This window comes from Anser cygnoides, chromosome 1 (genome assembly GCF_040182565.1).
Source record: "Anser cygnoides isolate HZ-2024a breed goose chromosome 1, Taihu_goose_T2T_genome, whole genome shotgun sequence".
In the NCBI taxonomy this organism is placed as follows: domain Eukaryota; kingdom Metazoa; phylum Chordata; class Aves; order Anseriformes; family Anatidae; genus Anser; species Anser cygnoides.
This window is the reverse complement of record NC_089873.1, coordinates 59929927-60074105: the sequence shown is the minus strand read 5'-3', so window position 1 is coordinate 60074105 and position 144179 is coordinate 59929927. Positions and strand designations below refer to the sequence as shown.

The window sequence follows — 144179 nt, the reverse complement described above, 5'->3', positions numbered from 1 at the left end:
CTTTGTCAGCCTAAATACCATGTTGTAATATGGGATGAGATGTGATCCACTTGGCTCTACTATAGATTATGGGATAGTGCAGGGCCAAAACAACTGCTCCTTCCTAGTGCACAGGAGGAAGGCTACTACTCATGGAGCATAATTTCCTGGGAACAATGCAAGCTGGGGGGTACCATTCAGTCAGACAAAAGCACCAGTTAGTGCTTTTGAATCGATTTGCTGAAGTAGAAATAGCAATATCAGCTAAAAGAGGCCACAAGGGGCAGAGAGTAGAAAAAGCAGGGAGATGAACACCAAAGCTCCATTCATTCTTCCAAAAGTTTGAAACCTAATTCCAGCCTAAATTTAGTCCTAGCCAATCAAAAATCTTTGACACAGTTACTGTGTTTAGATTTTTGACTTTCTTCTCTGTATCTAGTTTTGCAGCTTCTCTTATGTCTGATGAACTTAGAGAATCATTTTGTCATCTGACAGCCTTTGTTTTGCTAGGTTGAACACGCTGCTGTTTTAGGTCCTCTCCTGTGAGGTAGGCTCTGGTCAGCTGGAAGTTCTCTGTACCTGCTTCATTTTGAATATGTCTTTTTTACAGATGGGTGGTCAGAATTGTATTGTGTTCATAATGGAGGTTTGCCAAAGCATTTCACAATGGCATTAATACTTCCCTTTCTTTAGTAAGACATGCTAGATTCACAGCTGTCATCTTCTTTGTGGTAGCATCTTGTTAATGACTTGTCATCAAACCTTTCCCTCTTCTCCTATCCTAATAAAAGTTGTAGCTGTAAACTGTAAGAAAGATTTAGTTGCAAGGTTATACTTGAATATTGCTGTAAAAATTTCCAATGAGAAGTTCTTTCTGTTTGTATTTTTCATGCAAACTCCAACCTCAGTAGCCAAAAGATTTTAATAGGCACAATATTTATAGGTAAAGAGTCAAACAAGTAAAGTTTTTTTTTTTGTTGTTGTTGTTGTTTGGTTGGTTGGTTGGTTTTGTTTTGCTTTCCTTCCCCTTTTTCATCCTGTGAGTATCACAAAAGATGCAGGCAGTAAGAAGAGTAGAGTCAAACTATGATAGATGGTCCCACTTCCTCCATTTTGGAGGGTGCAAAGGAGTCACCAGCTGACTAGCAGGACCACATTATTTAGGTGATCCACATCTTCCTTATAACCACTTGACGCAGTGACTGGGATGACACCAGCAAACTACAGAATGCTCTGATGGAAGGTCCTTACATAGTGCCAACAACTATGGACAAGATTGCAAGTGGTGCCTGCTCAACTCTGTGTGCCTTCCCTCTCCCAGCTACCTGGGTCAGCAGAGTTATTTCTGAACAGGCATCAGTGCCTGTTCTTAAGGAATACACAAAAACTCACAGGCATGACAGTACAGAAAAGCTGAACTGCAGTGGGGGTTTCCCCATTCTCTCACTAGCATAAACCTTAATGTTCCTTGCTATCCCAAATCACCATTTCCTCCCTAATGGGCCCCAAACCCCATCTCTCAAATTTGTGATTCCAGGATGCCTATACAACTACAGAATTGTGGGCCATATGATGATTAGTCTTATGTCTCAGAAAAATGTTTAAATTGGGTGGTGTCCCTGCCTGTCCAGGGGGGCTGGAACTAGATGGTCTTTACAGGTCCCTTCCAACACAATCTGTTTCTGTGCTTCTATGGAACTGGTCTGTGTTGTTCTGCACATCACAGACATGATCATTACCATAAGCCTGAGTTTGGGAAATTTGGGTAATTACTACCAACACTAGCTGATAGTTCCATCAGAATGCTGCCAGGAATACCTGGTTCCTGGTTGATGTAAGGCATGAGATGGTTTACCTGTATTTGTAGGGGATAAATGTCCGTATTGCTAGCAAGGAATCTAGAGACAGTCTTCCACTAACAGGAAAGGTGAGTTGCTGGAGAGACAGGCTGGATTTTTTCTTAGTCTCTAAAGACACTTTCCTCTCTCCCTTAACCACAGATTGACAGGCATTTCCCAGTCTACTTCTGTGTATCCCTCTCCAATGAAAGTACAGGAAACCAAAAGGAAACAGCTAATAAGTCAGCCCTGAGGATGGCACAGGACTGTCAGTGACAGCACCTACTCCCCTCTACATTTGCCTAACTCTTCACTGGTTAAGAAGCCCACATAATTCTCTGCACCTAAGTTCCAGTGTTCAGGACTTAAAATCTAGATGAAATAAGCCCTAATTAAGATCCTAGGAATGGATTAGGTGGAACAATTAGTATTCACAAGAAATCTATTAGAAATTCATTAGGAATACAGTTTATTTCCTCAAAGCCTATTGGTATATTAATGCAGTTCTTACTACTACTATAGACACCAGTAATAATAAACATCACAGCTTATACAGTATCTGAAGGACACCTATGGCTAATATAAAATATCACATATATTTTGGATAATTCTTCATTCAGTAATTAACCTACTGCCTGTCTGCCTCCTTTGGGCATTTGTTGTTGATGCTGGTTATCGTGCCACTGTAGCCAAAGTTCTTCTTCGAGGCATGATTCTTTGCCTTCCTCTCATGATTCATGTGGTTTGTTTTCCATCTTTTATTCCTGTGGGTAGAAAATTCAGCAATCAGCAACAACTTACCGTTTTTTATTTAAGACATTATTTAAGACATTATTTATTTAATTTTATTTAAGACGTTATTTATTTTATTTAAGACACACACTTTTGTGGTAAGACCACTGTATGTGTGCAAAAGTAGCTTTACTGTTATGCTCATGCTCCCATGATCCTAAAATATTTATTCAAGTCCCTCAGTAGTTTCTTTGCCACCTCAGGGTCCCTGCATTACCCTGTTTAAAGCTCCCAGAGGACTGTTCCTACAGCTGAGGAGCAGTAAGAGTATAAGGGTCTGTCCAGTTACAGTAGAGTTATCTCGTTACCCTACCCAAGGCAGGCAGATGATCATAGTGCTACTATATCCCCATTTCCCATCCTCTATATTAGAGGAATCTTTCCGAAGGCTGTGAAGCCAGGTGTGAGATGTGTTTATGTCACTGGCCTGCAGTACAGTAGTCTTGCTGGAGCTGGCAGCCTGGCCTGGACTGTGAGTGTATTCTGAGAGGCAGACAATTCAGAAACTCAGGAGCCACTTCTCTGTGTGCTGGCCACAATTCCTGCTTCCCCTGCCAATATGCTTATGGTTTGGCATTTGTAGACACATCACAGCTGTCCAGTTGATAAACTGACACACTCTGGGTGGCCCTCATCTCCTGAGATTTTACAACTGCTGTTTGCTCCACCAGACATGAATTGAAGTCTTCCAAACTCTCCCACAGAGACTTTCCTGGTACTCTGGTGTCAAGTTCAGAACAAGAATCTGGAGCAGACATTTTATTCCTAATAGCACTTGTTTTCCTACACTGCTGTTCTCCTTCAGCTAACTGGTGCCTGTGATGACCCCACACTTTTATTCACTGATTTGGCTTGTTCCGCAGTAGTCAGGAGTTGTATACAGTGTCCCTGCCACCCAGGAGCCCTCTACTACCCCTGAAGGAAAAAGGACTGTGTATGTTCTACAGTCAAATCCAGGATTACAGATCAAATGTGTTCCTGCACACGCATATTTGTAAAATTCTTCAGTCAGTTTCTTGTGTTTCCTGAATGCTTATTGTCCAGGTGAAAGAAATAGGTACCGTCTACCGGTGTACAGCAAGACACCATTGAAAAACTCAATGTGCCTAGCAGAGATCTGGAGAAATACAACTCTTGTCAGCATTGTTCTTTTCTAGCTCTCACATAATGAAATTCAGGTAACAGTGAAAATAGATTTACAGATAAACCTAATTGCATGCCAAGTTGACACCACAGTAGAGCAACTGTTGGATTGCCGACAGAAGGAGAGGTATTCATTTCCGTTTGCTTCTGCAGTAGATTCATTGAAATGTGTTAGCTCAGCTGTGTGCATATATGCTGATGTAATCAAGCCAGGTGCATGCACAGGATTTTCTAATAGGAGGTGGAGATGAATCTGGATCACATATAGAGGAGATGGAGAGCTGTGCAGGATGTTTAAAGGTCACAAGGATGCTTAACATTTTGTACCAGACACGTTAGGAGGGAAAATAGCATATGAGGGCACAGTCATCAATGCCCTGAATGGCAAGAGGGGTATGGGTTAGGCATTTAAAGGCATGGAGTTCCAGATCATATTTGGTGCAAGGGATAGGAGAGGAAACACTCAGCTTCTTTGTGAGTTTAGGTAGGAAAGGTTAGAGGGACTTGTTCTACTTAGAGTAAAGACAGGGAACAGAGTAAGGATTAGCTAGGGAACATTTTACTGTGCTACTTGGACCTGACCAGACTTTTTAGTAGGCAAATGTGTTTACTGGGTCATGTTGCTTCCAGCAGAACAGACCCAGAAAGAGCTCTCGTAAAATGTATAATTTTTTATTTATTTTTCTTTATCATACAAATACTGTATTGTCTGCTGTTTTTCAAGGGAATCTGGTTTCTCTTTGCCTTCAAAGCAAAGAGAGACAGACAGAACAAGGGTGTACAAGAGGACATGCAAATAAACAAGGCTGAGCTTGTAGAGAAATCTTTCCAGCTTGATTCTTGCCACCAGAGACTTGTATACAGTTAAACTTCCTTGATATCCTATTAGATTGTATAAGTGAAAAAGGCATTACATAAAGTGCCAGCATTTTTCTCTTTTTCACTTTAAGAACCACCCTTGTGGGACAGTTGTAAAGAATTTAGTAGGGTTGGCTCTAAGAAGTTTCTGTAGATAGTACTCTGAAAATACAGACAAGGAGGAAACGATGCTCTTTTTATCTGCTTTTGTTTTTAAACAACCATAGAATTCTACAAAAGGGATAAAATTCTTTTAAAAAGTTTTATGGGGTACTGTGGAAAATCTTTCAGTTTTCATTACATTCTATTAAACTTTCAGTATAGAGGAGATGCTGTCAGATATTTTCAGTGGAATTGGGTATGTGTTCTTAGGTCTTACCAAAAACTAGTTGGATTATGTGCTTAATCCCCAACCTTCCTGTGATCTGATAGCTACAGGCTGCTTCACTTTTGCATTCTTAATAACAGCCCACCACTTTGACAGAGACTGTGACTCCATCCCTCAAAGAAATGTCATTTTGCTGTGTGGCCCTGGGAAGCCTGTTTGTCTGAGTACATGCCCATTGACAGAAGAGTTGAATGAGACAATAAGTCATGTGCCTTCAGGCTGGTCATCAAAGACACCACTATTCCTCTGCCATCACAAATGTCCTTTGACCACCTCAAGCAATAATTCCATATGTTCACCTTTACTTCTAGATCACAAATTTAATCTCTTGATATTATCAGGTCCTGAATGGCTTCAGTTAGGGATCCCAATGGAAGTGGTATGTAGGAAAGAAGAAAAATAACTTTTCTGAGTTTTAGTAAGTTTTATGACCCATGAATATTTGCAAGAAATACAAATCCAGTCAATTAACTTCCATCTGATACAGAGGTCTGAGATCATGTTCTCCCAAAGAAGCAAATTTTGACATACTGTGTAATGGACATTTTTATTTATTTATTTATTTATTTTATTTATTTATTTTAACCTAGAAGCCACCACTCTAGTGCTTGCCACTGATCTCCATGGAAGATGTGAGGCAGTGCATGGCCTCCTACAGAGGACCTCTGCCCGTAGGTCACATAGGCAAGCCCTGTCTCTTACCTGCCCTACATCAGTTCTCTCTTGTTCTCCCATGGGATTACTCGAACTGAATTATGCAACAAAAGCTGACCAGGGTTTTTATTGGAAAATCCAATATTACAAGCCTTTGCATAATAATTCCAGGACTAGACTTTCCCTCCATCTTCCAAGAAATTCAATAGCTAAAGATTATGACACTTCTACACTCTGTAGACACTCTGACTTTTCCAGATAAGTGACCATTCCCTTGGAAGTTTTCATCTCCCACTGAATGTTTACAGTGACTTTGGAAACAGTTTATTCTATTGTTTCTTACCTATACCAATTTGGTATTACCAATGTTGCTCTCAAGATCAAATCTATACCAGCATTTATCTTCATGAGTATCACTGATAACCTCTTAAGCAAATATCTACATAAATGACAATCTTTGTCACAGTCACTTGGAGGAGAGCAGTACCACAGACACATGCATACACACTCTGCAACTGGGAAAAAAAAGAAAAAAGAAAAAAAAAAAAAAGGGCTCTTCTCAGAGCTCTTCGTGTATTTTTTTGTAGCCAAAAACTAGAGTGGGAAAGGAAAAGATAACATCTGAGTTGGGATGACCAAAGTACATAGAGAGAACAATTTAGTCTCTTAAAACAATACAAGAAGTTAGATTCCAGTAGTAATCCAAGTGAAGGCAGGGGGTTGAGCCACATCCAAATATCTATGCAGTCCAAGTGACCCAAGCTATCACATGTGATATACCTCACTTCTTTATTTTCTTGTTTATTCTGAATGACTACAAGGGCACTTGATGTGATAAAACATGGACAATGTCCTGAGTTCAGCTGGAGAGAGTTAGGAAATTATCTTTCTGGAGCTTCTCCCCGCAGTAATGATGATACCCGTTTTGGGGTTAATTTTCTGTGGAATAAGCACGTCAGGTTTTAAGGCACTGGTCCAGACTGTAAACAAGTCAGTCTCTTTGGAGCCTGCTTTGGCAGCTCTGCTGAGGTTACTATTTGTATTAAAATATTTGCTAACCTATTCTTCATAAAGCCAGGTATGTTTCTGTGAAAAGAAGAGGCAATGTTGACATCTGTCCTCTTGCCAGCAGCAGCAATCAGGTTACCTTGTTATCTCAGCTAACCCTCCCCCATGCTGATGTACTAAATAAGGGACTGTCAAAGCTCTGTCCCAGGGCAGATTGCATTTCAGCTCCATGGTCACAGCTCTGAGTATCTGTGCAAAAGGCAGGAGCATCTTGGTCCCATCCTTCCAGTGGGACCTTACTGCAGAGAGATATCAGTGACAGAAAGCTCTGGAATGTAAGTTTTACACGAGGTAGAGGTTTTCATCTGTGGCTGACAAGAGATTTAAAGCACTAAGGAGGCCTCAAGACGGAGATAAGTGGTGCACATGGATACTAGAATAATTTGGATGCATTTAGAATTTGGGATAGACAAGGAATTCGTCTCATCCCCAAGCTTTTTGGATCTGTGGCTACATTTTGGTTCTCTGCTTGTACAGAGCTTTCTATAGCAAGACTGTAACCCAACTATAATAAATCATTGTAATAGCTCTGTTCGTATTACTAAGTTGGGGAGTGAAAAGCAAACAATCTAAACAATGTAAGACCACCACAATTACTTCAATTGTTTTTATAGGTTACCCATAAAACTGTGGGAACTTTTCAGGCATAGAAAAAACATAGGCTTGGATTTAGATCTTATAGCCCAAGGCTCCAGCTCCTCGCACTTTCAAAACTCTCATTGATTGCAGTAATAGACCTAGGATAAAATGCAGGAAATCCAGGATTATTTATGCTCTTGGATTAAATGAGGTGTTTATAAGAAGAAAAAGGATTAGCTTCTGCGGGACAGAAAGTTGCTGTCTCTTCTGTATAGATGTGTAGTCTGAAGACATGGGAGGTTCTCCCATTTGCCATTGGGTAATTAGTGATATCTTTCTTCTGCTTAGCTTTCCTGTTCTCCATTTCTTTTCATTTGAAATACAGTCTGAGTCATGATGAAGAAATATTAGAAATAAACAAGGTTTATTCCTAATAATATTAATAATAATAATAATAATAATAAAATAGTTAAATCAGACATGGACTCTATTGTTTGATTTTTTAAATTATGGGAGAATTACACCCACAAGGCAGGTTACTTTTACTTTGAAATAGGTAAGGTTTTCAAAGTACCTGGGGCTGGCCTCATCATGCTTCCACCAAAGTGAAAAGTTAAAGCTTCCACTCACTTCAGTAGGAACAAAAGCAGATAAATGATGAGTATGTTTGGGAGCATTCCCTGTCAAGCAATTACGATTCAGCATTCTGCTGGCCAGATTCTCAAGTGATTTATCAACTAATGAAAGCTGATATGAATTCATTTTACTCAGTGTAGCTGGATCAATTTATATCTGACCTTCTCTTCCGGGAATTCCTAATTACAATATTGATGTAACAATGATGGGCTAAGTATACATGCAAAACTAGCTCTGTGGGAAGAGGTGATATGTTTGTTGCTCCATCTTCTATTGCTGGCCAAATAGACAATCTTCAGAGTATTTAAAAAACCCTTTTTCCATTTCAGACCTGAAGTTTGACCCATATTTCTGAAGGTATGCTTGTTTTTATCTATTGGTATTAGTTAGACTGATGGAAGATATCATCCTTCTCCACAAACCTAGATATGGAAATTTCTGCAAGACATGACTGTCTGTTGCAGAACTGTCTCAAGTATCTGTCTAACACAGGATAGCCTCTTTTTTTCTTTTTTTTTCTTAACTCATTATACACTGCTGTTAATTTCTGCCCCTCTTCTAATCTTCTTCCCACTTCTGCCCATTCCCATCCATTATGGTTCCCTTCCTGCAATAATCATGCTGAACTCTTATTTAACTTTTTCCCTTATTTGGTGGTATGGATGGGCTTGCACTACAAAAGACAAAGTACTCCACAATATCTTTATTATTGTGTTTTGACATTTTTTGATTCTCATGTAATTATAGGCTGAGTTACTTTGATATGGACCTGATCCAACATTTTAGTATTTTATTGGTTTGTATACTGTCAGTGTTAAAAGTGGCTTTTTTCTTTTAAAGTGACAAACTTCCCTTGTTTTTCCCATCTTGTTTTCATTATCTTTTCTTGACAGTAGGTCAGGTTAGGTGCTTTGCCATCTCTGCTGCTTCTGTCATCTCCTAATGTTGAAACTGACTTTTACAGAGGCAGTTGTTCTTATCTTTCAGCTTTCAGAGCAATGTTTGTATGTGGGGTAGATTCTTTTTTCTCTCACTGTCTTTTTTCTGTCTCTGCTTCTTGTCTTTTTGGTTTGTCTTTGGCTTTTGTCTTTCTGTTTTTTTGGCTCAGCCGTTCAGTAGCAGAGGCAAAGTTATTGTTAGTTCTGGCTGAGAGAAAATACAAGATGGAGAGATGTTTCTTTCCTCCACAGTTTAGTTTACTGCAAGATCTTCCTGATTTTGAATCCTACCCTGACTTTTTCAGCTGAAATTAATCCACCTGAAACTGCACAGGCAAACTTCCATGTCAGACTACTTTTTTTTTTCTTTTCTTTCATGAAAACTTGCCTGATACTAGGCAAAACATTTGGGAGATACAGAGACATTTTTAAAAGTGGGGTGATCTCACTTTTTGGATAATTTCCTAATGTTTAGTTTAAATAAATGTCATGACTCAAAACTGTCTTGACCAAGAAACTCCAAATTTGGTTTACTTTGTTGTCCCTGGCAAGAATAGGTATTTTGGACTCTTTTGGGAAGGTGGGGGTGTGGGGCAGTTATAATTTAGATATTAGTTACAACAATGTCTACATACAGTAGAAACACAGTATTGTTCTTAATACCACATTCTAACTTGTGTATTGTATATAAACCACATACCAAAAGTCTTTGTGCTCTTTAAGCAGTATGCAGTATACACTCTTTAGGAAGCATATAGCCAAAGGCTACCAGATGCCTGAACAGTTGCTATTCTATCCATCAAGTGGGATTTAAGAAATACTCAGTTTGAAGCTTCTTCTGATCTCCACAGGAGTTTCTACAGAGTCTGTCAACTCCGTGGCCATCCTCAGGATTCTTCTCACTGTGAAGACCGCTCCATGCCTCTCTGGGCATATCCGAAAAGCGAGGTCTCAACACACCCTGTTCCTATCCTACCATTTGCATGTGAGTATGCAGTATGCATTAACCATGGCTATTAGAGAAGCACTTTGACATTTCTCTTAAACCCCATAATGCTGAAATATGAAATTTTCCTACTCTAGAAGCAAGGCCAATGAAAGACCAATAGTTAAAAGGACAGGTGGGGAGGTAGATGTGCTCATGGAAAAAAGGGTAATCTTGAAAGAATGTCATATTTTGAACTCCTCAGTTACTGGCAAATTAGCATACACAAAGTACGAAATAAGGGTAAACAGGCCTTAAACATTTTTATAAAGACAATTATCTCATTATGCCTGAATCTTAGTATATTCAAAGGCAAATGAGCCTGCCATGTAAGCTCTGCACAGCCTCTAAATATTCTGGTCCATAATTCCTGGAGTCCCAAGTCTGACTGGGTGTTCTGGTGTGTTCTGCTCTTAATCAGAACTGATGTGGGTCAGGCAAGTACTTCATTAACTGGTATTACTATGGCATACACTGGAAGAGCTGAAGGGCAAGCTTTGATTCCACTGACTTCAAGGCAGCAGGCTTGACCTCAAGCTGCAGACAAGTGCCAGAAGGGAGAAGGAGTCTGGTCATGGCAGCAGGAAAAGCAACAGAAGCTGCAAAACCCATCCAAGACAGGCAAATTCTCTCTTTACTAAGCTCCTTGCTGTCACAGAGAGACAGCTACTGGTGCTCAAGTGAGGTTAGGTAAGGTAAGTCTACATTACAAAACCATTCTGTCCACCATGTAGAGAAATGCTGAAGCATTTTAAAATTCTTCTAATAGCAGTACCTTTATTCACAATGAGGCTGGAAGGCCGTACCACTTAGTAAAGCCAGACTCCAGACCAGTAAACCAGTAAAACCATAATCCACGCTGATTCAGAGTTTAAATAGTCACAGCAATGAGATCAAACTAGCAAAATAAAATCCACTCCCCAAACAAGAAGACTAACAAACCTCCAAGACATCACGCTGAAAGCTTTTCTTTTGAACATCACAATTGCCATAGGAAAAGTAGTGAAACTGATTCAGCACTTGGGATGGGGCAATTCTGGATGTATGTACGAAGAAGGGGACAAGAAACTGGAGAGCAGCTCCATGGAAAGTTATCTGGGGGTTCTGGTCAATGACAAATTGAGCATGAGTCAACTGAGTGCCCTGGCCAAAAGGGCCAAATGTTTCTTGGGTTGCATCAAACACAGCATTTTTGGGGGCTGCATCAAACACAGCATTCCCTGTTGAGGGAAGTAACTGTCCCGCTCTACTCTGTACTGGTGTGACCCCACCTTAAGTACTGTGTGCAGTTTTGGGCACCACAATATAAAAATAACATGAAACTGTTAGAGAGTGTTCCAAAGGAGGGCAACAAAGGTGGTTAAGAATCTAGAGGGCAAGATGTATGAGGAGCAGCTGAGGTCCCTTGGTTTGTTCAGCCCAGAGCAGAGCAGGCCAAGGGGAGGCCTCATGGCGGCCTGCAGCTCCCTCATGAGGGGAGTGGAGGGGCAGGTGCTGAGCTCTGCTCTCTGGGGACAGCGACAGGACCCGAGGGAACGGCATGGGGCTGGGACAGGGGAGGGTCAGGCTGGGTGTTAGGAAAAGGTTTTTCACCCAGAGGATGGTTGGGCACTGGGACAGACTCCCCAAGGCAGTGGTCAAGGCACCGAGCTACTGGAGTTCATGAAGCATTTAGACAAAGCATTAGATACTCTTAGACTTATGGTTTAATTTTTAGATTGTCTTTCTTGGAGCCAGGAGTTGGACTTGATAATTCTTGTGGGTCCCTTCTAACTCAGGATACTCTGTGATTCTATGGATATGAAATGCTGTTTCTGAAATCCCTTGCAGAGCAGTGAATTGATGAGGAAGATAAGTCTTCTTGTTGTGAAATGAATGTACTTCTATATTTCAGGCCCAATATCAGTGTTCCACTCTGAAGGAATGAGAAACATTTAATTAACTAATGAAGTGGGTAATGGGTACCTCAGCAGTAGAGACTTTCTGCACTCCAGTGATTAGTTTTGGGTAAGTTTTTCCAGATGAAAGCTAAACAAAGCTAATAAATCTAAGTTCATCTTCTGAGAAATATTTTACCTTTGGGAAGGTGAATTTTTTAATGTGTTAGGATTTTCTAAAACACAGACTATATCCCTCCTCAAAAAACAGTGTTAGCTGTCTCTTTCAAACACTATCAGAAAGCAACATCTCTTTGGGGAGAAAGGATCATTGTCTAGAGAAAAGAATACTTTGGTAAGACAAGAGGTCTCTAGCCAAATATGACAATAGTCAACATGCTTCCTTGTGTACTTCACAGTTAAGAAATCTCATTGAAAGTTTGAAAGACTGGATTAAATTCCTCTTGGATTTCCTGTGATAATCTCAGTTGGATCATCTGCTCTTACGTGTTAGAGATCAACAACGTCTGACTCTGTTAAGGAAAATTGACATTTATTAGACACAACTTTCCTTTACAGACCTTCCTCATCTGGCTGTGAAAACACACGCTATTAAAAGGGCTGCCTTACAGCTAAGAAGAATTTTGTATAGAGAACCAAAAAATAATATCAGACAGGAAAGAACAATCTTCATTAGCTTTTTACCTCAAGAAAAAAGAAAAATAAAGTGATTTTTTTTTGAGTTGGCTTCTCTGTTCATACATCAGGGTCCATTTAGCCTATACTGCAATTTCAGTTCTTATTAGCAAAGGTTAAATTCATCCTGCCTTGCATTACTGCAGGATGTGGTTTGAAACATTCTTACATTATCCAAATTCTTTACCAAAACTCTCAGGAGTGTTTGTACAGAATTGTCTTTTTCAGCAGGTGTGTGCCAGTCTGAAGGTCCACATGGAGGTTCATGACAAATAATTTGGTGAACTTAAGGGCTAGACTCCTTGGATATAGGCTTTTATTTCAGGAGTTTTGCTTTTGGTATTGAGGGATAGAACATCAGTCAAATGGACTAGTACTTCTTTCGGACAGAAAAGTTATTCTTTGCATTTGTTGTTCATATTTTTATTGAGTTTCCCCATCAGCTGTTTTTAAGATCATCTATAGCTTGAGAAGGGAGCTTATATGTTTCCTGTGTTAGAAGCTAAGTAGGCAAGTACTAAATCTTCAGGTAATAGAGATCATCCTACCTTCACTGATATTCAGTTCACTAACCTAAGGATCTGTTCTGGTCTATGTGAAGTCAGTGGAAGTTCTGCTGTTGACTTTAGAGGACCAGATTTCACTCTCTATTTTAAATATTTAAACAACTATCTTTAGAAATTGTGACCTTGGTGAGAGCTTTGAAAACACCTGATAAAGGAAATGAGTTTGTGATGTGTTGTTCCATGTAGTGAAAATGCATACATTGTCCTTTTGTTTGGTTTAGTCTGTTTTTATAAAGTACTTGGGGATCTTGAAGATAAATACATAAATTTGAGTAGTTTAGTCTGCTACCTAAGCAAGTGTAGTGAGCTCTTTTGGGCTAGAGCTTTTTGTTTTCTGTATCTCTAATCCAGAAGCCCTCTTGTGAAGATTTACCTTTATGACAGCGGCAAGGCTTGCTAATTCTGTCTATTAGCAGATGTGGATTTTGCTTGTGCTAGGTTAAGTGACTGATAGTGATCTGTCATGACTCAAACACAAGTATGGAAGAAAGTTTGTGCTGGCTCCCCTGAAAGAATGTCTTTGTTGATTTTTATAGGTTTCATCCAAAACCCAATAAGAGAACTCTTCAGTGCCATTAGAGAAAGACAAGCATTTCCAAGAAAAAGGAAAAATTGAATATCTGCATTTTCAGCAGTGACTAGTATTGGTTATTCCTCAGTTTTGAAGTTCACAAGCAGAGAATTCAAAGGAAATATTGGAAGGAAGTCCAAATGAAAAGGGGCCCCAATTTCAGGTTGATGGTATTTTCTGCTATTTAAACTCCTCTTTTGATGTATCTCCAGTCAGGCATCTGAATCACTAGTCATTTTAGAACTTTCCGGCTTATTCTTTTCTTTATTCCTCATCTTTTTCTCTTTTCCTCTTCTCTTTTGTATTAAGGTCAAATCCTGCTTCTCCTGATGCCAATAATAAAACTCCCATTGATTTCAACATGAGCAGGAAATATGCAGTTTGCTATTTACCACAACCACCACAATGAATCTCTGGGAAGAATTCATTTACATTCATTCCAACGATACCATGAAAAATGGGCTCTTGCTATTTTATCACATCCAAACTGTTGCTCTAACTCTAACATCCTAGCTGTTGCTAACAAGTCAGTGATGATTTGTAAACCAACAATTTATGGTAACCACATTCCATCCCCATTATGATGTGTGGTTTGGAAATGGAAAAGTAATCAAGACCTCCTGTTAAGAGACTTTATTTCAGTTGAATGTTTCTGTAAATAAAAGCATTTTGAAAGGATCATTGCTATATATTTCTAACTCCAAATTGTTCATTTGATCTAGGCCCCATCTACACTCCAAATTCCTGCCAGGCTCTGTCTGTCAGGAGTGTGAGATCCCCAACAGTGGCATGAGCATGCTGGCAAAATTGTTTCCATCAGTATAAGTATTTTCACTCAATTGGATAGTTTCACTAGACTGGAACAGCAGTTCCATTTCTTGGAGACAGCTATGTCCATTCCTTGGAATACTTTATAATATTTTATCAGCAGACTACAAGGGTACACTGACATAAATATATGCCTCCTACTACTGTTACAGTAATAGATGAAAAATTATAGTCAGACCCATGGTATGTAGTAATGCCCTTGGGAACTAAGAGCCTGCGTAGTTTTGTGCAACACTTTGTCTTGGTCATAAGGATTGTGGGCAATCACTGTGACACTAAGGAGCACTTTCCAGCACTTTGATGGGAGACCACCTAGAATTACTGGTAAATAGGCTCAAATAAGGGAATTTTGTTCAAGTACAAGGCTCTGGTACCAAATATGTTGAAAAACTTCTTTTGATCTCTTTGACACTAATATACACTATCTTTCAATCCTGCGTAAGAAGCCTGCAGCCTGGATTTGAGGTGAGAGTCAATATTTGTGGTAACCTGCTAAAGGAGTTATCAAATTAAAGAGTTCACAGACTGCCCTAGTTAATCAGCAGTAACTATGATGCGATATGAAGATAGAGACCATGCTAATTAGGAGTTAAAGCTCTCGTCCTACCTCTTCTTTGGCAAAAAATCACTACTTGGTTAGCTTACGCATCCCACTGGGGGAAATCTGTCACTTCAGAGGGTTTATATGAATGCTCTGATTTTTTGTTGAATAAAAACCTGTCTACTAAAAATTATTCACAAAATGACTTTTATTTTATGACCTCAGAAGAGTTTTTGAACAGGTATGAATCATCACGAGGTGTCTTTTTAGCTTGTCCACATTGTAATAATGGTATAATACTTTGTTATTAAATAACTTTCTACATAGTGATTACCATAACATCAACGTGAAATACATACTTTAAAGGATGTTTTACCCTGTTTTGTATGACAGACTGAACAATAAGACACAAATCCTGGCAAGAGAGCTCACTCACCATGGGGAACTACAGCCACAGATCCATGATACAAAGTGTTCATGGGCTAAACTCCAGTTTAATGTGTTCTTTCCCACTCCTGACCCTCTGCTGCAAACACAATGCCTTCTCATTTGTGGCAGCGCAACTGTTCATGAGTCTGTGTTGTGAACCAGACCTCTGAAATTTGGCTGAAAAAGGCAGTATGTGTGAGAGAAAGAAGAATAATATTGAAGTAGTTTTTTGATCTTTCACAGTTGTGCTGCAAGATGTGGTGGGCAACAATGAGCAGTGGAAAGAGCAGAGAAGTTGTAGATGGGACTGTCTGAAGCCAACAGTGTCATTGCCAAAGGCAAAACTATAATGTAAAGTAGCTTTAGAAAAGAGCCTATATATTTCCTTAAATAGGTTACCAAGAGATGGTCCTACAAGCTGCTAGATATGAATTCTGCTGGGTCTTGAAAAGACAAGTTCTGCAATACATTGCTCTGCAGCCAGAAAGCCACTCTGCAGCCAGAAAGCCACTCCAGTGTGATGTTAGGGCCAACTGCAGCCCAACTGGTTTCTTCCCTCTTGAGCGTCATTTGATAATATCTGTACTCATCAGTTCTGGAAACAAGGCAAAATCTCAAAGCTGAGTTGCATGATTTTATCCCTACAACTCATTCTTTCCACTTAGCCCTATTAGGCATGGAGTAGATTTCTGTAAAGCTTCTTTATTTGTACAAATATTTACTATCTCCATGTATATGTCTTTGACCTAATATATCATGCTGTTCTTTAGTTAGAAAGTTAACAAAATGAAGAACATTGTCAACATTTGTCCCGTAGTAGGAGTCTGTCAGATAACTGGTCGAAAATTGAGCCAGCCACCATCTGTATATTAATGTTAATGCTACGCTACCACCTTGTGGACAAAAGGTAAATAGCACACAGCTGCTCTACGCTCCGGCACACTGTCCATATGAAACATGGCACGCGTTGGGAAGGTGGTTGTAAGGCAGCCTAGCTGGCAAGGGCAGTACAGTCTAAATCCTTCACACTGAGCTAGTTTAGGATCTGAGAAATCAATAGCAGCCAAACTGATCGTGCAAATCTGCTGGAGCTCTGAAGTGTGGTAGCAGGTGAACGGTACCCCTCAATGGGATATGACAGTCTGATTCTCCCGTAGTGTATAGAGAGAAGCACGTAGGTATGAAATCATGTTCCTGAGATACTAGCGTACCAATATCTTTATATAGCAACTCCTCTGACTGCTCTCAAACACGACTCTCAGAGCTGCCTGCAGCTTCCTTGACTGTCTTCTACATGCTAGCTCAGATGACAAGTCATTTGGCAGTGTATCACCTTACAGTCCCAGATCCTCCATAGTTTTCTGTCCACATGCAGGGATTGCAGCAGCTCTCTTGAATTTCAATGCTGTGCTTCAGTGAAGAGCAGGAATCAGAACACCAACTCAAAATTCAGTTACTGAGCATGTTATTAATAACAGTATTATTGGTAGCCTCTTCATTCCATCAGGATATACCTATGGCACTTAACAGATTCCAAGAGAAGTACATTCAAAACTGTCACCTTCACTTTTCCTTAAAACTGAAGAAATCTCCTTGTAGGTCTGAACCTGCACAATCAGGAGATGTGCCATCTGATGTCCTTCCTCATACATGAACTACAGATAGATCTGAAAAACAAACGTCACTCAGACACCTCAAATACATGCCAGAGATGATTGGGATGGGTCTTACGTGGCTGAAGGCAAAGCCTCTTGGGGAGCGGAGGGGGTCTGGGTCACTTGGTAGTCAATATGCTAGAGACTCAGATTTACACTAATGCCAAATTCTCTCTGCAGTCTAATGTGGTACATGAATGCAAACTGAGGCTTTTTACATCTAGCATATGTGTCCAAAAAGAAAAAACAATTTATTTGATACTACAGAGCAAGCCTTCCTCAATTGTTCTTCTACTAGAGCAATTGTCTCAGCATGAAAAATTAGTTGTCCACTGGATTAAGCGCATGAACTTGTGTCTTGAACATGGCAAGAAACTGCTTTAACAGACAGCAGAATTCTTTCTGATTTCCTTCTGTCTCATTTCCCCCATCCTCTAAATCTTCATAAAAGTTTTTTTTTAAGGATCACCTCTTTCAAGATCAAGAATTGCACATCTTGATGTGTAGGAACGATGGCATGAGGTACCCTGCATGGATGAAACAAGGAGTTTCAGACAAAACTAAAACATAAAAAAAGGAACATGTAAAAGGTGGAATTAGCAGGAAACCACATCTGGAGTGCTGCATCCAGTTCTGGGATCCCCAGTAAGAGGACAAGGACATACGGAAGCAAGTCTACTGAAGTGATTTAGGGAGTATCTTATATACAGGAAAACATTGAGGGAACCAGGACTGTTCAGCCTGGGAAAAAGAAGGCTCAGTGACATCTTATCAGTGTGTGCAAATATCTGATGTGGAGGGTAAAGAAGACAGAAACAGGCTTTTTTGTTGGTGTCCTGTGAAAGGACGAGAGGCAAATGGGCACAGACTGAAGTACAGGAAACTTCATTTAAACGTGAAAGGCTTTTTTATTGTGAGAGTGTTTGAATACTAGAACAAGCTGCCCAGAAAGGTTGTGGAGTATCTGCTCTTGGAGATATTCAAAACCTGACTGGACACATTATTGAGCATCCTGTTCTAGTTGACCCTGCTCTCGCAAGGGGGTTGGACTGTACAAACTCAGAGGTGCCTTCCAAACTCAGTGTAAGTCTGTTCAGCAATATCTTCTTATAACAGACACTATTCTCACATGAGCAATGCTCCTGTGTTCATCTTCTTGTTCCCTTTTTGGCAGAGATGGAAAAAAAAAAATCAACCTTTTCATTCTGCTCTCAGGATAACATCCAGCCCACAGGTACTGTGGTACACGAATGAGTCCTTATGCTCTCTTCAGCTCTTTTCCTTGTCCTACATCTCATTTTCCCAAAGAAGCTTATTGAAGCATCACAGCTTCCTTTTGGCCCCAGCTTCCATCTTATGGGGAGATCGGAAAGAGAATCATTCTTTCAGTATGGCAGAAGCACAGAGTAAGCTTAGCTGTCTTTCGCAACAGCTCTATGAGTATTGTCTGTTATTTCAGAATTAGATCCCGTTCCTCTCATTCTGCCTCAAGCACAGCCAAATTGTTGCACAAATATACTATGAGTATAGGACTCTCTCCTGTTTAGGCCTCTCCTGTTTTTCCTTTTCTCCTCTCTTCCACTGAGAATGTCAGCTAGCTTAAAGTGCAGCAGGACAGACCAATAATGTGAAATGGCACAGGTGTCATGGAGAAATGGGTAATGTACCAAAGACCTTGCTCTTAAATACATATTAATTTCATCTACTGAGATCTTGCTAGAGATAGATTTTCATGTTGTGCTGAAAATAACTCTTTTACAAAGGGTTGAAGTCTGGTAATGTGATAAATGCTGAACCTGCTTTTCTCTGGAGACAAAATCATAGCAGAACACTCTGATGATGTTGGAAGAAGAATTCAGAGTTCTTGTTGGTCTTTGTTGGTGTCCCCAGCCATGGAACTATATTCTTGCTCACTTCTACAAGTTGGATTCCTGTTGTAAAGAACAGTCTCCTTGCTTCATTTTTCTTAAATGACATAATTTATTTTCCCGTCTTGCACACAAATACAAACAGGATTCCATTATTTCAAAATTGATATATTAGCGCAAAACCTGAGCTTTCTTTCATGAGTTATGCTCAGCATACTGGACCATGATACTCCCTGTAGTATAGCCTAAGATAGCTCTACTGAAACTAGTGGAGTGATCCCATTTTATTTTATCTTATGATAGGGAACTAAACCATCAGGGGGAATCGTACTGGGCCAAGTCCTATGAAATAACTTTAATTTTCTTCAGCTGTTAGTCAACACCTAAAGGCTTTAGTAAACTAGTGGAATGTGAAGAACTATTTGCAGAAATTAAACAAGAAGGTTTTCTTGTAACCTGTCATTGTCATGTAAGCACTAAACAGTGAGATGCTGTGTAGTTTTCTGTGTAATTATATAATTGCTTCTTTGCTTCATGTTTTCAGTCTGGTTCCTGGACAAATGGAGATGTCAAGGAAATAGGAAAGTCAATTTTCTTAACACATTTTTTTTTACTTTTTATTTTTTATTCTTTCTTAAACACCATTACGCCAAGCAAGATAGCATTGCAAAAACTAACGACATCACAAATTACTGAGAAAATGTGCTTGGATGGTTTGCCCACAACCCAAGCAAGCTATACCATAAATCCATTACCACATCAGTGATGGGGTGAAATTGTTACCAAATTGTGTATGCACTTGATAGCCATATTAGATGATAGCTTTCTAAAACAAAGTCCATTCTAGTAACTTTTGGCTTGCTTCTTGCTCATGGATGAAGACTGGTAATTGGAAAAAAGTTACAACAAACAATATTGACTAGCGAGTTTCTTTTAGGAAACTTCTTCCTCCGCAAGCTCCCTGCAGCTAACACAACATTGCATAGAGCTAAAATTCAGAATCGGTTACAAAGCTTGCCTTTGTAGGACACCAGAGGCATAAGAGTTGAGTGAAATCATTTTGTTTACTGAGATTTAAACTGAGAACTATGAACTAATGCAAGAGTCAGAACAAAATTGAAATATCTGAAGTGCAAGACTTAAACACTGTACAAAATTCATATCATCATCCAACACACATTCCATTTCTAACCCATCAGTTTTGGGATTCATTCAGGAAATACTTAAAAACAGGCTTTTTTTTTTTTTATGGGTTCTGTTGAGAATGTTTCTAGCACTTGTACAAAACCTAATGATGATCATCTGTGTCATCTTGTGAGACATTCTTGAAACACAGCATTTGTTAATTAACAAATTAATAGGTATTTTCCTTCTGTGAGTTCATTTTAATTGGCTATTTATGGCAGAGTATTTAAGTGTGCCAGTCTACCACTTCAAGGAATATTTCTATAGTGCTGATATTTTTTTTTCTCCCCTCTGTCAGTAAATATGTGTATGAAATGCAACACAGCAATACGACTGTAAATTGATCCTTTATTTTTACTTCCACATTAACTACTACTTTATTCAATAGGAATTTTGCTCTTTATTCAGAATTTATAACTGTCTTCACCAGAGTGAAAAGCATGTCCTATTTTATGGCATGCCAGCTTCAAACTCTGTGACAGCAGAAGTAGGCCCAGTAGTTGAAAATGGTACCCAAAAATGCTACGACACAGATAATTCAGATATTGAAGTTCCAGACTGAAGGATTTTTCCAGTTACTTTACCTGACAGGTATTATGTGTGCCATGTTTTATCGTTAGCAGTTTATGTTCAAAACTATCATGAGTAATTTTGCGAAAGATGTACTTTGAAGACAAACAGTATTAGTTGTAGGTGGAAGTAGAGATTTGTTTTGGATACGTTGGGTGACAGCTGTCACTCTTTTACCCAAATGTAACCATTTTGCCAGGTTAATTGTCTTCAGCAAGGGCCAAGTTGATGCTTAGAAGGGCCCATTTTTTCCTCAACTTCTACCCAAAACCCAGGGAAAATAATAGTAAACTTTCTTGTGTTCGGTGATGTAATTTTCCCTGTTGGCAAGCGCAAGTAAAAGGGATTAGCAAACAGCATTTTAAATAAAGGGAGAAATGAAAACTTATGAGAAAATAGTTAAGTGGGGTGGAAGATAGTACTATATAACTCTAACAATAACAAATTTGCAGTCTTCTGCTGGGGAGGCACTGCTTTGCCAGCTGCTTTTTTTCCCCTTCTAAGGTAGCCTTCACTCAAAATTTAGGATTCTTGAGTCTTGCAGGCAGCAAGGCCAGGGCAACTTCAGCTTTCCCAAGCACCATTGAAAAATACTCTTTTCCAAGACCCCTTTTCTACTTGCTAACCTTTGTACCCCATGCTGAAAGCAAATGCCTTAGATAAGGCTAACACTCCTCAAGCACAGTTAAAAAGGCGTAACTGGCTTTGATTTCTCTACACTCTTGCAGTTACAAACTTTCCTCCTTTATGCTAAACCTCCCTTTATTTTTTTTTTCTCAAACATTGAAACAACATATGCAAAACAAACATGTTTTGGGCCTGTCTACCAGTCCTTTCCTTTTATTGCTCCTTTGCTCTCCCAGTTGTCAGCCAGACTCCTCTTCTAGTTTGGCTTTCTTTCCCCGGAGGAATTCTTGTGGTGGGAGAGAGTGCCAGAGATTTGCTTTTACTTTGGGCCTCAGCCACCAGTGTTACCCAAAGTTAATGTATATTTAATACGAGACAGACAGTAACCCTTTCTGCCAGCCTCTGACCATGCACCAGCTGGAGAATGCTGCGAAGTAATGTCCTCTAACTAAATCTAAAAGCCCATGTCTCAACTCCTGATTAGTGGTAGGGTGAGATTACTAGGGATGTATGTCTATACCCCTCTGTTTCTTTGCCAGTTGGAATTTCTCCATGCTGTTGGATATCTACAGAAGCAGACTCCAGGGAACCTTCTGTTTTTGCAGTAAGGCAAAGCTACTGGAGGTTTTTTCCTAGTAGCTTTATTTCCTGCTTCAAACAGTCATGTAACACTTCTGTCTGTGATTAATTGATGGTCACGATTTACTGGGTACAAAGTTGTAGCTTTTCCACAGCGGCTGTAAGATGATCTTCAGGTGTGTAGCTGTACATTGACTGATTTTGTGCTTTAAGTTTCTTTAGGAATACACTATCATTTTCATGGAAGTTTGATTTTTTATATTTCTTTATTTGTTTATTTGCTTCTTCCTTCATGGGTCAGCAGAGACCCAATGCAATATAGTGCTTTCTTTCTGGGAAGGTCTTTTGGTTTTTTGTTTGACTGATTTTGGGATTTCTTTAATTGGTTAAATACGGTTTTATGTTCATCAGGTAGTAAAAAGATTGAAATACTAAAGGAGCCAGAGAGAAGTGATTGAGAAGGTCTTTTTGAGGATGACATTTTTGCCTTGTAACACAATACTGTTTCTCATGGGAGTGGGTGGGAGGCCTGCCTAAATTTCCTCTTCCTGTCCTGCCAAATTCCCCAAATTGCATAACTATGTATTCTCCTTACGCAGTGGTACCCTTGGCATCCCTAGTAAATCTGCAGGGAAGCAGCTGGAGGCTTGAGGGTGGACCAAAATTGGTAGAGGACAGACTTGGTTAGCCAAAAAACAAAACAAACCCAAACCCTCGAACCGAATTTACTAACTCTCCCATGTATAACAGAACAACACAATACAGATTTAATAACATACACTATTTTGCTCTAAATGCACTCCATCTAGGAAAAATAAGTTTATCGGGATAAGCAAAGGACCCATGGGGAGTTCATCAGTTCAGTTTCAAGTCACAGGATGTGTTTTACTTGGCTTTGGAGCCTTCTTGTGCAAGATTAATGTGAAACTGCTGAAATGCAAACTGACAAAAAGACATATTTTTACTGGTTGGTGCTTTTTCCTTTGTGCCTTTATTTTCATTGGGAGGCCCGATCAGTGCCTTCCCCATCACCCACGTCTTAGATCAACAAGAGTATGAGGTACTTCTTGGCTTCTGTGAGGAAATGAAAGAATGGCTGTTGGAAGAGCAGCCTGACCAGTGTACCTCATAAAGATGTAACCCTGTAGTCTTTTGCTTTGTAATATCACTGATTAAGAAGAGAAGAATTTGGACCTCATTAAAGAGGAGTGTCAGTCATAACTATCCAGGGGTAAGGTTTGCTTGAGTAAGAAAGGAAAGATTTGCCTCCTTTGGAAAAATATTTCTGGCTCTTAACAGTTCAAGTAGTGAAATTCATTACTTTTGAAGCTTTGCTAAGCTGTACTGGAGCCTACCCTAGCCATGTATGCAGACCGAATATCATTAAGACAATAAAAAAGCAAGTACACCCACAGAAGTTTTGATAATCCTGCTCTGACTTTCTGTATACAGCACCTTAATAGGCTCAGTACTGTCAGTGGGATTATTCAAGAGATCAGGTACTACTCAGCATGTGTAATGGTTGGAGAATCTGGCTCCAAATGATTTCTTTTTCTCTCATTGCTACAGGAACTGGAAAAGACAAGGGTGCGTGGGCGGGCCTGGAGTCCCTCCAAGGAAAGTGTGAGGCCTTGGGCAAAACAAATCCATCAGGTCTCTCATTTCTTCCAAATATAGGTCTGTTCTGAGCAATAGCCAAACTCAAGTATAAACTCCACATTCAACCATTTCAGAGGGAATACATGAAAAAGACCCTATGGCCTACAGAATCCATCTATAGAAAATATTTTGATAGCTCTTCCGCTCTGGCATTATCTTCCACTTAAAAAGAAAGAAAAAGAAAACACACAAAACTGGAGCACATGGTTCAATTTTCAGTGTAAAATAACTGGTTGATGAAAATAATATCTCTGAAAACAATCTGTTGTGAGCTATCAAGCATTTTTGCCTATGTACAATTTGGCAGGAAGTACACAGATAAATTATTACAATATGTAACAAAACAAATCGCTCTGAAGAGAAACAGTATTTGTGTGTGTGTATAAGTGGGATAAGTAGAATTAAATTCATAAAAGTATGTTGAGAGATCATCATCCATCACAGCAGAAATACCCTGGAAGCAAAAGAACTCACTTCAGCTCTGTCCCTGTCTGAATCTGTAGCAAAACAGGTTTTACAATATGCAAAATTTTTCCTGAACTAAAACAGAAAAATCCTGTATTTCAATGAAAAAGAAAGAGCTCGGGATGTTCCTGCTGCTGAGAGAAAAGGGTCTCATAGCTATTTTGCCAAGATAGTTCCAAATTTGTCAGGCATCACCACATTTTAATAAAATGGAGCCATTACAGCAGCTCCCCAGATCTTGAATACTCTATTAGTGCCCATGGGAGAATTTTCTGAAGTGCTTATGGACATGAAGATTTAAGAGACAAAATCCCGTTAACTTCCAATACGACAGTTTCTTTAGAGCCTGGCACATGTACAAATTACAGTGAGATAAGCTCTGTATGAAATAACAGCATGCAAATTGCTCTGTTGTGACTTTCTGTGTACATGCTCTTATCCCACCGTGACCAGTTAAGGCAGAGTTGATGACTCCTTTTCCATCAAGAGCCAAACCACCTCACATTTACATCAGAGTTCAGGCCATGTATGCTGGCAGTTAGTGGATAGCAGTGGACAAGCTGCAAGCTTGCTCTCTGCCTTATCCTAAATACACTTTTGAAAATACAAGTAGGGTTTCTTAGCTGCACAGGATAAATCTACTCTGACATCTGTGAATTACTGTCACCCAACTTCAGCCATGAGATCCACATTGCCCCTGCTTATGTCATACCCACAGCTTGCTTCAATGTTGTCTGTTTGTGCTGCTGCTAAGCAGAGAGGGAATCCTTCCAGGCATGAGCCTCCTTTTCTTTTCCCAGACTAGTTTCTATTTGTAGATAGTGGAGGAAGGAAGGATTCTTAAAGACCGTGAAAGTCTGGAAAAGGCAATTAAAGGATTGTTTCTGTAAAACATGACCTACAGTGTGGAGATAAATTTCAGGCATATCTGAGAAAGGGACTAGAGTGGGAAGCAAGATGAGTTGGATTATGGGACTGGTATTGTATCCATAGCAAGGCTATATGGGTACTTGTGTTTGATCTTAGGATTTGCTCCATCAATATTACATATACTTGGATTTTTGGTTATTACTAAAAGTCATCATAATGCCAATGAAAAACAAAAATCTTTAAATGTGTTTAGGACTATCTACATCACATGATCTACATCTACATCTACATCAATGGGACTCTATTTCTTATAGGCTTCTTTGAAAATATTTCCATATATTCATCTTTTCTCTCTCCAGAATCCAAAATTATTTTTTTCAAATCAAGCAGGTATGGCACAGAGCCACAGCATCACAGACATCAGATTTTCTGTCCTTTTTGCCTTTTTTTTAATCCAAGAATACATATTCTGTGTTCTCAAATATGACAGGAAAATATTTTGCCACATTTGAAGGCTACTGAAAAAGAAGACTGTCTAAAAAATGAATAGCAAGCAGAAGTAAAAGGTCCCTCTTACAAACTCTTGCATTTGTACATTGTAAAGGAATCATTCATAGTTTGTGAACACAATAGCTGATAGTAATTGCTAGCAGAAATGAGCTAGCTGCAAGGACTGTAGGCAGCTGGCCAGCCTTAAAGATTGTGATCTTGTCATTTAAGCAAGAAGTAAAAGACTTTGTGACAGAAGAGTTACTGTGGTATTTTGTGACCAATAACTTCAAAAGGCAGCAGGTGAACAAAAAGCCTGTAAAGGTCCAATAATAACAGATAAGTACACACCAAACAGCTGCAGCTTATATCACCTACCAAAAATTGGAGTAATTTGAGATTTTTTGTCATTGAAATATACTCAGTAGGAATGCATTAATGTGGCTAAATCAGCAGCCTAAATTACAGTGAAAAGATTAGCTTGACAGAGCTGTTTATGGGTTAAAGATGCATGCAGCTGCATGTTTGCATGCATCTACAACTTCATCACTAAATCTTCAAGTGCTGTAACTGTCTACATATATATCAGTTCCAGGTGAGACGTACTGCTGCAGTTTTAAGAGAGATTTTCAAAGGCCAGGCAGAGATTTTTCAGGTCCTCTTTCACTTGACCGAGTGCCCTCTTGACTTCCTGTGGTGTGTTCAGAACCTCTACGCTGCTGGTGAATGGATCGTAGTGCAAAGAAAAGGGCTTCTTGATCTTCATTGAGTAGTTTCTGTGGGGGAAGGAGACAGATCTGCTAGTTCAGAAGCCACTTCCCCACATATAAAACCTGCAGGACCTAATTTATCCGTACATAGACATGGATTTATCAGGGTAGCTCTGGCTACTGTGACACCCTCATCACTGTCACTCCATAAGGTTTTCTGGTGCATTATATCCCCCCCACAGCTGAACTACTTGCAGCCCAAAAGATCTGCAGTGCTTGCCTCTCAGCATGGCTGGCTCAGATCCGTCTGTGCTCTTACAGCTCTACGTTAACACGATTCAGAGTTATTACAACCACAAGCTACAGGAATGCAGAAACACAGCATGTCTGCTGCCTTCACTTCCAAGAAATAACCTGGAGTAGTTCTTTCTGCATAAAATCCTAAAAACCTATCCATACTAGGCATCCTGGACTATTTTGCCATCTCTCTTGAAAGGAAAAAAAAAAAATTGCTTGCCATTTTTGACAATGTTTCCATTAAGTACATGCTGGTAGGAACCCCCTGTACTGATGTTGCCTTATGTTTTCCATTCTGACAGATTCTTGTGCCTTCAGTTATTTTGAGCAGCTTTGGCTGAGCAACTATCCTGAAAAAATGTACAAAAAAGCTTTAAGTTTGAGAATGGTGTATTCCTTGTCCTTTTAAGTTCTTTTCAGGCCTGCCTGAGTCAAAAGCTCTTGAAAGTCTCTCTTCTGCCAGTGAGTTCTCAGCTGCATTTTATCACAGTGCCAAGATAATAACTAAATCTGAACCCACAGATTTAAGATGAGGAGCCTAATTTGCTATTGTTATAACCCCAGCAGACAGTGTTTTGGGGCAGGAGGTGGGGGAGGTTGGGAAGAAATCTGGCCCAAGTTTTCCTCTTCTAATAAATTTCTCACTTCAGCTCCTGCATGCTCCCCAGTAGCTCCAGCTAGAATTGGTCTTGTTATTCTAACTGTTGGAGATTGAGGCCCAGAATTTTAAACCCTTTTTTAAAAACAACAACTTACTACATAACAGCCACAGAAATGCATTAAGAAACACCTCAAGCTAATTTGGAATAATATTATTTAGATTGCAGTCAGCTACTTGGTAGAAATCAGTCTGCCTGTGAATGCTGATTCTGCATTCTTGTGTAGATATAATCAGAGGAGAAAGGCAATCTTATTTTTAAGACCCCTGTTAATCCGTGTTAATTCCCGAGTCTGCTATAAAATTTCTATGTGACCTTGGGTTAAGTCAGTTCTCCATGACCTCCCATTTGTCTGGAACAGCACATAGGCACCCTATTTGTGGGATTGCACTCTACTCTCACTGTTCAGTTACAGAATTTACCTCAGAAGTTGATAAGATGAAATATTGCTGAGACGAAGCATTGGACAGGGTGTAGCAATACTTAGCTATGGCTTTTTATGATGTTTTTCTCAGATAAACACTCTCACATCTAAAAAAGCCACTGTGCAGCAGAAGTGTGGGTTCAAGCTGGTGTGCCCCCCTCAGTGAAATTACTTACTGGAGCTTGGCTTTGGCATCTTCAAAATTTTCTGCTATGAAATAGACAGGCTGGAAGGCTTGATCCTGGTATGGGTGAACTGCAGTCACTTCTGGATCAAAAGGCTTGTACTCTGGCTTGTTTGATAAAGCATACTTTGTAACAGGAACAACAAAGGTTAGAATAGGTAAATGAACATAGCAAGAATTAGTGTCTACTGTGCCATGAAATACTCATGGAATAGTTAAAGGCAGTATCATTTCCTTTTCTTTCATAGGAGAAAGCTGTTTTTCATAAATAGTAGTTAATATTAATAAGTTAAAAAAAAAAAAAAGAAAGAAAAAAGAAAGAAGAAGAAGAAGAAATTTTCTGTATTACAGTGATGTATTATTGGGTACCATAGACAATTCACAAACAGGAAGGGGGAAGTCTACGCTATGCCCCAAAATACAAATATCTATTAGAAAAAATAGTCTCAGCATCATGCTGCTTTCTCAGCCAATAGCACAGAAGAATCATCGTGCTGCACAACACTATTTTGAAGTCCCCAGACCACGTTACAAAGCTCACATTTCCTGCTGCACTGAAGAACAAACAGGTATTTCAAACAGGTCTTGGTATTTTCTGCACAGCTCCCATGACATTTAAGCAGCATTAAAGTGTCCCTGAAAGCCAAGCTATAAATGTACACTATACTCTGCATGTGTATGTTTGTGATTTGGGCCCATGGAGTTTCTTCTATAAGTTCTGCTCAGGTTCTTCTACATTTTACCCTCAGGCATATGGGAGGATCACAGAAGCCAATTCTGTCCACACTGCAGTCTGCAGGCACCTCTGCCATTTATATAGACATACTGGAAATCCCTTTAAACCAGCCAGCAGCAGAGATGGTGGCAGTGTGATTTCATAGGTATTAGTATTGGTTGTTTAGTACCTGTGCAGGGTCCTAGGAAGGCAGCACAGCTCAGTTTCAGAGTAAGTTCCTGCACAGTTTGTTTGCCTCTGCAACCTGAGTCAGATAGGTTAATGCTAGCTCAGTTCCAGTGCCATTTGAACTGCACTGTAGTTGTGCCTAAAAGCTGGTCTGGCCTCCAGTTAGCCATGATGGTGAGTTGTATGGCCACTGCAGTGAAATGTCCTGGATATAAACAAAAAGGAAAAAGGCAACTCCTCTCAGGCAAAATCAAGACCTTTCTTTCCATCCTCAGCCTGTACAGTGTGCCCCCATCCACCTACAGACATCTGATATATCTTATAGTACCAGCCCATTTTTGCTGTCTGCCTGTTTGTCTTTCTCTCTTCTTCCCCAGTCTTCAGAAGGTTTCTTTCACCATTTCACAATGCAAATGCCAATTCCCATGGTACTTGTAAAGAGCTGGTAAAACTGGGTAATGCTTTTCAAGACTTTGTTCAGACAGTACCCTTAAGCACCTTTTTAGATGTTTTACTGAACTGAGCCTGAACTCTCCATCATCGGAGGTCTGCTTAACCAGTAGGTCAATTTGCTGCAGAACTAGTGCAGAAATACATATACACTTAAAAAAAATATATATATATATAAAATGCTAAAAGATGGTGTTTTCCCTGTTCTTCATTTGCAGTGTGTAATTGAAGAATAAACCTTGGAGAGCACTCATACAGTCTAAGATGGATGGTATACACAAACATAAGGCTGCTCTTATAATCTAAGAAGCTCAGGGGACTAATGGGAAAAGATTTTAGAAACTCAAAACCTGACAGGGGTCCCGCTATGTTGTCAGTGCTGAAGCAGAGCTGAAATCCCATTGATTTTAGTGGAAGTTCTGCTTGAAACCGGATGGCCTGAAAGGCCTCTACAAGTTGAGTACTTGTTGTGCTGCAAGAAAAGCATATGTAGCACTGACTGCTGCCAGAAGTGTGGTATGAGCCATAAGATTTTACAGTATGTAGGACAGAGTCCAGCTGAGTGTTAACAGGAGAAGCATTTTGGATAATGCAGAACAGCTGACAGAATATAGTGAAATAAACAGTGCAATACCAAGAGCTATTGGGGAGGAAATCTTACAGTTCAGAAGAGGCAAGGTTGGCCAGCAGTCAGACCCATTACAACTGTTCAGTTTAGACTTGGGTATGGTTATCCTGTCCTTTCCAATACCTAGTTGCTGTCTTTAAATGATTTTTTAGACAACATGGATTCAAGTGCAAGTACCACGCAGAGGGTGTTTCATCTCTACCTCTCGTTATCTGTCTTTCCCTATGTTGTTCCCCAGGTTTGGGCAAGATCAGCTCATACACAGAAAATAACTACCCAAAGTTGACTTCAAACTGGTCAGAGGGGGTGCTGTGGAGAAAAGGAAAACATTTTGAAGACTTTGTAGTCAGGATGTGGTTCCTTGGGTTACAGTCATACACTCACCAACAGCCAGTCCAGGCTGCAGTTCAGGGATGTTCCTAGACTTTGTGCTGATTCTAAATTCTCAATAATATTAGCTTTATGTTACACCACTCACCCTTTCCAGCTGGTTAGATATTATCTTCTTGCAGCCAACCATCTGGCCTTAATAACTCATGCCTTTATTGCCTCCTTAGTGCCCAAATCACCCTGCTATAACTGATCTGGAAGCCTCCAGTGATGAGGAAGACCCTCCTTTGCCCAGGTTACTGCAGTGTGTTTCCCTGATCACACAACCTGCAGTAAGCCTGCCTGTGCCACTTTTGCTGAGCCTCTAGATGATATGAAATTAAGTCTGGGGACTCCACCCATAAGCTCACGTCTGGTCTGATACTGAGAAGGCTGGCAGATAATTATCAGGAAGGACAATGGCTTTCTCCCAAGCAAGAGTGAAGCTTATCCAGAGCTTTCTCAAGAGCTAGTCTAAGACTGCAAAATGAGCTCTTTAAGGAACTAAAGGCTGTCATGAGCCTCACTATCTTCCAGTTCAAGTTCAAGGAACATTTTGTATTTCATCTCTAACAAAACTGCCTAACCACTGTTGTATTTCTAAAACAAACAAACAAACAAAAAACAAACAACAACAACAAAACCAAAACCCAAACAAACAAACAACAACAACAAATAAAAACCCACACCCTTCTACTGAAATAGACACTGCATTACACATATTTCCTCTCTTCAGGTGTGAAAGAAACGGTATATTTTTTCAAGTTGCTAAAGAAAAGGACCTCAGCACTTCACTGACACTGCCATGGATTCTATACTGAAGTTAGAATTAAACGCTTATAAGGACTAGAATGATTAAATGGAACCATTTCTGGTTTTCATTTTTGTTCCAAATAAAAATTCTTGAGGTGAATCAGCCAGCCCTCAAAGGAAACTTCAGCACTTAAGGCCATAGATACAAATAATTTGTGTGCATGAAGTTTCAGGTGCTCAAGGTGAATTGCACAGAAACTACTAATCTGCTGTCCAAAAAGGTACACAGACAAACTTCCAGAGCTCACGTAAGGATTGTACATGGCACATAGCATTATTGCTGATCAGCTACTTGCCCATCTTAGGTGTTACATGAAAAGTGGATACACTTTTGGAAGGGGTTAGGAGGGAATCCTTCTTCATTACCTATTAAGTATAAATGCCATCACATCTGTATATAATTTCAGAAATAAGATGGATGAAGACCCATGTGAACCCAGCTGTATCAAAAGCTTATCTTGCAGCATTACCCTTCAACTACTGATAACAAAAGTAAAGACAAGAATCAGACATTTATCAACTCAAGGACAATTATCACTCCTATACTCAACCTTACAGGCAGGGAATCTGAGATGCAGTTCTACTTTTGTGTTATATGGCACAGTTTTGTGAACAAGCAATGCTTGCCTACTACTTTAATCCAAAGTAGAACAGCTTGTTGGTGTCTGGTGAAGAAAAGGGCAGAAAGAGAGGAGGGAGAGCACAAGTCTGGTACGTGCAATTCCAGACACCAAAGGTGAGTGTTTCTGACATGACTTTTACCTTGAATTGTGTCAAAAGAAAACAGAAAAGAAGGTAACTTGATACAGATAGATTCTGTGGGCATATTACTATGAAAGCTGTGTAAATATAGGAGACATGATTACCAATGCCATTTAGTATCCTGTTTAACAAGTAAATGCATATGATTTAAAGCTATGATTTAAGGCATTCAGGCAGACAGACTAGAATAAATGTTACCTTTACCTGTGCTTTGATATTGGACCTTTGTGGTCCAGATAAATAAAAGCAAATCTAGGTATCCTGCTTACTGGCTGTAAATGCAGTAAATACTAAGGGAGTCTCAGAAAAACAGTAGCTTCAGCCTTATCCTAGAACAGACAGATGCTCAAACTAAACGCTTTGTTCTGGAGCCTAATTTGTAGGTGAGCTGATTGATCGGTTTCAAGATAATATACATTCCACTGTTTTACAGATGAGTGCTGCAATAGTGTTAGCATAGTTTTGCTAACATTCATGAGCAGTCAGGCACAAGATCAGGTTGCTGTGCAGAAAGAAGGCATACTCACTTCTCTATAGCTGTAATGAGCATGCAGATCTCAGTTTTCCAATCCAGAAAGCTCTGCAAATCTTATTCAACTGAGTTTCCAAACAAAACTCTCCAAATTGCAAGTGTTGGAAGAGAACTGATGCTAAACTCACCTAATGATGCTAAAATGAGACACAATGTCTGTGAGGGTTTCCCTTTCCATAGGTAACTCTCAGCTGCACCTCTGTGACTCCTATTATAAACGCATTGAGATACACTAGTGGGTGGTTTCATCCTATTTCCTCCACTTGACTGGGAGCAGGACTGACCTGTATAGCTTTAGGAGAGTTTTATTTTTTTTTAAGTGTTATAACAATCTGTCTCCAGTCATGGAAGTCCCAGGTGTGCTAATCCAAAGCCATGGTTTCATATGAATATATCATGTAGCTGGGTGGTAGGTTGATGCATCAATATGTACATAGACACGTCTATAGTCTGTGTGTATATATCTCCCATGAAAATTTTGATACCTAGTTTATAAATAGGCTTGAAAAGAACACCCTCCACACCCCCACCTTTAGTCCTTACTACTACCAAACATCATCCAGTATTTGCATAACTTGAAGCAATTGAGACCTAATGATATCGGTTCAGGGCTTTTGCACTTAGAAACTGATCATCTGCTTCAGCGTTCTGAAAAACTGAGGAGAAAAAATGTCCCTCCTACCAACTGTTTGTCTGAAGGAGGTGAAACCCATGAGCTTTCTGTAAAAGAGTACACTCTTTCCACAGTTTGTCTCTCCAGGCAGTACAGTATTCAACCTACATACAGATTTTCATCTATATAAAATTCAAGCTAAAATTAGTTTTGAAACGTATTTATGAATGTAAAATTCTAAAACATTTTCTTTTTGCCATTGTCAATCCTATTTATTGGTTTGGGTTTTTTTTGGTACTTAATTTGGTCCAGTCAGTCAGTGCTTTTTGATGTATACGTGCATAAAGGTCAATGATGTGGATGAAGTTAGCAGTTCATAATAGGCATAATATTGCCCTCTAGTGAGTAATTCAGAAAAGTACAGAAAAGTTTTATGTTGAAGTCAACTGCATCACTACTGGATAGGAGCAGTAAGAAACAAATCTAATACTTTATAGGTTGAGTGCTTCATCAGATTTCATCTCTCTAGGCTGAAGACAGGTACAGTCCTACTGTATTTTGTACCCTACTCAGTAGCTTCCTGAGAGGAAGAACGAATTTCTTTGCAAAAGAAAAATCAGTATTTTAAATCATATTGCTTTATGTGAGGAAATATTTTGCTTTTACCAGAGAATTTGGAAAACTGGATTATAGAAGTATTTTGATACCAAATACATGACACATACCATAAGCTCCCCATAAGATGAAAGCAGTCCTGCCCCATAAGCTCTGATGGATCCATTTTGCTTGCAGAGACCAAACTCCACAGTAAACCAATAAAGCTGATAACAAGAACAATTTGTGAAAATCACAGTCTCAATAGGCAATTCATTTTTAAGCTTTTCCTTTTTCCTTCCTTCTAATTTATTTTATTCCTAGTCCTTAACATCTTTGTATCTTCAAATTTTAGTTATATATTTTAAGTAAATTATTTTTTCTCTTCAACATATAACACACACAAAAAGCATAATACATATTTTTTCAAAACTTGCCATCCTTTCCATTCTCACTCTCCTCAAAAAGAAAAACAAAAACAAAAGCAAACAACAACTGCTAATGATAATATTTGTTTTTAAACAAATTAGTCTTGAGCTGCCTTATAGTCAGTGAAAGCTGACAGTTTTCAATACATACTCCCCAAAAGCACAGGTAGACACCCACAGAGGGTTCAAGACCCTTAGAAAGGTCCTTGAAAAGGCAGTTCCCTTCCTCCTTTCTCTATATGATAGTATTTGTCAGAACAGAGGAATGACTTATTCCTTAACAGCAATGTACCCTTTAAGATTATACCAATTCAATTTTCATCTTGCTGCAATAGAAAATAAAGATACATCTTTCTGTTTGTTTTTTTTTGTTTTGTTTTGTTTGTTTGTTTGTTTGTTTGTTTGTTTTCTTGCAATAAAGCATGATTGGGACCATACTTCCTTTACCTGCTGGACAGTGATGGGATAAAAGCAATTCTTGGCTCTGGTAACCTGATAGCCCTTCCTTTATTATACTGTCTAAGGAAATGAACAGTGGAGGAACAATTCTGGACACAGCTTGACCCCTAAGCTGCTGGTTAGGTGTTGTGCAAAACATGGAAAACAAAAGACATTTCAGGAATATGGCTTTGTGCTGCAACTCTTCAAGATTACTTCAGGGACATGTAGCTCTTTGCTGCCTCATTCGCAGGGTTCAATTTAGCATTCTCAGCACCCTTCTCAAAGAATTGCCAGCACTTCACAAAATAATGTGAAACTATATGTTATTCTGTCTATGTTGTCACTCTCTTTCTCTTTCTTTCCCCAACCTTCTTTGATATGCATCTTCTGATTTTGATGATTTTTGGTTTTAGCCTACAAATTTGCAACTAAAGAAACAGCATGCCAAGATGTTTCTTTCTGCAAAACTCAGAGCTGCTTTCTCTTCCGTTCCAGTGATAATTCCCCATTAGTCTTGTGTTAATAATCTTGATTCTTACTATTTCCAGTGAAAAGCCTTTCAAGTATCTCATCATTTTGCAGAAAGTGACAGTGAGACATAGGACAATGCTCTAGGAGAAGGATTTATATATATATATATATATAAGTGGTTCCTTAGATATCACTTATTTGGTTCTTAGTGAGGTTCTTTTGGTTCTCAGTGTCTTAACAGGGTATGAGACATGGTACTAGTGGCCCACTGTGGAGAACGTGACCACTGGTAACTTTCCATTTCTTGTGTATGGATTCACCTGCTTAGAAAACTCCTGGAACTGAAGGAAATAATGTCATTTCAACATTTGCTGTGCATATGTTATAGACCATAACAACAAGTCAAGATTCTCTTAAGAAACTCTTAGGTACCTTAGACATTGCCATATTACCTAGGCTAGTTACCTCTTTATAATGAATGGAGAGAAACAAGAATTTATGGTAGGCATCTATGTCATGGTAGAGAAAGCATTAAAGGTTATTTATCTTCACTTTCTGGTGAAAAAACGTAAAAAATAAGCCTAGATTAGATGTCTGAACTTTTAAAAAAATTGAAGATTGAGTGGTTAATCCAGAATATGTTTACTGTTCTGAATACGTGAATGGTACTTAGTAAATTGTATTCTCACAAATTCTGAACTGCAGGTAGCTCTTTAAAAAAGGTTCCCTCGTTCTACCTCACCAAACCCTAGATGACACTGTGAAAGTTTCAGATCTAGCACCCATTGTTTTGCTAACCTTAACCCTATCTCTAATCTAGTCTTAAACAATCTGGAGTAAGGGAGAGGTCCTTGCAAAGGAATGCTGTGTAAACCACTGTCCTTCACCCAATCTCACCAAGACCTGGAAAATTACACAAAATGGTTTCCTAGGACCCATCACTATTTTAACCCTAACCAAAACATAAATCTTAAAATTATTCTAGTCTCTCCAGACCCAGAGAAGGGTAAATGCAGAGGAACTGTGGACACGTCACTGCCTCTTCCCATATAGTCCCTTTACTTAATGAGACCAGGACCTGGATGGTGCTACAAACAATTCAGTAGTGGGACCTTTTATGTTTAAAAATGCTGCTAGTGTTACCTAATCCTGACTCACAGACAGATGCATGCAGACAGATTTTAGCTGAGCCATAATCTCTTTCAAATAGTGCCTCATTCCACTTCACCAAGAGTGGGCCTGTGAGCTGGGTGAGGAATTTCAGGAGTGACAGTCTCCTCTCATCCACACCCTTTCCTGAATGAGCCTCACCTTAGTGGGTGAGAATAAGACTCCTTCCTTCCTGTGAAAAAATAATCATGCCATTATTGGAAAAAAATAAATAAAATAAAAATAAAAAATCTGGCCTCCGGCGTATTTTCAGACCAAGATGGCAGCTACAGGTTGCATGAGTTGTTCTCATAGATTGTATACAGCCTAGGGATTCAGAACCAAGTGAGAGTACCTGCTGCCAAAGAGCTCACCTATTTTGTGAGATTAGCAAATAAAGGGCACCCTGAATTCTGATGGTCCCCTGCACCATCGAGTATACATATAATCACATCGAGTATACAGTCAATTAGGTGAATCTAGGAGAATCAAAGGTGAATATAAAGTGAGTTGGAACCCTCCCGTTACTGAAACTATAGAGGCTCAGCATCAGGAACATACTCTTATGGCAGCAAAAAGTATAAGTATTTCCTCAAAGTGGAATCACGTGCTTCTGGGCTTCCTTGGAGGGACTCCAGCTCCTGCTCTGGCACCTCCCTAACCTGTGGATGAGGAGAAGACAATTCTGCTGCTGCTCCTATTTTTGTGTAGCTAATCCGAGACACTAAAGAGCCTTCCCTGAACAGTGAGGGATATGAAGTGAGTTCTTTGGTTTTTGCCTCTGATACTAAACTGCCATCTGTACTTACTGTGGCTAGTTTCTCAATCTCTGTTTCAGATGATCCAAGAGAAGCCAGTCCAATATCCTAAAGCAAGTAAGCAAGCAGTCAGTGTTACACTAGTGTGATTATTCAGCCCAAGGGAGAGAAAGAGGGGAAGGGGGAGGACCACATCATTTCTAGCATGAATAGCATGAACTATTCATTGTTTTTGTCACCCAAAATGACCTTCCATGGCTTCCAGGATGCCTACCTCTCCCTGGCCCCCAGCTACATACCACTGGGAGCCACATGAGATGAGTGTTTAATCCTCAGAGTTCTCTGTGTAAAGTTAACCATCGCTTGGCTTAATGCTGGACTATCTCAGGCACAGATTTGAAGGGAGGAATGAGAACTAAGGACTGGAAGGTGGGTTTTATTTTTTCCATACCTTTTAGTCTCTCATTCTCTTTCTGACAGCCCTTACTGGTATGTCAGATACATGCAGGGAGGATGCTGTTTACTCACAACTATGCTCTCTGTTAATTACCATTCTCACAATAATTTTCTGTAGGTGTCTCCTCTTAACTATCCTGGAAGCTGTATTGTGCAGAAAACAAACAAAGCTATTCCCTATTCCCCATTCATTTTTTCACATTGAATGGAATAAAAATGATTTTTTATGGGGTGAATTTCAGCTGTGAAAATACTTTTTGAAAATGTGAAATGCAAATTGTGAAAATTAATTTAACGTTATTCCATTTCGTATAGTCTGTGTTACAGGCAGAGAAAGAGTAAAGCTGAAAGTTTTGAAATTGCTATAATGTCATTTCTAAGGTGTCTTCAGTTCCGGTGTTGAACTGAACTGAAGAGAGTTCTTCCAAAGACAATTACAGACCATAAGGATACTTTAAGAACTACTAAATTGAGTCTGATAATAGCCCATATTTATGACCAGAATGGAAACTGGCATGTATCCAAGTTGATAAAATTGGAAACCACATACTGTGAGGTGAAGCGGCTTTCTTGTTCAGACATTCTATCAAGGATCAACATCATATAACCCCTCTGCACTTATTGTCAGTTTCCACCCTGGCCACCAATCGATAAGCCTAGAATATGAGTTATCTTTATCCCTCTGCTATGGTTTTGAGGTACATCCATAGTTCTGAAGTCTATAGTTACACAAGGTCATTGAGTTCACTTGGGTCTGACACTGACTGCTCATACCAAATGATCTCTTTTGTACAAAGAAGCTCTGTTTGCCTTTTGGAGCCTCCTCACCAGTGTAAGCAATGCTGTGAGAGTCTGGTGAGTTGTAAAAGGAAAGACATCTCAAATGAATGACATGGTGATGGACACAATTAAAGTATCATGTGAGACAAAAAATGTACATCCACAGGCAGAGCCAGCCTAGGGGCTTGATGGCTGTTGGTGGTTGGGTTGGTGTAGCATCAGACAGGAAGCCAGGGGAATAACGTAGTCTATACAGCTCAGACAAGCAGCACTGCAGAGGCTCCACCGGCATCCTGCTGCAGGCTGGCTGGATGGAGGCTCTCCCATAGAGATGTCCCACAACCACTGCTTGCTCTTCCTTTTACAAAATGTCCACAGGGAGCAGTGCTACCACTCCCCTGGAGTATTTATCTCCTCGGGCACTGCTAGCCCACTACTGCTGGAGGTTGTGAGTCAGACACACCTAAGGCTTAAAATAACATTTCAAGCATGGTGAGCTGCGTGCCTTTGAGGCATGTCTGGCCTGCTACCCAGAGCAACTGGTTAACAGCTAGCAGTACAATCCTCTTACCTGTGAGAACTGGGCAAACTCCTTATTGGCTAGCATGGGAACATGACCCAGCAACTCATGGCAGCAGTCTCTGGAAAACAAGTGACCTTCACATTTAATTAAAGTGGTTTGCTTGTTTGTTTGTTTGTTGTCCCTGCTCTAAGTGAACGTCCTATGAAAGATTTTAGCCAACAGACCCCCCAAGGGAGCTAGTGTGAGGGTTGCAACTGTTTTAGTTACTCTGCAATAGGTGCCTCCATACCTGGCCTAGCTTTGCAGAGAGTTTGACAAAGCATTCCCTTCTGCCATGGGGATCCAGCTGCCCCCCACTACACTGGCTATTGTCTCACTTGGGATGGCATGGGCAATAGGCTCCTATGTCATAACATCTTTGAAAAGACCCTGTTTTGTCCCAGCATACAACAAAAACGTCTGTGTGAACTTGTAATTTCTCATGAAATGTAATTGCTGCTGTCTGGCCAGCACTTACTGGGAGAGTTTCACAGCAGGGAATCAAACCCCAGCAGATGGTAAATGAAGGCAGGATGAAAAGATTAAACCAGATATTCTCCAGTCTTTTCCTTCTCCAGACAACTTTGTAAGAGAAACAGAGACCCACGCCCTTGCATGCATTACTTCCCCCTCTAATACTCCAGCTATCAGTTTCTCAGATTATTTCATTCTGTGGAATACTGGATAGAGATCCAGAGTTGCTCCCAAGAGAATTATTTCCAACACATTCAAAGGATGGGATTGTGCCATGGTATCAAACTTACGGTTCTGGGGAATGCATAGGAGAAGAGAAATGTCTTATATACTGTGTGCACTGGAAGACACGGAATGCCAGGCTGGCAAGGAATTCACGAGCAGACAGCAGCCCTGCTGCTGGTCTCAGCTGGAAACCTGTTCTTTCTGCAAAGGAAAGTGAGACAGAATTTAAGACTTCCTACGGTTACTTGCTTTATACACTTACTGCAGGTAGGCAGTTTCAGTGGGCCTTCAGGTCCTGTTGCAGTAGCTCCTTCCACCGAAGGATAGTAGGAACATCCTGGCTTATCGTTATCAACATGTGCCTTTTGTCATTATGGGTCCAGTTAGGGTAACATCAAAACACCCAACTGCTCATCCTATGCTTAGTCACACAGCAATGATGTGAGGTACAGAATTCCTACTAACCCCAGTTTACATTTCTAACACATTAACACACGTTTGTCATGTCAACGATGTGTCTGAGGTCACACATGATCCCTATGATCAAGCAGGGAACAGAACCTGCATTTTCAGTCCCTGGCTAGTTTACTAGTCCTTGGATTCTCTCTTATTTCCTCCACAGCACATGTAAAAGATGATAAACAGGAGTTTGGCAAAGGACACCTCCCAACCCTACCCTTGTCTGAGAGCACCTGGCTCCTCTGTGATGCTTGGTTACTGTTTAAGCCTGATCTATGGAATTTCTTATTCCCTACTATGAAACCTCTGGTACCTCACACACTTGAAGATAAGGGTAGGTAAACAATGAGTCTGACCCAGTCTAGGCAATTCTTCTATTTGTCAATGCACCTAGTTCAAAATAGCCCAGCAGTAGAATTGGAGCATACTATTAAACGTCTTCTCAATTTGTCAGTGCATGCTGATTTAAACTGCATAAACTATCTCAACCCTGACAAGCCTCCCTGTCAATTTTAGCTTTCGTTCTGAACTTCATTAGAACAGGAACACTCAGGAGAAAGAGCAAACGGGTCCTTGTTAGAGTTAATGCTGGAATTTGGCCCTTAGCCATCTACTGTCAGAATTTTTATTAGCTATTCTCAGCTATTTTTCCCCTCTGATTTTTTCACCATTATATTTGCCTAGAACAGACTACATACCCTTCCAGTGATGTGATTATACACGTTTTGCTCCGCAGGTGTCCATAGAAGAGGTCAGAAGAATGCAACACTTTTCAATTGGATTTTACCTTGTGCTATCAATATTATCCCCGAACATCCTGCATTACTGTGAAAGGTCTTTGAGAGATGACTAGCAAAATAAACTGTCCTATGGTCAACTGAATGCATAATCTTCATTTCCATGGGAAACATGTTGGTGGTCTGCAAAGCTAAGAAAATTGAAAATCACTGCTTTTAAAGAGAGCCAATGGTAATCTTTTTGAAGTCCTATATTCGAAATCTGTGTTGCATTCTCAGCTCCCATAAATGACATTTCATCTGCTTTAAAGCATAAAACTGCATTTTAAAAAATTCAAAAATGGCTTTTTTCTCCCTTCCCTATCCACATCCTATTGTGTCATGAAGCCTGGAACCTAATTTATTTTATGTAAACAAACAAAAAAATCCCACCCAGAAACCAAGCCATTTACAAGATTTGTTTTGTTTAGTTTTTTAATGTTTCTTCCAACATTTCTTGTCTTGCTCTGTCTGGCTATTAGCACTTTTCTCAGAAAGAAAGAGACAGAGAGAGAGGGAGGGAGGGAGAAGAATAAAGACAGAAAGAAAGTGAGAGAGAAAGAGAAAGATAAAGAAAAGGAAAGAGAAGGAGACAGAGAAAGAGGAAGAAAGAAAGAAAAGGGGGGAAGGGAAGGGAAGGGAAGGAAGGGAAGGAAGGGAAGGGAAGGGAAGGGAAGGGAAGGGAAGGGAAGGGAAGGGAAGGGAAGGGAAGGGAAGGGAAGGGAAGGGAAGGGAAGGGAAGGGAAGGGAAGGGAAGGGAAGGGAAGGGAAGGGAAGGGAAGGGAAGGGAAGGGAAGGGAAGGGAAGGGAAGGGAAGGGAAGGGAAGGGAAGGGAAGGGAAGGGAAGGGAAGGGAAGGGAAGGGAAGGGAAGGGAAGGGAAGGGAAGGGAAGGGAAGGGAAGGGAAGGGAAGGGAAGGGAAGGGAAGGGAAGGGAAGGGAAGGGAAGGGAAGGGAAGGGAAGGGAAGGGAAGGGAAGGGAAGGGAAGGGAAGGGAAGGGAAGGGAAGGGAAGGGAAGGGAAGGGAAGGGAAGGGAAGGGAAGGGAAGGGAAGGGAAGGGAAGGGAAGGGAAGGGAAGGGAAGGGAAGGGAAGGGAAGGGAAGGGAAGGGAAGGGAAGGGAAGGGAAGGGAAGGGAAGGGAAGGGAAGGGAAGGGAAGGGAAGGGAAGGGAAGGGAAGGGAAGGGAAGGGAAGGGAAGGGAAGGGAAGGGAGCTAAAAAGGCCTTACTCGAAGACATAGAAGTGACAAAACATCTCAAACTATCCAGGACAAAAAAAAAAAAAAAGAGTGGACAGTAAGGAATTTTTCTACCTGAGAGTGTGAAGGACTAGGTGATTACTGTTTACCATGCTTATCTTCTATTACTTGACCATATTAAAAAGGTAATGGGTACAAAACTGACAAAAAAGGTGAACAGCAAATAAACCTGTGGAGATTATGTCTTTTTCTATATGCTGACCAAAAGCATCAGAGTTAACCAGGGAACTGAAAGTGTTTACAAAGATGCTTCCTGTTCTCCTCCCTCCCCAGTTAGGAAAGCAAGGTGCTATGGGGAATAGAAGATGATCAGATAGGTCTCTATGTGGACTGTCCAAGAGCTAGAACAAAAAGGGTACTTCCTTACTGCTGAAAACATACTAAGCCAATCAGAAAGAACATGAAAACCTCAGAGTCTGATAATCTTTGGGCTACATTCTGAGTCTGAGTGAAGTGATAACTGCACCATCTGAAAAATACATCAGAATGCTACCAAGCCTTGAAGTAACTCAGTTTTAGAAGGACTACGAGAAAGTCTAGGGAAATTTATATTGTTTTAGCATCTATGTTCGAGGAGCAGAAAAGAAATGAAAATTACAGCTTATGTTCCCTGAGATGTCCTTTTAAATACAGGCCAGTGAATCAGACAGTCTGCTGATGGAAGAGGCTTGGCAAGTTGCCTTCAGAAGCCTTAGAAAAAAAAGTTATCTGCTGAAGGTATTATCTGCAAAATCTGAACTTCTATTTCATTAGTGTACAATAAAACCAGAAATCAGCAGCGAACTGGGGGTGTGGCTGCTTGGACCCACTGCCCAAAGGTCTCTGAAATCAGAAAGAGTTGAAGAGAAGGTCTCCAGCAGTTGACCTAAAGTGATCTGTAAGGCTTAATTCTTGGCCTAGAAAAACTTGTGCATACAGGCCTGCGTGTTGTAGTGTGAGCTTGCCTGAGTTCACTGGCTGTAATTTCTTCCAGCTGTGGAGGACAATGAATGTCTAAATCCAAACTTCTTTCCTAGAAAGAAAGAGGTGCTTAGGTTCCTCTAGTTAACACTTTAAGAAAAACTCTTGCCCTGTTAAACTGTCAAGTGCTTAACCTTTTAAATTCCCTTTAGGTAATTGCGGAATACTTATGATGTAGAGTTCATTTCTGTTTAAACCAACCTCACTACCAGACCAGTTAACACTTGACAGATCTTGTAATTCAACCTACATTAAATTGAAAGGGGATCACTAGGCAGAGTTCACAGACACTGCTGTGTAAAAGAAAACGGAAGTTCATTTGGCTGTCTGGGCTGTCTATAGCATGATAATTTTCCCTGGAGGATATTCCTCTCTCTCTCTCTGCATTTCAATTTATTATACAGCTTATTATACAAGGGCTTATCATCTCATATACTAAAGAATGGTCCAGTCTTAGAGGCAATGTTCAGTAAAGATGCATGCTGGGATTTACATCCTAACTGGGAGTGGGACAGTTCAGGGCTCATCCACAGCTAACCAGTGAAAGGACAAATTGCACAATGCATCTCCACACATGAAGATGGGGTGAAATTCATCCACTGTATGCCATGGTAGTAGGTGAAATTCATCCACTGAATGCCAAGGAACTTTGGGAGACCTCACAGCCTAAAGGTTGGTTGAAGTTTGGTTGGGTGAATACTGCACACCCATAGCACAGGAAGAAGACTAAGCACACTGTTGATTCATGAGCTGTAGGTGTAAAAATTCTGGCCTTGCTGAAGATCGTGGTAAAAGCCACCCAAATTAATAATAAATGATCTTATTAGAGGGAATCATCGAAGATAAGGAGGATATCAATTCCAAGCACCATATAATGGGTCTAAAATAGCTTACCAACCCTTAAATGTGTCTATCTTTAACATAGTTCTTTTGGACCAACTTTGTTCTGTCTATGCTTCATAAAGCCTCCATGCTGAACTACATATCATCTTGGTTTTATCTAAACTTTAAGGAGGGTAAGACTGGCACTTTAGGGAGTCATTCTATCCATTTCCTTGGACACTCATGCCAGGATGGAATAAAATGCCTCCGACATGCCTGATTCTCATTTCCAGACAGAGAAGTAATTTGGACAATTAGCTTACAGTAGTCATGCCATGTTTGAAATAGTCGTGCTGAAACTCACTGTGAACATTTTACCAACCACTGCTAGTGGAATTTTCAGAATGACTATTTTTACTGCTCTCTTTTTTTTTTTTCCCTTAGGAAAATTTGTATAGCATAGAGAAAATTTAGAGCCAGAGCCTACAAAAGAAGCAAGAAAACCCAGACTCAGGGTAATCAAATACTGTCAACCAACATGAGCAATAGGAATAATACTATGAGAGGATATTCTTACATTGTCCTAAACTTTCCCACTTTGAAATCATCTGATTCAGTCAAAGAGTATGAATATCTGTGGTACTCAGACCAGTATCATGTGATTTCTGGAGCTCCCTGCTGTCAGCTACTGTGTAAATGAGATAAGATGAGATAAGCTACTTAATGAGAAAAATATTTATAAGCCCAATTACTACAGGAGGGATGGCTGAATGGATAGGAAAGTACGTGAGACAATACAGAAGAAAATACATAACACACATAGAAATTCCTACAACTGGTTGGTGCTGGCATCTTCATGAGAGTCACATTTCATATTCCATCCCTCCATTCCCTCACACTAAAATATTTGTCATCAGTTTAATTTTCCCTAAAATTGGCAGTGTCTCGGAAACCTATTCAGCAACAGAAAGCTCAGTCAAGCTAACTAGCATCATGTACTGATATGTGGAGCAGGTCATTTGATTTCCTGAATACTCTATTTAAATTTAGTTTATTTAAAGTTAAGCCATAGTTTTTATTTATTTATTTTGGCATAGTGAGCAGTTATTTTCCACTCTCTGGAATATTTCATTGTCACTCAAGAAGAGCAAGGAGGTTTCAAAGACAAGCTTTCTTTAGTTATTCCTTATAGAGTGGCAAATCTGCTGGTTGACACAAAGTGTCTCGCCTTGAGAATGTGTTCAGCCTGTGGCTTAATAATAATAATAATTCAGGCTCTGTTTCTCTCCAGCCCTACACTAGCCTGCCCCCAACTAACAGTGGGCCTTGCAATCTTATAGGTTCTTCTACCTGAGGCCAAATCTTCATGCATTTATAGACTAGCACCATGACTTTTCTGCTCTCCTACACACTAGGTGCCAAACAGTTTAGACTGGTATGTGGGGCCATAGGGACAGAAAGAAGCAGTGGTGTTGCAAGGAAGCTGTGTTTGTATTGACTAGCGGGACCTCCTGGAAATCGTGTTCCTCTAGCACACATTGCTATCCTGTCTCAAGCAACAGAACACAAAAAAAAAGTGGACCTGAGAGGTATTTACCTGTACTTGTGTTTGGGTCTTACAGATAGCTTAGTTGTAGAAGTGTAAAATACAGCAAAACCCGCAGAGAAACTATATGCTCAAGTCACGCTAAGAAGTGTGCTACTATGGTATTGGAATTAGCGGTTTAGGGCTACACCAACTGTAGCCACTGACAGAACAAACAAACTCAGTCACACCTTGGTCCCTAGATATGCCTTGTATTAATGTCTTACTAACAGTCACCTTGCATGAGGGAAGTCCAACAGCTAACCAGCTCTGCTTACCAGCTTATGTCCTATAACACAGCTTGTGTACATGTGGTGTACATAAATATCCAGGAAACCGTAGAATAAGGCATAGTTCAAAATGACTGGCCTTTTAAAAATCTGGAGACATCCTGAAGTTGAGGTATATTGTCCTCTTGGTAGCCACAGTATTTCTCCAGCTGCTGGAAAGCATCTAGGTATTGTGTGCAAGCATGAGTAGGGTAGAGGCTGCTCAGCTTCCTGTAGACTTCTCTCCTGAAAAGCAAGAGCCATATAGCATGACCCACCTCAGTAAAGAAGTACTTTTCTGCTCTACCTACAGATCCAGAGAGACATAGACCCCCAGCATAAGCATGAGTCTTGGGACACCTGATGCTTAGAAGCTGAAGTATGGACAGATGTAACAATGCCTGGGGCATTTTGTTTCATTTTTCCTTCATAAAGGTGGGTTCTGTTCCACAAATCTGCTTTATCCCTTAATACACCCTAATTCTAATTAGGGTTCTAATACTGGTTTGGAAACATTGATTAGGAATAAGAGTATCAGAGGCACAGAGAGAGAACCAGGCACAGAGGAAGCCACAGAGAGAAAACTGAAGCTGTGGCCTTCTGCGTTATACTATTTAGGGGTGGAATAAGTCAGGTATTCTTTGCTCTCTAAATGGAAGTACAGCTTAAAATGCTGGTCCCTCCACCTCCATGTCCAGCCTGACTGCTAGCCCTAAAAAATCGGATTTTCTGATACTGAAGAGTACATCTGTACAGGCAAAGAGGTTCATACTTTTGCAGTTCAAAATGCCTGGCGTGAGCTACGTATTTGAAAGACATGCCAACTTCTTGAAGCATTTAGCCCATCATAAGAAAGGAGACCAGCTGAAAAAAAAACCAGATGTAACCAGATTTTGTCACAGGCTTCAAGCCTCTTTCAGACTTGATGGTGCTTGGTCCTAGAGCTGTGTTTTGGAATATATTTAGCCGTTGCAAAATAAACAAATAGTAATTGGATGGCCAGAAACTTATAGAAATGGCTATTTTTGTTCAGACATAGCCCTAGGGTGTTAAAAATTTTATAAACATTGTTTTATGAAAATTGAGATCATTCTTGGAAGTGCTGGCTATGGAAAATGACCTTTTGTTGTTTTTGTTTTTATTTTTATTTATATTTTTTGTGATGCTATTGTTGCTATGGAGGTGATAGCCAGTCCCTGTAATGGCTCTCTCCATTTGTACAAATGACTTACGCAGTGTGGGAGTAATGAACCAGAATGAAAGAAAACAAAACAAAACAAAACTTAGGAGAAATAAAAATAAAAGAACAGAGGAAAACAGTGGCTGCTGTCACTATTGCAAAAGCCGCAGGAGACTGGGCCATTTCCATGGAAGAATTAGGAAAAAATTAGGATGACTAGAGTTCAAATGTTGCCCTGGCTTATTCCCCATAGAATACTACTGACTTCAGTGGGATTGCATAGGATCTGAACCAGTACACAGTTCAGCCCGAGACAGGAGTCTAAAGAGGGCAGGCTTGTTTACACTTCTGCACATATGGTCTCTTTTATCAAAGTATCACTCTACTGTTTGTCCAAACATTGTCTACCACAGAAACATAGACAGTCTCAGAGAGTAGTGATGAATTATCCAAAGTCAAGCATCTGTCTTCTCTAAGTAGCTCTAAGGCAATCATGTAAGTTTACTCCAAAGTCAGCAAAGAGTAGCAGATATTTCCAGAGGACAGTTTAGCTTGCCCTAATATAGTGTCGATGTCTTACCATGTGGAAGTGCTAGTCTGATTGTAAAGGATCTTAGCTCATTGGCCATCTTTCAGAAAACTGAAGTAGAATAAAAAGATGACTACAGTAGGTCTTTCCTATTTGTTAAAAACAACAGCAACAACAAACAAACAAACAATAATAGAGCCCAGGAATATATCTTCAGTGGGCATTTGGGGCAAACCACTACCAACAACAACAAAAGGAAAAACAAACAAACAAACAACAACAACAAACTTCACATGCTTGAGTAGTAGTGATTCTGACCCTGTCTGGGGATTTGGTTCTTTATCATCATATTGTTTTCAACATCCCTTGTGTCCACAATCAAAAGACCATTAAGCTGCTATTTGAGGGTCATCCAGTCCATAGAGGGGAAGAGAAAGTTTTGGAAGTGTGGGCTATGCAACACTCCAGAAAGAAGCTTTGGATGGAGCCAGTCACATGAAAGACTTTAAAGTCAATGCTTGTATTTTGCATAAATACCCTAATTCTTTTAGATAAAAAGTGGTACTACTCAGCTTTTTTATGAAGATGTGACAGGTGCATCCCCATAATTTTGTTGAAGATTCTCACTTTTTCTTGTGATAGCTTTTACCCACAAGACATATTCTATGACTACTTAGTTTCACAGCCTTCCAAGAGTGCTGCTTAAAAACACAAACTCAGCTCATCTGTACCCTCTGTTTTCTGAAAGTCATATTTCTGCACTTGATTAGTTTTCATTTTTATAACCATGTTGCTACAAACTGAAGTCATCCAACAACTCTTCAGAGTGAACACCAAGGGAATTTAATCTGTGCTACAAATTTCCCTTTCAATTGCACTGAGCTCAATTAAGTTGTGCTGTAATGCAGCTGACCTCAGGGCACAGCCCCAGGGAGCTGTGATAACCATTGAGAGTTCTAATTTTGGAAACAGCTTCACATAACAAGACAACCTGGGTTGCTGTGGCTGGTTGTTTTGGGGAAACAGGCAGATACTGCTTTAAAGGTCTGTTCTGTTACCACAGTGGGACTAATTCTAGGTGGAGAAGGGCAGGAATGACGGAGGTTGGCAACAAAAGGGAAAAACAGGAAAGAACACAAAATTAAATTTTCTTAAATATGACTTTTCCACACACCATCCCATGCCAAGACTGCTGGCTGGTGGTAGAAGTCATGAGCATGACACTGACTATCAATCTTTGACAACTGAAAGATGCTATAAAAACTTATTTGAGCTTAATAAAAATGTGATTGCCTGGGTGAGTTGGATGCAAGGTTTCTATGATTGTGGGCAACACCCCTCAAGCTTTCTATGGCACAATAAATTTTATTTTAAGTAAAATAATCATTGAAAAGGATGTGATGACCCTGCGGTTGAGGTCCTGATATGAGAGATCTAGAATATGGATTTAATTTCCAACACTGACATTAACTTCTTGTATAATTTGGGGCAAATCAGTTAAGCGCTCACTTTTTCAGTTCCTTAGTTAAAAATGTGGCTATCATTGTCCCCTTTTCCCACCTTTAGGCTGACTTTCCATTTACGTTGTAAACTTATCTGAACAAAGACTCTATTATGCATACATACGGTACCTTGCACAATCCTGGGGCCCTCCTCTTAGTTTGGGGCATTTGGATATATTTCTGTTTGTATTATCATAAAAATGTGTAATTATTGGTACTTACTGAGAGTTATTAAAGAGTGGGAGAAAGTGGAAACAGATATATGAGATAAGAACTCCCCTTTCTTTCAGATCTACCACTTATTTCATGTAAAGTCTGCAAACATACTGTGAATTGAATGAATGTTTGGCATTTTTTTAAGTGGCAAATCTTCAGGAGAAGCAAAGACCTAATGAAGACATGCCGCACCCACGTAAAAGTAACTTGCCCATCATTTCATATGACCTCAAAGACAGCGCAAATAATGTATCCTAGAAGGACACCCCAAAGTTTCCTTCACCGTAAGTTCAAGAGAATTATGCTTATTCATGTTAACAGCAAAGAATATTTGCAGAAGAACAGGCATGTGGATTAGCCACATCCTGTGAGTGAGCTGCTATCCCATGAGTGGGCACTTTATCTTGGTAACAGATCTGGAGAGCCAATAGTTCCGTCACCACCAGAGGCATGATTAATTAGAAGTCAATTAGAAGAAATCCAAGGAGGAATCAAGGTTGCTCTTGAAGGTTAAGATATTCTACTATAGGCTCCAGGTGTTTTGTAGCTTCTAATATCTTGATGTGATTGGCGGGCAGGGTCAAGAAAACATGTTTTGCTCTATAAAGTGAATAGTTAGGGCCAGCCCAGAGAATAAGTTTCTGCAAAACAAATGACCAAAAGGGAACACTTTATCATGAAGTAAAACTTGTGGTTTCTAAATGTGTCTTCAAAATAATTGTCTCATATTGCCTGTCCTTCCTGACACTGCAATGGAATGGCCCAGGATTCAGTGTATAAGTAACAAACTCACCAAGTTGCAGTCTCCTGTGCTGTGTACTCAATGCGAGGCAACGGGTCCCCTCTGTAACAAAGAGGAGGAAATAATGCATGTTTCTAAAGCAGATTTCAAATTCAGTCATACAAAGATCGCTTCTTTGTCCTGGTAGACTCTAATGTGTGTATTTTCTCCCCTGTTCAGTGTGGGGAGGAAACAGAAGAATATGGTAAGAAACGGAGCTGTGCTCTGCTTGATAGAAGAAAAAAACAGGCCTTCAGGCTTAACATTATCTCTGTTGAAGGCAATCAAGCAACCACCATACACTGTGTGTCTGGATGATCCATCCATGAGGACGTGATCAGCACAGTATTATCATCAAACTCATTAGCAGAGATTTGCCCAGGCATACACTGCATGCTTATCATTAAGTTCGCTGATGAACGGTCTTGTCTCCAGTTCTTCACTATTACTTCTCCAATAGTTCAGTCAGTTCAGTCTGTGCTTTTGTGATGTTTTGTGCTGGACTAGCTGTGATATATAGTGGCAATGAAAAAACTATAGTCAAATAGAATTCTCTTCAGATCTCATGACTTGGAAATTTTTACCATTTCTTGGACACCATGAGGCTGATAATCCACAACCAGTTCTAACAATTTAGTTAACTCTTCCAGACAGCAGTGTGATTCTGGTGAAGTTTTACACAGAAAGATGGGAACACGTTCAATCATGCACATGGGAGATTAGAGGTTTTTAGGCTTTTCCCTCTTTCAATTAGAAGAAACAATTGCCCTGTAGCCTTGATAGCATTTCTTCAGTCAGGGAGATTTTGGTTGGGAACGGTAATCTACATGGACTTGGCCATTTTGTCAAACAAATAAAGTAGTAAATTTCTTTTCTTTGTCAAAAATATGTTCTAAAAATTTGCCAAGGAATGTCCTAAAAATTGTTCCTCATAGTTCCTTGAAAAAGATTAGCCTCATCTTAGGAGCTTGTCCTAGAAGGAACTGCAAGGTTGAAATGAAAGACCTATATGGAGAAATTACCCCTGCTAAGACACTGAATGAGATGTGAATACAACCCTATGACTTTTAAGATGTATTTGCTGTGTTGTGAGAAAAGTCTGTGTTGTATGGAGGTAAAGTTTCTATGTCTAAATTCTCTTTTCTAATAGATAGCCGGATAGATACATCACTAAAAGATTAAGGTTTCCCTTGCACATGAGGATGTCTGAAAGTGCATAGTGATTGTTTAAGTGTCTCTTCAACAGTCTTGTACTTACGCTCTGTAATTATAGGCAAGGTCAGCGAAGAATGCCCTCCGTTTCCTGTACTCCAGGTCAGTGTATCCCTGAGTTAGAACATAATTCAAAAAAAAAAAAAAAAAGTTTCACATTAAGAGAGATTTCTGGGCATGAATAAATATGCTGGCAGAAGCATTCAAAATAACTAGGCCTCAGTTAGGCTGTTTTCTCTGAGGCAATGAATCTTGATCCTTATGAACAGGGCAAGCCAAAGTCTGCACTCAGTTACATCCATGACATTTTGCTGAAAATTTTGGGCCTGTGACCAGAAAGGAAAGTAACATGGCTTGGTATGAAGGTTTTGGAGTTGTTCATAAACGCTACATTACTTACCACTAAACTTAAAGTCAAATTTAAATGAAAATCACATTAAAAAAAGTAATTGAATTGGAGGTGTCTCTTCTGCTGGGAGGGAATTGAGTCTCTGAGTCATTGCTCTCCTGTGCTAAGCACGAAGGTTGCAGTACTGGAGTGTGATGGGCATAATGGTACCAAGCCCAGTATCACCTCACCGGAGAAAGTACACTGCACCTGCACGATGCTCTGCACTTTGGGAAAAGAAGGGGTATTCACTGGCTAGAAATCACTGGAGCCATCAGTGAATCTACGGAAAGTATATGTATTTATCTGAATCTCCTCTTGCCCATTTATTGTCGTGTTATAATAAAGGCAGATTCAGTGGTGTCTGTTCAAAAGAGCAGTTTACTTATTAAAAGCAAGAATTCCCTCCCCTCCCCCCCGCCCCACCTCCCCTGCAATGTTTACTAGAAGTAGAATTTCAAGCAGGGGTCTCCAGCTATTAAATATGAATAGACATGTGGAATCAAATTCCTTTGAATTTTACATCATTCATAATAGGAATAAAATCTGAAATCTGGCACTGTGTTACTAATATAACTCATAAAGCAGCGTTGATCAGCATCACTGTACAAATATTTATTATTCTAAGATATTCAGAACTTACTGGAACCACTTTGCATTCTACAAGCCAACTTTCTCCCTTAGGTTTATTCACATAATTTTCAGTGTAGCGATAATACCAGTAATACTGCAGTTAATGAGTATTGTGTGCGTGAATCTGAGGAAAGAACTGGATCCCAAGAGCAAGTTTATTTTTTGTCATGTGTTATGGAAAACATGGTCATTCAAATGCCACCCTTGCTTGTCAGTAGCAATAATGTGTCCATGCAAAACACAGGAAAAAGCCATTTGGCCAGAGTCTTGGTGCTATGACCTCTCAGCTTTGTCCCTGCAGGAGAAGCCTCCCCAAGGAAGCACCATACAGGTGTCAGGGTGCCCCTGCAACTGGTGTCATGGCTTTTCCAGCCATTAAAGAGACAGTAAAGAACAAAGCAAAACTGTTGAGATGGATAGCCCAAACTGCCTATTCAGCAGTTAAATGTATATGCAAAATCTCTGCTGAGCCAGCTGTGGACATTAACGTTTGGTACTTTCCATTAACCTGTCCACATTGAGCCATGGTCAGCAGCACAGTAAGTGAGGCTGACTTGTGCCCCTGCCTGGCACAGATGAATGATTTCCAGTGCCTGAGCTAACTTGTTTCAAGTTTAGATATTTCTACATTGCATTGCAATCTGCAGTGGTGACTGATCCCCGCTCAGCACTTCAGTAACTCTACACCACTCATGCTTTCTCTCACCCTCTTCAGTGCTCACACCTTCTCTTTGGCAAAGTAAAAGCAGAACATAGTCGGATTCAAGTAATTCCCAACATGCATTCATTAATCTCATGGGAAACAACCTCAGAGATAGTTCAGGAAAAACATAGGCAAATACTTGGAATATTTCTACTAGAAAGATGCAAGGAAGAAAGAAAGATAGAATCACAAAATCATAGAATGTCCTGAGTTGGAAGGCCCCCACATGGATCATTGAGTCTAACTCCTGTCTGATGTCCTGGTTGAGCATGATATGAAGATCCCCTAGAGATTTCTAGTTTAATAAGTCAAAAATAGAAGATAGACCAGATTTTTTTAATTTTTTTTTTTAAGCTACCACACAGGACTGTACATAGGTAACAATATAAAGATTGTGCAGGTTAATAAAAGAGTCTAAGTAGAATTCAGATATTTAAAGAAGGGAAGGATGAAATCACGTAGATTCCGTTAGCACCCATCTAAATCTTTGCACATTTCAGCGCAAAGCCTGTGTTTTTTCCTTTTCATGCTTCACTTCTACATGATGTTTTGCAGAACACTTCACAGCAGTTCCAAGACCTACCTTGGCAATCAGCAAAAGGTCCGTCAGATCCCCTTATCTGCCTGTACCTAACTCTTATATCTCATCTATGCTAAAGCTGCAAACCATTGATACTTGTTCTCAGTACTTTGTCTTAGAATTATCTTCACTGGAGCAATACTCTCCAGTGCCTTTTTTCTCTACCTTTTCTATATTTTCTGCATATGGCAGGGCTAAGATTACATACATGTAACTGTTATGAGTAAAGCCCTTTCTGTGGCGCACACTTAACCAAAACCTACTGCCTGAATCCACGGAAAGCCCATCACAAACATTCTAACAATATTTTGCAAACAGAGTAGTATCCATAAATACTGCCAAAATCCTGGTTTCAAAAACCTTGGGAAAAGTCAGATATAAATAAGGGTTTTACTCTTTGAAACTTGCTTCCAATTTAAACTTCAGGTGCTTATCTCAGTAGGAATCACTAGACATTTTGAGCTTCTTCAGTCACATTTAAATCTCAGTTCCAGTATTATGTCCATGAATCAGTGCTGCCATGTATTTATCTTATTTTCTGTCTAGACAATGTTTGCAAGTTTAAGCATCTTACTTCTCTCTGCGGGATCTGAGGATCTGGTATTTATTAGTGACTAGCTCTTTGCTGCTTGTCCTCATTACCATCCACTGTACATCTGCACTTGAATGAGATTCCTGGCATTTGCAAAATTGAAAAGGCAGATATAAAGTGTTTGAAAGGTTGAGGCATAGAAAACACAAAACACGGAAAGGTGGGGAACTTGACTGTTAAGTGGACCAGTTAATACAAAGTGGGCATAATTCAAATATAACGGGTGAAATAATAAGAGATATTTTTTTAAAACTAAACAATGAAAGGTAAACACATGCTAAAGACTATATTGCATAGAAATGACTGTATCATACGCCTATTGTTAATCCTATTTACCTTGGTGAATCAGGGCCCATAAGCTTTTCTCATTAGATTATTCATTCTGCAATCCTAGATTCCACTGAAGATTAATCTTTATCTTTATCTGGCCCTTTTTTGCTGTCCTTTCCTGGGTATTTCTTTACTCCTAAAATTCTCCTCAAAACAAACAAACAAAAAAACAAACAAAAAACTACATAGAGTTTCTTTTTGAAAAACAAACCAACAGTAACCTCAAACTTACAGGGTGACAATGCTCCAAACTAGGATCGTATGTGGTGATCAGATGGTGACACTTGTCCAGATCTTGGATTTTTCTGGGGAACCAGGGCACTTGAAAGAAAGTAGCAATAATTAAATGAGGTAGGATCAAATAATTTAAAAGAGACACAGAAAATAGAAGTTATGATGAAGATTGCAAACTTTATTTTCATCAATAAATATCTAAATACTCATATGTATATCAGTTATTGAGTACCATTTTGCTGACCAAGCTGGCAGACTGGATGAAAAATGATTCAAAACTAACTTACCATGATAATACACACTTTTTAATTAACAGAAACAGTATTTAAAGACAAAAATATTTCATCTTAGACCTAATGAGATGGTCTGTTTGACACAGCACAAGAAATTTCTTTCTGTGTTTTTGGTTTCAAAAAATATTTTGATCTTACCTAAAAAGTATCCTTAAATTTTCATACTTCTAAAAGTGAAAACAGCACTTTAAAAGGAAAATGTGAACTTTCTAGAAACAAAACAAGCCAAGAAGTATCTTGACTTCATTTTTATCCCCTCTCTCTCATTTTTTTTTCCCAGCAAAAATTAATCAAGCATTAGCTGAATTTCCAAACAGTTTACTTCTCCTGAAGAGGGGACCTTTTCTGGTGACTAAAAGCATATTTGTACAGTACCCATTTTAATTTAAGTCCAAGCATTTATAACCAATTAATTAAAAATCAGCAACAGAGGAAAGGCAAAGTTAATGTTGCTTTCTGAGATCAGACTAGTGTTGAGATCAGACTCTGTTGTTACAGCTGAGAAAAGGTCCTTTGGGGATCACCTGAACCTTATACTTGACAAGAGGACACCAGGCATCTCTGTACTGAATGGAATATTTAACTTTAGTCCTACTAAATTACATCCAAGCACTGCAAGTGCACAAACGTACAAGGCTACAAAAGAACACAGAGGCTGGGAAATGCCAGCTCTATCATGCTGTTATAGTCAATGCTGCAATAAGAAGAAAGAAATACAAGTCAGACAGATTTCTTAAATCACCCTTTATTTATTTTTATTTTTTGAGTCTTTGTCTTTGGCTCTGCTAATGGTTCTATATGCAAGTCCCTTGTCATTCCTTTTGTGACCATGTCTCCTCAAAACCTATACCTGATCATGAGTCATCCAGTGTATATCCCCATATGCATCTTGCCTATCCTCTACTAAGTCCTGGGAGAGGGCAGACAGGCTAAATGAGAGAGGAGAAAGGACTGTAGCAGAATCCTTGACCTCGTTACAGAAGTGCATGCAGCCAGTAAAACAGGGATGGTGCTGACAGATACCAGTTTGACTGTCTCTGTCTTTGCTTCATAGAAGCAGAGGTAACCGCTGCTTTTCTCCACTTCTTTTGGTTGGTACCAAGTTCTTTTGTGTTAAAGCCATCAAAGCAGGGCATTGTCCCATCACTTTGCTTAAGCAAACTCCCTGGGAGGACCTGACTGGCTCACCTAAAAACTCCAAAGAAAAGAATAGAAGGTCCATGTGGGAAAAAATAGATGCACCCAGGAGCTGGAGCCTTAGGTCTGTTCGCTACAAGAAGCTCATCTCCTTCTACAAGTCTGCCTGGTGCCTGCAGGCTTTCTGCTGACCTCGTCTCCTTCTTGCACACTGGATGCTCCTTCCTAATGGTTGCATTTAGCTCGTTTCAATGAAGGAGCAGTCTACCTCCAGAGAGTCAGACGGCAGCAGACAGGACACCATAAACAGAGAGCTACAGCTTGTTTTAACAAAACCAACACAACATACTACAAGCAAATGAAACATTCAGACTATCTACCATATTATTGCATTCCCAGCAAGTGTCTGTGGTCACTCCAAAGAGCCTCGTAGCTGTCAGTTCTCTGTACAGGTCTCAGCCCACAGTCTTCCTGTCATTGAGTAGTTTCCAGTTTCACCTGAGCTTCATGTTTTGCTGCTCTATCCTTCTCAGCTCCCTCCTTAATGGAACACTTTTCTCACCTCAGTTCCACTAGCCATGTCAAAATGCCTCCCTTTCTACACCATTGGGAATGGTCCCAAGGTAAAGAGTCACATGCTGAAGAAAAGTGAATGTATGCTCACCTGTTTTCCAGACTGATTAAATTAATACTATTAAGAGAAAGCTAAAAAACCTACTCCAAATAGAAACAAAACAGCACTAACATATGCATATGTTTCTTACCTTTGTCTTCTCTGCCAGTTTTCACATCCTCTGCTGCTCTCTTTAAGGATGAGATAATGATATTAACATCAGCACTATGAACTTCACATTCAACAAAAATGTCAAGGTCATCAGCAGAGTTCTTGGGCTTTTTGGCTTGCCTGGTTTCGAAGTGATGGATCTGAGTTTCAAACATCTGCAAGAGACAGATGTTGATATGATGAGGCTCGTCAAAAGACTGAAAAGCCAAATAAATCTAGAAGCACTTATACAATATCTTTAAAAGGTGACTAAAAGAGGTATTAACAAGAAGTACATGTTAAGCAATGAAGCCTAGTAATGCCCAGTTTAGAAGGAGCTAAAATACATGCAGGGCTAAACAGTAAACACAGTAGAATTACGTAGAGAGAGATGGAGATGAAAGATGAGATACTGTTGATTGTGGCATTTCATCTGTGTAGAAATAGCAAATGAGTGACTGGGTAACTCTTGAGAGCCTGGCAAAATGAAAGCAGATCGATTGATGTATAATAACACCATAATCATTAAATAATTGCAAACAATTAAAAATAAGTAACAAATACAATACTTTTCTTTTGAGATATTCATTTTCACAGATGAGAGTGAGCACCTGGTAGGGGTACTTCATGTGCCCAGAATATATAATGCGTGAATGGTTTACAGCTCTTGTGTTCTCTATATCTCCTGCCAAATATGCAGGAAAAATCACTGGCTTCTAACAACACCACAGTCTGAGTACTTGAAATGCTGGCCTGTTTTTTAGTCATGGCTGGCCACCACAATTGCTAGAAACAGACAATAGACTGGTATCTGCTATGAACAGTTCTTGCATAAAATGATGATTCTTCTAAATGATTGTATCTAGCTGCTTCCTCCCTCCAGAGAACTATCCTCCATCTAGAGAGGCCAGTCAAGCTCTCTAAGACTCTGAAGCACAATAGGGACAAGAAGGAAGGGAGAAAGCAGGAGGAGGCATAACTTGGGGGCACAGGCAAGCAGAAGGAGAACAGTAAGAGACGGGGAGATGCAGAGTAGGAGAGGTGAAGGCAATAGGGGCAGAAGAGGTGGGTCAGTGGAGAAAGGGAATGGAAGGTGAGTGGCAGGGTCTGTACCTCAAAGACTTTGGCTGCCCTGGAGAACTCAGTCTTCCTCACATTGCAGAGGGTGAGGTTCAGGATGAGAGTGGCTCCACCATCCTCCTTGTTGGAGTCAAGGCTGCCTTGCCTGTTCAAGGATTGTATGCTGTGCATCACCTTCTCCTTGCTGGCCTCTTCCCTTTGGCCTGAGATCACCCCAAAGTCAGTCTTCATTGGGAGCCAGAGCAGAAGACTGCAACTGCAAAATGTTCAGTGAAAACTTCCTGAGGATGTGTGTACTTCTACCAGAGTAATGGCTGGGGATTGTGATGGGACTGGAGATGCAGTGGGACTATGTGCGTGGTGAGACCAGAGCTGCCAGATGGCAGTGATGCAAGCTGGTTCCTACTGTGTTGGATGTAGAACCATTTATGTCAGCCATGCCAGACACATCAAGGGAAACCGCCTGCGTATGATCTGTGTAAGAGCCCAAGATAACCCCCCTCTTCTGGGTAACTTCAAAGCAGGGCCCTCCCGCTCTGTTTGAAGGTGTCTGCAAGCCATTCACCCCCGGAGATGGGCTTCTTTGAGGAGAGGCAATTAGCCTGAGTACCATTTACATCTCCCAATTTGTACTGCCCTGTACCATATCTCAGATAGCACTTCCTTCCCATTCTCTCTTATCTCAATGGGGACCCATCTGCATTGGCCATGCCCCCAGAGAATCAAACAGGCTCTTGCCCCACTTCCTAGCCCAATCCAAGCGGTGTCCCCTTTGCACTGACACAATTGTGGGAGTGCCAGAAAGATCTATCTGAGTCAAAATCAAATCTCATTGCCTGCTTCTGAGCTCTTCCTGCCCACAGGCTGACCTGTCCTTCTCTAGCCCCACATAGGTTGGTTGACTGCAGCCTCCCCGTTAAGTTCCTCTTAGCTGGCTCCCCAAGTTATAGTTTGACCCTGTGAAAATCATCTTGTAGGCCCAAAAGGAAGGCCAGCCACTGTTTTGTCGACCCTTCACAGATGGAGCCAATTTCTGTGTGATCCTTAGCTGATCTTGGATGGGTCTCACACCTCATTGATGAATTTCTCTTAGCTCCTCCCTGGCCTGGGAAGTTAAATATGACCCGGAGACCATGGCCACACTGCATTTCTCCTTAGCCTGTGAGACCAGGGAAGGCCTCAGTTCTCTTAGCTATTCCCTAGCCAAGACAGACAAACCCAGGGCAAATTTCAGAGCACCGTGCCTGGAAGGCAGGTCTCAGCGTCCTGAGGAACATCCGTCCACCCAGACCTGGGGCACCCCAGGCTCTGCAGGGTGGATGAGTGCCAGCTTGGGAAGCGTGGTCCCCACAGCTGTGCACAGCCCAAGCCTGGGTGCCACAGGGCCTGGCACTGCCCACGGGCCAGGCAGGGCTGGCCACTGGCTGTGATCCTGAACCCACCCAGGCTTTGGAATCTGGCAACTTCATCTGCCATGGGCTGCCCCCAACCCTACACCCCTGGCCCTGCTTAAGTCCCAAGAAAGCATGTCAGAGAGGTCTGTGCAAAGCCCAAGGGAGCACCAGGCTTAACTGCATCTGTAAACCAAACAGGATAGGGAAGGTGGGGGGAAGAAAGTAGTCTTTGAGGGGGGAAAAATGCTGTTCCCACACCCGTGCTACCATAGCAGAGGTGGCAAGGCTGGGCATGAAGGAGCTGAGACAAGTCTGAGTGCCTGAGTCCAGACTGGGCCTTCCCCATGGAAAGTGGGTTCATGCGTCCCCACATTCAGGTCACAGGCATGGCACAAACAACAAGTGCCACAAGCTCTATTTTTCCAGCCTATTCTCTCCTGAGTCCTTGCACTGCAGGTGAAAGCCCTAGGTCTTGAGATGTATGTCTATGGCACTGGTCACAAGTATTAAGAGGGCAGAACCATCAGGCTCTTATGGTTGTCTTAACAACCTAGTGTCAGAGTCCCATATCTCCGTACTTCTACAACATGAAGCAGAATGGTCCTGTGTATATGAATTGAGGTTTCTCAGTAGACCCAGACTAGATTCATGAGCCACCTTTGACAGTTAGAGCACAATAAACAAAGCTTGCAGTGCAGCTTTGTAGCCCATTGCAGATCCAGCACAGAGAGATGTGGCTCCCAGGTGGTAACGTGTCCTTCCCCAGCCAGTGGATGCTCTACTGCCACCTTGGATCCACACTTGGGACAGGCCCAGGAAGGCTCCATACATGGTTTCATGGTGTAAGTCAGCTTTCCTAGGGCATCCCACTGCCAGAGTGTTGGTTTCAGCACTTTTGGGGACCCCTAGGAGTACAGGAGGAGAGGTTTCAGGCTGAATGTTGCAGTTTAAAGGGGTATGCAAGGACAGAACACAGTGTGTCCCACAGGGACAGGCAGCTTCTCCTTGCAGAAAGTATGTCTCTCCAACCCCAAAAGCCAGTAGGCTTACCCTCTCCTGTGCCCTGAGGAGGCCATGGCTGATCACCACAGACTAGCTGCCCATTTTTGAACTGTTCCCATTGTGGATATCTCTACCATGTATGAACACAATGATATTCATATGAGTTGGATGTGGCATTAAAATTTCTTTTTATTTAGGTTAATTTAAATGGTTACATTTCAACATTAAAAAAGTTTTCTCTGCCAATTGCCAGCATGGTTTGAAGCAGCAAAGAGACAGGCTTTAAAAGAATGAACTCTGCTCATCTCTCTCATGAAGAGATGAAGCTCTTCCTCTGCCTAACCTCTTTTTCAAGATTTTCTGCATCCTTTGAGGAATAAAACATCCCTACTGCAAGGCTGCTGTCAGATCTAGGCATCTTAAGATGCCCAGAGGAGACCACATCCCTATGTAACTTCATGCTGATGACTTCCTGCCTCCAACACCATCACTGGTTTTGGCCAAAGTCACTGCAAAGGAAGAGGGCCTCATGAGAGGGCTTCTTTGGTCACCTGCAACAAAGCTTGGAGACAAGGACATTAAGAAATGTGAGCATGGCAGGACAGAACTGAGGAAGTTTACCTGAAAGGTAAGATTGGGATAGGTTAGTCAGTGTAGCATACAAAGATGTACAGAGTATGCAAAGGCAAAGTAATCAATATTGTATATTTCTAGGTAATTACACACATCAAGTGACTTTTTTTCAAATCTCAGCTTCCTGTTAAAGCTCCATGATCTTGTCAAGATGAGTGAAACAGTCACTGCAGGTTAGCCTTTTTTTTAATTGGAGCCCACCTCAGTTGGTCTTTCCCCCTTCCCTGTGTATTTACTTCTGATCAATTCGTGTGTTTAACTTACATATACGATTTATATTGTCCAGACAAATCAAAGAGCATTTTGCTACACAGTTTTAATTTTCTTTAGCATGGAAATAAGAAGTGGTCCATAAAGAAGTATCATTTTAAATGAAATTTACTTTGCATTATTTAAAGCACATTAAAGCTGTTATTTTTCTTCAAGAAAATCTATTTTCAGTATATGTCCTCTACTTTTTAAATACTGAGCATTTAACTTTTTCTCATCTCTGAGTCTTGCTGAACAGCTATGTGATGATGCTTCGGCTGAGCTATTGTTCATTTACACCTGCATTAATGGACACAGAATCAGACTTGTGTCATCAATGTTCTTTAACTATTCCACCTGCACATAAAAGACAATCATGAATCCTGGGTTCTTAATATTTCTATAGATTTACCACTGCTGTCATGCATAACAGAAATCAAAAGCAGAGGAGCTTGGAAAGCTGCCTGCGGATTAGTTTGAAAGACTTCACCCTTGGGATGAAATTGTCTTTTTTGGTACAGAGTTACCTTATGGGTCCTATTATATGAAGAGAGAAAAATATGGATTATTTTCACACTGAAAATACATGCCAAGAAGAACTGAAAGATCTACACAGACCTTGTCATGAGAAAAGAAAAAAGAAAAAAAAAAGGAAAAGAAGAAGAAGAAAATACAGAGATGAAAAAGCTTACTTCAAAGCACCAAAATGATTCCATTTTGCATAAGTGTAATTCTACAGAAAAGGTTTCCAGCTGGTATCCATAGATTAATGTTATTAGCCACCATAAATATAATGGAAACAGCTGTACTTTCTATCTTCCTAGAGGATGATGTTTACACTGAAGCTCCACTGATTTTCAATCTATAAATACAAGAGTAGTACAATAGTAGGTACTGAACTTATGAATTTTCAAATCCCCCTTCATCTTTGGATCTTCTAACAGAAATATGACTCTTGAATCATGTTGGTATCATAATGCAGTACTGTTTCAAGCTGGAAATACTGTTCTGCATTGCTTTGGTCGATTCAGTTCCAATATACAAGTGCTGATCTCCTTTCTTCAACTGGGGAGCTACAGGGAGGTATTATACAATGTGGACCAGTCCAAGAGAGCATTTAGCGATCCTGAGTGAAAGTTATTGGAGAAAATACAGAAATAGGCTTTTGAACATCAAAGCTCTTCTATCTCTATGGCTCATCTGGGTTAAACTAGAAACACCCTTGTTTCCATTTTCTGCCTCAGTCAAGCTATACTCCAGGCAGAACAAAAGTGCTTTAACAAAAGAAGGAGATTAAAGCTCAGGTGGGGGCAGGGAGGAGACTCCAAAAAGCATAATGATTGAAGATTCGTCTTGAATTATTCTGTCTGTGAATTTGAATGCATTCAGATTGGGGACACAGGCTAATCCATGTCTCCTATAGCGTTGGTGGGGACTCTAGCCACAGATATGGTGAATTAGGAATCAGAAGGCTCTGATATCTTCAGCTGCATTAAAAGACACATTTCTCCTTCATTTCCAACAGGAAGGGTATTGTTATCCACCTGGATTACGAGCCCAAAAGTTTGGAGACACCTTGCAGCAGTGCTGAATAAAGCACCCACTCTCAGAGGACACATACTATACAAGATAACCTTCACACCTCAGCTTTCCTCAGTGAGTAGCTGAGTAAGTCAATTTAGAGAGCTCTCCCCTTTCTGTCAGCTTGTTGAATCAGCTCTAAGACAATGATGTTACACAATATTACAGCCATCACAGCTCTAAGATTGGGCTAATAAGGCCTTGATGACATGCTAAAACTTCTGCATGTTTTCTTCCTTGCACAGAGTATTGGCAAAGTGACCTAGCATCCAACAGCAAAAAGCCACACAGATGTGTCTTTAGGTAACTCTTCTCTGAAAAAGCCTTTTTGTGGGTACTGTACTGAGGCATGGACCCCATGCTCTGGATAAGCAGTCTCAGTGCCTTGCTTAGGGACTCCATTCTGCAAATCAATGACAGAACACAGCACAAAGTATTCTTGACTTGCACAAACCTTTTTGGGATTCATCATTGTGCAAATACAGTATATTAGTGTGTGGCAATGCATCTTTGTTAATGAGGCTGCAGCATATTTGCTGTCTTTTCTACTAGCATCTGTGCTTTTGATCAATGGCAACATCACACTTTTAGAAAAAAAATTATTTCATGATAGAGGTGCTCATGTGTAAAAGCAGTACAGTTTCACCAAGGGAAGGTGAAACCCTCTACAGGGCCAAACAGCGTGTGTATATTCCCTGAAACATGTAGAGTTTAGGATTTCATGGGGAATATGCACAAATGTGAGGGACTGAGGGAAAAATGAATGTGAGAGAAAAAAGGTGGATTAGTCTGTGTTATATTACCATCCAGTCACTGTGCCAAGTTTGGTAATGCAACCCCGTGTCTGCAGCAGATTGCAGTTCTGCATGGTGGAGATCTCCTCCTTCTGCCAACCTTTGGCACAAGAGATACGGAGGGTTTCCCTAGATTCCCAGAACTAAGTTGATGTTTATGCTTTAGTCAGAAAAAAAAAAAAAAAAGGATTAGCGTCTGAAGGCCAAAAGAAGTAAGGGTCACCTGCAAGTGTCTCTTTCTCCTTTGAAGACAGGATGAAGGAGTTGGGGTTGTTCACCCTGGAGAACAGAAGTCTCTGGGGAGACCTCGCAGCAGCCTTCCAGTGCCTAAAGGGGGCCTGCAGGAAAGCTGGGGAGGGACTCTTTGTCAGGGAGTGTAGTGATAGGACAGGAGATAATGGCTTTAAACTAAAACAGGGTAGGTTTTGATTACATATAAAGAAGAACTGCTTAACTACGAGCATCGTGAGGCACTGGAACAGGTTGCCCAGAGAAGCTGTGGATGCTCCATCCCTGGAAGTGTTCAAGGACAGGTTGGATGAGGGTTTGAGCAACCTGGTCTAGTGGGAGGTGTCCCTGCCCATGGCAGGGGGATTGGAAATAGATGGTCTTTAAGGTCCATTCCAACCCAAACCATTCTCTGATTCTTTGTCTGATAATCTGTGATAATTAACATATATGACATAAGCATTCATGCAGTACACAGGAAGATAATAGACTGAGGCTAAGTGAAGACTGGTATTTGCATATGGCAGCTTCTAGACTGTAGCTGACGATTAGTATGAGTTATAGACAATCTTCATTTTATCTTCTGAAGAGCATTGCAAAGGATCCCCATCTCACCTGCAAAGGAAATAACCACAGTAATTAATCCTACAGTTATCCCATTTCTAAAACCCTTGTATATATTTACCATTTATATTCATTCCCTGAAAAAAAATAATAAATATTTGAGCAAATAAGTGCTGGATTGGACACACTTATGAGGGTCATAATGAAGTACAGGTTTTAAAGTCAGTCCTTCACCTTCATCAGCCATACAAGGTTGGCTTACAGGAATAGGAATGCTGGCTCTTAGCAGGCCAGTCAATATTAAAAATATTCCACATTAGGGAAAAAGCTAGAATGACAAAAGAGAATATGACTAATCCAAGCTTTCCCTTTACTTCCTTGCTGAAAACAACTAGAGCCTCAGGTCAGAATCCATCACCAGGCCCTCTGGCCTTTCCTAGCACCTCCAGTAAAACTGCATATTTCAGATGTAACAAGCTATAGTCAAGTGGAAGTGCTATTTGGAAGTTTAGCTAGAATTAGGAAGGAATTTTTGCACCATAAAGGAGATGTCTGATGATTGAACTTGGTCAAGCTCAAAGCACAAAAGGCGACCAGACAAAATCTGCTTTGTGGTTACTATTTCTGATTCAAGCTCTGAGGAATTCAAGCTAACAAATGTGTAGTTCCTTACTGTTGATGGTGTCAGCTAAATTCTTCAGCTGCTTTGCATTGTCCAGGACTTCGATTCTCTGGGTGTAGGGATTGTACCGAACAGAGAACGGACGAGGGATCGTCTGAGCAAATTTCCTGAGGGAAAAATACAAAAACACATGCAAACCTGAAAAGCTCCTATTTTCAGTAACTCTCTTTTCTTGGTTGGTATGTGCATTTGTTGGTGAGGGTAATAAGAAAATCTGTGAAAGGAAATAACTGAAGTTCCTGCTGAGTGAGCTGAGACCTACAGCATTCTGTAACATGCTTGAATGTTCATTTATCCTTACCACCTTTATTTTTTCCAAGCAGGCATAATTATGCTATTGGCTTGTCAACACTGCTCCTGATATAGTCCAACTACGTAGCTATCAGGATTTGCCAAACGTTAAAACTTCATTTTCCTTTCAGTAATGCAAAACCTAGGAATCCTGATCCATGTTTGCAGTTTCTGGGAAAGCAAGGACAAGTATCTATGCCATCCTGGCATATCATGGAGCAAGCAGACTTAATTTCTGGCATTGTTAGTAGAGGCACCCAGGTCATTGCAAATACAGAAGATAGTCAGTGGAGTGAAGCTGCAGTCTTGCCACTCCTTATTCTCAGCTGCAAAATAGTTAATTCCACGGCAAAAGCAGTAAGAATTCAGTATCTTGGGAAAATACTAATTTGCATAACCACAGAACTGTAGAAAGGAAGACTCTGAGTGGGAAGAGACGGTCAGAGCTATTGTTCCAGACTCCTTGCAGACCCCAGCAGGATACTGGCTTATATATCTGCTTCAGATTACTGAAGTTATTGCTGAAAGAGGAAGGAAAGCATGCAGGAATTGATTATGGAACCCCACTATACAGACTGTGACTCGTCATGTTAAATCAGAACAGTGGAAACCAGAACAGTGGAATATGCTGGATGCCACCTCCACATTGCTCCTTCAGTTTAGTCCTAATTATTATCAGCTAAAACTCTTGTTTCAAACAGATTTCAGTGTGAACAGGCCACAAGGTGTGACAGTAAAAAAAATTTAGGTTGGCTATGATGAAAGTGTTTAGTGGTGTTTTTCTAAGGGGACTGATCCACTTTAGAAGGCAGTCTTCCTAAATCTCAGCTGAAAGTAAGATTCTTATTAGGAGATGAATATCTCAATATGAAATTTCCAGGTCAGCCTCAGAAGAACTTTTCAGGAAGGTTTTATGTTACACACACACACAAATGTGCATCCAAGCATAACCCACCAACACAGGCATTGGACCAACCTGGTCACCTCTTTCAGTTTAACCAGTTCTCCAATTTGATCTTTGATACAAATAAAAGAAGCCCCAAGATCCTTTTTACAGAGCAATGCAACATCTTACGTTTTTTTTAAGGAGCTTGCTTACCAGTTCTTATCAGTTCATTTCAGTGAGAAGTACACAGAGAAGATAGAAAATGTGTGCAGGATATTAACAGCATAAACCAGAAGAGAAAGCTGTCTTTCTCAAGTATTGCCCCAGAGCAAATGGTAGGAGTAGAGGCTGTAGGTTTATGATGACTGAGGAAAAAGCAGGGGAGGTAGCTAGGAAGACCTAGAAGCTGAGGAGCCTAGGACAGCAAAATGTTTTGGGTCTTGGTATGTGTTCATCTGTGAGAGAGAGAGAAAGAAAGAAAAGAAGGCAGGTCTGAGGCAAGTCCCTGTATGGCATCTCATGTGAAAGATTTGTTGAGTGCGAACAAGGCTAACCCCCAGTAGCTTGGCTAACATCCAGAAAGAATGTTGTTGTTGTTGTTTTTAAACAAAAATAGAAATATTGCTGTGAGGTGGAACCCAAGCTGAACCACAAATGCAGTCCGAGCCAGTCCTGTCTAAAGAACCAGAACTGAACCTGGGCCATTACTTCAAAGTCTTGTTGAACTGGAACTGAATTTGTGTTTGAGTCACAGATGACTGAAACATTTACTGTGTAGCCCTGTAGGCTCGTAAACACACTGCTGGTTAACAAGCTGGAGGCTCTGTATTAAGCTAACAACAGAGGTCTCAGGATGAAGGTTATTAGGCTTGCTTGGACATTTGTTTAGCTGTAATAGCAATTGTCTAATGACCATGTAGCTATTACCTAATTTGTTTTAGTTTAGCTCAATTCTGAATAATTGTGTGCTATAATGCCTACTGTTAATAATTTCCGTATAGGCAGGAATACCACGTAGTTGTGCTGTACAGAGTGAACTAAGTCTGGCCCTAAAGTAATAATGGAACATAAAGAACTACTGGCATGGGCTGATAACAGGCCTTAAAGGCATGAGCATAGGATGATGCTGTGGTCCCTGGGCTATCAGGCTATTAGCAACTCTCCAACTCCCCACTGGTCAGTCACTCATAGTAACTTAGGAGCTGAGAAAAAAAAATAAAGACCTAAAATAATATTTAACATATATTTGTAAAGTCAGAAGTAAAACATATTTTCAGAACAATATAGAAAAAGTAAGCTATAAAGAATGTGAGAGAACATAAAAATGGCCCTGAGCACACCTTGGACTCAGGAGGGAGAAACAAAGCATCAAGAACATCAACACCTTCCTCCTCCTCACAAAAGAGAGAAAGAAACTCTATTCATTAGTATCACAGCTCTGCCCTGAAGACCTCAACAGATGCTGATTACTTGACAACTCCACCCACCACCACCAGACTGACACCATTGACTTTAGGACACAAAAGAAAATGTAAGGGTGGGCAGAACTTCAGTAGAAAAGGAGAATATACTAGGAGATTATTTTTATAACAAATTTTAACTATAGCAATGTTAAAGAGACTTGTTCTCCATTAATTAGCTAGCTTTGAACCTATGTGTTACTATCAGTGCAATTGGACTTACAAGGATTTTTTTGGATGTATTTTGGTTATACTGATGAAACTCAATTAGGATAAGCAGAAATTCTTGGCTTCATATAAAAGGCATGTTCCCCTCATTCCCCATTACAAAATTTTTAGTGTAACAACTGCTAAGTCTCTTTGAGCACTGATTATATATATACTTATATATATATATATATACTTATTATAAAGCCTCTCAAAACAATACCTGTCAACCCAATACCTGTTATGGCAATGAGTTCCATTGTGTTTGCAGAGGTCGGGAAATTGCATCATATATGGAATGACTGGCTTACCTTAGCTTTTCTTTTGCATCTTTAAAACTTTCAGCAACAAAGTAGACAGGCTGGAACTCAGTAACAGGGTACTTCTGCACAGCAGTCTTCTCCAGGACAAGAGGCTGAATCTCAGGTTTACTTGATAAACAGTACTATGAGCAAAAGGGTAAGAAATTTGTTTCGGTTTAAAAGTGCTTTAAGTTGCTGTGAAAGAAAGATAGAGCTAATGAATACCACCCAGTTTCTCAGAGGGAAGACTTGCTGCTTTGGAATACCAATGACACAGTGACTTACTAGGAAAGAAGTAGCTATGAGCCCTTTGTCTATAAATACACTGACACACCTATTAGGTAGAGCACTTCAATGAACTATGACATTATATGTGTGCACAAAGTATGAAGGAAAATAAGGGTCTGAACGTATCTGGAAGAGAAATTTGAGCAATTATAAAAACCCAGGTATGAACAATGTCTCATCTTCTAAATGATTTATAGAACACACCTGTAGCTCCCCAAATGAAGACAACAGCCCTGCACCATATGCCTTTAGTGAATCGCCTTCCTTACATAGTCCAAACTCCACTGTAAACCAATAAACCTAGAAAGAAATTTAGAGAGAAGCATATGATTCCTTGATCAAAATGGGCAGGGACACATCATTGATTTGAATGTGTTTAGAATTTGCATTTCTATTTAAAATATTACAGTGTGTCAAATATCAACTGCATAAATACAATAAACATCCTCACAGACTGAAATTCTTCTCCTGGAAGGGCCACAGTGCAAATTCATTTTCCTGACAAATGCAGTTGTGTTTTACTGTGCTTACGTTTGTCAACAGAGCAGAGACAATGAAACTATAGCAATAAAATTTCACTTTGTCTGGCCAACTCAATTGAATTTTGAACCTTTGATGATAGAAGTTTGTTTCGTGTTTTACACAGAGGGCATCTAGCTGCAGCAGCACAGAGGGAACAAGCTGTTAGCGCAATAGAAGACATTAGTGTGTGGCCTAGCTTGACTTTTTGGTCCGCTACTATGTGTTTGAAGGGATACGTGCCCTGCCTCAGGAAAACTACTTCATCTATCAGAAACAGCAATGATGCTGCAGTACTCTGCCAGGTGAGCTGGCACTGGTGACACTAACCTCATAGGCATGTCCTGATTTTCATTTGGAGGCGCAGTTCTCTCAGAGCAGGATTCAGGTAAGGCATTAAATTATCTGCCTGTCAGGGCAGAAGAAAAGGAACACTAGCAGGTAGAACAGCTAATGAAGCTGTCTCCTGAAATTCACTGGGGGCATGTAGTAACATGTAATCTCCTCTTGCCCAATATGTTTGTGCTGGAGGAAGTCTTGTCTGGCCTTCTGTGTTTAATCACAGCTGTCACTTCAAATAAGTGGTGCCAAAATTATTTTTCTTTAATGTAACTGTTTCAGGGTGGGGTTTTCCAATTATGGACTTCACTCTGTTCCCGTTCAACTCTATGGGAGTTCTATCAGTGACTTCAGTAGCAGCAGAATTAAACAACACAGGGTGCTTTGGAAAATTGTGCCCTCATTTATTAAATTACCGTAGCAAGTTTCTCGATGAAATCATCTGGAGCTCCCAGAGATGCCAGTCCAATTTCCTGTAACAATAAACCATTATTCTTCAAGCCATTTATTGCAAACATTCTTCCTGTCTTGTCTTATGTAATTTCTCACATTTTAAATGTTACCATCACTTACTACCACACACAAATGTTTACAGGACATGTTCCTATCGTGCAACATCAATTTTAAACCAGAAATCTCTCCAGAAATGAACAAAAGGGTCCTGTCTAAATGTCATTTACAAGGCATAGTTCTTTGTGCTTTGTACAAAAGCCATTGAAGTCAAATAAAATTCTCCTCTTGCTTTGACAGACTTTTGATCAAGCCCACAATGCACACCCAAGAGAATGATACAGTCAAAAGGAGATAAATCAATCACAACCATACAGCTTAAATATTTATTTTTGCTTTGATGGGTCCGGATTGCAGGAGGTTTCTTGCAGCCTTGAAAGATGTGGTTTTTTTTCCTGAATGACAGGGCATGATTTGAAAGAGCTCATTCATACCTTGGGAGGTAATAGAAACTTTCCCAGGAGGCGTGCTATAGCTGGATTCAGAGGACAGCCACATGAGACTGTATATAAACAGGTACCTTTCTCAGTTTGATCCAGTGAGGACTGCACAATGTAAAATCAGAGCCCCCACCCCCAATATCCTTTCCCAAACCAAAAGCATTAGTGCAGCTATTGTCAAATATGTCAAATACGTCAAATCCCAATAAGCCAAAGTGCAGTAGGGCCTATTTTGAAGGAATCCCTTGGTCATGGGGAAGCGCAGAGCCTGAGGTCAATACTGAGTGCTAGCAGGTTAACTTCTGTCTTGTGAGCAGGTTGTTACATAAAGGCTATGTCCCCTTCTTTCCCTTCTTCCATACTTCCATCTTTCTGTCCTTCTTGACCTCCCATCCTTCCATCCTCAATCCTTCTTTCTGTCTTTATTTCTCTCTCTCTTGTGTTTCTCTTCTTGTCTTTCTGTCTGTCTGTCTGTCTGTCTGTCTTTTCTTGTTTTCTGGTAAGATGTAGCCTAAATTTACTCCTTCCCTGTGGTTTGGCTTCTTTTCCAGAGACATTAACACTAGCAAAGAGAAAGCTCTTCTCCAGCCTTCTCACACATTTGCAAATGGGACAGTTCCTCACTTGACATCCTCTGTGATAGACTTCTCTGTAGCTTCAACAGAAAAATAAATAAATAAATAAATAAAAATTCTTCACTTTCCCTAATGTTTGGGCTACAAGATGGAGCAATAACTCATTTGAATCACGAGCCATTTAACTTTCCCCAGATGGATCAACATCTACAAAGAAGGTTTTAGATGAATTCTTCACAAAGGATTTGCCTGTAAAAAACAACCCACACAAGACAAACATTTGGCGCATGGGTACATAAGTTCACGCATGTGACTTGTGTCTAGATTTCAAGCAGTAAATAAACCCTGATTCACAGCCTGCATGACATCAGCTGTTGTCAGGAATGCAGCAGTGCTTTCCCCTATGTTCTGGGTTGTTTCTTCGCTACTCTTATGAAGCTACCAACTGCAAACAGTCATCATTTCAATAGAATAGAATCACAGAATCAGTAAGATTGGAAAAGACCTCCAAGATCATCTGGTCCAACCATCCTCCTACTACCAATGTCACCACTAAATCATGTCCCTAAGCACCACATCCAACCTTTCCTTAAACACACCCTGGGACAGTGACACCACCACTTCCCTGGGTAACCCGTTCCAATGCCTGACTGCTCTTCTGAGAAGAAATGTCTCCTCATTTCCAACCTAACCTCCTCTGGTGCAACTTGAGGCCATTCCCTCTAGTCCTATCTCTAGTTATCTGCAAGAAGAGGCCGACCCCCAGCTCCCCACAACTTCCTTTCAGGTAATTGTAGAGAGCAATAAGTTCTCCCCTGAGCCTCTTCTTCTCCAGACTAAACAACCCCAGATCACTCAGCTGCTCCTCACAGGACTTGTGTTCCAGGCCCTTCACCAGCTTCGTAGCCCTTCTCTGGACATGCTCCAGGGCCTCGATGTCCTTCTTGTACTGAGGGGCCCAAAGGTGAACACAGTACCTGAGATGCGGCCTCACCAGAGCCAAGTACAGGGGGACAATCACTTCCAGGTGCACTATTCCTGATACAAGCCAGGATGCCGTTGGCCTTCTTGGCCACCTGGGCACATTGCTGGCTCATGTTCAGGCAAGCATCAACCAACCTCCCCAGATCCTTTTCCTCTGCACAGCTTTCCAGCCTCTCTGCCCCAAGCCTGTAGTGCTGCATAGGGTTGTTGTGGCCAAAGTGCAGGACCCGGCACCTAGCCATGTTGAACCTCATCCCATTGGCCTCTGCCCATCAACCCATCCTGTCCAGGTCCCTCTGCAGGGCCTTCCTACCCTCCAGCAGATCCCCCCAGCTTGATGTCGTCTGCAAATTTATTGAGGGTGTACTCAATTCCCTCATCCAAATCAACAATAAAGATATTAAAGAGGATGGGCCCCAACACCGACTCCTGGGGGAACACCAGTGGTGACTGGTCGCAAGCTGTATTTAACTCCATTCACCACCACTCTCTGGAATACCTATCCATGACAATCTCAGATGACCAAAGAGAAAGGAAAATAGTTAATACCACCTGTTATTTGGAAAAGGAGACTCAGTTGACCTCAGTCACTCTTAAACAATAAGCTTAAAGGTGAATTTCCCGCCACACCATCCCATTCCTCATAGCTCTTAGTTCATCCTCTGAATTGCCTCAGCTCTGGTGTGTTCAGTTATAAAAATAGCATAACTGATGAATAACTTACCTGGGAAAACTGAGCAAAACTGGGATCAGCAAAAAGAGGCACATGTCCTAGCAGCTCATGGCAAATATCACTGCAGGAAAACATGACATCTGAATAACTTTAATTTACGCAAAGTCCAGTCCTAGAGTCCACATATAGTCAGGAGTGCAGTGCATGCACTCCTATGAGCAAATAATGCTCAGGACTTATGGGCAAACATTTTTGCTCTAACTTGACTCTTGTGAGGTCAAGGTTTGCACTCTCAAGGCTTTTTAGTGGTTTTATCCTCACAGATGCCTCAGAGGAGGGATGGTGTATCACTTGTTTTCCTTTTGGAAGAAAACTGTCCTTTCCACTATTCACTTCCCCAGCTCATGAAAGACCAGGAAGATATCACCCCACCAAAGGAAACGTGATTTTCAATCTCAAGGGCAGGAAATAGCTCTAAATGTAGCTCAAGCAACTAAGACAACTCATTGTAGTGTCAACAATCACCTCAGGAGCTCAACCCCAGCCCCTGTTCAGGCCCAGAGCCTCATACTAAGAGATGGGGACTCATTCTTCCTTAGGTGGGACTCCTTTCACTACAAGTTGAAGTTGGCAGCTGAACAGGTGTGTTTGGGGAAGAGCTCACCTAGGGACTGCTAGAGTTTTCAAAGACCCAGAAGCAGTTTAGTGAGACAGAAAGGCAAGAGGGATGAGATGCTCCCAGGAAAGCAAGGTCTGTGGAAGACTTCTATAGGGCAGATACTTGAAGAGTAGATATTCAAGGAGATGCATGCCCAGGAGAACAGCCCAGTCAACAAGAATTAAACTGGAGATTTGAGAGGCAAGGGACTCAGAGGGAAAGATGTAAGCCACGCTGTGAAAAATGTCATTCACTGGACCCTTCAGGAGACAGCGCAAGACTTGCAGGCACTGCATAACAGCAGAGGCTGTGGTAAGGCTTTCCACTCTGCAGTCAGTCCCTGTTTGCCTGGGCATTTTGTGAGGAGATGAGAGCGAGGCAGATTTCAGTATGGCTTTGTGCAGTGTGGGAACAGGGTGAAGAGACGCAAGCAGAAAAAACAGAAGGAGTGGAAAAATGAAGGGGAAAGGGAGGCTGTGGGAAGAAGTAGAAAGAAAAGAAATATTATGGAAGGGGAGGAAGAATTGTAATAATATAAAGCAGAGGAAGAAGGTAACTTTTTTTTTTTTTAATAGCAAGTGGAAAAGGACATGAACAGACAGAAATATTACAATATAAAACTGAAAAAGAGAAGGGGTCACTGATCTGGGCTTCCTCTATCTTGCTGCCAGAAGCTTTCTTGCAACATGTTGAGTCATTCCTGCACTAGATTTCACACCACTGCTTTGGGTGTTAATAGCTAAGTTAAATGCTTTTGTATGCTGCTCTCCTGCCTCCCAGCCACCACACAAGCATGTCTTCAGTTAGTAGAACTGCCTGATCAATCCCAGAAGAACTTGCAGAAGAAGATACAGCTTACTAAAAAGACTAGAAATCTTCCAAAAATGTTTTCAGAAGAGAGCAGTTGCTTGGCTGCTTTCCATTAACTGTTCCCAGGAGTGCTCTGGAGTCCCACATGGTTATTATCAGTTGGCCTGACCCTATTGCTAGTCTGCTATGACTTTATGTACTTTCCGTGCCAAAGTACTTACGGCTCTGGTGTGTACATAGGTTTGGACGCATGGCGAATATACTGTGTAGAGTGAAATACTCGGAATGCCAACCCAGCCAAGAAATCCCGAGAGGAGAGCAAGCCTGCAACAGGACGCAGGCGAAATCCAGTGCAGGCTGAAGAGACAGAAAGATGGCATGTTACAAGCACCCAGTGTACTTGATTTATCCTTATCTGGACTCCTCACAGTAGAAAAAAGTTGTTAATTGTTTTCTTTGCCCTCACTATATTAAATAGAGTTTAGTTGTGAAAGAGCAGGGAATTTTCTACCCATGTGTACCACCATCATAGTATCTGAACATCAATACCAATGTACTTCTGAAAGTTTTCGAGAGGGACCTGAGGCACAGGCTAAAGAATGTGCCCAAGTGCTTGCAGGAAGCCTACAATTGAGCAGATACTGCTTGTCCGTCTGTGAAAACACCACCCCAACTGACAGAAGAGGCATGTTTTTATATATATATATATATATATATATGTTATTCTTTTTTCATGTGCTTCAAACTTACTCTGCAAGAATTTTGAAATATCTTCAAGCTGGGGAATGTTATCCTCCCGGTAGCCACAGTACTTCTCTAGCAGTGGGAACACATGGTTATGTTCATAACAAGCATGAGTTGGATAGAGACTCTTCAGCTCCCTGAAGACGGTGCCCCATGTTTTCTTTTCTTCTTCTGTGTAGGTGACTCGAGGAATAGGTTGGCCACTGAAAACAAATATGGATATTCTCCATAGGAGTGTCAGAGAAAGTGTCCTATGCCACCAGCATCATACTCAGGAGCTCTACACGGGCTGGTCAGGAGCTGCTGGTGCAGGAAGGGAGATGCCTTTTCTCTGACATGGAGGTGCAAAAGGACTTGCTCCAAGGCACTGACTGAGAAGAACTCTACTGACCTCAGGTGAGATACTGGCCTTTAGCCAACCCCTTGCATTACTGTGATACAAATAAATTAGTGCTTATTTGTCTTATCAAGACATTCTTCTAAAAATATTCTCTGGCTGATGGTTTCAATTTCTTTCAATTTCTAACCATGGAACAGCTGTTGTATTTCTTGCTCTAATGCACACCATATTAATTGTCTTTGTTACAACAGGGAAACCACCAGCTCCAGAAAAGTCTGTTTCATGGCAGTCAGAGAAATTCTGAGCTGTGCTTTATGCTACAACAGATGCAGACTTCGGCCAGTTTGACTCTTTTTTTTTTTTTAATTGTAATGAGTTATTTTGTGTTTAATCCCACCCTCAGGCCTCCATGTACTTAGCTCATGTTGAAGCTAGCACGAATTAGACAATCCCAAGCAATGTGTTTTGGCCTCCTGTGAATAGTTAATTTCTTAGTTATAATAGGGCCATAGGTGAATCCAACAGCTTTGAAAAATCAAAGGGTTTTAAGTAACTTAATAGGGTTAACATCACTGCTGGAATAGTGCCGGAGCTTTCCAAGCCCCAGAGATCCATTGTTAAACTATCGATGACACCCTACCATCTCCCACCCCCTCATTTTCCCCTTGAGCCTCAGGGCAGCTCCTCTGGAGTACCATAATTTTCTGCATCTCTGTATCAGTCCTTCTTTGATTTGTGGAGCTTTAAACATCACATTGAATTACGAGGATTGCTTGGGGATTTTTGTTCCTGTAACACTCCTAAGTAATCCTCAGCCACCTTCCAGGGCTACAGGAGAAAATTATTGGCTTAAGACTTTTCAAATTTCAATTAAAAAATTGCAAGAATGAACAGGGCCAGAAGCTAAGGAAGGCAGAAGGAAGAGGCAAGCTAAAGGCAAAGAAGAGACAACTCAGGGAAATGAGGCATTCAACAAAAATGACAGGTAAATGTACTGAGAAAGAAGGCAAAAGAGCAAAGGCAGAGAGGAGCAAAGAAGGCAGAGAGACACAAACAGGAGGACAAAAGAAGTGCAAAAGGGTGGGGGGGCACAGAAGAAGATTAAATTGATAAGGAGCAGTATGAAAAAACCGACCACAGACCTACCTCACCTTTGTAGCTGACTTCACAAGCTAAGCATTTTGCTTTTTCAGATACTTCCCACAATGCCTCATAGTTTTGGTTGTTCCTCTCTTCCTGCCCAGTTCTCTGTGCCCCTGACCCTCCCATGCAAGAGGCACTCCCTTGGCCTCTGCTCTCCTGCTGCAGACCCTGTAAGTCATCTGCCATGTGTAGCACGCAGGGCAAGAACGTTACCCATTTGGTTCTCCCTGAATCAGCATCCAAAGTCACTAAATACATGTACTTTCTTTCCACAAGACCCAGAAGCCCAAATGTGGGCTTTCACGCTCTGTTCATTACTCTATTACTGAAAGACCTTATTGAAAAGTCCAAGAACTTCACAGAGGTCCAAGCCTGTGTAGCCTTCAATGTGTTTGAGGATCTGGATAACAGACGAAATATTAAGTAGTTGTATCTTGGAATATAATGGTTTCATCTTCCTAAACTGGTTTGCTGGTTTCAGGTTGAATACTGGGGGGGGTGGGGGGGGTGGGGGGGGGGAGGTGGGGGTTGGAAGATGTGGGTATTATCTTATTTTTGTTTTATTTCTATAGGATTTAAGGAAAGCCTACAAACTAGAGACCAGAATTTGCTATCTGTTAAGCAGGAAAGGTAAATCTTCTATGGGATACGTATAAGTGGAAACTAGATCCATTCATATTTGGCCACAAAGCCTTATCCAATTTTTCCGGCCACAAAATGGGCTTCTGACTTTTTTCACCTGACTTTTTTCACTTTACATCAATCACACCAATTTTGTCTCATTTTATGAGCATTATGAGCTTTTTGGCTCAGAGACTATCTTTTCATCACAGTCCTGTGCAAAGTGGATCCCTAAATGTACAACATATGTTACCTTATCCTTTGCAATCACAATTTTTACCAGTCTCAGCAAGAATCAGGCCCAGTATTACTGATGTAAATGTGCGAGTGGCTCTGGGAGCAGAATTTTATCTCCTCCAGATTTGATCACTGAAAGCAATCAAGCAAGCCTGTTCTAAATGAATTTATCATCTCTATTCATTTATTTTTCTTGGGAAATGAGAGCCCAAATTGCTGATTGCAGCTGGGTCAGACATGATAAAAGTAGAGTATCAGGCACTGGATTAGCATCAGAACCATAAGTTATTCATTATTTTAATAGTGTATGCAGCTCCTGCTTTAATGTAAATGATAGGCACTCCTCCCCCAGTCCCGGTTTAATGGGGAGGATACCAGAAGCAGCTTTATTCAATGCTCAGGTCTTTGTAGTAGCAACTGAGTCTGCTGCTCAATTAGACAACAAAGCCAGGGGAAGAGGGGTGTTGCGGGGAAAGAGGGGAGGCGATGTTCTCATCTGAACGTGTGCCTACAACAATTTGCTTTTGTTTTACTGCTATTTGGGGATAAATACATGAACTGGAAGATTTAAACACATGCCAGAGAAAAGCCAGCAGCAGGAGGATGCTTGTGGAAAAACAGGGATTGCCAGCAGGACGAGAGCCCCAGGAGAGGGCAGGAGATATAGGCTAGCTTTCTGCCCACACACTGAGCACTCACTGTCTGTAGTTGTAGGCGATATCTGCAAACTCCTTCCTCCGGGCCCGGTACACAGGATCTTTGAACCCCTAAAGAGAAACAGTGACAGTCAGTCCCTGTGTAAGTGCAGGTGGTGAACAGCCTTCCTCCTGCTGAACACCCTCAGGCATGGCTGGCCCAAGGGAGCAGCAAGCTGCCTGGGGAGCGACATAAGTGTAGGAGGAGGTGTGGGAAGCTGCCTCCATCCTGCCTGGCTCCAGTACACCCCACTTGCAAAGGGCACTGCTCCTTCCCTGTCTGCGGGGCAGCTGTTCAGCTGCAGCCTCCCAGCCATTCTCACCCTCAAGCCCTTTTGTTTTGTCATTTCTACTTGCTACGAAAAAGGGAAACATTCTCCTTTACAACACAGGCAGGGTGCTACCGCAAGAGCAATGCACCATATAAACAGCCCTCAGATAAAGATGCCCTTCTGTTTTGTCATGAAACTTGTTGCAGTTGTCAGCACAGCTTGGCTGGTCTAGAGAAGCAGAGCTAAACCATATTAGAAACACACTCATCAGCTCAGGCAGACCTTTTAGGCATTTTTTCAGCACGAACCATGTTTCAAGGTGCTTGTTTTCAAAATGTTAGAAGAATGGTAAGCACCTAGCTAACCAAAAAGCCCTATTTGTGCTACAAAATCAATCATTTGAAGGGGATTAATTACTATAGGGAATGTGTAATAGACCTTGTGGTTGTCAGTTTGACCTTTGCAGCTAATTACCTGTATTACCAGAGATAAGAAATATAATCTGTAAATCTTCTCCTGGAATAACCATTCTTCTGTCCCAATTTGCCATTTATTCAATACTCAGGGCTAGGAGTGTCTTCACCACCTAAAGTAGAAAAATGTCCTTCCCAGATAGAAGACACTTCTGCAAGGCAAATAGCAACAACTCCGTGGGCACTGCTTCAGTTCATGAATGCACCTCAGAGGTGCATGGCACAACAGGACTGATTGGCCCTGAAACACAGCCAGGTACAGGAGATAGCTAAAGCACAGTGCAGATCAAATAGTGCTAGGCAAACAAAGGCAGCCAATAGCCTAAAAAAATGCACTGTCCCAGATTAACCTGGTATTTGTGGTTAAATCCCAACACAAGCTCTTTTAATTTCTTTCTTTCTGCACCCTATGTGCTGTCTTGCCTATTTACCCCAGCAGTTGGGCTTCTTTTTAAGGTAACCTGAATAAAACTGCTCACAAAATAATTCTAGGAACTGAAGCAGAGATGCTTCATTCCTTTTAATATCTGTATTTTTGTTTCTTTCTTTTTTTTTTTCTCAAATACAGTCTTGGTCTATTCCCACATGACACGCAAGGGGGCCATTGACTCAGTGTCTCTCCTTTCATTCTGCCTTTCTATGACTGCACTGAATATCATGAATCATTGTACATGATACATAACACATCTTGAATTAAGCAATAGGTAGTGAATGACTAATCACCTCATCTCAATTAAACTAATAGCAGCAATTTTTGTTGCACTGCATGTAATTTATTTATAATCATCCTATCTCAATTAAACTAATAGCAGCAATTTCTGTTGCTCTGCGTGGAACTCGGTGTGTTTTGACAAATGAAAATAAGTTGTTGTTTGCTTGGAGAAGGAGTAGAAGCAGCAAGTATTCTTGTATTTGGAAGAGCTGAAAAATCACTGATGTAAATTTTTTTTTATCAGCTACGCCAGTGAATAAAACTATCTGACACTACCATTTAAACCACAAACTTTTTGAAATGGGGACTTTTCCTTTTGTTATTTGTCACCATACAAAAATCACGACAGATTTAACAACCACATAACAATGCACTAAGCTCAATCAAATATGTGACCAACCATGAAAAAGCACTCTTCCCATCTCCAGAATATGATATGCTGCTTCTGAAGTTTTTGTTGCCAGTGATTCACAAACTGGGTCTGAAGTCACCATATCAGAGCCATGTGGGAAAACCAGAAGTGTTCCTGTGGTGGCCTTTTGCTCTGATGATGTCTGTGACTATTCAGGTCTACTAGTATTTGTTTAAACTAAAGCAACTTTTGGTCTGCTCGACTTCATAGCAGGGATTGGGCTGATTCTAACCCTAGAAATGTACCTTACTTGTCAAAAAGCCTGAGACTTAGTCTGCTATATTTGTCTTAAATAAGAGCAAATGTAAATGAGGGAAAAAAAAATCAATCCCCAAATTAAAAACATGTTAAAAACACAAAGCTCTGTTTCTTACAGGATGGTCAGCATCCAGTTCTGCTCCATAGCTTAGAATCTGATTGGCAAATCTGTCCAGCTCCTGGATACTTCTTGGGAACCATGGTACTGCAAAACAGAAAAGAAATAGAGACTGGTATGCTTCTTTGTTACTTGGTTTGGGACCTCCTTTTGGTCTTCCCATTTCTTCATCATAAATATAAATATGTAGGGGTCTAAATTCTGACAGCATTGGCCTTTCCTTGTAGTAGGAGGCAAGAGCAAACCCTGCAAATTGTCTTGAATTTGTGGCTGTTTTGTACTGTTGGAATAATACAGAGCATCAGGAATGTCTAGCCCTTGGCGCAGAGCTGGTTTGTAATGTTTATGATTTTCTGTTTATTATTCTGGTTTCTTGACTTACCCAAACAGTATTTTTTTCCAGATTATCCTTGCTTTCACAGTAGCTAGAATCAGCCATTTCAAAGGAACAGCAAGAAATCCCACAATAAGATGGATACAAGACTATTTGACACCCTGAAAATCTTTTTCTAAGACTTACTTGGTGGCCTCACTTAGGCTAAGATGATGAAATAAAATGATAAATGTCAGCCTGATAACTCAGACTAGCATTGTATTACTGCATTTAAAACTTGATTATTTCATTTGATGTTAACTAATTCCTGCACACAAACTTAATTTGTCCTTACCTTCTACAGGACACCTAGGATTTTATAGCTCCCCGTCATCTCCTCCATCTATCATCCTTCATCCTGGTTGACACCTTGCCTGCGTATTTCTAGCACAGAAACCACAGCCTGTTCTTGAGCATTCCCATCACTTTTCTACGTAGTGTTTCCAGTTCTACCATACTTTTTCTGAGGAACAGGGACAATAGGCCTGATTAAAGTTGCACCCCATGCTCAGGCTCTGTAATCATGTTCCATGTGCTCTCTACACCACATACAAGTCAGCTCCATGGACCATGAGGCTAATATCACCCAAAGCTCTGTTGCTTTAAGCCCAAGATCTCTCAGAAGTCTATAAATAAAATGTTGGCAGTTCATTTAGTGACTTTCTTGCATGAACAGGGGTCACTTGCTCAGACAGAGCTAGCAAAACAGTTCAATGCTCTGTGTGACTCTCTTCAGCTGGGAGCGCTGCCACTCAGCCATACCTCCCCGTTTTGTCCCGGGTGAACCTGATCCCCAGGAAAAGCTTCCCTCTGAGGATGGAGCCTCTGAGCAGTCTGCCAGCAGCTGCTACATGAGCTCCCCACAGTGCCTCGCTGACATGGCTCATCCTGGACCCCAACAGACCACCTAGGGGATAAGAGGATAACTCTGCCTCCTGGACTATTCAGCCTTGCTCTTTCTGCTGCACTTCACGGAGGGCACTTGTGGTTCTGCGTTTCTGTGAAGCACCTGCACCGAGGGGCTGGAGCGGCACGAGGAGCTCCTTGGGTGGGCACAGCTCAGCCCCACACAGACGGCTTGCTCCCCTGACCAGCTGTCCCACCTCCAGCCTGGATCCAGCCAGCCTGGCTCTATCCAACGCTTCTGCTGCGAGCCCTAAGTCTCATTTCCAGAAGGCCGGGCAACACAGGCGGCTCTCCTGGCTCCGTAGTCCTTTCCTCTGTGCCTCCCCTTCTTCCTCCCAGCAAAAGTGGGCTTTGGTACCCCCTTTCAAGCTGCACAGCCTTCTGTTTTTCCCTAACAGACGGACCAGCACAAGTCACTAGATGGCAGCAGCAGTCCCAGGAAAATCTTTCTCAAGTGACATGGGTTTATTGCTAGCTCTCTAGTTTCCGCAGAAACGCTCTCTCACCTTGCTGTTAGTAACCTTCCTGCACCTCCAGCCCCTCGAGTTAAAACAGTGGTGAGGGTGATTAGAAAAAGGGGTGTCTGAGTCCTAGAGAGGAGTCAGTAGAGACATACCTCATGAATTATGAACCCACCCAACCCTCCTGCCCCAATTTTCTGTATACACAGCAGAGCACGGAGTTCATCTCCCAGCTCTGGCAGTGGCCTTTACATGAAGGTAGGGAGATCGCTTCACTGCTTTGTGCTTCAGACTCACCACTGTCAGGGAAGCTGACAACCACTATCAGTGAAGCATCCTGATAAATGTTTTGGGCACCGGAAAAAAAGCTGTCTCAGAGCCCACAGCAAAGCACTTGTCAGTGTTCAATCAAGGAACCACTATTCTCAGGGAAGCATCATGATCTGAAGTGTCCAGACAAACCAGTGGAGGCTGAGGCCTGCAGTGGATTTCAGCAATGATAACTGTAGGGATTTGCTGCCCTGGGTCAAAAAGATCTAGATGGGCAGAGATTGAATCATTCCAGCTTCAAGAAGCCATAGAATAGATGTATAAGAATGAATTGTTTTCATTAAACATATATTTTATTCTTAAGCTTCCCAAAGCACTTGGTGCAGAGGTTGTGATAAACTGTGGGACAGACTGATGCCCAGGCTGATGCAGTGTCAGTCTCAGGCATGGAGATGAGTGGCTTGCTTTTCCTCTACATAGGTGTAGCATCTTATCTTTTAGGTGCAGAGCCTGTATAGGTACTGGACCTATTTTCAGCAGATCTCTGCCCACCTCCCAGCCCCCCCCAGACACTTGTGATAGCTCAGGGATTGCTGCTCTGAGCTCTGAGAGCTGTTCTGGGTGAAACGGTGCAAGCTGCAAAAGGATCATGAAGATGTTTTGTGCTATTTGCACCAGCATAGCTGGACTTAAGTCCTGAACATTCTCAGCTCTTGTGGCAACAAGAATCAAAGATGCTGAGCACAGCCCTGGCCCAGCCACCAAGTCCATACAACTCTGGCAACAGGCACCAGGGTGCAAAAGAGCTACTGCGTCCTCTGTGTAGCTGTGGTGTGCCAGGAGGCTGACCCCAGCCCCCACAGCAACTATTGAAAAGATCAAATCAAATTATCCCCTGGCTGAATCTCTCCCATATTTTGTTTGTGACATCCTCCTCCAGCCCCGTTCGCCAGACTCGCTGTCTGTCTGCACGGCCATTAATGAATTGCCAGAGCAAGCTGTTGCAACACTGGGCCTCTGTGAAGGTCCGAGGAGCAAACGTGGGCTGATCAGTAATAAATATTGATTTGTCTGTAACTGAAACGGCAGCATTTATGGGATTGTGCTGGACACCCAAGTGGTGACCAAATTACCATGGGGTCAAATGCTTAGCAGAATGCTAATAAGCCATTTATATGAGGGGCAGCAAAGCAGGGGCAGTGAGGACTTCTGCAGAGCTCCTCCATTTGGACCATTGTGAGGAGGGTCAAAGACAGGTCTATGCAATTTATAGCAGTTCAAGGCCCAGGTTTAGCCCTTTTTTAAACAGTCCCAAATGCTTTGGCCAGCCTCAGGGTTTAGCAAACAAGGACCCTACAGAACGTCAGCCTCCAGTCTGTCTCAGAAATGCAATAAATTGTCTGCATTTGCCTAATGTTGCAACAGAATAATATTTAATTATTTTTATTCATGGGCTCCAAGTGGTCTGCAGATATCTAGCTTGTTTCCAAAAAGAACCATGAAGAGATGCACTGTGTTTTCAGAACAAATCTTTCCATCTCTACAAAAGGCTTTTGGCCCAGTGACTGCTAGACCACCTCAACTTGAGTTCTGAAATTACCTTTGGATTTATGGCATTTTGCTGGCCTGCTCATAGCTAAAATTACACTGTCAATCCAAGCCTCCTATTTGTAACTCTTTGGGCGTGTAAAAGGGAAACCAAATCTACATTTAGCTTTTGAGAGAGTAAAGACTCTAAAAAAAAAAAAAAGTGTTCAGATTAAAAAAGAAGGGGGGAGGGGGAAGTTTTCATTAACACTTTGGCCAAAAAAGAACACACATTTGTTTAATGCTAAGCTGTTCAGAAGGGGAAAGGCCAGTAATTTCCTTTGACTTTCCACAAAACACTGCTCCAAGAATGGCACTGTGTGCTTCCTGTGGGAAACTGATTAAAAGAAGGGTTTTTGTTCAAACCATGAGTGTGAGTTAAGTGAATCCCTAACAAGGAAGGACTGAGAGCATCTTTAGGCAGTGGTGAGAGAATCGGTCAGATGGGACACCAGACTGGCTCCAGGAGGAAACGTTCCCAGCTTTACCTGCTAACCTAGCAGAGCGTGAAGATATCCCCATGAACCATCTGCCCGAGATTTTTCTCCCTGGAGGTGTATTGCTCTCATTCTGTGCTTTGGGAATAATATTTCACAAAAGCATGTCTGTAGATTATAACCAGATTTGCCAGGAGGATACATATGAAAGCCAGGCTGACCTAAAAGGCACCATGAGGCCTATTAATTGTTAATGCCATCACAGATAAAGGACAACATCTTACCACTCTTCCTACAGTTCAGTCTGCTCCCATTTCAGTCTGCCCTTGTAGCTGCCTCAGCCCAGAATTTGCCACCCACAGTTCATCCCCTAAGCAGTGCTTCTTTGACCTTTCGAATATGGCTCTTTGGGGATTTCAGTTTGACTGGACCCTTACTACTCATGAGAGAAGCTGAAATTGAAAGAAAAAAAGAAATACGGAAAGGGCAAGAAGAAATATCAATCTTCCTCTCTTTCCTTGGCAATAAGTTGCTCCCACATTATGCTATTTCTGAGTTATTGGAACTAACAAACAAACACAAGTTATCCTCTCAGACGGAAGGGAATCAAGTCCCTTTCTGCAGCACTGACAGGATAATCTAACTCAAAAAAATGCTTTGATCAACACAGTAACATGCAGTGAAACTTAATCCTACAGCAGACCATGGGAGTTCGGACTTCTGTGAGGTCAGAATTTCAGTCACAAAACCTTCCTGGCTGATATTTAGAGCCGCATCTCTTTCTGACTCTGGCTTCTGTTTATATATAACTTTAACATCTTCTTAACAGTACATAGAAAAACAACATAATGGCAAATCCTGCTAGGCCCTATAGATTTCTCCTGGAAATAAAAAATCCCCAAAGAGAAAACGTCTTTGATTTGACATGATCATAAATCAGCTAATCAACCCTTTGTCCCCGTATCTCATGAATGGAGAGAACTGACTCCAAAGAGTATTTGCCTTCTTCTTTTTCATCTTCAAATGTAATGTCATGGGGAAGACACAAAGGAGATGGTAAAAGGATTACCAGCACTGATCTCACAAAGGTATTAATGTTCTTTCATGTTGTTCCTAGGAAGGAAGAGGAAGATCCAGACCTAAAGTATTTAAAGTCTGAAATCCTATTAAAATCACATCTGTTATCTGAAGAGGCATTTAAGTATGTCTCAGACTGGGTGCTGGGCAGCCACCTCTGTACCAAACAGCCTCAAATTCATCAAAAATTAGGAGTGCGGACAACTCAGAAAATCTTATTTTCCTCCAAAGGCAGGATTACTACTGGTCTCCCCAGGATTTCTTCCAGTAATGAAGAGTTATTCCTGGTCCCACTGAAGTGGGTGGCAGAGCCTCCCGAATTTCTATAGCAGGAGTGAGGAGGATCCCCAAGCACAAGTAGTGGAGAAGCAGACAGTCCATGTTGGACTCACATATAACTGTGCAAAGGAGAGAAGGGGAAGCTGGGGAGGGCCACTGCTGGGGACTTTTCCTCCCCTCCTCTCAACTCAGCCCAGATGTTCATGGGCCCCAAAAGGAAGGGGCTTCAAAGGCCTGCTGACAGAGCTCATGAGACTGAAATTGGAAAGTAAATCCAGGTGTTCAAAGGGGTGTACCAGCCCCAGTGAGCACAGGAGGGTAAGCCCTCCCCCTGCCCCCGAGGATGCATGGGGTTGGACTCTTGTCACCTACACTATACCACAAGGTTTGTGGCATGGTGATTTGTGAGGTCCCAGAGATATTTGTCAAGGGGGGAGGCACTGCAACAGTCAGAGCTTTTGCTGTCACTTTTTTTTTTTTTTGTTATGCTACCCTTGGTCAGCAGATCCTACCTGAACAAGGAGAATTTGGAAGGTGTCTGGACTTTGAAGGATGCATTGAATAAACAGTTTGTAAAGAGTCAGCAAATGAGCAACAACTGCCCGCTGCAACAGGGCAGTCTTTAAGGGACTGGGAGTGGTGTCAACCAAACACACAGATGAAAATATAATAGTGTAACAACAGTTGCCAAGAGACCTAGTAAAAATCATGGCCAAAAATGGAGAATGGCAATTTATATTGACAGAAAATCTCCATATGAAAAAGCTAACAATATGGACAAAATAGGCAGTGGGAGGGAAACAGCCACACAGGTCCAAGAGTGACTCCTTTGCTAGAAGAAAAAGAAGTAATTTAAGTGTGCGACATAAATATTCCTTCTCAATATTATCCTTGCCAGTATATCCTTACCGGTGTCCTTCTTCTTTGTTCGTGAAAGCTCATGCACTGTTGCACCAATATCATTTCTCAAGGACTTGATGATCTTGTCCAGTGCTGGGACATTCTTGCCTTCTAAGTTAATGAAGAATTCATACTCATCTTTGTTGAGACGGGAAGGTCGAGACTCAATGTGTGTCAGGTTTATACCTTTTTCCTGTGAGGAGAGATCTTGGTCACACAGGGTTTGGGGGAAGAAATATGACATAAAGACTAGCTAAAATTCGCGTCAGTCTACAACCCATACTACACAGTACAAATAACTCAAAAGCACAGACTTATCTCTGGTAGCCACTAGACTGAGAGTTTTCAGAACAGGGAGAGAGATGAAAAGGAAAACTGAGAAGTATGTGGGACTCACCCTTGCACATAGCATCAGCATAAAGACCATTTCTACACAAATCTTTGAAAAAGGTGACAGCAGGATACAAGTTGCAAATAGGATTTGTATTGTAAATGGTGACACCAGTACTGAGAGTACATACTGGGAACTTGTCTCTGTGGACAAGAACATTTCCACAGGATCAACACAAGAAATAGGAGTTTCACCCTCCTGTGAGAAAGTGATTGCTGTATTTATGAGCATCTTTAAAAAAGTTTGGAAAAGCAAGGAATGAACCATCCTGTGAGCTGAGCTTCTGCCAAGCCACTGTACAGTCACCTGCAAAGCCCCCTGCACAGCTTCCAGGGCTGTGAGCAAGTGTTGGGCAGAGATGAAACAGAAAACAGGGATCTGCACCAAAAAGGTAGCCCATGGTTATGGGAATACAAACATGGGTGTTTTAGGATAACAGAATCACAAAATTGCATAGTCACTGATGGTGGATGGGTCCTCTGGAGATCATCTAGTCCACACCTCCACTCAAGCAGGCTCCATGAAAGCCAGTTGTTCAGGACTGTTTCTAGTTGGGTTTTTAACGTCTCCACGGTTAGAGACTTCACAGCCTTCCTGGGCATCCTGCTCCAGAATCTGATCACTCTTATAGCACACACACACAAAACAAACAAACAAATAAATAAATAAATATTTTCTTTATCACAGAAAGTCAAATTCTGTCTCAACAAAGACCTTCACTGACAAGAAGCAGTGCCTCCTCGCTCTCAAGAAAGAAACTGTTGGCAACCATAGCCATGACAACTACAGCCTGTTGGTACCTGACTTCAGTTGCTGCCATGACAATATGAGTAAAGCAACAGGTAACTAAGAATCATATTTACCCAGTCATTTAAGTGCAAGCCCAGGAAAATATAGCTCAGTTTAGCTAAACTCTGAGGTTTTCCTGAGCACTGTAATTCGAATATAAAAATATTATTATTTTTTTCTTTTAAGAAGAACCTTTTAAACAGATTTCAGTCAGTGCTGACCTTTCTTCAGGCTCCCACTGCAGCTGCAACCTTGGCTGGGTCAGTCCTTCTGTTCCTCGCAAGGAACAGAGTTAACCCCAAGAGGAAATTTTGGCCTGAAGAGCAACCCCAGAAGTGTCAGAGGAGCTGACACATGGTGCTCAGCAGCCCTGGAGAAGCTTCTGTTTTGCTGCTTTCAGGCTTGGGAAGACCCTAACCTACATGGGGTGAACTGACGGTCCGCACTGGTGTCAGTGTCAAACCCCTACACTGGGGTCAGGATTTCATCCATGAAGAAACGCTGCAAGGATCTATTTGTGACCTGCAGGGAATAAAGAGGGTGCGTTTTTTTCTCCCTCTAGCTTGAGCTTCTCAAGCACTTTAAGGTTTTCTTTGCTGCTCTCAGTGCTTGCACAGTGCAGGGGGGCATCTGGCTACCAGCAGCAAAGGCCTTATTCACTCCACCACAAAAGGCAGTTTATTACTTAGTAGGAAACAGCATGCATGTCATTCCTCTGTTTCCTGAGTGTCGCACGCTACAGATGAACTTAAATTGTTTGGCTAGATACCAATACAATAAGTTGAAAAGGTCAAAAGCGCATTCACCACCAACTGCTGCTCTTGAGAGATGCTGTCCTCGTGGGGCTGTCTGCAGGCAGAGAATGGCTGTCACTGTGCTGGGCCCCGAGGACAATTTGTTTTAGGCCTCCAAAGCCCCATTTCACAAAAGGACTGTGCATTGTACCCTCGTCTTGGTAAGGCACTGGGTGGTGGAGCGGCCGGGAGCTGGAAGTTCAAATGACTCCAAGCTGGAAAGCTTTGGGCAGAGGGCAGACAAGGAGGGGTCCCAGCCCCTTCAGCACGGCCATGCTGCAGAGATGGGTGCAGCTCCACGGGGCTGGCACCCATCCAGCAGAGCCATCCACAGAGGTGGAGAGTGGGCACAAAACACCCCCCTGAGCAAAGGTTGGGCCATGCACATCTAAGGGGGGGGGGGGGGGGGGGGGGGTGTAAAAAAGAACTACAAACAAACAAACAAACAAACAGGGAAGAAGGAATTATGTAGAGAGTCACCTCTTTTTTTACACCTGGGATGAGCACGATAGCTTTCCTGCAGGGTGAAGCCATTTCAGCTGGTTATTCAAGGGGTGCTTGCAGCTCAGCAGCATGGAAAACCCATTATCTCCTTGTGACAAGGCTTCAGGACATAGCAGCAGAGCAGCTGAAGGGAGAACCCTTCTGGTGACTGTTTTTAAAGCAGGAATTCAGTAGCATACATCCCTGAACTGGTGCTCGCACAGAAGCACGCTCTCATACGCTGCGTATTGCTAATAAGCAATACCCAATTTCAAAATATTTATAGTGGCTCTATTACTAGCATTGCTTTACAAATCTCAATTTCATTCTAGTCCAACTACTCCATCTAGTGTTTAATCTTTATAGCTTCACATTATTCAAAATTTTTGTATCCTCAGTATTGCCAAATCGTGCAATTGCATCATATTTCTCAGAGCAGTCAATGTTTTATTTGAAGCTCCAACTTCTGGAGCCAAATGGTTACCATAGAAAGGTGGTGGGGGAATTTTTTAGTTTATTTGTTTATTTTGACCAGTTTTCAATTTCTCTGTCTTTTTAGTAGAATTTGAAATCTTGACAATATATGTCCTCAAACGACAGATAATAAGAAATTTGAATTTATTTATTTGAAGAGACTTCATGATTTCTGAGTTAATTTTTGTTGATGAAACCTAACTCCAGGTGTTGGAAGATCTGGTCTGTCACATATTTGGGCTTTGATTTACATCCAAATTGTTAACACTTCTGCCTTTCCTATTTTAGCACTGGTAGAAATCAGCTGAGCCCAAGGCTTGAGATTAAACATGCGTTTGCTGAATCTGATCTATTTTGTTCATTACACCTGCAAAGAACTTGAAGCAGGTTGGTACTTCCCTGTTTCTGCTTAGGTTTATGGACTGCATGAAGGTTGAGTCTCTTGTATCCTGTGATACAGCCTCATACCTTCTGCAGTGCTTCTGTGTAGGTAGAAGGGTAGCTAGCTGCTCAACTTGTATTTAATTAACAGTGTGAACATCACAGAACAGATTCTGCTTTGAGAACTGAGGGAACATTTAGGAGTAACACTTAACCAAGATCACAAGGGTACAGTATTGGCAGATCCCTTGAAGTTATCAGAAGTCACTCCAAATTTCTTATTTTGTTTTGTTTTTTTTTTTTTTTTTTCTTAAAACCTGCACTCCTGAGGGTAACAATTCTCAGCTTTCATTATTTGAATATCCACATTCACTGTGTCTTTTATCACTCCCGGTTAGAAAAAAGTCTCAGGACATGCTCTCAGAGCTCAAAAAAAACCCCAAGTTGAAACTAAGCCTGTTTTGTGCAAGTCATGATTTTTCAATGAAAGGGTTTAACCATAGGGATGTTGATTCACAGCAGAGGTAACAGAAGACCTGGGAAGAGATTTCCCATTTCCCTGCCTACTGTTCCCCACAGCTGGACCTCAGCCTTGGCTCTCTCGCAGAGGCCAAGAAGCAACTCCAGCTTCTTCCCCAGATTACAAAGGAAGTGTCTTGCATGCAGCAACAGCCACACAATGGCAGTAGATCCCCACACTAGGGATATTATGCTACATCAGCAATCTTGTGCAGGTCACTGGCAACAAAAATTGGCTCCTCCCTCAAAAAGCTTAATGGCCTGATTGCTGAACAAGTTGTGTTTTCACAGCTATACTGGGAAACATTGTGTGGGGACAGGTACTTCCTAAAAATGTTGTGGGCTACTGCTTCCCATGGCATTTGTATGTCCTTTTGTTTATGCATTACTAAATGCTCCTGTACATGGTTGCTGAAACTAAGCAGAGCTATGAAATCCATCCACACACTGTTCATGTGAGCATTGTCATTGAGTAAGTTTGGCTTCATCAGGATACCCACATTATTACCAGATGAATATCAGCAACAGTGCTACAGTGCTGTTAATGAACATTCAGTGAAAACTTGAATGAAATCTCCCAGAACAAGGATTTACTCGCATTTCCTGTTACAAGAAATTGATGTCTTCTTTTAACCCTTACCACAGGCTAGTTCAGTGCTTCCCGAACAAGACTTTCAGAAGCACTGGTAGAAACTCAGTGCCTAATTTTCATAGATCAAAGAAGTTAGGAAGTCACAGAGGTGCCTTCAGCCACGGTTTACCAAAGTAATGACCAAGACACCCATCATGTTCAGGTTTACTCTTCAAGGAACAGCTTCTCAGCTGAAGACAAAGTTTCCCCATCTTCTCCCTCACATCTGCCATGGTCTTCACTTCATGAACAAGCTTCAGGAGGCAAAGGGACCCAGAGGGGACCCTGCTAACAAATGGCTCCAGTGGGCAGCTGGCCCTTAGTATCTATCACTTCTCACTTCTTCTCCAGCCCTAAAGTTTGCTGTAAGATGTTCAGCACAATATAGCCACAAAACACTTGGAGTGGGACAAACAAAAAAGCAAACAAGAACATGTGGCACTCCACAGCCACCTAGCAAAAGGGCACTCCTCTCTTTAAAATCACGTCGTATCAATCACTATATCCAGGAGCCCTGCTCCTCTGGCCTAGGAAACAGGAGAGCACAGTGTGAAAACATTGATTTGAAGCACTGAGTTCAGGTGTAGTAAAGATGATCATAGCTGTGCTTATGCATACTGTGGTGAAGAGGCATGCCTGGCGTGTTCACCTATCAGTGCAGGCACCTCCAACACACCCCCTGGCCAAAGTAACTGCCCGCCTCTCCTGATTTGGAAATAAAACACTGCCGAGCCAATACCTACCCAAGGGATGAAGGGATATCTGTCACTTTGGACTTTCTGTGGAATAAAGTAAGCTACTAAACAGAAAAAAGAGCACAGTCATCTTTGCTGGCTCTGAAAGCTCAGGGCCTTGTTCAGTGCAGGCTGTTACTCCCAGCCAGTCCTCCCATGGTGTAGTAATTTACTCTGAGAGTAGGAGTTCTACCTGATGCAAATCAATGGGGCAGCTTGTGAGCTAGAGCCCTACTGACTGGTAATAGCACTGGTGAAGGCTGGACCTTGTACTGAAGTCCTGCTCTGTTCTTGAGAAGGTCATGTCAGTGAAGAGGAGATGGAAGGCTCCTGTGTGATGATGGGTTGAGCAAATATTTAATATTTTCCTACACGTTTGACACGTACTACAGCTGTCTGCTACTACTTGTAAATTAATCAGAAAAAAGACCTCAGAGGAAAATAATGTATTTATAAATTCATGTGGAAAAAAAATCAGCTCAAAGTAAGGGCAATCCTTTTTATATATTGAAATGCTTAGTTCTAGTATTTTGTATAATAAATTTAGATTTGGAAATGCCGATCTTTTGGGGGAAGACTTTTTACTTTTTTTTCTTTCAAAATGGACTTTTTCTTAAAAAAATCAAAAAAAAAATTATCTCAATTTCAATAAGCTTTTATCACTAGAGAAAATAAACATTTGCATCAATTGTAATCTTATCTTTCAATTTTGATAAGAACCGTGGAAGATTTCTGTCTGTTTCTGACCTGGACTTACACTCTGTAGCTTTCTTACTTGTCCAATGAATCAAAAAACATAACTCCACAATGACTATGATTTGTCTTCCTGATTTTAAGCATGATATTTTGTTTATATATTATGTTCTGTTTCAGACAGATGTTAATTCCAGTTTTGGCTTCCTAGATACCATCTTCTATAATACCATAACTCAGACAAACAGTGTATGGCTGCACAAAGCAGTGCCTTGGTTTACAGCGGGTCCTATTAAAATTAAGTCAGTGTAAAGACTCCGCTGATGGGTTTATGCTGTCTCTACAGCCACCCTCAAGCCCACAAAGAGGACAGATTTTCCCAAGCAGAACCCATAGGGAAGCCACATCCACACTGCGATGGATAAAGATTATGTATAAAAAGGCTTTTCAAGTGAAAATAATTGGGTTTGATTTAACCAAAAAGCAAATCTTTACCACATGCCAATATACATACAGAATAGCTAGTGTGAAAGGAAAGTCAATTCAGTATTAATGATTTGTTTATTGCTAGACATGACTGAGCTGCTGTTACATCTGCTTGTTCTTTTCAGAGGTTATGCATTAGTCCAACACTGAAAAACAGTAGAGAAAATGAGTAAAGAATAAGAGAAACATAGACATAATAAAGAAGATTTTGGACATAAAGCCAGCAGACATAAGGAGCTCAGTACATGGAGGAGATTCCTCAGGGAAAAAAAAAAAAATCCTTCAATCTACATAGTCCTCACTTTAGCCACAATCTTGAGTGTAACTGGGACCTCAACAGAAAGCAAGGGTTTGGGTCTCTGAGCAAAAAGCAGATGTGAGAACAAGTGGCACTCTGTCAGCTGCAGGAGCAACATTGAGGGATGTTTGTGCAGGACAAAAAAACAGATTATTCATCAAAACATAATGAAATTCCCTTAAGGATGTCACAGTTGTAATTCTGGATGTAAGTCTGTGCCAGGTGCATGTGCTCCGTAGCAACTGGCCTTGTGCCTTCACCTGCCTGCATAGACGGCTCCCCTACCTTCAGTCCACCCAAAACAGGGGCTTACCCAGTTCATCCGGGCTGTGTTTGGACACCACTTCTTCCTCTGGGAGTTATGCCTCCTGATTGAACATGGATTACATCTAGACTGGGGAGCGGCCACGGAGCTTGATGTGCCACTGGTCCTAGGCCCCATTACCGATGCCTCCAGGCCCAATTGCGGGGCCGGGCTGGAGCACAGCATAGCTCCCCTCGGGTTCTTGCTCCAGTGGACACCGGGATAGGAGCTGATGCCTGGCCTAGTGCAACCTCAGCATGGAAATGAGGCATGGGCAGGCCTGGTGGTGAGGAGGTACTCCTACATCCTGGGCAGGAACACAAGAGTGACAAGTTCTCCCAGAACAGCAGAAACTTTATTCCAGCTGGCAAACCAAGGTGAGGATGAACCTCCCCATATCCACATGAAGACTTGCTTTACAGAAAGGCAGCCTGGCTGCTGCTAGCACCATGAGGTCTCTGCTTCTTTGGGTGTCTTCTCAAACCCTCGTGTTGCAGTCTGGACCTTGCTTCTGTGCCTTCTTTGCTCTCTACAGAGAGGATTTCTTTTCAACACTTGCATATTTAAAGTTCTTTTAATTCTCTGCCTTCCCCCCTCATGGCCCAGAGTAGTTCTGTAGGCTGTCTAGAAAAAAGGCAAAATCCTCAAAGAGGAATCCTCAAAGAGCTGGAGGCACAGCCCTTTAATAACTCCCAAGTGCCAGCTGGGAGGAAGAAAGGGCAGAGCCCTGCTCTCTGCCTACATTCCCACGCCTGAGTGCCCAGAGACACCCTGACAGCTTGGGCAGCCCCAGCCATGGTCAGGACCAGGGAGGGTCCAAATTCAGCGTGTGTGGCCGGCCCTCAGCCTCGGCACAAATAGCTGTGGAGGTACGGCCCTCTGCAGGGACCAGCATCTGTGGTGCTGCTCCCACTCTGGGGAACAGTCTGATCGTATTTTGTGGCTTTTGTGTTTTCCTTTTTTTCCTACTTCATGTGGCTGTGTGAGGCAGCAACAGCCAGAAGAGCCACGTCTCCTCCCTGTGCCACCCCTCTCAGACCTACTCACCGCATTTCCTCGGGCCAGTGCCAATGCAGCGGCTGTAACCCTGGGGACAAGGCTGGGGTCTCCCTCTCCAGACAAGCCTACCAACAGTGGGTCTGGACCAGCTCCTGTAGCTAACCTTGTTCTCACAGATGATTTTGTCAAGCAGGGAAGGGATACAAGAAGAAAAATCTTCTGGAAGTCTTCCGCCTTGTCCCCATTCTTATCTTCCTTTCAGAGCAGAGAGGGCATCACCTGCGTATCACCACCTTCCCCAGCTCTGCTGTAGGTGCCTCAGATCACAAAGTCTGTCCCTCTGAGACACCATGGTCATTGCCCAGGCGGGAAAGAGTGGAGGTTGTCTCAGCCATGTAGGCCCATCACTTACACACATGACAAGGTCCATCCATTTCCCGACAAGATTGCCAACAGAATTCCAATCTTGCCCAAGAGCACCTATGCCAGGCCTTTTGAAACCTGTGTGCTGGGGGAGGCTGCAAGTTTGCCCAGGAAGAATTGGCCTCATTGGGATGGGAATCCACCTGCCCAACAATGCAGAGCTCCTAAAACTGAGCTTTCACCCCCACTGTTGCCATCAGAGTTGCAGGGGAAAACAGCTTGCCTAGTTTGGGTACCTGCTTTGGGGCAAGAAGAGTTACATCCTAGACGCAGCTACTTCTCTCCCTCCTACACCAAACCCCATACAGAATTTTCCCTTAGATCTGGTAATAATTTGCTTAGTAGATGGCAATCCATGTAACAAGAAATATCAACAGCCTTCCTTAGTTCATTTACACCTACTGCCAACATACAGACATTTTGCAGAACTGTGTTACAGTAGTCAGTTCACAGATTTAGACCAGCTCTGCTGTCATTAGCATGAAATCTCCTTTATCTTAATGATTCAAATATGGCCTATAACTCATAATTATTTTTCATTTGTACTAATAGTGCACAAATCTTTCATTTCCCAGTCAGTTCAGTTTATGAATGGAAAGTATGCAGACCACAACTTATTACACTGTAGTACAGACAGAACTGCTTTCAGGCACAACTATCACGTGATGATGTTTTTTTTAAAAAAAAGTTGCAAAACCAATATAACAGAGCGTGGGAGCACAGAGTATACAGCTGTATGTGTTGCAATACAAGCATGCTGAATTACAAGGATTTCATGCTTTTTAAACAACATCCATGACATCTGGGAAATATTTCTTCAAGAATAAATAGGCACACAATGTCCTGAAAGGTCAATGTCTCCTTTTATCCCCTAAAGCTTTTCAACTCAGCCAGTTCATGAGTTCCTTGGGAGTGAATAAACTGCAAAATGCTGTCATTTTGGTGTTGTTTCAGAGGTACCCTCTGCCCCCTCTGTAGAAATACCAATAGTGGGAGGTGGTGAGTTTGTTTATATCAGATGCACTGAGGTGGACAAGAGCTACGAGGACAGTTGCTCCCTCCAGTAGAAATGCTTCATGTCCCACCGCTCATGTTCGGGTTATATTTGCCTTTTTATACTATATATATACCTACTCAAATGTCAACCCCAGGTTATGACCTGATTCACTTCTGCATCTTATTCTGGCAGTTACAGTGGAATACTTCCTTATAAAATGTAGAAAAATGCATTTTTTTTTCATCCTTTTGTCGGTTAAAGGTGGAGGTTTTAAATTAAAAGCTTGAAATCTAACTTTTCACTTAAAAAGGCAACTCGAGCTCCAGGACTTTAAGTGATTTTAACTTCAGAAAAGATACAGTTCCTATTTACCCGATTATGGCAATGAAACGGAATTAGCAACGTGATGATAAACACCCTGAGCAAATGTTGCTGCAAAGGAAAAAATTAAAGACATGGTCGGGTCTCCTGAAAAAAAACATTTACCTCAAACGTGCGCAGAACTTTAGCCAGTGCCCCGACTTCTTCTTTCAAAGAGAATATCAAAGAAATCACACCATTTTTATTTGAGGGCTCTTCAATGTACATAGATTCCTGAAAGAAAAGTACAAGAAAATCTTTAAGTTCACCCCAGGGGCCAGGTTTGCCTTTCTCCACTGTCATTTTGCACTGTATCAGTGATGTAGAGAGGACATACAGATGCTTTCAGAAGGAATCAAGGCAATTGTTGCTTCCAGGGACAGGTCTGGGGCTGCTTTTATTTATCATGGTAGAGGCACAAAACCCATTCTTGGAAACTATGTCCCATGTGTGAGGAAGGTATTCAAAAATGGGGGAAAAATAGCCTAACTCCATTTCAGCCCTGCTTCACTTCTCAGGTGTATCAAGCTCAGGGAAAACTGGAAGCATTACTGTACTTTGGTTTCAGCTATGGTGAAAGATCTTCAAGCTTCCTTTTCATTAATGTGCAGGATTAAGAAGAGCAAGGTAGATGAGCTCTGTGCAGAGATACAGGCCGTGATCTGCATTTCCCTTCAGTTCTGTTTGCATCTTCCAGGTAACATCAGAAGAGGTGGTATTCACAAGAGGGATATGGAAATTGGTTTAAAAACAAAATAAGATACCACCACCGCCCCAAAAAAAGGATGGGGGAGGAAATGCTATCACAAATTTTAAATCTTCTGTAAATCCCGCAGTGATTAAAGATTCAGTTAGAGCAAGATGTGTTTTCATTTATGTTTGTTCCTGAGTCTTACTGATTTTCTGCTCTGCAAATTCCAAAACAAAATTTCCAGTACTCCCAAGCAGGCGGAATGTTTATTTTAATTGTTTTCATGGTTCTCATTACCATAATTTTTCACAAAACCTTGGTTACATAGGGAAGAGCTATTTCACCACTTTAGGAAGAGGAAACTGAGTCATGGAGTGGGGCGAGTTTTTCAAAATTACCTGGGTACCTGACATGGAAGGTAACGGCCTGCTGATTTCCAGAATTGTTTAACTTTTCCAATGTCAGCATAAATGGGCTAAAGTTGTGCCAGGGGAGGTTTAGGTTGGATATTAGGAAAAACTTCTTTACTGAAAGGCTTGTTAGGCATTGGAATGGGCTTCCTAGGGAAGTGGTTGAGTCACCATCCCTGGAGGTCTTTAAAAGACATTTAGATGTAGAACTTAGTGATATGGTTTACTGGAGGACTTGTAAGTGTTAGGTCAGAGGTTGGGCTAGGTGATCTTGGAGGTCTCTTCCAACCTAGATGATTCTGTGATTCTGTAAATCTGAAGCACAACCACCACAAACTTTTGGAAGTCACAGTAAGATCTTATTTGTGTGTTGTTTGTGGCCTTGGGCAAATCACCCCTGGATGGCATTTCAAAGATCACACCAGACAGCAGCAGCACAGAGGGTTGTAACAGAGGCTGATGTAACAAGTCCTAGGTCAAGGCCTGACTCAAGGTATTCACCCTTTCAATTTTTCTTTATTAAGACCTACATTTTCAGTCAGAGTCCATCCCCATTTTAGCTATTGCTAAATTTAACATATAAATCAGAGCATAAAGAGTCTCAGTTCCCAAATATTGTCCTTAGAAATAGCAAAAGCAGTCTTTGTAGCAGACAGATTAATAATGAAATCCGGCTGCCCAAAAGCCATAAAACTCTTGATGGGACTACATTTTCTGAGGCAATGTTATAATGAACTGCCTTTTTTTTTTTTTTTGGTAAAATAAATAATTCCTGATTCTTAAGGCTGTATTTTAGGCTGCTGCTAATGTGAACATTCATTGCTGGAGTCTGACAACAGATTTTTCTACCTAGCTTTATTTCCAGTGGTCACACAGATTATCTAAATGATTTCCATCCTTGCAGGGAAACTCTGGTGGGAACTGTAGTAGAAATATTGGTATGGACCAGAGAGAAGATTGTCACCTACTCAACTGTGCTATGTCCTGGAGCATCTCCCTGTTCTCTGTTTTCTCAGCCAACCAGGGAGCTGGCCTCACTCTTAGCTGGTAGGGACCAAGAGGAAAAGCAGTCAGGAATGGTGTGGCAGCTGGCTAATGAAAGCCTTTTGACATCTGAAGCAACCACAAGGGAAACCAGTGACAAGAGTCTGTCAAAAAGTAAAAAAATGTCAGTAGCCTGGAAATTTTATGATAGTGTAACCAAAGCTGTCATCTGAAATTGTGATCCTGCATGGCTTTGCTGTTACGATTTCTCCATCTCAACAAGTTAAATTCACCCTAAGGACAGAACTGAGTTATGCCAGTGTCTGCTCAGTGGACCAAGAATTTGGTTTTCATGGTCTGTCCTAGAAATGTTTTAAAAGAGTTGTAATTACATTTTTTTAAATGTTCTTGCCAAGGCATTTCTCATGGACCAGCTTCTGTTGCAGGTTGTCTTGACTCTGTGTGACAAAGGAAGAATTTGTGTTTTGAACATCGGCAGAGGATATAATACAAGGCTCAAGTCCTACGAGGTAATTTTGATATTAATTAATCTCTTTATACAGTGATAGATTCTCATTGGTCACTAGCCTTGATATGCTGAGATGGGCCACTTTTAGGCCATTCTCACTCATTTTCCCACTCTTGCAAATTGGTTTATGTTGTGCTAAAAAGTTGCAGAAGGCAGTAGGCACTAATCCTGCAAACATGATGACAGTTGCTTAACTTTTTGCACATCTGCATGTGAATGTAGATCACTGGGATGGTCTTTGTACAAAAGTCAGTGCATGCCTAAGTCTGTCCACAGAGGTGGAGGCTTTCAGTGCAAGAGGAAAGAAGACTAAAACCATTATTTTCCTGACAGGTACCCAGATCTTATCAATATGTATGGAGGCAATATACATTAATAGACACTGGAGCCAATACATCAACACAAACGCAGGCACTCACATCTATTGCTGAGCTTTTTGTCATATATATGCATATTTTTTAACTGTTGATCATGGCTAATCCGTTCTCAGTCCGAATTCTAATTTCTTGTCTCTCAATCTCTTATATAGAGATGAAATGCAGCTTTGGGACAATTCTACTCTTACTACTGTGATTGTGATTAAGAGTTGAACAAATTGTTTCATTGTCATTGAAACACTGTCTATATGACATGCATATCTGACCTGTAAGTGTATAAGAACCAGTTGACAAATACAGACAACCATTTCTGGACATAGCACAGTCTCTTACATCAGTGATGTGTAGATGCAGGGACAGTTTGCCTGAGTGCAATGCAAATCTATGTTCTTAATTAACTACTTCACACAGAGATTGATATTGTCTTTCTGACACATGGCAGTTTGGGAGGTCAATAATACAGACCTGTCAGCCTTCAAACTCATTTCTGAGTTGTTTAAACATTCAGAGTGAATTCCAACACTGCTGAAGCTAGAGGAAGTTTTTTCTGTAGTTTCAGAGAAAGTAAAATACACAAAATAGTATAGAAATAGTATAGAAAAAAATGGAAAAAATATTTCAATGAAAATAAGATTCTGAAGTTACTCCTAAAAATTAAACTAGTTTCCAAGCCATTTAGAGTCAGTTTCTTAAGGTAGCTAGATGCTCAGCTCCCACAGATCTCACTGGGATCAAGCAATTAGACAACTTGGAGAAACAGCAAGGTGGAACAGTAGCGTATCTCTAGGGGAGTTCAGCCTCAGCACACGAAGCAGTAGGAAACCAGGCTTCCTTGGCTGCTCTGTACCTAAAAAGATTTGTAGGAAATGAAGCTCGTTTTTTCACATCTTCCACAGCTTGTCCCCAGCTTCAGAGGCATTGCGCAGGACAGAATTCAGTCCTAATAATTAACCATGCTGGCCTCAAATTACGTCACTTGCTCCTACAGTATCTATAGTGCCTGTAATCGAAAGTCATGGGTTTCAGTACTTTCCTGTATTTTCCAAAACAAAGAGTTCAAAGTAAGTCAGTAAACATCTAAAAAAAAAAAAAAAAGTGGGGGGGAGGTAGAATATATGTCAGAGTGCTAAAAGTTAACAAATAGCTCCACCAGAAGAGTGCATAATTTCAGCAGCTTTCCCTAAACAGAAGACAGCTTGCGCTCATCACACAGGTTTAAGAGACCTCTAATTATCTGCTGCTCTTTTCTGCTGCTTCTTCTATTTGCCATATATGCAAGGATACATTTACAGAGGTCCCCTGACCCTGATCTCTTGCCTCTCTTTCCTTTCCTCTGTTAAAATGTTTTCATTTTTGCTCTCACCGCACATCTGTGAGTACAATTAACTCCAGACAAGCACGCCGGCTGCCAAAGGGGACAATGGTGGCAACCAAGCACCACAAACGGTTGAGACAGACGCGTTGTTTCCTCCCATCTTGGACATCTTAGAGAATGGGAAACAAGATTTGCAAGCATGGGGGGGCATGGAGGGACTCCCTGTGAACAGCAGGCACACAGGCCCCTCAAGCTTACCTGGAAAGGGTCGCCGTTCATCTTGCAGTGCTGTGCGTCCATGTTGTGGAGGCGGCAATGCCCACACAGGGAGGCTGCGGGTGAAGCCTTCTGACCTTACTGTGGTGGCCAGAGCTCCGTGCAAAGGTATTTAAAGTAGAGGAAGCGAGGCAAAGCCATCCCCTCCTCCAGCTCCCTCCCCCCAGATGCTGTGCCAAGAGGGCGTTCTCCCTCCACGCCCCCCACCCACCCAGCCCTGGCACACGGACAAGCCAGCCCCTTCGGTCCCCCCCAGCATGCAGCGGCACTCCAGCACATTGTTTCTATCTGTGCCCAACGTGGACAAGCAGCATGCTTTGAATTAGCAGCCTGTCTTCCACAGATCAATGTCAGCCGCTGCTTTCGTTCCTGCACGTCAATGCTTTGACTTGGGTTCAGCCTTCCCCCTTGTCTGTTCCTTTGGCTGTGTGTGTGTTTAGCGACCAGTGGGTTTCCCTTCCACGTGATCGGAGATCAGATGTTCTCCAGGAACCTCTCTTTGCGTGCCAGACACGGGGCACAACTCAGCAGCGGCTGGACTGTTTGCCTTTTAGTGAGGCCCTTTGGGCTGCATCCAAGAGGTCAGAGAGCAGGGGACAGCTCCGCACACCAGGCACTGGAGACAACAGAGGCCCAGTATAAAGCATTAAACAGGTGTTAACTTTGTGAACCTTGCTCTGGGATATGGATCTCAACATGGAGAAAGGGAAGGAGGTAAAGGAAGAAAAGGAGCAGGGAGGAGGCAGAAGAAATGCAGAAGGTGCGCATGTGTTTTTAGGTATATCAACCATGGAGAGCTACAATGGGAAGAGGGGGAACATGAATGAATTTGGAAATGGTTAGTAAAGGGTTGGTACAAACCAGCCAACACTTGGTTTGGAAAGAGTCACCAGAGAGATTGAAGGAATGAAGGAAAGTTATAGCCTGATACTAGAGGGCAGGTGAAAAGGAAAAAAAGAGAATGGTCAAGATCTATTTTGTTATTTGGAAGGCTGAAGTCTACACCAAGACAGGCTATGTCACGGCAGGTAATCTTGCTGCATTTTTCTGATGAAGATAAATTCTGTGGAACAGAAGAATCAGCCCTTCACAGTTATTTGAGCCTTGAGGGAAACTCTACTGCATGCTCAGAACAAATTCAGACTGATGAATTTTAACCAAGACTTACCATGAATTATTTGTAATTATGAAATCCAGTAGCTGGAAATCTGATCAGTAGGGAGCCACTTGCAAGAATCTTAGTCCAAACCCATGTTCAACCCCATGACCATCAACTCAGAATCCAGCCCAGTGAAATTATGCACTGTATGATGTACATCTGCAGTAACTCAGAGCTTTGGACACAAAACACACATTTTTCAGAGAAACTTCTTGTTTGTCCATCATATGGCCATATGCAGTGGTAGAAAGTGACTTTCTGAGGTGAACTGCAATCCTATATTATGGGCTAGCAGCCAAGGTAGGCAGCCAAATATGATATACACGTGCCACCCTGGACATTGCTGGCACCAAAGCATCAGGTTGGGGCAAGGAGAGATGGTCCAGTAGGTGAAAGGCAGCTTGACCTTGTTACCTGCCAGCAGTACTAAAACTACTGTTTTTGAACTGTTCAGTCAGCAGGTTCACTATGGGAGGCAACGTTTTGTGTCCCGTGTTTGTGCATGCAGCACCCAGCAGAGTTCTGTCGATGATAGGGGCATTGAAGGCCACCTCACAAAAAAAAAAAAAAAAAAAAGTGAGATGAGGATGGTGATAACACTGATTATAGTAGTCCCTGTGTAGGGCAGGACAGCTTCCAGTAACTGTTCTTGTTTGCTTTTTGCTTTGTCCACGTGCCATGCCTCTCTACACGGTATGTTTTTCAACTAGATTTTAAAACACTTAGATACATGTCCTAAGTCTGACCAAAATAGCTATGTCATCCAAAGTCATAATCTGTTTTTTCAATCATTTGTGCCTTCCTTTTTCTTTGTTTTTCTCTTTCTACTAATATTTGTTCTTTTTTTTTCCTTCTCTGAGGCTTTTACATGCACTGAGTCTTTTTCCTTTCTTCCATCCCTCTCCTCCCCTTTTCTTATGTTTTGCACTTTCTGTTCACTCTACCTTGACAATAAAGACAAGGTAAAGTGAAATACTAGATACACTAAATATTGCTCATGCCAAATCCTTGTAATTTTTCTTGACTCCTCCCACACACTGTTTTTTTATTTATATTGCAAGCTTATCTCTTATTCTTATTGCTACATAATCATAATGATATCCCTAGTGTGTAGCCACTGGTTTACTGTTTAATCAGCTTGGACCTTCAGAAATTGCCTGGTAGCAAAAGACACTGGCTGAGGGAAGCAAAGCTCCTTCTTGCTAGGAGGAATTCCCAAATTCTCTTGTTTTGGAGCAAAGTAGTGTGTGAGTTTGTGTGTGCATGCATGCACAAGTTAGCATTCACTCCAATGCCATTGCAGCATGAACACGATTGCATCAGTTCTGGTTACTTTGGACCGTTTCTGAATCCAAATTGCCTGAGCTCTCTTTGAAGATGTAGTTCTGCCTACCAAGTGCAGGTTCTTTGCCCCGCCGTGACATTGCTAACTGGAATTTCCCACTTGCATTTCAAGTTGCCCCACAGCTCTGGTTCCTCAGCCCCTGGGTGAGCACCTGAGCCTTGGGCTCTGCTGGTCCTGCTCTGGGCTCTTGCTGCAGCACCATGCAACCCCACTCCTTCCCTTCCAACCATGTGCAGGTAGGCACCGATGTCCCTCATTGCCTCCATCTGAAAATACCTTCCATCCCCCAGAAATGCATACCCCACACACAGCCATTCCTGGCTGTGCTGCTCAGCCACAACTAAAAAGGCTCTTTGCACTGAAACTTGGCTGGTTCCCTGGACGGCATGCCGCAAGTTCAAAGGGCCACAGACTTTGGCTGCTTTTCAGACTGCTTTCTCCCCCTTCTGCCTTTAGGCAGCGTTTGGAGAGCAGCGGCTTCCCCAGAGCTCTGTGTTTTCTGGCTTGGGCAGGGATGCAAGGACACCAGGACTATCCTCGACTTGCGGCTCCCTGCGGGTTCGGGATGTCCCCATCGGGCTGAGAGAGCAGTGAGCGATGGAGAGGGGCTTTTCTAGAAGCTGTTGAAAAATTCCCAAATGAGGATTGAATGAGGGTATGTGAATAAGGCAGAGGGGTGTCCCCGATCGATGTTCCCTATGGATTTCCCAGAGGTCTCCCGGTGCTGTAGCTCCCCTTAGGCACCAACCGAGACTCCTATCCTCCCACCCTCCGGCTGCAAAACCTCCGGGCCATGTTCCCCGCTCCTGGCAGAGCCGGGCTCGCCACCCGCTCCTGCAAATGCCTCGGGCTGTCCCCTGCCCAGCCCCGCTACCCCCGCGGGTGGCCAGGAGGTGGCACTGTGTCCCCGCGACCGCGGCCGACGGGTGCCGGACAGGGACGGGGACCGGGATGGGGACCGGGATGGGGACGGGGAGGCGTCTGCACCCCCGTGCCTCCGGGGGGGGGTCCGCCTCCCAGACTGCAGCACGCATGACCCCAACCCCTCTCCATCCCGCGGACGGTCACCTCGGAGGGGACAGCCAGGGGAACCCACCCCTACCGCCCTCCGCTCCTCCGTCCAAAATTTTCCTGTCCAAAAAGTGTGTGTTGGCGGGGTTGGGCGGCGGGGGGCCGGGGGGGGGGGGGGGGGGGGGGGGGTCAGCCCGGTGTGATTTATCCCGGCCGTGATGGACGCGGGACGCGTGGCCGCACAATGGGGCCACCGGCGGGCCACGGGCAGCGCTCGGCGGGCGCGGGGCCGGGGGCGGCAGCGCCCTGCGGGACCCGCGGAGGGGACATCGGGGACGGGGACGGGCTGGGGTGGGCGGCTGGGGTGGCTGCTGCTTTTTTTTCCCCTTTTTCCCCCCCTCCTCCTTTTTTTTTTTTTTTTTTTTTCTTGCAGCCCTATATGCAAACTGTCACTTCAGGTTAGCACAAGACCTGATGTAGCTCATTAGCATGAGCTGTATCTAATATGCTTAAAACCTCTAATTATTTATTATGCCCTAATTGGCAGCCCAAGAAATGTCTCCAAAGTGATGAGGGTTCATCCCAAGGCGCCTTTTCGAGAAGAATTCAGCAGTGTCCCTGGTCAAACGTCATTTTTAATTCTTCATCGGTGCCACAGGCTTTATTCCTCTGGTACACGATATAACACCAGAAAACTCCTGCAACTTGCTGTCCCAGGAAGTAGCTTCCATCCACCCTGGACAGGATGGGCAATAATTAGTCACCAACATGTTTTAATGCTCAAAGTCCTTCTTTCTTTAAAGGCATGCGTAGAAAGAGACATTTAAGTTTATCAAGTATGCAAAAGTGTAGTCAGATGCTCCTTGAAAATGACTTACCCAAAGGAATAGCCACTGGCAAAAATTGCTTTCCTGCCTCCTAAAAGTAGGAAAGTTTTGAAAATTATATTCACATAGACACTGTTTCAAAATAAGTTCTCCACTCTGGGGTCCCCCGCCCCCTCCCCTGCCTCCTAATTGCCTTTTTTTTTTTTTTCCTTCCAAGTCTGTATTATGTTTCTTCGGGTTGCGCCAACTATTTATTTATCTTTATTCTTTCCCTCTTTCTTTTCATTCATTATTCTCTCTCCCCCTCTTTTTTTTTTCCTTGTGTGTGTGGCTTCTCGGTCTGATCTGTAGCTTGTTACCACCCACTGCACGCTCTCTCCTGCAGCCGAGGTGTTTCTATACAAACTTCAGCGTCCAGTTGTCATATTAATTATTACACTGAGTAATGACTGAAATAGTCAAAATAAGGGGAGACTCAAGAGAGCTTTTTCTTGCTGCTCAAAGATTCAGCAAAGAAGCCTTGCAACAAAGCACTAATTGGTCCCCAGAAATACTCTGACAAGGCATGGAAGATAGGTTTCATAAAGCCCAGCAATTGTGAAGGGGAAAAGATCCTTGAATAGACCCCACGCTTCTTTTCTAAACTCTCTTGCTGAGCAAAAAATGGACTGCTTCTTGAATACTGGACTGATCTTGAATGCTATACCCAGCAGAGAAAAAAATGCACCATTTATTGTAAGTTTTTTTCCAGCTATTCATGTGTTCTATGTGGAGAATAAGCTGGTTTTGTTTACCATGAAAGACCTTTTACTTTATTTTCACTCTTGGGGGGGAAGCTGGAAGACGGGGGGGGGGGGGGGGGGGGGGGGGGCGAGGGGAGGGAGAGAAACACATGTGCCCAAATCCAGAGGAGCTGCCTACTGTAACAAAATGGAGTGTAACAAATCCTACAGAAGTCCCGAATGTATCGATTCTTTGAAGATCTATATAGATTAACGACTTTCGTTCTGCCTTTCCAAGACGGCATTTAATCATAACGTAAATGGCCTTTAAAAAAGAAAAGGGGTGAAAAAAAAGCATACCAAAGTGTGTGTGTTTTTTTTTTTTTTAAAAAAAAAAAAAAAAGCAAGGACTTCAAAAGACCTCATGAGTGTGGCACACAAAATTTAGGCACATAAAAAAGACGCTATAAAGTAATGACAATTCAAGATTAAAAAAAGAAGAAAAAGAAAAGGAAAAAAATGAAGAATAAAAAGGGGAAAGCCCAATAAGACCAATGAAAAGGGCTAGAGCTATTTATCATTATGTTAGAATTAAGAATTTCAAGGTGCAGGTGCAGGACTGTGCATACAAGTGGGTGGAGGCTGGGGACCCTGAAACAATATTTATTATCTATAAACCTGGCAGCCCCAGGCCCCTTACTCTGCGAAGTGAGCAGATCAGAGAGATGCCAAGATTGGCATTACCTTAGACAACACGAAGGATGAGCTTGTTCCTCTGTGGCAGCGGCTGGAGAGGGACATGCTCAGTAAAGGGAGGAAAAGGCTCTTCCCCCCATTGCCCCCCAGGCCCAGGGAGCCAGGGGAGAATGGAGCTTTGGAGGTGAAATTACATGCAAGTTATACGTGGTGACCTCTGGGACGCACGTCTTTTGCCTTTTTAAAAGCTCTTGTTCAGAGCCTTCTGAGACTCAAGAAAGGGGGACCCAGAAATTCTGGTCCCATTTTGCCATTTGGGGAAAAGGGCAGGAATTTCCATGCCGCAGTCTTTTCACACTAGTTCTGGCAGTGGACTACTCCGTAAGTATTACTCTACGTACATATATAGTCTACATGGCTGCAATCAATTTGGTACTTCATTTTCTGATCTCTGATGCCACTTTCTAATGCCACTGGTGCATTGCTGTTCTCTCGCTCCGCTAACATCACAGCATGAAGCTGATGATGCAACTGCTACTTCCAGTGCAGTGAGGTCAGACAAGGGATGTCCCTGACCGAAACATCCAGAAGACTTGGAACTGAGAAGGGAGAGCTCCCTATGCAGAGAGCAGTATCGAATGCTGCATGCCAGTTGTCCTGCCCAAAAGAAGATAAAATCATTTGGTAAATTTGGTGTTTGATGAGACAGCAAGCTAAAAATTAGAAAGATACTCGGTGACCATTCAGGAGAACCCTGAAATAAACAGCATGACAGAAGTTAGACCTGACACACTCTGTCTTTTTCATCATGCATCTGCATTAAATGGTGCCACGCTAAAATCTGCTAAGTTGGCAGGTGCATATTAATGTTCTGCCACACACAGTTGCTGCTTATCTCTGTTAAAGCCACGTGTCCAGCAAGGGTCAGGGCTCCATGGGCAGAGGAGGTGATCTGTGCAGCCTCAGCTGCTGTAATTGAGGCCAGCAGCAGACCACGGCTTGTTTTTGCACTCATTTCCACTGACACTTGAACAGCTCAGGCTGTGCAGGTCCCCACCTGCCACTTTTTGAGGCTGGTGTGAGCATTGGACATGACAACCACTTGCCAGGGACTCCCTAGACCATATTTCCACCAGTGGCAAGGTGGTCAGGCAATGGTCCTGCTTCTTTTGAGGGTTAGATAGCACACATCTCTGAGTTTTCAGAGTGGAGAGGTGCTAAGAAAAAGGTGGAGATCATACAAGAAATAGGAGTAACAAGCTTGAACAAACAGGTGGGTATGTGCAAGGCAGGAGGGTGGGGAGAGAAGGACGTGCAGGGCTCCTCGCTGCTGCACGTACCAAGATCAGGGCCACCAACCTGGCAGTGTCACCCAGGCCACCCATGTTCCCACAGCCCCAAGGGGCAGTGGGACCCCCAGGTCATGCCAGCCTCAAGCTCTCAGCCTCGGTGCTGCTTTTGCACAGTTGGACCAAAGCTTCATGCAAGACTTTGCCTGGCAGCAAGGGGAATTTCCCCTTCATTGCACAGGTCCATCCTGACTCCCCAGTTGCAAACAAATGCCGCTTGCATCGAGCAGCGAGCACGGTGTGGCCTGGGGAATGGGCTGTGCGGCCAGGGGAGAGCTGTGTCTGCACATCCACCTGCTCACTGTGCTTAGCACACCCCGACTTCATGGTGCCCCACAAAAGAAACCTCCTGCTGCCGCGCTGACAGCCATAGGACGTCCACTTTGGACTCGTCCAAGTGCATTCACTTCCTTCTTTCCCTCCAGCCACCCTCACCCCATGGCCCCCCACCTTCCAGAGGCCCACCTCGGGTCGTCCCCCCCAACTCCACGCACACTCCTTCTTCTACCGGCGACGGCTCAGCTCCCCTCCTCCCAGCCCACAACCGCGCACCTCCCTACTCTCCCTTCCCGCACCCCTCTTCCCGGACCCCCTCCCCAAACCCCCCTCACCCCCAGACGGACCCGGTCCCCCCGGGGCTCCCCTGCCCCGCGCATCCCCGTGCGCGCCGCCTCCCGCCCCGTCGGGCCGCGCCCGCCGCCGCCGCCTCCTCCGCGGCCGCCGCCGCCGCCCGCCGGCGCCCCGGCGCGGGTGTTTGCTCAGGGCCGGGAGCGCGGCACGCGCCGGGCGCACGCACTTGCAACAACAAAACCCGCCGGGGGTGGGGGCGGCGGGGCGGGGGGAGGCGGGGGGAGACGGGCACCGAGGGAGGAGGGGGGGGGAGAAAAGGGGGGGAAAAGGGGGGAGAGGCGGGGCCGAGCCGGCGGCCAGCGCGTGTGCGGCGGGGCCCGAGGGCTGCGGGGGGGGATATAGAAGGGGGGGGGGTGTTAGCGTGTGTGTGTGTGTGTGTGTGTGTGTGTGTGCGCCCCCCCCCCCCCCCCGCGCTGCAAAGGCGGAGGCGCTCGGCAAAGCCCGGGGAGCGTGGAAGGCGCAAGGTGCAGAGCGGGCGTGTGTGCGAGGGGGAGGGCGGGGGGGCAGCGAGTGTGTGTGTGTGTGTGTGTGTGTGTGTGTAGGAAGGGGGGGGGGGGGGGGGCGAGCCCCGTCCGCCCCTTATAAGAGACACAATCCCCAGCCACTTTTTTGCAAAAGGGGCTTTGCAAAGCAGCCTGCGCACACGCGAGCGCCACGAGCCTCCCCGCGGCCGCCGCACGGAGGGCGAGAGGGAGGGGGGCGGGCAGAGCCGCCCGCGCTCCCCGGCCGCCCGCCCGGCACCGCCGCCCGCTCCCCTTTGTCGCCGCGGCCCTTCTCCCCCTGCCCGCCTTCTCCCGTCTCCTTCGCTAAGCGAACGCCGCCGGCTTTCCCCCCCCCGTCTCTTCTCCTTTCTATTTTATTTTTTTTCATATTTTTGCCGCCGGGGGGCACGGGGAGCGGCCGCCCCCCGCCTCGCACGACGCCCCCCCTCGCCCATGGCCAGCGGTAGCCCCGCCGGGATGGCGAGCGGCGCCGGGCAGCCTCCCTTCCTGCAGCCTGCCTGCTTCTTCGCCGCCGCCGTGGCCGCCGCCGCCGCCGCCGCCCCGCCGGGGGCGCCGCCGCCGCAGCTGAGCCCCGCGGGCGGGCAGCCGTCCCCGGGCGGCAAGCCGTCGGCGCCGCGGGCCGCCAAGCGGCAGCGCTCGGCCTCGCCGGAGCTGATGCGCTGCAAGCGGCGGCTCAACTTCAGCGGCTTCGGGTACAGCCTGCCGCAGCAGCAGCCGGCCGCCGTGGCGCGGCGCAACGAGCGGGAGCGCAACCGCGTGAAGCTGGTGAACCTGGGCTTCGCCACGCTGCGGGAGCACGTCCCCAACGGCGCGGCCAACAAGAAGATGAGCAAAGTGGAGACGCTGCGCTCCGCCGTCGAGTACATCCGCGCCCTGCAGCAGCTGCTCGACGAGCACGACGCCGTCAGTGCCGCCTTCCAGGCCGGCGTCCTGTCGCCCACCATCTCGCCCGGCTACTCGCACGACATGAACTCCATGGCGGGCTCCCCCGTCTCCTCCTACTCCTCCGACGAGGGCTCCTACGACCCGCTCAGTCCCGAGGAGCAGGAGCTGCTCGACTTCACCAGCTGGTTCTGAGCGCCCCCCGACGCCCCCCGCGCCTCCCGCGGCAGGTGGGTGCGCGCCCGCGGCCGGCCAGGGGGTGCGGGGGGCGCAGCCGTCGGGGACGGGGGGGGGGGGGGCGCGCAGCCGTCGGGGTCTCGCCTGGTCCCCGCGCGGCTCTGACCTCCTCTCTCTTTTCTCCTTACAGGCCGGTTGCAAAAAGGGAAAAATATCACGCACGCGGGCGCGGAAAGCCGCCGCAAAGCCAGGACCTGTTGCGTTTCGCTCTCCCCCGCCGTCGGAGGGCGGTGCGGGCACGTCTCCCGGCGGGACGCTGCGCCCCCCGCGCACAGCGCTGAGCGCCGCGGGGGCTCCTCGGGGCGGCCGGAGCCCGGCCGGCCCCTGCGCACCGCTCCCGGCCCCGCCAGCACCGAGCGAGCCCGGCGGAGCCGCTGCCCCCCCGGGAACGGCGACCCCGGTCCCCCACGGCCGGGCGCTGCGCTCCTCGGGGCTCTTCCTCCTGCTGCTTCCCCCCCCGCCAGACGGGAGCCCCCTTCCGCACCCCATCGCGGCCTCCTCGAGCCCCGCACAGCCCGGCCTTCCCTGCTCTGTGGACGAAGTTAGTTTGCTGGTGTTCGTGGAGATTTTGAAACTAAGCTATGCTGTACTCAAAGACACCCCCCCCACACCCTCAAATCCCGGCTCCCCCCCCCCATCTCCGAGCTTTTCCTCTCGTTTCCATCATAGGATGCTTCCAATCTTTTTTTTTTTTCTTTGTGAATTTTTTTATTATAAGAAAATCTATTTGTATCCTCCCTAACCAGTTTGGGGATATATTAAGCTATTTTTGTACATAAGAGAGAGATTTATAGAGGTTTTGTACAAATGGTTTAAAATGTGTATATCTTGATACTTTTTTTAATATGTAATGCTTATTACCTCTTCATGTTTAGACGTGTAGTCGACATTACCTTACAACTGCCATTTTTGTATGTGGTTTTGTAAAGGACTTGGATTTCCTCCAGATGTACTTTAGCACCAACGTGTCTTACTTTATAGAAACTTTGTTAATGTATTAATAATGTTATTAAACAATGTTCAAAGTGAACAAAGTTTATGCAGCTATTGTCCAAACGCAAAATGGTAGCCATTTGTTTTTATATGCTGCCTTTTGGGAAAAAAAAAAAAAAAAGCAAAAAGCAAACAAAAAAAAATCCCTTATGCCACTGCCTTTTCTTACTGTTTTATTACAAACTTACAAAGGTCCTGTATAACCCTGTTTTATACAAACTAGTTTCGTAATAAAACTTTTTTTAATTAAAATGATCAGCTGCCTGCTGCATGTAATTTTTTTTTCTTTCTGCCATTGACAACAATGAATGTAAGGACAAAATGTTAAATGATGTTATGCCAGAGCTGAGTTGCATATGAAGTGTTTGTATCTGATGGATGTAACATATATATCTTTATCTATCTCTATATAAATATGCAAAGATCTCGCGGTATCACCATTGTTTTCTTGCCCTTCTGGGTTACAAACGTGTATCCAAATCAAAAGGCGAGGGGGTGATTAATGATTGCATTGTCCTTCCCGAAATCACTGCACATTAGAGAATTCCCCCAAAAGACCGGGTCCTAAAGAGAGGGCGCCCTGACCCCGTCCTCCGCAGCTCTCCCCCGGCGGGGCACGAAAACACGGGGGAAGGCGCAGCCGCCGCCGCCAATAACACGGGCGACTTTGTTGCCTCCGCGAAGATAGCGGCTGGATAAATAAAACCGTCGGGGGAAGACGGGAAGCGAGCGGCGAGGGGGGAGATGAAATGAAATAAATAAATAAAGTAGTAGAAATGGGTGGCAGCTCGGAGACACTGGTCTTTCTAAGCTTGTTATTCTACCCAAATAGCGTGATCTGCGTGTAAAAGTACCCAATTACCAAGATTCAAAAAGAAATTGGACCCCCCCCCCCCCCTTATTTTTTTTTTTTTGGCTAGCCTGCTTGTTGTCAGTTAGCAAGGACGTGACCAGAATTCGCCTCCTCCTTTGCGCCTGGCTCCTGCATCACTTGCAAATTCAGTTTGCGTGCATCAAGCCAAGCGGAAAGCGAAGCGCAAAATGCATCTTACAAAAAAAAAAAAAAAAAAAAAAAAAAAGAACGAGGAGAGCCACTGTGCCGTACGGAGTTACGTGCCTCTGAGCTGCAAGGGACGCGCTGGTTTGGAAAAGAGGAGGGAAAAACTTCGGTGCACCACCCGGGTTTTGGGACTGTAAATCAGTTTGCACACACGCACTTCGTGCGGGCACAGATGCACAAACATCCTCGCACATATCAGTGTACAGGCCTCTCCGCATCACCCCAAAACTGTATTCCCTCTGCCTCCTCGTCTCCCCCCCCGGCCCGAAATGATCCATATGGGATTTAACCGGGAGAACTGGGGACGGGGACTGGGGTCACGGATTCCCTCCTTGGTGCAGCACAAACACTCGTTGTTTTAACCGCTCGTGGAAGTAATGTTTAGTTATGAAAATAATAACCGTTATATGCCTCCATCCGCTCTCCCTTTACAGCATCTCCTTTTTATTTACCCACTTTTGCAAGTGTGCAGATAAGGTATGCAAAGAAAGTGCAGCGAGTAATTTATAGCTATGAATATAACATTAGGATAATGTTTCATTCTGTTACAAAGGCGAAATTTCTCTTCCTTGTGTAGACAGGTGTTCTTTTTTGCTCACTTCTGAATAGTAAATATCCAGACTCATTAAACTAAAGGCAAAGTTACGCTGTTGTTCGCTACAATGTATAAGGCAGGCTCAGAAATTCACCACCTCCTCCCTCCCTTTTCCCCTCAGCCCCCTCCCCAAAAGAAAGAAAGAAAGAAAACACACACACACAATTTTACTGAAGATAGGGAAAGGGCAAAGCAGGATTGGGGTAAATCTCATTACATCTGCTCTAATCGCTTAGCAACACAAAGCCTTTTCTTGTATTAGTGCGGAGAGCCTTTCAGCGCTGCCTGACAGACAGTATTCAGTTAGCATTAGGAAACTCCATAAATCAGGGACTTCTTTGGGCGCGCTATAAGTTTTAGAGCTACGCGGAGCGGGGAGGGGGGGGGGGTCAGGGGAAAGCGAGGGTGGGGGGCTGCAGATGGAGGTTGCGGAGCCGCCTATTTATTGATGCACCTATCTATTGATTTATCCCAATGCCGGAGCGGTGTCCCGTTAACAACCACCTCTCTCCCCCGAGGGGTTTTCTGTCCCCTCCCCAAACCAGCCCTCCCCCGGCTGCCCCCCAGCCCCACTCCCAATATTGGGGGTCCCCCCGCAGCCCCGCGGAGCATCCGCGCCCTAAGGAGCTCCCGGCGCTCAGGTAGGACCCGGGGGGAGCCACGCCCGGACCTACGACCCCCTCCTCGACCCTTGGGGGACCTTTTATAAAACTTTATTTTCCCTTTTTTGTTGTTTTTCCCCCCGGTAAGCGGGCACCTGCCCAAGGGCAGGCGGGCGCTGCAGCGCCGAGGGGACTGGGGCTGGCTCCATAATGCAGCGCCTGTTACTCAGTGCATTCAGGGATTAGCTCGCCTTGAAGGGCAGGGGGCATTCTCTGCATCCCCCCCCCACCAACACCTCCGCCCCTTGCAAAGGGGAGCGGGGAGAGCCCCCCGCCCCCGGCCGCCAACCCGCTCCGTCCCAGCGCGCAGCAACTTCTTGCTCCCAAGCGGGCTCGCTTTTAGCGTGTCAGCCCGCACAATGCACAGCTAATTCCTGCTGCAAAAGGCAAGTGGTGAGGAATCAATCGCAGGCTTTATGCAATCAAAAGGGATGATGGGTTTCGGGTTGGGATTTTTTTTTTGTTGTTTCTTCTTCCCCCAAGTTCCCTGCCCCAGACTGAATTTTTCCTGCTCCTTACCCGCGTCCTATTAATAATCCCATGCAGGCGATTGCAGACCGAGGTAAACCTATCATTTGTATGCGCCTGAAGATTAATTTCCCCCATGTACCAACTCAACGGCATAGTTATCTCTTTAACAGGGAAAACAGTTTGGCTCCATTGTCGGGTTGCCAAGACCGCCTTTTGAGAAAGGGAGCCCGGCTAGCCTCTGATCAAACTCAAAGGTTAGTTAAAAGACAAAAACAGCTGAAAATCTTCATGAATAATGCTGTTTCCCCGAGCCCAGTGTAGTGCAAGCGCACATTTCAATGCCAGAGCATTTTGTTATGCTGCTCGCCTAAGTCAGAATTTCACAGAAAAGGCAGAGAAGAAAAGCTCCAACAATTAGAGGGGGCCTGTCAGAAAACATTAACGCCTTCCTCGCCCAGCCTGTCAAGCATGCTGGAAATAAAAAACTGGCATAGCGAATCGCACCTCCACCCTCCGGAGCTGCGGGAGGGGAGAGGGAGGGGGGTTAGGGACAGAGAAGTAGGGGTGAGACAAATGGACGGGCCCAGGCTCTTAGTAGACTCCCTTGGCTTTACAGGTCAGCCGAAAGCTGGAAAAAGAAGGAAAAGAACCTGCAGCTGGATGCTCCCTTCAGGTATCTCTCCCTGTTTCGCGCATACATATGACATTTCAGGACCATAACAGACCCTCACATCGTCTCTCGGCATCTTCAGCCCTTCCCCGCATTGCTCCTGCAAAGCACAAGTGAGGTGCCCAGTGAGACAGCACCACCGCAGAGCTCTCAGCCTCCTTTGCATTCTGCTGCCCCCACAGTCCCACATCCACGCTTCCACACTTGTGGCCATGAAGATGCCAGGTGTGGCTGATCCTCAGCTGGACAGCACCAGAGGTATCTTTCCCTTTTTTAGGAAAACAGATTAAAAATGCGCACCAGAACCACTACCCACATGCTCAAATCCTTTTTTCCCTAGTGCAATACCTACTGAGTTATTTACAATCCCCGCCCCCCCCCCCCCCCCCCCCCCCAATTACACTGCCTGTAAGTGGACATCTAGGCTTTGACTTTCCTGGCCAAAGCATGGATTTTCCCCAGAATATAAACTACAAGAGAGCTCTCTGCCTTTTCTTTCTGTAAGCAAATTTCCAGGCCATCGTTTGAATCTGTTTTTTGCCCTTGTTGCCTTTGTTGTCCCATTGCACATACGTGTGTATGGTTATACCCGATAACGACTAGGTCAGTACCATGCAGCTTCTATAGGCAGCCCTTTTGCTGAGGGATGGAGGGCAGGGAAGGGTACTGTTGTGTAGTGTAGGCATTGTGTCACCTGTGGGTTGAAAAAAATACAGCAAAATATTAAGTGACTGAAGAATAGAGTATCTCCACACCCCTTCTGAGATGTTCTTGGAGGTTATAACTGTAAAGGGACACTGCACAGCTCAGACAACATGCTAAAATAGACAGGTCAGACTTTGTCCACGGTCAGAGTGCTTTGTGGTTCCAACTTATCCCTTGGGGAAGGAGCTCTGGCTTTGCGGATGGAAGCCCTCCATCCCACACACACCCTGGAGCAGTACAATTTATCTGAGTAGTATGGAGCTTGCTGTCCCTTTCAGCATTTCCTGCTGCTTGGAGCCAGATGTATCCATAGAAGGATGTAAGAAAAGGCAGAGCACCCCCCAAGCACCAGTACTTTCACTGGCTCTCACACTTTTGTCCTGGGCAAACCCAGGCAGCTGGTAGGAGAGGAGAAGTTTCATGGGGTCCCTTTTCTCCCTCTACCCTGATACGTGGCTCTTATTATACTAATTGAAGAGGGAGGGGCTGATTTAAAATGCAGGGAAGGAAGGAACTAAATAAAGGAATGCTGCTTTTTTGTGACAAGATATTGGTCCTGGGTTGAAAATACCTAGATTCATTGACAGACATGATTTGGTCCTGTCTCAATCTATTTTAGCCTGAGAACCACAAATGCAAGACAGAGGCCATGAGCAGCTCCTCACAAGTGCCTTCTGATATGCTGCAATGGGAGAACATGAGAAAGCTGGCGAGAGAGAGGATCGCTGAAATCTGTACTCTGCTCTTGTGCAGGGCTATGGGAAGAGCCAGTGCACGTTAATACCCTGGCAAACTTTCTGGGGGGCAGATAATCCATTTTTCCTTTTGGCCCATTCTGAGCAGGATTCAATCCTGTTTGTGCTCTTCACCTAACCTCCAAGAAAGGAACAAACAGATTTTTTTCCAGAAGAGCTTCACTTCCCCTAAAACTTCGCAGCAACAAGTTGCTTTCTGCTTTCATAAACTCTTAATGCGGGATTACCCGTGGCACTGGGGAAGGACAGATAAGAATTGCAAAAATTCTTATAGCCAGCTGCACTAAGGCATAGGTCTTAGTGGTAGGGGTGGTGACAGTCTTCTGAAGCAGACCCCAAGCTCACTTGGTCCAGTTTCACCAAAGCCGTTCACAGAAGGAGCCCACATTTGCCTTTTGGGATGGGGCCATCCTCCCTTCCCCACAGCCACACCACTTACACTCTCTCCCCTCCTGCTGTTGGTTGGAGCTGGGAGCTATTTTAATTTACACTTGCTGAACATGCAGGGCTGTATTACTCCTGAACAGGAAAGGAAAGGCCCTATATTAGTAAAGTGTGAAATGCGGTTTTGACTGAAAAGGGAAGCCATTTCGACAGGATTATACCATGACAGTGCAGATTAAACCCCTGCCATATGGCCTAAGATAGGCTTGCTTTTACTTTCAGGTAACAATGCATTGCTAATTAAGTGGTGATGACATTTCTAGATGGAAAAAAAAAAAAGAAAGAAGAAAAAAGAAAAAAAAAGCCACCTGTACATGAAATAAAGACAGTCAAGTGAAGGGAAGACATTCATCAGCGCTAATAATACTGGAAATCAGCCCTCTTTTATTATTGCGGTTTGCTTTGAAAAGGAGATGGAATTTGTTTGATTTGTTATTGAGTAAACAATAATTCACATGTGCACTCCAAGAAGCGAATACGGCACTCCTGAAAGGCACCCGAGGGACAGTGTGGGAGAGCAAAGTCCTCTGTCACATCCAGGACAAACACAGCCCAGGCAGCAGTGCCGTGGGGCTCCCCTCCCTGCCCTGCCAAGGGCCTGCAAGAGGGAGATGGAAGGTTTCTCCCCGAGAGAGGCAATGTCAATAATATCTAAGCACATTCTTCAAAGTTTCACTGTGCTGGAGAGCTTCTCGTTTGCACCTCCAGGTGTGTCCCAGAGAAGGGTTGACACAAAGCCCACAGTCCTTGCCATGTGCACTGCTGTTCGGCCATTGGATGGCAATAGCTTTCAGGCAGTACATGAGATAATGTCAGACTGTTGGTCTACAAGCAAAAGGACTATTTTTATTGATAACCTTTTCAGCCTTTCAGATAGTGTTCTTCAAAGACCCGAGACTTACTTGAAGTTTCTAAGCAATATCTGTGTATATTCCTCCACAAGGCAGAAACTGCATCTGGAACTGCTGACCCAAGAGGTTCAGGAACAGGCAGTGGCAGACATTTTGCTTCATCCTGTTTTAACTTCCAGAGCAAACCATGGTTTTAGGTTACTGTAATGTGTATCAAGCTGTTTTGCCCATCTGTGGGCCCTGATACAGCAAGGAGACTTGGAGTGTCTCCTATCTTGTCAAACTTGCAGCACTGCCAAAACCAGAAGCCTAGTTTTCTCTTTCACGTCTTTCACTGGCAGAACTGCCACTCAGATGAACCCAAAAGTTTCATGTGAGCCTCACAGATATTTCATGCTCAATGATTTGAAGTTGGACCTGAGCTTCCAAGTAACGTTCCAGACAGACGTACACCCATGGATGAGCCTGACAGCATTTTAAGCTTTCTGATGACAAATTTTTAGTTTCATTCTCTTCCACCTCTTTGTCATCCTCGGGGGATGGTGGCCAACTTCTCCTACCTCTGAGGTCAGCAAACCTGTAGAAGATGGTTAGAAATGCTGGCAATCACTCCCAGCATTGGAGAAAGGGGGAAGGAGCGGACCTGCAGTACCACAGGATGCAGCACAAGATGCAGTGGCAGAAAGTCACAGTAATCTTGAAAGGGAGGCAGGCTCCCAGCCAAAGAGCCATGCTGTGCACTGCTGGGCAGGGCATCAGCATAGAGCAAACTGCTGATGAGCACAGCACGAGCACAGAGAAATGGCATCAGTAGGCAGACACCTCCAACACCCAGGTAGGGCCAGCCCCAGGAGATCATCTCCTAGCAGCAAGCAGGACCCCGGGGCTCCTCCCTCCCATGGTGTCCACACATATATCAGAAGAGAAATGTGGAGGTGGTTGGAGGGAGTGTGAGGCACAAGAACACAAGGAGTAAGCACCCTGTAGGCTGCACAGCTTCCCGCAGCCCAGCACGGGGCTAGAGGCTGCACTTGCCCATCTTTATACCCACTGATGGCTCTATCCTCCATTAACCTACCTGGTCCCTTTTCTAACCCAGATATATCTTCACCACCTACAACACTCTTTGGTAATTGCCGTGAAAGGATTATGATGTAGGGACAAAGAGAAATAAAATAGCTGCTGGCAGAAGCAGTGAGTGAACCTCCTCCCTCCTCCCCCACTCCCAAGTTTCTTGTCAGAAGACCACCGTGGCAGCAGGGGCAGGTGATGAGGACAATGACAGGTCCACAAGGGGCACTCTGCTTAGTCTGACTTGTCCCTTGGCTTCTCTACATGGCCAAATCCTGTCTTCTTGGCACATCACTTTTAGTTACCACTGCTCCTTCTCGCTCTCTGTGTGTGGAACTGCTACTGACCAATAGAGCATTTATAAATAGAACAATGTTTAATTAACACAACAGTAGGACAGACTTGTTGAAATACTTCCCAGACAGCAGGCAAGAGTCCTGACAAGGAGACTATTATGGGAATTTTAATGAATCCTTCCAGAGTGGGACAGCTTCCATACACCTACATTGCAATGACTAATTTTGTTTGTGAAAATTGTATTGGTAAATGATGCAGGGTGACAATAACAGTGGGGACCAGTGAACTGAATAAAGTCACTGGGTGACTATGTGAAATACTGCCTACAGGACAGAGCAGAGTGCTTACTAAATGCACTGCAGTCATGGGTCCGAGTGCCCAAAAGCCCACGTCAGACCCAGCTACAAATGTAGTTTGCATAAGGCAGGCAAAGAAGCAATTAAATAACCCAAACAAGGATCTAGCTGTGCCAGATGCCACCGCAGCATGAAAAGAAGCAAGGGCTGCATGACTGCACAGCTACTTCTGTGAGACACGACCAGGAGCATGTGCCTTATTAACACCGCTGTTAAATGCATGCCTGCTAGCTGCTGCTGCTGTAATTGAGACAATGCACGTGCATCCTTGCGATCTCATCACCTAAGAAAACAGGAAATTAAAATTTTCTCCCTCAGTGGTGGGCCTGTGTAAGGTTCCTACCTAGTGCACTATAGCCCACTTCTTCTCACAGTGATATGTGAGCTGTGAATCAAGGGACGCTGGAAGGACAAGGTTTACAGTGCAGTGCATTCCCTCAAGTCCACCTCCTCCCAGCTCGGTAAACTCTTCTTCACTCTCTGTCAGAGACACTGCACACCATCAGTAACCTGGAGGCCATAACCAGTAAATACAGATGATCTCAGAAGTTCAGAGAAGGCCTCTTATCCTTCAGGATTTTAAGCAACAAAGCACCCAGGAAGACCAACTACAATGACAAATTGGTCACTCTTGACTTAGCCGATTCAGCTGTCCAATGCTGATACAGACAGCAGTCAGACTCACTGCTCTAATTCTTCTGTTTTCATCATTATGCATTTGAGGTGGTTTTACCAAAAGACCTTGCTATTAACAGACAGATTCGTGATACACCTTATTTAGCCAGAAAGCCTGGGCACAGCAAGTTTCCTTCTCTAGTTTTGCCATTTCATCTCCTTTACAGGCACGTGATTTTTTTTTTTTCTCTCGAGTATTGTACATTGACTATTGAAATATGCTGCACTGCACTCCAAACAAAATGGTGTTGCAAGGTAAGTTTGCATGGAAGTATTGGCAGGAATACTAATAAGCATAGTCAAATACAGGTTTTGGTGTATTACTTCATGCATTCAGGAATAAAATTAGCTCTGTTTTATTGGTCTAGACAATGGCACGCACTGAGCTGACTAAGAAAGCCAACAAAATTGTTAATGAGTATTTTAGTAACACAGAAGGATTTCACTGAAGTGGAGTGAAACTTTGCAAACTGCTTGCTATAAGCCTGGGTTCACTGAAGAAAAGAGGAAGGAGAAGATGTGTCTTTTCAGCTGCTCCAGATGCTGCTGCCTTCAGAGGTGCAGGTTGTGAAAGCATTGATTTTTATCCACATGCATCTGTTTGCTGTTGAATTCTTCCTTTTGCATAATGTGGAGTCTTGCCTGACAGATTAACGCAGTGCTTCACCCCCAAACAAAAGTGCTGGCCACTGGTAAATCCATCTCCAGCACACCTAGCTCCATTAGTGGGCATATTATCAAAGGTAATGAGCTTGACACTCCCCTTAGCTCCAGCTGCTGTAGCAGCGTGTAATGAGCCCTGCTTTATGGACTCTGGCTCTCATGCTAAAATGGCATTGAGAAGTGAGACAGCATGTCCCTGAATGTAATTTACTGCTTAGCATCAGCTGGCCCCAGATGATGGAAAGTCATCTGGATGGAGGGTCAAGTGGTATAAACAGTTCCAAATCTTCCTCCTCCCCAAGGGCTTGGACCTGGTAAGCCCCGGGGCAAGCAGGAGCAGACCTGATGGGGGCACATCAGATGAGCAGGCTCTACAGGCAGATTCCTTTGAGGCACCTGCTCTTCCAGATGAGGAACCCTTGTATTGACTATATCCCATCAATATTTTCACAGCAATTTAAAGCAGATACCATGCAATAGGTCAGGTTTCCTGAAGGAGTTAGTCTGCCATTGTAGTTACTTCTTTTCTGGTGGAGTAACTCTCCCAGCTCCTTAATGACATCACACTCTATTTCTCTTGTAAGGTGTCAAGGATGTTTACATCACATAGTAGCATCGTTGTGTTTCAAGAAAGAGAAGCAGAGGGAAGGGGTTTGAGTAGTCCAGAAAGAGCCAATACCTGAGGCTGAGGGGAAAAAAAGAAGAGAAAGGAGAGCATACGATGCTGTCTTGAAGATAGTCCTTTAAGAACATGCCAGCCAAAGGCAGTGCCGTTGTATTTAATATCTCCCAGAAAATTTTCCTCTTCCATGGACCTCTGTAAACATGCTGTATGCAGCATTAACCTGTGGATGCTCTTAAAATATGCCTGGCCAATGCAAAATCTTACAAGAGTCATTTGTTATGTTCAGCCTAAAGGTCTGAACAGGGTCTGCCACACTGATAAAGACTAATTGTGATCCTGTGCTCCAGAGGGTTATGATCCTGGGAGAGCAGGATGGAGACACACCAGCCTGGCTGGGAGTGTGTGTGCTGTTTCCCATTGGGAAGGTTGGTAATGTCATTTAGGGATGTCCCAGACTTAAACTGAGAGATGTGATAGTTCAGTGAGAACCAGCATGGTCATTACCATGCCTCTGAAAAATTCAAGGCTGCTAGCAGGGATGAGGGCTTGTGGGCATGATGTACTCTGGGCTATTTCTGCAGCTGCTCTATAAAAGCAATAAAGACTCGGCCATTCAATCCGGTGAGACCACCTGAGGAGCAGGAAGCCTTCCCAGGCAAGTAACATAGACAGAATGAGACTCCCAGGGTGTGAAATATAGGTCTTTAAAATTAACCTTACGGTGTGGTGGCAGGTTTCTAGCTGTTTTTGCACCTGATGTTTGCTTACATGTCTCTACAGCACAGTGCGTGTGCTTGGCTCGGTGAAGCCCATGCGTGTGCATGTTCCTTCCCCGCTTACTACACACAAGGAGCCTGGTACAGGCTGTAGACACATGGGTGGGATTACAGGGGCCCAAAGACAGAGATGCACAGCCACATTCACATGGACAGACTGTGCAGCAAGAAGTCAGGTGGCATTGCTTTTCCTCATACTTGGATTTACTGTATGATCTGAGCAGGCATTTATGCCATGGATGTTTCTCAGTGTCTCTCTTTCTTTAGATATTGCCACTTCTTCCAACATGGACAAAAGTCTGTTTGTGAGGCTGCACTCCTTTTCTGCAGGGATGATAGGTGGGAATGGAGGTCTGATATAAATAAACCTTGATTTGAGGCGGGTTGCGAGTGGAATCTGGTCTACTTTTCCACCCTGAATAAACAATTTTACTTAGCCCGAAACTTTCTTTAAAGAGAATGAGCTCAATTAAGAAAACCACAACAACACAACTTTTAAAAAATACCTTTGTTATGGTCCGTGTGGGTTTTGGGTGGGCTGTGGAAATTGATTTACGAGTCAACCACTTTTCTCTTTTCTTGCCATCTCTCGCTTGAGTGGTTTGTAGGCCTTGGCCCTTTCTTTCACTCAAGGAGAATAAGGTTGTCTATGGAAGAGGTCAGCATTTCAAATTGGTGGAGTTCAACTGCACAAATGACATAGAACTGACAAGAAAAGACAGGGGGTTTGGAGGTCATAGACTGCATAGGTCCTGGTTAGGGTTTTCGCTTTGTGATGGGACCTGGCACCAAAATGAATTAAATAACAGGCTTAAGGACTATTGAGGGAGGGCTGAATGCAAATCAAAGATAAGTAGAAGTTTTCTTTCCTAAAAGGGGAATGATTTTTTTTCCTTACCTCCCCCTTTCCATATCTGCACAGGCAAGGTCTGCATGTTAAACATGATTTAGCAGGCATTATTCTGGAGCCTTTTCATCAGGTTTCTGCAGTGATTGCCTATCTTGGCCTATGATTAATGATCTGCTGTGCAATTTGGAGGCTATAATGACTCAACAATCCACACACAAACTATATAGTCACATTCCTTTTGCAGATTTGCCAAGCTGTTACCAAGGGGCCCACAACCAAGCAGGATTGTTAGAGAGATAGCTAAGCATTTCTGCAAATGCCATTCTGCCCTTATCTTGCTGAGAAGTGCGTTGGGCAGCAGGCTCATTTACAAAATTCAAAGCCTAGATTTCAGTGGTTCCTTTAAAAAAAAAAAATCTGGACTGAAATAATCATTAAAAAGGCCAGTGAGAAAAGATCTCACTATATGGCCTCTCAGTGATTATACAGACAAAATACTTTCTTTGTTTCCAAATTTTGAATCTGATTAATTGAGGCCCATTGCTATTAATGCAGTCTGAAAGAGAAAAGTTAATCTTTGGAAACCCGGGGCATAAATAAAATCTGAAAATCTAAGCAGATTTTGAAGTGAAAGCTTTGTCTTCGTTCCAGTTTCCATGTAGGAATAGGTTATGAGTATTTCTTTATAGATTTCAATTGGCTCTGCATCCAGTTAAAAACTGTCTGTAGAACAGCTCCTTTATAAATTTTTTCATTCAAAACATGGGTCCTGATAAAAATCCTTTTGGAAAATTCATGGTTGCTGTTTATGAAGTTGTTTTTAATAAAAATAAACGTGAAAAGGAAAAGTGAGGACAGAGCTACAGATAGAGTCCAGCTTTCAGTAGGTCTTCAGTTATCTTAAAGAAAAATATTACAGGATAATCTATATATGTTCCTGCTTCCATTATTAATTATTAAATGCAGCCCAAATAAATCAGTCAACTAAAAGTGTTCTGGTATTAGTTCATTGCAATCATATTCATTTTAATGATCCATTCAGTTTTAGTTTCCTTTTTGTCTGGCTTGAGGAGAGGGGAACTGGAAGAGCATATAGCAGATCCATCCTGTACATTGTACTATCATCATCATCATCATCATCACTGTTATTGTGGAAGTTCCTGGAAGTTTTAATCAAGGCTGGAGCTCCACTGTGCTTGATATCGAACCCTCAAAATAACACTGTATCCTCATAATGAAAGGTACCTCTTAGACCTACAGGTAACACTTTGAGGCACTGATTTTGGAACAGCTTCATGGTTTCAGATCCCATTGCAGTCAACAGTAACCTCTTTCTGCTCTGACTTCAGAGCCCAACACGTTCGAGAGTGCTTGTTAAGCATTTTCAATGCTAAATACAAAAATGAAGTGCACAATATGTAAATTGAAGGCTCAGACCTATCACAGTTTCCTGCTGATGGGGAGGAAGGAGTCAGAAACCCCCATGTATGAGCATGGAGAATTCACCCTCCCCTCTCTGTGTAGGAGCTTTCACCCTTATACCGAGAGTTAACCTAGAGCAACGCACCATGGAGGTCCTACTTTTGCAGGTTTTTACTAATCTTTTCCCCCAATACATACATAAATAGATAAAATCAGCTGCAAGCACACTGCTGTACAGCAATGATAGTGCTGCGGTGCACTTAAGTCCATTAATCTATGAATGGTTGCATAACTGACACTGCCTTCAGGGCAAGGGATGGAGTAGATTGGGGTCAACAGCTTTTAAACGGTGCTATGCTAGCTTGTGGTTATCATCCCTGCAGCAGAGCACAGGACAGCAAGAACTCATCAGCAGCTGAAAAACACTGCTTCTGAAAGAGGTAAAACCCACTGCTGAGATCAGCCGGTTCACTGGCATCTGTGAAACAACCTCTCCTGCTGACTCAGGGCAACAGCAGGGAACCCTTAAACATCTCAGGTTTCAATCTCAGGATGCCATGGCCTCTGTTTCCCAGCCTTGCCGTGTGCCTCTGAAGACCAGTACCTGTCCTCTCAAATGGATGGCATCTCCAAACCTGCTTAGGACTCTTCTTCTTTGACTTCATCAAAGTCAGTACACAGCAAAAGTTTGCACTTTCCTCACAACGAAAAAGGAACAGAGCAGGTCTGTTCAGATGAAATATTTTGTCTGGGAGCCCACAGATGATCCTGAAAAGGATGAGGAAGCTGACAGACAATTAATGCTAATTTAAAGCATCCTTGCTTTCTATGTGAGTGAAGCTCCCTCTGTTCCTCCCAAACCACACTGACAGTAACTTGGATGTCATCAAGACAAGGATTCCCACTGACATCAGCACTCAACCACCATCTGTGAAAGGCTCAGTGCTGAGAGGGACACAGTCTCTACAACAGTTATGTCCTTGATTTTTCTACTGGAACCAGCTGTTTCAAATGTGGGATGTGTTTTCTGAGAGACAGCCGACTGCCAGCTAGGCAGCGTGAGAAGGTCAGCCTTATTTCACACTGGTCATCAGCTCGTGCTTCCTTGTGTTTACTGACCTCAGTCTGAACTGTTGCTTAAGGGTGACTTGGACTGAGCTTTTCAGAGGTCATAAGTGAGTGTGAAGACCTCCGTGTCTGAATATGCAAGAGGGAACATTTCAGACATTTCATTTTCTTGAAGGAAGTTTTTGACACTTTCTGCAAATGAAGTTCTTTCAGGATATCTTGCCCTGAACACTCATAATTACTAGTCAGTTTTTGAAAAGCTTTTTTTTTGCAAATTCAGTCATATTCCCAGTTATCTGAGTGAGTCAGCTTCACACTTGAAAAGAACCATGTATGTCTACAAATTGAACAGGAATATGGGTGAGAAAATTAGCTATCCATCAGATTTCTTAGCACACCATCTTGGACCTAGCCAGACAAGAAGCCTGTTAGAATCAGGCCTTTTGAAGTGTTTTGGCATTTCCCTTTCTGACCCAGAATAAAAGGAGCACAAACAGGAACATGTGGTAGAGAAGGTGAAGTTGTTTAAAACATTTCAACCTTCAGAAAAATTCAGCTGAGGTGTGGCTCAAATATTACCATTGATTATTGACAGGAATAGGGCAGGGTTTCTTTTCTCCAAATTCTCATCCCAAGGCATTTCATAAACTGCAAGTTCCCAGGTGGTGCTTGTGTAGGTATGTGTGTGCATACTGCTTGGCGTGAAACATCCATAAGGATGGAAAACAGAGAAAATATATAGAGAAGTAGCCATTCTCTTTGAAACCGGGTGACTTGGTAGTATGAAAGAGACAAAGCCTAAGTCTATAGGGACATGTCATACCGAGGTCACCGTCAGTTCGCATGCATATTAAATGTAACTGGAAGACAGAGTTTACCTTCCAAAACGACCTGCATTTGAACACAGGAGGAATAAGAACTGCTCCAACTTCGCACTCAGCAAATTTTTATAGTTCAGGTGTCCCAGGAGGAAAGATGCTGGTCTTCAGTGATGGCTCAGCACTCTTGTAGAGCCAGGGCTCAAGAGCTGGGATTCATATTTTAAGGAAGTCAGAGACTTCTAAACATGGCTGCAAGGCATGTGTTAATAATGTCTTTTGAAATCTGAGAGCGACTTAAGCCAGCCCTCTCCTTTGATGAGAGAGCAAGTAAGCTCAGGTATAAGTAAAGTAGTTTCAAGAATTTGGACAAATGTGTGATTTTCCATAATGCATTGAGAAAAGTATGAATTTCATCAGAAGCCAAAAAATCTGTCCCAGAATTACCTTACTTCAAGCATTGTTACATATATTGATGTTGTCATGCCAAGATGAAAATTTGCCATGCTACCACACAGGCAATATATGAACTAGTAGATTATTTCTTTGAAATAAGGGTAGCAATTATGCTGGTTCTTGGCAAACTGTGCCTGATAGGTGTAAACAGCATTTTCATGAGTTATTTTGGAAGTCATGAGTGCACAATTTGAGACAGACAAATAGGGCTGATCAGAGCTATTTCTAAGGAAACCTGTACATAGAACAGCTTGTCCAGAGTGGTATCTCTCTTCACTTGGGAACCACCATTTCTGCACAGTTTACAGAAACTCCTTCACAATGCATATCAGCCAGTTGCAAAAACAAGAGCTGGAAGTTAACCCTTATAAATAGAAAGTTTTGAGTGATCGGTCGGTTTCTCTAGAAAGAAACCATTTTTCAATGCCTCTTATTAAGTTACTGGGGGCAGTTTTATATGCCACAGATAGGTAAAATGTGTTCATGGGGCTAAAATAGCTATAAAGCTGTGAGAGACTTTGCAAGGAAAAGGAATAAGAAGTACACTCATGTACGTTCCAGAAATTAAAAACTTGCCTTTCTAATGTTTTTTCTGCTTGCTATCTAAATGTAGGTCAAGGCAGGCATCTATATCAGATCCTGTATAATCTATTGGTTTTAATAGGAGCTACAGGGCTGGCTTTCCATATACCAGGCTGCTTTTTTGTTGTTGTTGCCTTTGTCTTAAGTCAAGTGCAATAATCTTGAGATTAATAGAAAAAATAGCAAGGAGCAAGTCAAAATATTTTTCAAAGCTAAGAACAGTTGGTTTAAGGCTGGACTGAAAATCTGAACTTCAGATTCTTGACTGATGCATAGTTAAAAGATTAGAATCATATAAAGGGTTAATATCTGCTCCTCTAGATGTGAACTTCATTAATTTAATCTAAAACATCTTGAGACATAATAATACACATATTTTCAATTACAACAATTATTTAAACAGCCCTAATCTTGCACTTCATGAAACCATTTACATTCACTCTAATGTCAAGCTCTGCAGGGGAACATGTTAACACAGGAAATGCAGCATCTTCTAATTACAGTACTTCTATAAAACAGCAACAAAACTGAGTTTATGAAGGCTGAGCTGCGAGCAGGGACTATTCCGTGTCAGACAGCAATGAAGCAGCACCAGGGCTGGTTGCAGATGGATGGATATACATTTTCCTTCTCTGTGGAGACACCAATGCACATGTCTAGGAAAAGATGTACTACCATCACAAAATATGCCTGTCATTTTGAGTAACGTCATACCCTCCTTGACTGAGTAGCTTCCATAGTTATAGGTCATAAAAGAGAATTACTGTGTTTTAATACACTCTGATCTTTCCACAAGCCTGTTACAACTCACCATAGAGAGTTAAAACCTAAAAATCCCACACAGAAGGAATAGCATCTATTGAATATTTCCAGTTTCTTATTCAGAACAATAGAGGCAGTTCCAGCCTCTGCTATCTACTCTGGAAAGAAAGCAGCAAAAGGCAGCACAGTAATTCCCTGCCTGTCAGGCTGTCAGAAAGCACTAGTCCCGTTTCTCTCCTGGGGTTTGCTTTGGCTCCAAAGGCCTCAGTGATGCTCATACCAAGGGCAGCTGCCTGCAGTTGGCCTCCTGCACTGCTCCGTGCAGCTCAGCTCTTGGGATGATGCAGCAACTCAGAGGTTACAGCTGAGAAACAAGTCTCACAGCTCTCCTCTAAAATCACATCTTTGCTTGTGTTTTCATGCCAGTCTTACAAAATGTGAATTCTGCAGGTTACAGTAGGGCAAAATAGTAAAATATGACAGAAAAACAGATGCAGACAGGTCTTGGACAAGGTTTGAGCCCCTGGCTCAGAAAAACAGCTTTGAATATATGAAGCTCCCAAGATAAAAGAACAGAGAAGAGGCAGATGGGATACAGAAAAGACTCATAATAACAAAATGGCAAATTTGATGGACTGGGGAGATGGTGCAACTGCCAATGACAGTCAGTAAAGGAAGGGATCTAAGGGTTTAAAAGGAGAAACAAGGAATGCTTTTTTCCTTCTCAAAGGTGAAAAAATGACAGATTATTCAGGGACGAAATGATGTCAGAAATAGTAAAGTGAAAGTGTGGGGAAAAAAAAACAACAACAGAACAGGTGGGAAGAAAGACATTGACAGGATGAAATACAAACAATACTCAGTGAATGAGGGGTTGATGTTGAAGAGATATGTAGGGAATGAGCCAAAAAAAACAAACAAACAAACAAACAAACAAAACTAAAAGGTGGAAATAAAGCATTGGGACCTGTCATAGGGGACAGCAAAAGTCCATAAAAAATGAAGTAAGAGCAACATAGAACAAATTGCAGTGAAAGCCAGGATGTCATGCTGATGTACTGAAGTTTTAAAGGATGTCAGGAAAGCTGGTATAAATTTGCAGATGGGAGAACTTCATATTATTACTCTAGACATGGTGTTGATGTTGCATCAGTGTGTTGTCCTCCGTGGCCGTGGGACTGCACCCACTGCCAGCATGGGTGTATGGGTGGGCAGCTCAGAGACGTTCACGGTCCCTTGAAATTCAGTCAGCTGGGTACCACACTGCTTCATCTGTCTTTGCAAATCCTGCCCTTATATTTTCCTGTTACCTGATAAGATTTTCCCTAATGGTGACAATGACTTTGGTGCTTTGCAGCAGTCACAGTCTGAAAGTAATGCAATGTTAGTAGACAAAGATACTAGTTTATGCTAGAGCCCTTTATATGACACAAACAGCAGAGTATCTCTATCAAGGGGAGTTGCCCAGAAAGGCTTTTCTGTCATATCATTACATGCAGTCATCAAAATATGTATGCATCTGTTTGGAAATGTTGCAGCTTAATTTCTCCTCTGAACTTGACTGGCTGGCTGTAGCTGACAATCTGACTACAGAAACACAAACACGGAAATATGTCCCTGCTGGAATAAATACATGCGTCTGTATTCAAACTCAGCTTCCACAACAAGTGATTACCCCAAGCATTTGGTGGTCTAACTTAGTGGTGCTATGCCTACGCTGTTCCCCTCCCTGACCCTGCACCCCTCTTGGTAAAAGGCCATTTGCCAGCAGCCAATACAAGCAGGGCAGTTCTTGTAAGGGCTCCAGCACACACAAAGGAATCAAAATCTGTCTTAAAATAATGAAGCAATCTTTTGTGCAAAAAGTTTCCAAATGTAGCAAAGGCTCATCCACCCCAAAATACCGCCCCCCCCAACCCACCTGCCAGTAGGAAGGCTGGGTAGTGCAAGGGGCCGGGGCTGCAAAGGGGTGACAGGGAGGGATTTTATTTTTTTTTTCAAATTGCAGTTGTTTGGGTTGCCGATCCAAGGTAAATGACAAGAAATCGAAAAACACCCCCAACACACATATTTCAACCAAAGCAAGCGCTTGGGATTATTTTTTTCCCCTCTGTGTCTGTTTGAAGGTATTCTCCCGAGTTGACAAGCACGTGTTTTGGAGACCATTGAAAAGTTTCTGCCATAAATAGAGGAGGCAGCTTGGCTTAAGTGTTGCTAGGGAATACCTGGCAACAGGCAACAATAGTCCTTTTAGAGAGCCCAGGGCAAACAGTGACCGTGGTAATGGGGTGGGCTTAAGGGAGGCTTCTTGCCCAAAGCCCCTCCACTCACACCGCGCCTCCAGCCCTGGGCTGTGTTCCGGAAATTCCCGGCACAAAGCCCCCCATTGAATGGGAGGCGGGCCCGTGCATGTGCTTTCTGGTGGGGAGGGGGGCTGCGGAGGGAGGGGGCCTTCTTGCAAAAAAAAAAAAAAAAAAAGTTTTTTTTTTTTTTTTTTTTTTTGCAAAGGCTACGAGAAGCACAGAAAGTGCTAAGTTTGTAAAAGGCGCTGAAAAGGTTCAGAAAGGAGCATAATGGGCCAGGGGATGCCCCGTGAATTTTGAACAGAGAGCAGAAAAGAGACCCTAAAAAGCAATTAGTGATGCCGCTTGTAGCTGAAGAGGGAGCCTGAAGGAGGTGGGAAGGCGCAAAAGGAAGAGGGCAACTCCAACCACTTCTTGAAGCCCAAGGCAAGCGGGGCAGGGCTGGGGGCTGGCGCCTCCTGCGATGCCGGGAGCGGGAGCGGCTGGAGGCACACGGCGTGGGCCGCAGCCGAGGCGTGCCGGCGGCCAAAGGCACATGCCACATGCCAAGCTGGGTCTTGGCTTCGCCTCCCCTCCCCTGCTCACTTCTGCAAGTGCGGGGAAGCAGCAGGGCCGGGCTGCTCTCCCCCAGCTAGCACAACACGCCTCACCGTCTCTGCACAGAGGGCTTCCCAGCCATGCATCTGCCCGAAGGGTGAACGCAGGGGGACATGGCCAAAAGACCTCCTCCATCCTCTCCTTCCCACACCTCACTCCATCTCCAGAGCCATGCAGAGGTCCTTGTTTGGCTGTACAGTCCCTGTGCAAAATAAAAATAGCACTGCCTGCTCATTAGCTGGGAGTTGTAAGAAAAAAATAAAAGGGCTGTCTGAACAGGCCTGAATAGCTATAACCTTAATGGGTTGTCAGAAGTCTGCTGGCAGCAGGGTGAGGGCAGCCAATCCCCCTCTAGTCTTTTGTCCTAGACATTGTTTAGGATCAGTGGTAGCTCATTAGGTCGGGACAGTAATATTCCTAACAATCCTGCAGGGCCGAGGCTTCAGACCATGTCTTCAGCTGTTTTCCTGTCAGTCTGGTTCACGGAGCACTATTTACTTCAACGGAGATACTTTTGTAGAAAGTGCTATTTACTTTCCCTATTCCAATCACTAGTCTTTGATGAAAGCTGCATCTAGAAGGAGGAAAGGGGAAGCTGAGCACCCTGTCTGCATGTACAGAGGTGTGGTGCAGCGGCAGGCAGGCTGGAAAAGCCAAGTAGCTGGGGCCTTGACCTACAATTCTGCCCTATGGTTGCCTTCTTGTATTTCAGATTCCACCTGCAAAATAGGGATAATCACCCATTTTTGCATTCTGGGGGTGGTGGAGTAGAAAATATTAGAGTGTGAGGATTCCAGGCAGTGGGCCAGATTAGTAGCTAAAATTAATACCTTTTCTGCATTCAGGAGTGCTAGGAGGGCTGGGTTTTATTTTTCTGGTTTTTAAATTAAAAAAAAAAAAGTAAAACCTGCAAATAAAAATGGATTTTTTAGTGGTGTATAGTACCCCTTACATCCTATATTTATTTCCAGCCTAGCAGCATGCATCTGCTGAGGAAGTGAGTAGAGTTAAAATCCCACTTCCCCTCAGGCCCCTCCAACTCTGAGAGTCTGTGCGCAGGCATAGGTTCCCTGAGCAATCGAATCCCCAGCCCTGGACATACATGCTGTCTGGTGGTGTCACAAATCCAAGATGACATATTAGCAAAGTGATGAAGCTAAAGGATAATTGATCATTCGGTAGATTTCCTTGTCATTAGGCAACACATTATATATCCACTTGTCAATCTCGCCGATCACAGAGAGCAAAGAGCATCCTCATTCTCTGCCCCCTCTAAGAGAAAACTTTGGTATTTAGGGCCTGAGGTTTTCTAAGGAATCCAAGAGCTGCATGCAGCTGCCATGGGTCCCTATTAAAAACCAGCCAAACTAACAAATAATGATGAAACAATTTCCTTATTTATTTTGTGTTAGAAGCAGGGTGGACAATGAACTGTTCTCTGAAACAAAGGGGCAAGAACTACTCATCCCTTTCACTCCCGTAAGAGGATGGTAAGTACGCAAAGGTCAGCAAACAGACACTGAAAGGTTCAAACCAACAGCACAACAAGGCAATGAGAACAGCATCCCCAGATCCTCAGTGAGTGCAAAGCCCACCAGCAGCTGCCTCTGTGGTGCTCCAGAGCTAGAGCAGCTGCTGTGGGCATCCTGTGGACTTAAATAGTTTTGTCACATTCCCCACACTAGGATCCTGTGAGGGGGTTTGCTGTCCCACAGCACACCACCAAAACGCATGGGGAGGCACAGCAAAAGGCTTACGTTTCCACCACTATTACTTAGCTAAGATTGTGTTTGGGTAACTCTGCAACCTGGGGTGATTTTGTAAATGAATATCATGAACTACAAGTTCTCCATGACGAGGCCTCCCATCACCCCAAGGAGTGAAGGAATTTCAGACCCAAAATAGTATTTTTGTATGGGGGCAGGGAGGATATTCCACAGTCAGTGAAACCAGGTTACCTGGTTAGAAGGAAGCAGAATCCTGGGCATTGAGACATGCCTGCCACCAGCAGCACACAGCAGTGTGAGCAGGCCGAGTGTGAGTCTGTCCGAGAGATCCAGGGATAGATTTCTAAATGATGAACAACAGAAGAAATGCTGTCCAGAGCATGAGTGCAGCAACAGGACACACCTCATCATCTGTGAGATGGGTTTTGCTGACCAACTTTGCCAGATTCCCCTTGCTGGTTGTTTTTTCTGAAACCCCAGACCCAGTTTAAATATTCAGTCCCACACCTAGGCTGCAATTAACACAGATGTCTGTACCTGTACTCACAGGAATTAATCAAACTTGGCAGCATATAGCAAAAGGTGGTAGGGAGGTTGTTTCTACTCTTTTTCTAGCAAGTTGTTAAATAACTGTCTTCATTTCTATTACATGACCGAAACAAACAAACAAACAAACAAACAAACAAAAACATCTAATGGGACAGGCTCTGCTTTCTACTAACATCAAACAGAAAAAATGATCACCAGATTCACATGAAGGTTTCTGAAAAACTTCAATCTATTCTAAAACAGTCTTATTTATTTTGTGTATAGCATTTCCAGGGGAATACAACAGGGGAAAGATAGATACATAAAGGCAATTGTAACTTGTACTATCTCTTCCAGCTCCTGCTGGCTTCTCTGTCTTGTTCTGGGTTCAAAAACTGCAGACCTGCAAGGAACTTCCGAAGTTGCAATGAGAGTCTCAGTCTGTGTCTGTGATGATAAGATACAAAAATGATAAAATTTAAATATAAGAGAACAGGGTGTTTTGTCTTTTTGTTTGGTTTTTTTTTTTTTGTTTTGTTTCAGAGAGCTGCCTTTATGACAAACAAAGATTATGACTTTTTTGGTGCTGTTAACCATTTTAGCTACTTGCTATCTTGTCATAGAAGTACATGCTTTCAAGTGTGACAAAGACCAATCCACTGCCAAGGAATTAGGCATTTTAAGTGCTATCAAAACGCCTACTCACTGGAAAAAATCTTCTGTCACTTATTCTGCCTTCTGTGTGAGCGTGAACATGTTAGTGAGCACACATGAGTCCATATACATACAGGCATGCACACCTGCACATACCTCTGCCCACATACGTACAGTTACACCCACCCAAGCACATACGAGTGCAGATACAATCACACACACAGATACACACAGACATGCACACAACCACATACCTGCAAGTTTATACACAGACTTGTGTATGTGTGTATACACACACTTGTACACTGTCCAGTACACACGCATGTACACGCACACACATGCACACCTACATACACCCAGCATGCAACCCACGCCGACAAGCCCCCCAACACACATGCACTCCCTATGACCCCCTCCCCAAAAAGCCCCCCCCGGCCGGGCGGCGGGGCAGCACCACGGACAGCGCCCGCGCTCCGCAGCGCCCCGCGCCCCCCCGCGGCGCCCGCCCGGCCCCTCGCAGCCCCCCCGGTTCCTGCAGCAGGCCTTGGGAAGCGCCGGAACACCCCTGGGAGCCAGAGGCCCCAAAATGCCCGAGCACAGACCCCTGCCCAGACCCTTTTGTTTCAGAGAGGATGTTCTGAAAAATCACCTGGCTTAAATGCTTCGGCAACACGCTCACATGGAAACTATTCTTACAGCTAAGAGCATCAAGAGGGGCTTTATTTCCATCCTGCAAAGCCATGGGCATTCACCCTGTAATGGTGATGTCTTCTTGTGTACAGTTTGTCATATTCAGCAGGGCCATGCAGGTCATAACAATAGTGTGACCCTTGTTCCCTAGCATGAAGCCACAGAGCAGCTTCCTCCTTCGCCAGTGAGGGTTGCAAAAGTGATGGTGTGTTTGAGACAATACTCTAACCCTGCCTTCCAGGTGAACGTGGCCGTGGGTCTTGATGGACATGTCGTGGTGGCAGAGCGCTTAGTGCTATCTGGACACAAAAGCTGAAGTTCACCAAGTCTCAGCACTCAATTCAAGTCTCCGCACTCAATTTGTGGCCATGAAGGAGGCTGTTCAAGCAGCAAGGCTCAGTGAGCTGAGCCCTCTGTGATGGCTGCAAGGGCAGGATCACAGGCATGAGAAGGGTGACACCATGCAGAAATGAGCTCCATAACTGGCAGGCAGGTCCAACAGGCATCAGCAGCCTGAGAGGGACTTGCTGTAAGCTCTGCTAATGCTGCCTGGGTCTAAAGGAAGTGCAAGGTTCACAGGTTTCAGGTGCAAAATTTAATCTAATGTCTTCCACATCAAGGACTCGCTTAGTCAATATGGTTGTTGATTAACTACACCGACACTCTTTTCTATCTCAACAGCACCTTTCCTGGCACCAGAAGCAACAGATTTTGGATGCTGTGCAGCAGTACTCACCTGGCCAACACCTGAGACGTGCAGGACAGTGGCTGTGGGCCTGAACGCAGGGTTAAGCTGTGATTCTCAGATATTATGCCAGATATTACATGGCTAAGAGAAATGGTTTTTGGGGTCCCTGTGAGCATACTGCACAGGGTTTAGATTTTTGTCCAATGGCCATGTGACACTTTGTAGTGCCTTGTGTTGTTTTTCCACCCATAAAACCTACAGAAACTCTTAAATTAGCAACACTTATGGGAAATAAACATATTGATGTGCCAGATACAGCCTCTTCCCAGCTGCAACAGATAGCTCTGACAGTCTAAACACATACAAGGTGGGAGAGGAGAAGCTTTGTAGTCACCCTTGTGTAACAAACAAACTGCCCGTTCCCCCAGGCAGCCCAAGGCAGGGGCCCAGCCCAGGGCAGCCCCAGAGCACCCAGGGGCTGCAGGCCCATGTGGAAGAGCACGCTGCCATGCAGATGCACTTGCAGCAGGATCAGCTGTTTTATCAGCCTGACACACACATGGGCTTTCCTCTCGGCCAGGCGTATTTGTTTGGGCTCAGCACTCTGTCAGCACATGTATGGGCTCGGGCTAGCAAGTTCAGAGCCAACAGGGTGTCTTTTCACTGAACTCCCTCACAATACAGCCATGATCTCTCTCGCCCTGTCTGAGGCTCAGCCAAGCATGCAGATTATAAGACCCTCCACCATCCCTCCCCCTCCTTGGTTTCCATTTGTTGTTTGAGGTAGTTTGAAGCAGGAAAGGTCACTTTATTTGCTCCTATCATTTAGCATCAATTCAAACTTTTTAGATTTCTTTGCAGTAGTCCTACATGACAAACACAGTACCAGATAGGCACTGACTTTATTATTGCATTTTTATTTTCAGACTTGTGGCTGTCATCTAGCATTTGAGTCTAATTCATAGCATTCTCACAGGGGCTGAATGCAGGCAGCACAGAGCTGGGCAGCAAGGGACGCAGTGTGAGCTTGGAAAACCTAAGCTGGCCTTGGCCCAGAGAGGAAGCAAGTTTGCAGGAGCCCAATCCTTTAAGCAGCTTATTTCCTCCTCTCTGCTGCAACACAGAGGGGTATGGTGCAGTTGGGGCTGCAGCCCCTGCCCACTTATGCAGAGCTGCCTTGGAGTAACACAAGGTTAGGATGCTCAGCAGAAGTGTAAGAAATGTAAGCTGGAGAGGCAGATCTCTTTATTATTGGAGGGAAGAATTGAGCACATATCCCCCCAGAGCCAAAGGAGTGGGAACACAAACAAACTCACTCTAGTGAACAGCTGGTTAGAGTACAGAGTGTGACATGTCCAACAAACACGTACAGACCTTCGGCAGCCCAGCAGGTAGGGCACTCAGTTGCAGCTTGAAGCTCCAGGGTCAAACTTGCCATCCTGGCTGGGACCAAGCATCCTGAACACTACAGCCTGAAGTGTGGAAAATGTCATAGGCAATTCCAGCCAATCTATTCCTACCTAGATAAGTCAATGGCAATTAAAACATCATAATCATATAGAACAAAATATAGTAATATTCCTGACTGGTGCTAACAGTCTGGTGCACCTGACTGGTGCTGGTCTACAGTGCAGGTAACAATATACAAAGTAAAACTCAGTACCACATCAGGATGGGCCAAAGGCTGCACTTGGTCCTCACTTAGTAAATACATTTCTGTTTTGATGAATAGCTACGTAACTCCTGAATACAAATACTGCAGTGAACTCCAGAAGAGGCTTTAATCCTTTCCCCTTAAAGGTGGATGGGTGGTTGTGATTTGCAGAGCTCAGTAGATGGAAAATATTGAAACTGAGAGGTGTGAAGCCTTAAATGATCATCTCCCAGCCCAAATCATTGGCTGAGAAGGTGGCCATAAAAACAAAAAATCATAGAAAAAAAAAACATTTTCAAAATAATTGAGAAAGAAGGTGAATCCTTTTAGGATCGGTTTCCAGTAAAGAACTAGGAATGTTTTTCCCCAAGTGAAGATAGGAAGTGACTATATGAAAAAGAGAAAATGCAGTTTCCAGTAGGACCATCTGAAATTAATCTGAAAAAAGGACCCAGTCAAACCACTGTCTTTAAGCTTATGAAAAACCTGTTTGCCACTCTAGCTGTGATGGTGGTGCATGCTGCCCATTCACCTTAACCCCCCATGAATGCATTGAAGCAGCACAGAGCCTGTCACAGGCAGGAGGACTGAGACCAGCTCTTCATAGCTTACATCTGACCCAGACCCATCCCACATCTCTCCATGCAGATCCAGCAGGCCTCAAGAACAACCTCGTGGAGACCCTCAGCAGGCAGCATGGACATAGCCTTGCATTCAACACAACACCTTCAACAGCTTCCTACTGCACCCTGCCCATTGCAAAGCTGTGCCCTGAAACAAGTCAGCAACACACTGTTGCCTCCTCGGTATCTCCTTTGTGTCATGGGACACAACTGGTAAAGTAAAGGACAGCCTTCTCTTTTATTTTAAGTAGCCACGAGGATCTAGATCACAGCAGCAGCATCCAACTAATAGGCTGTCTCAATTCCAAAAAAAAAAAAATGCTTTTGTTGTTCAGGTAGAAATTTCTACATAGTTTATTTCTTCCAACTGTTTGATGAATAAATGCTTTCAGATTAGAACAATTAGTCTCTGAAATAACTCGTTCTTGCAGGGAGATGCAGAGGGACAGATTTACTCTTCCTCTTTACTGAGGTAAATCAGCAAAGATGGGTCTTTTATAGGAGGATCACCACTTATCAAGAAACCATCTTCATTCTCTTTGATGCTGGGGACTGAAGCTGAGCCCATCTATTATTATTTTTTTCCTTAATTTGTCAATGCCAGTTTAGAAAGACTTATTTGTCCAAACAAAGTTTGTCTGGCACTGCAATTTGCCTGCAGTGGTATCTGTTCAATGGTGACCCATCATTATGGGTCATAAATTCTGTCTCTAATTCTTGCCAAATTTGCTTTCAGTAGCACTGAAGAGGAAATTGAGGAGCTTAGTATTTTGAGGAACAGCAAACCATTAAAGAAACAAGCCAGAAATCACTGTTAGGCTTAGATATAAAGGATGCAGCATACTCTTTATTGAATGAAATGAGCAGTGCTTGTTGAAAATAGGTCTTAAATTTTTTTCACAGCATTTTCAACTGTTGCCATGTTTTTGGAATTTTCTCTTTCCAGAAATGTTGTGTCTTTTGTTTTTTATATATATATATAGTTATTATTTTCATACCTCTTTACTAAAGACCAATATTGAATTTGGACTACAAAACTACACGACAGCCAAGGATGCTGTATTCTTTTGATAAACTTTATCCATTTCCCCTGAGCAGAAACTGTGTCTTTGCTCGGACTCCCTGCAGGCTCTTTTTACCACATGGAGATTACAATTTGTTGAACGTTTCTCTTGACTTACTCCAGTCTTTAATAAGGAGAAGATCCTGACTTTCCTTCCCTTGTAGTGCTGGCTATTTCCTATGTGAGGTCACTTTGAGTAATTCATTTCTAAAAAGCCTGTCCCTGTATTTGCACTGCAAACACACACACCGTGTCAGAGATCTCCTTTCAGTACATTCTGCTAAGCTTTAACAAAACTCTTGATTTTGGAAATACCGCACAGGACATTGTTAATCACCACCTTTGAAGGCATAAGGCTATGTCTTCCTTTTACTAAGTACACTTATAAAGCTGCACACAGACAGTTTCCAGAATTTGAACAATTCAGCCTCCCGGTAAGAAGAAAAATGGTTTGCTTAAACACCTGTATGGAAAGTGATATCTAATCTTTTGTGCTCACTATTGGAGAGTGCTCAGGTCAATCAACAGTCAATAGAAGGTAGTGGTAACTCTTATTTTCTATTTTATTTTACAGGCAAGGTTGAGTATTTGTTTTTGAAAGATTGGAGGAGTTGGTTGGCAGTGCCATGGAACCGGATTCTTTTTATCTGTGTGCTTGTTACAAGGAGGAGGCAGGTGCAGAGCAAGCTTTCTAACACCGTCGGCAGCAATAATCCCCACCTGAGCACTGACTGGCCACCTGCTCTTCAGGCACAGAGATAATTCAGGCTTGAAGTTAGCCTGGTTCTAAGTCTCTGCTAAATAAAGGCTCATAAATGACTCAAATTACAACAAGATCAGTGAGTATGTCAATATATCAATATTTGATCACTGACAGTGATTCCTTCTGGATTCACCCCAAGGCATGCAGTTCAACCTGAGATGGCCTAACCCAACTTAGTGCACCTGTGGTTTATGGAGGACCTAGTCCATGTGCTGCTGAAGATTGCACGTAACTTCTCAGTAAGCTTCCCACCACCAGCTACCCAGCTTATTATTAGAGCCCAGGCATCCTAAGAGCTGATGAACTGTCATGCTTATATTTCAGTCAGTTATCAAAATCCAAAATGTTTTCATTCAGAGCTTGGGCCTCAGTTTACAATGGGTTTTATCATTTTTACAGGAGATTACTTCCCTTTGCTTAGCAACACATCCATCCTAAAGTGCACAATGTAAGGCATCTGCTCAGAGGCACAACAAACAGGCAAATACAGAGGTGTACAGAAGCAAGTTTGTTAGCAGCCAGTAGGACTACTTTTATGCAGGAGAAAGAGAAACAAATGAGGCTTGGCCTCATTCTTGTGTTATCTAAATTGCTTCATTTATTCCCTGTAAATAACAATCAACTGCATGGCAAACACTTCCATGAGCCAGGCCCATAACATTCCTTGCTCCCTACTTCTGATACAAAGTCATTCCTCTCTACTGGCTGAAATATGAGGCTCTATTCGCCTGAGACACTTAAAACCTGTACGTGATGGAGGTGTCACACCATGGAAATGTCACCTACAGCTTTGTGATATTTCAGGGGATTATGCTATGTGCCATTGCAGGGACTGCCAGCTAAGCACCTGTTTCCATCCCATACCTGCAGTGCAGCCGTCCCTGGGCTGAGGACAGCTGGGAACAGACAAGCACCGTCTGCTATGGGCAGTGCTGGGTCCTGAACTTCCTTCAACGAAGGAAGAAATACTCAGTAAGCACCTCAGTAGCATACAATTAAGAAGCAGAGAAACTTATGTGAGGCTAGCTTTGCAACTAAGCCAGGGAAAAATGAAATAAAGGCATTATCTTTCTTTAGTTTGCAAGGAGCAAATTTGTCCACCAGCTACACACTAAAAAAGAGAGAGTTACTGAACTGGTCATCGCTGAGTCCTCACTCAGACTCACTTGACAAACCTTGCTGGAGTCTCAATGACAAATCAAACCCAAATCATCAGGTGGCAAATAACAATTTATTTGTTTTCCATAGGAAACTTTGTGAGGATTCACAGCCTACCCGGGGATTTACAAGTGGAGAGAGAGTTACCAGTCCCATTTTTCACAAATGTGGTTGGCTTTTTCGTTCACCCAGATAGATCCTGAAATGATCCAGGATGAGCTGCAGGTCCAACTGTTACCACAGCACATGCAGATAGGGAGTGGGGAGGTCATAGGAATTGGGGGGAAAAATTGGAAGAGATAAAATCAAGAGATTTGATGGAAACTAATGAGAGGAATATGCTGCTGGTGAAAGGTGGACTCGCATGAAATTTTGAAGTTTTTCAATACCCTTTCACTCCAGATTATGCAAAAAGATACCTACCTTTTAAGTGCATTTTTAATTAAAAATGATCAAGATGTTATTTATCCCACACCACCCTATAAAACAGGTTAAAAATCAGCAACTATTCTGGTGACAGGGTTTTAAGAGCTTTTGATGCTTTTATCCCCTCTACCTGTAACCCCACCAAATCTCTCTCACACACACACACACACACACAAGATAAAAAAGATCATAACAAGTCCATTTCAAATGCTCCAAAAGGAAAACAAAGCCACGGTCTCACATTTTCTAGAAACTCTAGAAACCAGTAATTGCTAAATCTGTAACTGTTGCTGGTCACCGCACTGCATGTCCCTGTGCACCTCCCTGCCTTATTGACACTGTGTGCTCCTTTTGCTAGGACTCACGTTTCATTTTGTGCATACACGACATCTCTCCACAATAACAGCTGCCAATGGATAGTTCAGGATATGCAGGCAATAAAAGTAGAGGAAATTGCAGCAGCACTAGAACTCTCACTGTTCTTTCATCAAGAACTAGGCCAAGAATATTTTAGTATATTCACGAAAAAGAAGAAGGGAAAAAAAAAAGGGGGGGAAAACAGCCTGCAGAGAATAGCTCTGCACTTTGAGTGAAGCAGGTACAGTTACTTTATGCTGGATTCATTTCAGTGCAACATAACAGCTTTTCACAAAGTGCTTTAGATGAAACTCCCAGGTGACTTGTTGTTGTATTTAAATACTGCCTGCCTAGGACTGAAATAAACAGCTTTTATATTAATTAGAAACAAATCCTCTCAATTGGAAGGTATAACTGTTTCTAAATTGCACACGTAACAGTTACTCAGACTTTGATTCAGTTACATGCTTTTAAATTTGTCAGCCATTTGTAATCTAATATGCTATAACTACAGTTTACAACAGTGCAATAAAATATTGATTCAACTGTTTTAACCTTTTAATGATGAGCATAACATGTAATTAAGCCAGTGTGCGCCTTCCCTTGGAGCAACCAATTCACTCATTGCTAGTGCACCAGCCTAGGCATGTATTTATAGTCTTGTCCTGGGAGAATTGTGTTTTACGCATGTTTTGCAGTATTACATATACCAATTATCTGTTTGTTGGTTTCTGATTATAGTTTAATCAAAGACGCTCAATACTATGCATGTAGGAGCTGAATATAGATTGCCACTCTCTTCACTGGCCAAGTACATTGATTTCACCAGCTGGGAACCTGACTCAGATGCTTCGTATTACACTGAAAGCAAAATCCTTGTAAAAGGACTTGTGCCTGCCCAGGAAAGCAAGAGGCATCATTAGATGCACCTGAGGCTGATAATGCAAAACTTTCCAAGGCAGAGCGAGGCTTGCTTCCTAAGTCCTCAGGGATATTTAGTAGCTCTAAAGTTGTTAGAGCTCCTGTATCAGCCTTCTCTATAAGATAACAGCCTTGTCTGGCTCCTGGGAACAAAGCTCCACTTTTCTTAGCTTTGACCCCATTAGGAAAATCCACATTTCTTTTGTGGCTGACTAGCTGAAACAAGATGTTGTTTATCTCGGTTTACCTCACACCATTCAGAAAAAAAAAAAAATCTAAACAGATTCGCAAAATGTTTGTGATCAGATTGAATAGGCCAAATTAATCCTTTGTGCTTTCAGCCTGTTTTTCATTAATTAGTGGAAACCCAACCTGACAATACTCAATATCACAGTCACCAGACCAAGAGTGCATTGCTGAGATAAATGGAGAAGAAGGAAGATGTCAGTTCCTGGCATTATCATCCTCCTGTGCAATAGCTGTTTGTTTGTTTGTTTGAATATATATGATAATGGCAGATAATGCATCTTTTTTTTTTCCAGAGCCTAGGATATTTCCATGAAGTCATGTAAATAAAATAGAGAGACCAAGAACAATTGTGGTTGTCAAGCATTTTTGGAAATCTCCACTGCCTTGTATAAAATTCCTCTCTTTTTTTGGTATCAGTTCAATGCCTTCACAGATGCTGGCATGTTTAAAGTCTGGGCGTCTTTTCAAAAGTACCACTGCACAGACCCTTCCTCTAGGGACATCTTTTCTCTCTCATAATGTACATTCACGTGGAGTCAGCATTATCCCAGATCCCAGCCTCTCGTGGTTGTGATCTCAAAGGCCACCACAACAAGAGCTGCCCATTAGCTTTTGTTCCTCCCAACCTCTGTGCCACTAACATAGTGGGTGTTACACTATGTTACCTCTGAAACATCACCTCCAAAGTCCTTAAGAGGTTCTGGTTTTCCTCCTACTCCCACCAGGGCAGTTCGTCACATTGTTCTAGAGCCACCCAGTGGGTTGGCAATGGATCCAAAGGAAGAGGAGCAGGTTAGGGAATTCAGGGTACCCAGCAGCTGGATGTTTTGTGGCACCCTTCTCATGGCTGTCACACATCTTCCCTTCTCCCTCCTGCACTCAGCTCTCCACAAAACTACTCCAGTGCAGTGTGACCAGCAGTCAATATCACAAATAAATGATTGCTGGGAAACAATGAAGTTATTATTGTTACTTAGCAGTTTCTGCTCACCTTTGTCCATTTCTAAACTTGCAATTTCCATTAGTTCCAGCAGTTTTTGTTAGGCTGTCTTAGCACAAGTCACAGCTCGCACCCAGCATGGCTGATGGTGGCAGGGCCACTATTGTCCCTTTAATACTGAGGGCAGCCAAGGGTGAGATGTTCCCTCTGCACCAGGCAGAACAACCACAGGGCTGTTGTAACCTGTTCTTTGGCGATATGGTGGGATGAAAGTCCCGTGTCTGGCTGCAGCAAAAACTCAATGTCCTGCTCCCACTGAAGAGGTACAGAAACACACAACTTTCACCATCCACATTTCAAGCAACATCAAAAAATAACTCTGTGTTTCTCTGGGCACAAGGAGGAGAGTGTGTGGTAGGGGAGGTAGGCAGCACTTCTTCATTCTTTTCAAAAGTGCTAGTATCAAATTGTACAGAACAGAAGGAAAAGTCATAGGAAAATGCTTCTGAGGACTGATGACAAGAGACTATGGACTGTCCTGACATCTACAGGAGGGAAAGGTGATTGGGAAGGCAGCTACAGCACTTCCAGCAAGATACTTTGACAACCAATTTTGTACTGGTTCACACAAGAGGATGACATGGGCATACAAGCAAGGCTTAAGAAAGGATAAGCAAGACCTTCACCTACAAACCACTCCTGGAAAGTTATAGAGGGTTCGCCATCCTCCTGTCTCTGAGTGAAAGAGAAGTTCCTATGTCTTCTGCTGTCTCTGATGTAAAATGTGGTAAAATGTGATGGCTTATTCTTAGGCACATACTCTAAGAAATTACTCTGGGCAATTAAAAGCCCCCTAGTTAGTAGATAGCCCTACTTTGCTATTACCCTCAACACAGAGAGAGCTTTAAAGATACATGCTGAAAATATAGGAGTATTTGAGGTCTGATAGATGGTAGTAGAAGGTAGCTAAGGAGCAAGGTCTTTTCTTTCTCATGTACTTCCACGGCTGGAGCTAGTTTGAGAATATCTTCTCTGTACTGCAGCATACAGATCTATGCTTATAAAGCACTGGAAATCGTGACTGTCTGGACAACATGTAACAAGCAGAGGGTTAAAATATTGCTAAGGTGCCAGAGTTTAAAAGGGACTTCAGTCCAGCTGCTAAATTCTCACCTGCAAATATGCAGACTGCACGTATATGTGTGTGTCTTTACCTTTGCAAATGAGCAAACCATTTGTTTAAGCAAATCCACTTACTCTGTATCCCAGGTATGAGCACAGATTTCTGGCTGACAATTTCAGAAGATGTCACCAAAATACTTGCTTAAGGTCCAGTGGCTGTCTTAACCTGTACTCAGCCTGAAAATATCACGGAGCATGCTGACAACATTTTTTATAATGCTTTTTAACATCATCTTCAGGACAGAAGACCAAACCAAACCAAATCAAAACAAAAACACCATCTATTGTGCTTCTGTAGTCACTGCCCTGTCTTTCTGGCAAGCTGAATGACCTGTACAAAACCAAGTAAGGAAGACGAGCCCTGAGAGATGGCTATGCAAGCGGAGCTCATGCACGGGTACACACTGCAACATCCTCTCCAGCCTTGTGTGCCAGCAGGGGACTGAAAACGATGAGACCATCAAGTTCAAAAAGAGCACGGGCTCTCATAGCTAAGTGGGGACAAGCATAGGCAATACTTGAGCTGACCTCTCCCCCATGCAGAGTTCCGTCCCTCCAAATTAAGGCTGAGGGTCACTGATGAAGCTGGATGAGGAAGCTGACACTGCAGGTGCAGTGTACTATTTGGGATGGATAAAAGAAAAAGAAGA

General features: G+C 43.0%; 3 protein-coding genes across 4 annotated transcripts; 1 reads left to right on the top strand and 2 right to left on the bottom strand.

Moving 5' to 3' along the window:
• Nucleotides 1–23802: 23802 nt before the first annotated feature.
• LOC106035805 (tyrosine 3-monooxygenase-like) lies at nucleotides 23803–57560 on the bottom strand. The gene is made up of 12 exons (XM_013180847.3): nucleotides 57330–57560; nucleotides 56218–56392; nucleotides 54022–54110; nucleotides 50610–50677; nucleotides 49364–49414; nucleotides 45244–45389; nucleotides 39082–39217; nucleotides 38327–38396; nucleotides 36571–36627; nucleotides 33404–33499; nucleotides 27600–27733; nucleotides 23803–26109 (listed from the first exon to the last, which is right to left on the bottom strand). The coding sequence occupies exons 1-12, from the start codon at nucleotides 57525–57527 to the stop codon at nucleotides 25950–25952; spliced, it is 1380 nt and encodes a 459-aa protein (XP_013036301.1). The 5' UTR covers nucleotides 57528–57560; the 3' UTR covers nucleotides 23803–25949.
• Nucleotides 57561–59863: 2303 nt separating this feature from the next.
• On the bottom strand, nucleotides 59864–100202 carry PAH (phenylalanine hydroxylase). 2 transcript variants are annotated; one of them, XR_010831701.1, is made up of 14 exons: nucleotides 100001–100202; nucleotides 95563–95670; nucleotides 85690–85873; nucleotides 79389–79477; nucleotides 77150–77217; nucleotides 74116–74312; nucleotides 73587–73722; nucleotides 71949–72018; nucleotides 69132–69188; nucleotides 68062–68157; nucleotides 67579–67712; nucleotides 64415–64530; nucleotides 63173–63792; nucleotides 59864–60254 (listed from the first exon to the last, which is right to left on the bottom strand). XR_010831701.1 is itself a non-coding variant. In XM_013180852.3 (13 exons), the coding sequence occupies exons 1-13, from the start codon at nucleotides 100040–100042 to the stop codon at nucleotides 63749–63751; spliced, it is 1341 nt and encodes a 446-aa protein (XP_013036306.1). In that variant the 5' UTR covers nucleotides 100043–100202; the 3' UTR covers nucleotides 59864–63748. The 2 variants fall into 2 exon arrangements, 1 of the variants encoding a protein (XP_013036306.1); XM_013180852.3 differs by having other exon boundaries at nucleotides 59864–63792.
• An 8098-nt stretch (nucleotides 100203–108300) lies between these two features.
• ASCL1 (achaete-scute family bHLH transcription factor 1) lies at nucleotides 108301–109706 on the top strand. Its single transcript, XM_048061559.2, has 2 exons — nucleotides 108301–109372; nucleotides 109510–109706. Exon 1 carries the CDS (start codon nucleotides 108693–108695, stop codon nucleotides 109335–109337), a length of 645 nt encoding a protein of 214 aa, XP_047917516.2. The 5' UTR covers nucleotides 108301–108692; the 3' UTR covers nucleotides 109338–109372; nucleotides 109510–109706.
• Nucleotides 109707–144179: the final 34473 nt, after the last annotated feature.

Coding starts and splice junctions, on each gene's coding strand:
- PAH (XM_013180852.3), bottom strand. CDS start 100,042: ATGGACGCACAGCACTGCAAGATGAACGGCGACCCTTTCCAG. Junction 95,671..100,000: donor TGAACGGCGACCCTTTCCAG/GTAAGCTTGAGG, acceptor CTTTTCTTTCAG/GAATCTATGTACATTGAAGA. Junction 69,189..71,948: donor GTTTTGCTCAGTTTTCCCAG/GTAAGTTATTCA, acceptor TTATTGTTACAG/GAAATTGGACTGGCATCTCT.
- LOC106035805 (XM_013180847.3), bottom strand. CDS start 57,527: ATGAAGACTGACTTTGGGGTGATCTCAGGCCAAAGGGAAGAGGCCAGC. Junction 36,628..38,326: donor AGTTTGCCCAGTTCTCACAG/GTAAGAGGATTG, acceptor TACTTGCTTTAG/GATATTGGACTGGCTTCTCT. Junction 26,110..27,599: donor GATGCCAAAGCCAAGCTCCA/GTAAGTAATTTC, acceptor CTTCCCCCACAG/AAACTACTCAATGAAGATCA.
- ASCL1 (XM_048061559.2), top strand. CDS start 108,693: ATGGCCAGCGGTAGCCCCGCCGGGATGGCGAGCGGCGCCGGGCAGCCT.